Source organism: Plutella xylostella, chromosome 15, assembly GCF_932276165.1.
Source record: "Plutella xylostella chromosome 15, ilPluXylo3.1, whole genome shotgun sequence".
Taxonomy (NCBI): domain Eukaryota; kingdom Metazoa; phylum Arthropoda; class Insecta; order Lepidoptera; family Plutellidae; genus Plutella; species Plutella xylostella.
In genome coordinates, this window is record NC_063995.1 from 9,330,504 (window position 1) to 9,451,781 (window position 121,278).

At 38.0% G+C, this 121,278-nt stretch overlaps 1 protein-coding gene across 4 annotated transcripts; it reads left to right on the forward strand.

Moving 5' to 3' along the window:
- Positions 1-8,972: 8,972 nt before the first annotated feature.
- On the forward strand, positions 8,973-82,125 carry LOC105384286 (cyclic nucleotide-gated cation channel alpha-3). 4 transcript variants are annotated; one of them, XM_038108421.2, is made up of 13 exons: positions 8,973-9,093; positions 32,780-32,909; positions 37,826-37,975; positions 47,037-47,224; positions 50,212-50,709; positions 64,613-64,756; positions 71,212-71,404; positions 75,686-75,786; positions 76,031-76,180; positions 77,370-77,537; positions 77,758-77,929; positions 79,234-79,470; positions 79,696-82,125. In XM_038108421.2, the coding sequence occupies exons 2-13, from the start codon at positions 32,782-32,784 to the stop codon at positions 79,781-79,783; spliced, it is 2,217 nt and encodes a 738-aa protein (XP_037964349.2). In that variant the 5' UTR covers positions 8,973-9,093; positions 32,780-32,781; the 3' UTR covers positions 79,784-82,125. The 4 variants fall into 4 exon arrangements, with proteins under 4 accessions (XP_037964349.2, XP_037964352.2, XP_037964350.2 ...); XM_038108424.2 differs by having other exon boundaries at positions 77,385-77,537; XM_038108422.2 differs by having other exon boundaries at positions 76,031-76,168.
- Positions 82,126-121,278: the final 39,153 nt, after the last annotated feature.

Genomic DNA, 121,278 nt, shown 5'->3' on the forward strand with positions numbered 1-121,278 from the left:
GATAACATTTTTGCGATAAAGCTTACCACGTATGATGGCAGACGAATGATTTTCTTTATTCGATTTACCTATTCAACTTCGATATATACCTGCTCTAACTTTATGTAGAGATCGGCAACATTATTGAAGAAAAAACAAGTGACATGACAGATACACACACATATTATTATGTTTTATGGTTCGGTAGCAACGTTATCAAATTAGTATCTACGAAAGACAGGTACAAGATACCTTTTATTGATAACACAGTATTCTACTCGTTAAATCATTATGCTAAAGTTCTAGTAAATATCCTGTTAATAATTTATATTTCCTTTAAATTCCTGTTATCGAGCTGGCGTTTTAATTTTAAACGTGTTTACAAGTACCTGTCTGAATCAGATCAAAGCCTTGCCAACCGATATTTGAAACTGCTGAGTATTCAAAGGCGAAGTGGCGGTGTTTCAGCGAACCGACAGAACGAGTCGCTGGTAATATCTGATTCTGTCGTAAACACAACTGACAACTGGCAACTGGCTGACCTACTGGGAAAACATTTTCAACTAACGCCTTTGACTCGCTTAGATAAAGGGATACAATATTGAAATCTGGATATTGATTTTTCTATGGAGTGTAACAAAGTCATAAGGCTCAACATTTCCCTAAAATGATTGGACATTTGGATTGGTAGGTTAATCGGAAATTAAATGTTAAACTTAACACCATTTGGACATAACCCGAGGTCAGTAATTATTCCGGGGCTCCATCGACGTGGAAGTTACAGAGGATAAACAATTTGTCAATTAAGGTCGCGGGCATTGGTCCGCATTAGCAGCATTGCTATTAGCCTAATACGGGCAGTCCGATTGTCTAATTATGCTTTATTGTTGTCTAAGTCTAATTATTCATCATGCAGCCACAATAGCCTTAAGCTATGTATAAAGCCTAAGGAGATTTATAACTTTCTCGGTCTTCATCCAACCAGCATCGTATACATCTAACTCTAAGGTCGTCAGTGCAGCTTCTCACGCTACACTTAGGGTCAATTCAGACGTACCACAACCACACCACAGCCACAACCACACCACAACCACGCGGTGTGGTCGGGTATATATTTTGTATTGACAAGGAATAATCCAATTCACACGTGCCACATTTTGCCGCTGTCATCGACCACCTGTGTAATACGACCACATCGCAACCACATCGCAACCACATCGCAACCACATCGCGTTGGCAACGCCGCCACGTGGCGGCGGCCCCGCGGCCACCTCCTCTCCCTATTAAATGCATACGACCACGTGGTTACCACATCGCAACGACAGCGGAAACGCAACCACATCGACATTTTGTCGCTGTCACGACGCAACTGCAAAAAGCCGCTGTCACACAATTCACACGTAACCACAGCTTGACCACATTATGTCGCTGCGACGTGGTGTGGTTGTGGTACGTGTGAATTGACGCTTAGCCTCCTTTCGCCGCGAGCTTTTATATAAGATAGATCATATTATTATATACAATATTATAGATGGTATAATATTAATTTAAATTGTGCCATAGCGTGGGAGCTACGTAATCCTGACACTGGTTGACAGATGAGATGAAAATTGTGAATTAATTAACGAATGGCTTTGAAAATCAATTGCTAATTGTTGCTAACGAGCTGTACTGGCTAAATATTATGAGTAGGTACCTATATTTCTATGTTGGGATGTTGGTGACGATGATTAGTGGTGTCTTTTATATATATTTAGGTAAGTATATGATCAGTCTTATAATTTTTGTGCGATTATCTTATTCGTTTGTCGTATTATAATAATATCTTGTCACCAAAAACAAGTCAGCATTGAAGTAATTAGGGTCTGATTTGACATATGTACTATATGTGTATAGAAATGACATCGATAAAATGTATACAGGCAAGTTTTTATAATAGTCTAAATAAATAAATAGTCGCATAGTAGTAGATATATCAGCATGGAGATTCCAAACTCAATAAACTAAGTTCCTACTACTACGCTGAGGATTAAACGAACCTATTAAGTACACTAAACTTATCGTATTGCTTGAAGAATGCTTGATGAGTCCGACTACTTTTTTCTTAAGACTTGGCTCCTGCGGCAGGGTTATGTAAACTTGGCTGCCACACTTGGCGGGGTGTGCTGGCCCCCAGGGTTGCTACTTTTATATTCAGACGCTGCTGGATTTGGCAAAATTATTGTCTTATCTACTGTTTTAAGATCTAGAAAACTGTAGTTAAGTGTTCTTTGTGGAAAGGCATGTGCTTTTTACGAGGGTTATACATAGATATATTATATGTAATTTTGAACTAATTATTACATACTTTGTCCATATAGAAACAAATAAAGCAACGACTTTAACTCTTATCTAGTCGATTTGCCGTAAAACAATTTTAGTGAACATGACCACTTTACATTTCGTCCCCTTTGAAAAATAATCATTTAGCGACCGACGTCACGGTTTTCACAAGTGACGAAGGTAGGAGAACCCACGTTGTAACAAGTCAATCCATTTACCCACATCCTCCCCGCATCTCAGTCTCATAGGCAACAGAGTGGATGTTAAACGATAGGTAATGGAACTCGTATATTAATACTTGTACTTAATAATTTCAGTAAGACAATCAAGATTTATTAAAAAAAGAGCCTAATTCAGTTCATTAACAAATCTCTCAAAAGATAATAATTTTATATATTATGTTAAAGTGTCTTATTGATAGTCATAATCTGCAAATAAAAGCAAATGGCCTAAACAAGTACCTGCCCCGGCCCGATTCCGAACTAAGACCTACCACAGCAGCCAGAATCGCTAACCACTACACGGCGGTAAAAATAGACACAATTTGTAGCTACAGTAATAAAGCGGTGATGGCTCTAACAACGTCTGAGCTTGTGTACTCAATATCCGCAGTTTGTAGGTGCAAAGAAACTTAAATTTCCGGCCTCGGACATCTGGTGGCCTGTTTATGTAAAATTTCCAACTAAGCAAAATGTGGGTGCTTTAGGGAATGGATCCCGCACATTAAATCGTACACACTAGTTGTTTGTACACGAATCAGAAGTCAGTTAAGAACGTATATGTATGTAGCTATGTACTTCTTTGGTTTTTAATATAATTAAATATTTTTTTCGTATTTCACAGTCAAGTTCTAAAACATTTCCCTCTAACTTAAAATGCAGAGGTGCTAGCCGTAATCCCAAGGGCTTCCTCTTGACATGTCGGAATGAGTTTAGTAACAATGCGAGCTGCGGCTTAAGGCGAAGCTGCAAATTTCCATGCGTCAATAAAGTTTAGAGATCTAACTTCGGAAACTATTGGTACAGCTTGTTTGATGGCCCATTAATCGAACACTCGAGGGTCTGTGGGATGAACTCCTTCATTATTTCAGGTGTGTTTTCGGTTAACCGTTTACGAACGTGAACTTTGCCCATTAGGCCGGTGATGTGGCGTAATCGCGGGCACTAACTAACTTTACTGTGTATATTTACTTTATTATCCTATTTAAAAGTAGTTGTATTCACAAACATGACACGGTCAGATTAGAAGTTTGATATTAGTTTTCGGAATTGTTTAAATAGGGAATTCATGTTTTAATACCAATTAATTTGACCCTGAATGTGTTGATATGTGGGCAAATAAGGTGTCTTTGAGTCAGAGAAAAAAATCTCAATAAAATATATAGTACTCATGGCCACATCATATAGGTGTACAATAGTGTAGATCTAGATACGCAACGCCGTTTTAGATTTCAAGTTGAATAACCAAATTATGTAAAAAAATAAAATATACAGTAAGTATCAATCCGACCAATCGAATACCCGTCTGATTGAATATAAATCAGTTCGGATTGGAGTGAGTGCAGTACTCTCCTTGATTACGGATTTAGGGGACTTTTTTATGGACATTGAGCGGAAAATTACACAATTTAATAAATACTTTAAAAATACAGCGGCCTACTTAGGCTTCGGTCTCAACGGAGTTCCAAGAAAAAGATTTCCTCGTTTCTAGATTATTATATTTTCTTTTAAATAATATGATTAAATGTATCGCTAAGAAATGTGAAGTGAAAGCTTTTAATTTTACCTAAAAAGTTTTGAAGATCATATTGATGATGAGATTAGTGAATATTTACGCGTAGGCAGATTTTGGCGTAGGGGGCAGAATCTTGGAGTTTTATTTCGTCCTTGCCAGATTACTCAGAAGTTATAATTTAATAATCCAAGCTTTATAAGTAGCCAAATATACTTAGGTAGACACAGCTTACTTATATGAGTCTTTTTGCCTAGCTTGGCTACTTCTTCCCCCACAAAGGTAAAACAAGAACTGAGATAAAAAATTAAAATGATTAATAAAACGTCCAATAACAGATGCCAAATGGTGTAACACTTATGAACTGAGATAAAAACTTAAAATGATTGATAAAACGTCCAAAAGCAGATGCCATCAGGATGGCTTTATTAATGAAATCATACCAGCTGATGTTCAATGTTATAGCAACCCTAGTAAGGGGGGATCCGAAGTTTAAGGGGGGAGGATGCAGTTACTGCTCAATTTATATTTTAATTTAAAGCCGGGCCTCCGGATACTCGCCTCCGTCCGGTTCAATTAGGACCTATGTAATTTGCAATCGATTTGTTGTGTTTATGTTACACAAATTTAATCAACGATGTCAGGCACATAATTTTTACATTGAATTTGGAATAATGGGATTTAAGAGTTGATCATGTTTAAACGGCTGCACAGGTCACGATTACGTTACCAAATAGTTTCAACATCATTGAAGTAAGAGTGAGTCATAAAACGTTCAAAGTATGGAAGTTTCAGGCTACAGAACCCAACTAAACTGTAAAGTAGCTAGTTTTCAGCACCTGTAAATAACTCGATGGGAGTGCGCTCGATATTCACAAGTTGCTTCAGGGGGGTCACTGTTGCTTATGAAAAACTAACGATGAACGAGAGATGTCATGCAATCGGTACGTTTAATGCAACAAGATAGAGTCGTGGTTACCCCTACTATATACAGGGTGTTGCAAAAAGGGTATACTAAGCCGAAGCCTACATGTGCAGCATGGTATATCTAAGCCTGAAACTAAAATCATCATTTCAAAATACGCGAAAAAAAAAACATTCTCCATAATAAAAAGTCACGAGCCCAACATAGTTTCCATGAAAAAAAAAAAAATTTTCCCCATACCGATAACTCGACAGCTCTCGTTTAGTTTTTCGTAAGGTACAGTGACCCCCTGAAACGGGTTTCACTGAAAAGACGTTCGCAGGGTACACGCCCAATATACTAGTACTTGCCGCTTTATTTCACAAACTCCGCCTCTGCGCTGATGATGGAACGAAATTGCGTACCTAACTATGCACCATTTCACTAAGTTCAGCCAAATATTTGGCAGGTTGAATAATATGTTCAAATGGTATTTAAATATAGTTGGATTACTAAACAGCCTTGGCCATCCCATTTGTGAGAATTCCCATCAAATTACCTAACTACAAATTCAGCAACTCAAGAAACCACTAAACATAAATTCAGTCAATATTCAGTCGAAACGTGTTCGAAACCCAAAGCCCAAAAGTCAAAGTGTTAGCAAAAGTTGTCCCTTAATTAGTTGTTAATTCAATTACACAGTCCGATACCGCATTCGTTGGAGAGTATTAGTGTGGAATCGCTGATGAAATATCAAAGGATGCGTATTTACTTCATTACCTACAAATAAGGCATCGAAGAATCAATCATCTACCAAATATAATGAAATATAAGTCATTGTAGAGATCAAGTTGAACTAGTACTCTATACCGTTACTGTATCATGCATATGCTTTTCCTTAAAGTAATATCTTCTGTTCCCTATCCAGAAATAAAAGAAACCAATCTGTATCATATAATAAAACTTACCGAACATGGTGAAATATGCCGACCCATAAAACCTCGGTTAAAATACTAGCGCACCCGTAACCATAAAGGGAACCATTCCATACACGTGTTGCCGGTAGCTGCGGTAATCATGCTCCTATAATAATATTCCCAAATGTGTATAACTACCAAAACAATACGCGAACGGAATCGGGAGAAATGACACACATAAATTCCCATATCACGGTCTATAAACGCGGGCGCGCTTCACGCATGGCTTTCACTGCTGAACAAAAAAGTGGGTTGTTGTAAGTTTGACGTCATTGTGTCCAAGTATTGCCGAAACAGAGGGTATAATTATTACGGTTTATTTAGTTTGACGTTACATTGTGGGTGTCCACCGCTAGCCAGCCTTGTTTTATGAAAAATTGTTTTCGTAAATATTTTGCGTAAATAACTATTTACATTAAAATTACTGCAAAATAATAAATATTTCCTAGAGGAACGAATATCGTTGCACCTAGTCATTTATAAACTCATACATTATAATATATGTTTGTTACTAACTGTAGCAAAATTTAGTTAAAAACTACACACGCACTCACGCCTTGTACTAATGTACTCCCTTGCGGGGTAGGCAGAGGTGCATTGCTGCACCCACTTTTCGCCAGAGTGTATGTTAGTCCCAATGTAATAGGGGGCGGGCCTATTGCCATTTTACGGTTTACAGTTAAAAACTATCGTCCTAACTATTGTATTTTATTGTGCAAGCACCTCCATGTTCCCTCCTTGTGCACAATGCAGTAAAGTAAAGTAAGAGTAAGTACCCTTTATGAGACTCTGTGACATGTTCCAGAACATATTGGCTGCTTTGTAGAAGAATGAAACTAAAAACGTTTATATTAAACCAACGCACGTTTATGATGCAAAGTTTAATAATAGTTGCAGCTTTGCATGCGACGTTCTCTGTTCGCAAGGAAACGGAGATTGCACAAGTGGGGGCACGTTTTTATTATTATTTTGAGGGCTTCGTTTTGTATGAGGACGCAGCTTCCTCTTATTTCACATTTTACCATCAACCAAAAAAGATGTGTTACATGTTTCTTTTATTTTGTGTATTCTCATGTTTGTTTATTTTACTTGTGCTCCATTGTAGATCTGCTAATAAGTTCAAAGGAGTACCGGAAAAATGAGTTAGTAGGCACTCCAAATGAACGAATACAAATCGCTTCAACCCATCTCTTTTTTTACATCTATGAATGGAATTACATTAAAACCACAAAATGTACAATAGTTGCACAGTCAGCCAATGTGATGTCGTTTAACGTTCCAATCAACGGCACAAATACCTACTCATGCAATATTGACACAATAGTTTTCTATGCCCACAGTTAAAGCCTATTGAGCGTGTACTAATATGCGAAAAGCCTCTAATTATCAGTTTTATACGGTGTTTTAACGAAGCTCTATTGAACTGTTCAAACAATAAAGTTGAATATGAGAGTGCTAATGTCAACGTGTATATTGTATGTGTGTGTGTGTGTTAGTGTAGTGTTTACGCTGTTAAATTGAAATGTGGTTTTCATTGTGGTCTGCCACTTTCAATGGCGTTTTTGCTTCTATGATAAATATAATGTTTCATTTTCATTGTACATAAACATTGTTGGATGTTGTTCATTTCAAATAAATTTACAATGAAATGTATAATAACGTTAGATAATTCAATATCCAATACATAACGATCAATAACTTCAGTTCATCTCTATACCTCGTGGACTGAGTTATAAGTTATTAATTTCCATTGTCTGTAGTGTGTGCGTATTAACTGTGCGCAATAAAGACGGTATAAAGCCCGGGTTACATCCCGCCTCGCCCTTGAGCCCTTATCACCAAACGTTATTGCAAACCGAAGGGCCTATCAATTTCCCCTTCTATTTTCGACGCCATTGCCGTTACGATGCGGCCGGCTCTTATGTGTTATGGCCGCGTAAATATTGGAAGTCAATCGGACTGAACAATATCAACATGCAGTTTCATACCCTATGCAAGTTTATTTACAGTCGAATTCAGTAACTGGACTATGGAGTTAGGTTTCGTTTCCAAATAGGGCTGTAACTGTAAGTTTGAAATTGGATTGTGCGACATAACTGAAACATTAGATTGCTGAAACATTACTAAACCCGTATGGTTTATTTCATGAGTATCAGATCCGGAAGCATTTCCTTGCTGGGGAAAATTTCTTTGAACATTGCCGATAAGTACCTACATAGAATCACGCACATATAACTAAGTTATTGTGAAGTAGACATAATACTGAGATTATGTAGCTTTGATGTTTACTTAAATTGCTACTCAGCCGAATTAATTTTTATTTCATGTAGGTACTTGAAGCTTAGACAAGAAACATATCTCTGACTTGAAGTAATGGTATTAGAAAAGCTCTAATTCGTTATGACTCGTAATGAAACGTGCGTTCTTACTTTCTTAGCTAAAATAAAATGCAAATGTCTGCAGAAAGTTGGGGGATTCAACAAAACGAAATTAAAGGAATAAATTTAGCCTTGAGGAGGGGAAGTTATTGGAATGAATATAATTTATATTGTCCGTACTGATCTATAAATGATTGATGACTCTGAACGAAGTCTAATATTTATTGACGCTGTTAATTTGATGAAAAGGTTTGTGAGGATTTGCAAGAATCTTTACTCAAACAGACGATAAATAGATAAATTGATTCGACTTAGCTTTATTTTATTTACAAGCTGTTACCAGAGTGCTACGTTTCATTTCTTCCCAGTAGAATTTCCAAAAAAAATAATTGACTTTTGTGTTCGCGTTCGATTTAGATGAGGTCTAGTCTTCTTAAGTGCCAATTTCTTCATAGTCGGTTAGAGCATAACCAGGGAGTAGTGGTTGACTTTTGACACATCAGATCTGTTAGTGACGTTTAATTTATGAATCAATCCCTGTCGGTTAGATAAGCGACTATGGAGAAATTGGCACTAAATAAGGCCGTATAAAATTAAATTCAGTGGTAAATATTCCCATAAGTCAGTAACCGCCATATTTGTTTCCATTCCTCTTCAAACTGCACTCTTCTTACAGACGCACTGGAGGGCGGCGCGCTGGGCGGCGGCGACGCGCTGGGCGCAGCCGCGCGGGCGCCGCGCTCCCCGCCCGCCGCCTCGCCGCCCGCCGCCAGCCTCTCCACCAGCCGGCACAGTCTTATCGGTGAGTCTATGGTTTTTTTTATACTTACAGGGTGTTTCAAAAAGGGTAGACTATGCCGAAACCTATGTGCGCAGCATATAGAACCGCCACACCGCCACCATCAACTTAATGTTATGTGTGTGAACTCGTACATAAAACTTCATACGTCACTGGCAAATTAAACGTATAGGTAAAATGTAAAATTGAATCACAATGTCATAATTTGCGAAAACAATAACAAAGTAAAAAGTGACCAACAAAGTTTCTATGGAAAATGATATATTTTGTCTTTGTTTGTTCTATCTCTAACCACTCGTGATGAAACCTAAGTCATCGCATCACCTGTGCCTTGCTACCCGAGTTCCTGTTGTTCTATGGCCTAGGTGTTCCTCTGCGCTGACGTCTGACGGCGATATTAAGGGTCGGCAATAGGCAATCGAGGGTTGGCATTGTCATAGAATTATGTAGTAAATGATGCTCTACAGCCTTGAAAAAAATCACACAGGTAGCCGAAGAGTCTAGCTAGGTGCTGAATCATTCGAATTTAAGTAAATGCTTATGGATAACTGTAAATTAATTACGAAAAACCAGTAAATCACACTCCCGTATTGTAACAACTGTGTCGTAATTATCAAGAATTTTCATATGATTCTTATCAAATTATAAAGATAAATGCTTGGACTAGGCGCTAAATACCTTGTTTTTTAATAAACACACACCTATTTTGTGTAAATTAATCCCAAACTTGAGCAATTTTTTTCCCTCAAATCTTCATACAAATATCTATGGCGGCTTTCTGTGTTATAAAATCATAAACACAAGCGACGTTTGACTCAGTCGGTCGGTGGCCTCCAAAGAAGGGTCACGTCGGTTTAGGCGGCACTGACAGCTCGCGATCTAATTGTGTACAGACACAAAATTACTGCACATTGGTTGTCATTGCACTTTTTCAACTTTTATGACACCAACATAGGTAATTTGATTTGAAATTGAGGAAGCATAATTCTTATTCTATATTCAATAAATTAAATGATAATGTTTTTTATTAGTTAAGTCCATGGTACTTCTTGATTAAATTATAATTATTAATGCCTAACTAAAACTAACTAATATAAAATTAAAATTAAACTAAAAAGAAGATGCTGGCCAGATCGCTGCCACTGTCGGGTAGGGTACCCAAGACGCTGGCCGCGTTACCCCGCTATATAGCGATGCTTAGCCTTTGTGATAGGTAAGTGCCAGCCCTAGGGTCCCTTGAGACTTCTATTAGTCTGCTGCTGATGTCTTTAAAAAGCTGACGTGCCTCCGGTCCCCACGGCCCTGGGATGAGGAGCAGGAATATAGTGAATGGATCTAAGTGATGACAATACGTAGGAAGATTAGGTTAGGATTCAAAAACACAGTCTCATGGTGCTGGTTGAGGCATGGTCTCGTGAGGATCTGATGAGGGCAGTAACACGGAGGTGACTGAATTTTATTTCAAAGATTTAATAGCTAAAAGCATCGAGTTTGGGCTATTAAGTATGTTTTTCAGAGAGAGAGAAAGAGATTTTATTTTTCCTCTGGATGTGTTAGGTTTACTGGGTTTACTAAGTTCATTCTGTTAATGGCATCAAGTTGTTATGTGTTCATAAGTAATAATCCTAACTAATATTATAAATGCGAAAGTAACTGTGTCTGTCTGTCTGTCTGTCTGTCTGTCTGTTACTCTTTCACGCCAAAACTACTGAACGGATTTAAATGAAATTTGGTATACATATGGTCTAGACCCTGGGAAAGAACATAGGCTACTTTTTATCCCGGAATTCCCACGGGAAAACTTTTTAAAGCGAAGCGAAGCGCGCGGGAACAGCTAGTTATTTATATTTTTTATTATTATATTTATTTTAACAAAATGCTGTTGGTTCTCCACGAAAATGTAAAAATAAAAATAAATTCGTAACGTAAAATTGTCAATGACGGAATTTCTTCTATAGACAGTAGCCACAAAAAAACAAACGATAGATGGCGTGATTTGAAGATAAAGATACATTTATTCGACACATAGACAGCAACAACAAAAAAAATACAGATTTAAAGAAAAGAAACATATACTTATACTTACAATACAACAAAGAAAAAAAAGGATACACATCAAAATAACTGGAAAAAATATAAGCCCCAATTTACTTGTGTGGGACAGGGAGTACCATAATATTTTTTTTGGGGTACTCCCCATCTATGCGAAATATCAGCTTGATATCTTTACCCGTTTCTGAGAAAAAGGGCGGTGACAGACAGTCAGTCAGACAGACGGACAACAAAGAGATCCTATAACGGTTGCTTTTTTTCTTTTGACGTTCGAAACCCTAAAATTGAGTAAAAATATTATGCTGCTACCAAAAAATGTACTTACAGGTATTGCAAAAGCGGTATATAGTACTAAACAAATTATAAACAAACAAAAAACCCGACTGCACGCTAAAAAGATGAAAACAAGTCCCAATGTTAATGGAAAGTATCGTAGGTTCACCAGTTAGTACCAGCAGAGGGTTCACCATTTAGCTGAATGTTACTTAGAAAACGGCCTTGAGTGGCGGTCAAGTTGGTGCCCGCCTGCGATACTTTCCATTAATATTGGGACTTGTTTTCATGTTTTTAGCGTACAGTCGGGTTTTTCGTTTGTTTATAATTGTATTTTTTTATTTGTAACTTTTTATTTGATGAAATTTTACGTCAGTAGTTCATGATCATTTTTAATTTCAATAATTTTGGTGTTGTTATTTAAATACCTTCAAAATGCATATTTTTGTAATGTGAAAATCAAGCTCTTTCATTTGATACCTTACACGGCAAAGTTGAATTATTATTTTTTCGATCATCACGTTATGTCCTCTAGAGGGCGCTATGTACATTTTAATGGAACGTCACATAGCCTATAACCATCGCGCCATCAATACGCTTCTAACAATACCTCATACATCAAAATCTATCAAGCCGTTTAGGCTACAGGAGGGAACAAAGAAACAGACAAACATACATACATACAATCAAAAAACATTACCGTCCTCCTTCGGCAGTCGGGTAAAAAGGAGTAAAACTTCTGAATTCATTCATCGTCATTCTGAACTTTTGCTCTACGAGTTTTGGAAATTAACAAAAAAAAACCTTTTTCATAGAAACTGTTTAAAATGTACTTAGTATATGGAAGAGCGGGGTATCCTGGCACAGGTACTTTATACTTAAAAGGATACCCCATCAACTATTGTATAGTACTAGTATGTAAGTTTACGAAATAAAATATTTTGTATTTTGATTTTTTTTAGAAACTTTGTTGGACATGTGACTTTTTACCATGGAAAATGAATTTTTTTTTTCGCGAATTTGCAAATCTCTTAGAACAAAAGTTGTTCAGAATGACCCCTTGAGTCACCCCCTTTTGGCTTAGTATAGCCCTTTTGCGACACTATGTATTTACTTTGCTTTGTCGTCGGGGTTCAGTTGGCTGGAGGATGCCCGAAACTTATTATCTACACTTTAATACTTGTAGTTACCTTTCTACAAGTAAATACCACATTTGTTTGAGAAAGCTAATCGGGTTCCGAGTATAGAGTAAAGTGGCACCCCTATTAATTTCTACTCTTTCCTGGTGCCTACCAGTGTAAGTAAGAATTATACTTACCTACTTACCCTAAAATCACCCAAAATGTACTTGAACATAATTGTCAATAAAGTTGGCGATTAAAAGTTTATCGACCCACTGTGCAAACTTACATGTGTGCGTGTCACTGCGTGTGCTGTGTGAAGATCATTGAAAACCCAAAATTGGCGCGGCACGTCACCCTGTAAGGGCCCTTAAGAAAACCCAATATGAATATAAGCAATATTTTGTATAAGCAAGAAAAGTTTCTTATCAGTGTAACAAACCGCGGCCGCGCTCCTCCTTACGGTTTATTCACACAGCAGTCCGTTTAATCTTAACTACACGTTTATTTTGCCAGTGACGTATGGAGTTTTATGTACGAGTTCACACACATAACATAAAGTCGATGGTGGCGGTGGTTGCCAAAGTAAATATATACCTAACGTTTTTTCCGTTATCAATGGCGCTTCTAGCGGTTAGTATCTTGACATTTTGGACTGCAAATGTAACTTGGTTGAGGTACACTTCCAAGAATGCTTAGCGTGAGATGCAAACTTTATAGGTGCCATAAAGTCATATAACCGATTCACCCAGTGACTTTATAACCGGTTCTGCCAATCACAGCGCTCCGTTTAATGATAAAGTGTCAGTTTTAATCTATTTCGTTTCATGCCGAGCGCAGCTCGTAGGTACTTTATGTTAAAAAATAACCTTCTACAGCAGGTAATTTTTTAAATTAAAAAAGTTTCGTTTAACTATAAAAATATAACCGCTTCCTGTCGTATTTGTATGTTGATTTCAATGAAACACATATTTGCATAATATAAATCAAAATAAATGAAAGAAGTCCATTCTCCTTATAGAATGTGTAAAAAATTTAAAAACAGAATTAAAATATCTTGTTTCACATCATCTAAATCAATAAGATAATTAAAATGAGCCTTGAAACTAGTAGCTCCAAAACCAGCTCGCGCCACGCAGTGGAAACAACCCGGACATAAAAGTGTTCGCAACGCACCGCCTCATATGCCACATAAATCGCGAGGTCGCGGCGCGCCGGCTTAATTTGGCGGCATAGTTTAATTAACAGGATTCCAAGTCGTGTGACCTGAGGAAATTGATGAGTGCTGTTGCGTGGGAGGGGAAGCTGAGAAGACTCGTAAATCTACGTTGGGTCGGCCGTTGATTAATTTACTTTCTCTCGATTCAGTTACTCATCTGAGTGAGCTCGGCCTAGAGCGGGTTCAGCAACATGTTGTTCTAAACTTCTGCGAGACTTAATCAACGATGCTTCGCTCGGTGAATCAGTTGCTTTCAACCCCTGTTGGGCTCCTTTAGTAATATATTATGTTGTAGGGAATTCAGTTACGATGGTACCATAAAAGTAACATGGGGTCAAATGGCTCTGCCTGGAATGCTCGTATGCGAGGATTGCAATTTTGTTCCTTTATATACGTCACTTACTTTCATTGGAGCCAGTATTACATAGTTGTCTTCAGTCAGCCCCTTTTATAATTCATATTGGAAAGATTGGTACAAAATTATATGTATACATACCTCATTGTATCTTTAATAACATCTCTACTCTCTTGGTCAATACAGCAATTTTAGTTTGTAGTAGTGAACCGTTAGCGCTGCCTGCAGACTGTTTAGTCATCTATTTATTTTGAATAAATAAACGAAAACCAATTTTCGCGCCGTGGGACGCTCTTTGTCCCGCCCGGTTCGTTCGTTCGACGTATTTTTACTCGCTGCGCCTCGTTAAAACTTTTTCTATGTAACACTGCGGGTAGTTTTAAAGGAAAATTTCTATTTTGTTAAACGTCGGTCTAAAATAGGTTAGATGTATCTTGAATGTGTGATTACATTACGTTTTTTTGTTTTCCTCCCACACAGTGTTTTAAATAACAATAAAAAGTTATGTTTTTTAACCATATAATGACGCAGTTTAATAACGCTGATGCCAGTACCCATCACAGTATGTTTTGTTTTTAAAAATATGTAATGAATTTCTTGAAATATTCCTTACAATCTTGTCTAGTATTTTTTTTCACTACGCTTAGCTGTAGTGTGCGCTACGTCGTAGTACTTGCTACGTCGTAGCAAGTGCTACGTCTAGTCGTAGCGAGTGGCACGACGTAAAATTTAGAGAGATCAGTAATAACACCAGATTAAATACAAGGAGTACACCTTTCATGTTCTCCAGAGTTAAGATTACATGAAGAAAAACTATATTTAAAATATGTCCTATCCTCAAACAGCTCCATAATCATTCATAGACATTAATAAAGTATCCCCTGTATCGTTGTATTACTACACTTAATTAAATTAGACCCCATAACAACTAAACTAACAACTGGATATGTTGGGGAATAAACCCGAGACCATTTATCAGAAGCCACAAAACAGATCAGTGGTCACTAAGCCACTGCCAATTAGTACCCTTTTAACATTTTGCTTTGTATTTATCTTAATGGCAATCCACTAGCGTGTTTTCTGTTTCGAAAACCCCTTTAGGACAAGTTATTATTCGGTGTTTTAGGTTACATTTGAAATTAGTTAATTTATGAAGGTATTAAAATTTCTTCTTTTTAAACAAACTTATATATATTATTATGGCATAGGTAATTTTTTTGTCAGACTATAAAAAGCTAGTTCTATGAAGCAGTACACAAATAATTTACTCATAACAATACCTACGTATCATCCTGCATATTAAAATACACGCATACCCAAAGATAGAGAACGAGGGATACAGTCAATATATTTTAATATACATTAACCAACATATTATTATAGTTATTATTTCTCTATTCCGTTATCTCCACTCAGTACTGGGGGCAGTAAGACAGGCCCTTCGTAATGAATGACCAGAATTATTCATGAGCTCTATTCTAGTTACAACAATTATTCACCCGACAAAAAGAAGTGTTATAAGTTTGATATGAGGTCTGCCGGTTCGATTAAAGAAACACTTTTTTTGTAGTTCGTAACAGCTATATTTATAAAATTATATTACATGTTTAAACTTTAAGCTGATTTTATTATCGTTATTTGTATCGCTGGTACACTTGCATCAACCGCAAAAATTTTGTATTTATATAAGTACAAGGCAGGATTTCAGCAGGTATATTAATCAATCACCATTATTATTGTGCAGTTATAAATACAGAAAATAACAACTTATTATTTCTTATTCATTTCACCAAAGTACTAAATACTTTTAAAATAGCTCATTTTTCTTTTTAAAATTATCAAAGTATACAAAAATTCTGAGTGAAACAAGGTAATGGATACTTGGTACCGGCCATGTTCCAAGGGCACACAAGGTTCCGCGGCGCACAAACGTTTCGGCTGATATTTGTGAGGGTTCCGTAATTAACGACACTTCGTTATCCTCTCCGTGTCGTCCGCCACAAGTCATCCTGTATCTTTTATGAAACCCTCGACTTTATTGCATGACCCACAAGGGCCACGGGGACAGGTTACTCCGAGGCTCAAGCTACGGTGGACAGGAACAGGCCACTATCTCCCGTTTCTGCGTTAATTAGGCTTATTATAACTCTTTGTTTATATTTACGTACCTTCTATGCTTCAGCTACACGAATAAAACTTGAACGCAGTATGAATAGGACGTTTTTTTTAATCAATGCCACAGCATTTTTTATTTCTGTCCATTAGTTCAACTCATTATATTTATTCATGGTATTTTCATTTGAACTTACAAAAGCAGACCACCAAGCTTTAAATACGTCCAGTTTTGTTGTTTAAAGTAAACAAAGCATGAAAAAAATTCGCTCCATAAATAAAATTCTCTAAACACGTAATTTAAATGCTTTTGTTTGTCTTTGTAGACCCGTTTTGTGTGTGTTTGCGTTTTGTGTTTAAACACAGCGTTGTAGCCGGCAGCCGGGCGTGCGGCGGCCATAAGACCCCGTTGTCATGCCGGAGCGACGCAGAACAAATGTCCTTAGTATAATATGTTCCTGCAGTAGGTCCGCATTCAGGACGGACCACCGCCGGCTCGCAGGTACGCCGCCAGTCATGCTATAAATAAATTAGACGGAAGCCTACGCTCTAACTAATTGGAATATGTTGTTTCGTTCTTGGCGGGTATTTGCCGGTGCCGTTATTCACGCTGCACGAGATTACGTCTGTAACTTCCTGTCAATTTGACAGCGCAATAATGCAGTGCCGCCACGGGCTCCGCGATAAAAGCTTGTTAAAACCTATCATTAAACGCTGATAATTTTGCCCAACAACCGATAATTATTGTCTGCGCACATTCGTTAGTGACACGCGCAATTACTGCGCCCATCTGATAATGGCAATGCGAAGGTAATAACGATATTATAAATCACGAGCGGTACTATAATGCGTTGTGTGCAGAAATAATACGAGTATTGGAATTCTTATGAAGCCCGGCGTTTAGAGGAACGTGTCTCTCTTATTGGTTTTGAAATCAGCATAATGGCGCTGCGGATAGCTCGACGTGAGCAAACGTGCAGCGCTCGATGTCTCAATGTGGTCGCGATCGCGGATTCCTGCCACGCAGCCTCGTCGCATATCGATGGGCCTCCGACTCACGAATTCAAACACAGACAAAAGATTGCAGTATCGCTCAGACGGTTACCCATGTACTGTACTTGTATATTGCTTCTCGTTGTTTGATAAAAAAATGGCTGTGTCTTTTTAGGGATTTGAGAGGGATCATAGCAGCATTTGGTATACATACATATACATAAGTACATTGTTTGCTATCATATGATATAAGTTACGTTTTGCTACAGTTAGAGGAATTTATTGGTACTACCACTCGTAAAGTAAAGAAACAACAACAAACACTCAAATCTTGTACTAATGTACTCCCTTGCGGGGTAGGCAGAGGTGCATTGCTGCACCCACTAAGTAAAGAAAGTATTAGTAGTATTACCTATCATTTACTAAATCATATTTAAATGAAGAATTAGCATATATCTATCTTTCTATTTTTCAAAATTGGCACTGTAGTACTTTACGGTTATTTGCATATACAGTGTAAACGTTTTCCATCACCAGCAATAAATAATGTAATTTTGTTTTATCCACCACCGTTCAGTGGGTGTCAGCCAGGTGTCGGGGTGTCGGCGCGGTGTCCCGTGTGACAGAGTTCGACACGCGCCGACCGCACGACCCGTCCACGTCACGACCCGCCACGTCACAACCCGCCACGTCACGACACGTCCACGTCACGACCCGTCACGACCCGTCTCGTCATAGATGAATCGGATAAAAGAATCATTGACGCAAAAAATACTAGCTATCAAATGTATCTAGTACCTATCGATTATTGAGTTGGTAGAGTATGTTACTACGTTACGTTGTCGTTCTTGTTAAATTGTAGAGAGCCTAAGATTGAACAGCTCGGTTTTGCGTTGTTTTATGGATGGTTACACATACTTCCTAAATACAGAATTTGAAATCTATACCTACCTTTTATAAGTTTTATCGAGCTACTATTCTGAAAATCGTGCGATACGAGTTAAAAGAAAACTGGCCTCGTAATAAATTACGTGGTCACAATACAATGTGACACACTGCAAGAAGTGACGCGTGACGTCACAGGGATGCTTGGTGACGTCAAGCGACGTGTGACACTTAGCGGCTGTCACCGCGGCCGGCCCTCGTCAACTAACGCCACGCACAGCCGTGAAGTGAACCAACCACACTGTGTTAACATTTCTGACTGGATAAGTACGACATGTATAAGAGAGGAAGAAAAAATAATTTAGAAGGTTCTAGTTCGTACAGTTGAATTATATGTTTTTAGTATAAACATCTAACTTAAAAATAACCTATTCTATTTTTGTTCTCAGTGGGGGTGTAAGTACATGCACCTGGCTCTTACTAGTGGAACCTTTGTGCATATCCCCAAGGACTGAACTGCCTTCCTAAGCTTGGACCATTTCCACCACGCTGGTCCACTGCGAGTTGGTGGGTTCACATATTAGATGTGCTAGATGTAGATATGGAGGTTTCCTCACGATGTTTTCCTTCACGGTAAGAGCGATGGTATACATTGTACTTATGTTCAAAGAACTCATTGGTACACGTCAGCGCCGAGATTCGAACCCGCATCTCTGGCGTGAGAAGCCGGCGCTTACCCGACTGAGCTACTACCGCTAAAAATAACCTAAAATTTTCATCGTATTGCCATAAAACTGTCTCCAGTAAGTCAAAAGCAGCATCAAGTTGCACATAATTTAAACCCTCAGCCACACCGCGTGCCGCACCTCCCTCCACACAAAGGTATGAACTTTACGAGTCTATCGACATACCCGGCCGCTTTAATAAAAACCGCTGGAGCAGTATGGGGGCACGATTCTATAAAATATGACGTCCCCATAATGGGTGCACGGATAAGGAACGTAAAAGCTGCGGCGCCGCGTTATATCTGGCGTGAGGAGCCGTTTTAGTATTTATATACTGAAATGTCACTTACGGACAGTTTCTCTGAGGGTGTCGTGGCGTCCTCGACAAGAAGACCCTCTTCGATTACCTAAAACGTAACAGTGAAAAATATTAATCATGGACATAATTTATTGGAATTTAAATAAGTAGTAATTTATGTTTCTAATATTAAAATATAAAATAAAAAAGAGCGTTGTTTGAACTCACTTGTTTTATTTGTCAACAGAAGGAAGTAAGATTGTTTTCAAGTTTTTTAATGGTCATGTAAAAGTTATCTGAAGTAATTCAATTACAGTCTCGTTTACATGTTAGATAGAGACAGCAAGAAATCCCCCAGATAACAATTATAATTATCTCACTATCAGCCCTGAATAAATTTTACCGTTGAGTACCTACATGTAAAACAGTTGAAAAGCGTCACCTGTCTGCGACTCGCCTACGCCTGCCCACTTCCTCACACGAGGGCGCGCGAGCTTTATAAATAAACTCTTCGCGTAGCTTTTTACACGCCAGTAATTTCGGTTACGAGTTGAAAGCTCGTCAGTATTAACGATTGAGCTTTGTACTTTTTACCGTTATGAGCCGTTCGCTTCATTAACCCTTTGAGAGTTCAATTTACATTGTTCGAGTATTTTCACACACTGCGTGGGAAACCCTTCGAGGGTAACAAATGAACTTTCAGGGGTGAAAAAGCGAACACACTCCACATGTAATATTAAATTAGGTGCGGTGTCCTATAAAGTTTTCGGTTGAAAGGACAAAAAAGGAGCTGCGTGACTGCAGTGCACCACCGATGTTGAGTTAAAAAGTAAAAGGAGGCATTTGTAGCGACCAGTGACCGGCGACCGGCCGTCAGTTAGGGCTCCAGTTTCAGCGCCCCATTTATTATTCACGCCGCCGCTCGGAGTCTGTTACAACGCGGTGTCTGACAACCCTTGACACTTTTCTTTTTAAAATATCCATAAATAGCCTCATTTAAAAGCTATCTTTGTTTTCTGAGTTCGAATATATAAAACAATTTTACTCGTAACAGCCGTTGTTGCTCACGGGAAGATTCAATAGGGCTTGTCGAAAGGAATCGCAAAATAACATTTTATTTTTCAACGAAAAAACTGTAAAGAGGATGAAAGGCGAGTGTTGAATGTTCGCAAAAAGCGGCACTTACCGGCGTCGGACGAGCTCGGCCTTATCTAATCCGCGTCCGAATTAGCCCATTGTCCCGGCGTCCGATCATTATCAACACATCCGACCTATCTTTACACTTTTACTAACGTTTTATTTGTTCACTTTGATTAATGTTTGATTCGAAAATGATTAGTGTATACTTTTGGATAGACTTTTATTTATGGTATGTATTTTACATGTAAACCTTCTTCTTCCCAATAGGAGCAGTGACAAACGTTAGTACAGTGTACTACCTACCAGTATATTATAATATATAAAGCTTTATACCTTAAGTAACCGTTGAATATAAGCCTATATATTTGTAACCTGATAGGCTTATATAATCCTAGAAATTGACGGATTCCCAGTGACGGCAAATACTAAACTTACATTCTTTAGATTTTTTAAAAATTTCGTACATATACATTACTATTCATATACACCAACATAATGTGAATGTTCTGCGACTAAATTTGTCGCTTCGCTCCTCTTCAAAGGACCTAGGGTCGTCCTTCTGAAAAACCGCAGCAAAAGAAAAATACTTAATCGAATTTAGCGCAAGTTTGCAAGTTCCCAGATTCAATTAGAAGATACGCGCCGGCGCCGAGTCGCTCTCAGTTACCAACTGTTTCTCAACTGTATTTTCTCCTTATAATTTATATTAAGTATTCATTTCAATATTATATTCTTTCTTGGTTTTTAAATCGGAGCATAGAAAGCATAAACAACGCATACGCTTAGTTTATATGATCTTAGAAAATGACACACGCACACAGAGTTGTTTTCATCAAGTTAAGATAATGGGTACGCCCCATTAATGTTCTCCTAAGCTAAATAAGAATGGTCTAATATGTTCAATATTGATAAATAATGGATTCGGTATAAAACATTTCACCCAACTGCGCAGTAATCAGTGATGAATGGTGGAATAATAGCGGCTAATGATTCTCAAATAAATAGAAATTTACTCTAATTATGCGCCTGTCTCATATACAAATTCTGTAAATAAATATGTTCGCATGTACAAAAATCGTTAATTATGATGATCATTCACAACTTAGCTCAGCCCACTATTCAATCGAGCTTCCCTGGCTTGGTGTGGCGTCAAGCATACTGGATCATGTGATGCTTGATAAACCTTCGTCATTAGGAAACGGGCAAGCTTGACCGGAAAACCCATATACATACACACACATATCTGAGCATAATCATCCTAACTAATATTATAAATGCGAAAGTAACTGTGTCTGTCTGTTACTCTTTTACGCCAAAACTACTGAACGGATTTGAATGAAATTTGGTATACATAGGGTCTAGACCCTGAGAAAGGACACAGGCTACTTTTTATCCCGGAATTCCCACGGAAAAACTTTTTAAGGCGAAGCGAAGCTCGCGGGAACAGCTAGTTTTGATATACAGTACCGACATGCATCAACAGCAACATCAATGGTGGACATTAATCTATTCGATCTCGGCGCAGTGCGCGTGGCTGCAGCTAATTAATGACAGCTCCGACACAAGATATTGCGGTGTGTTGTGACTTGCGGCCGTGTTCGGAGTCGGGATAGATTGCCACGTCCGTGAATGCCGTCTCCGGGAAACAGCCCAAGTGTATCTGTTCCAATTTGAGGTATATCCATAGTTCTCTACTATAAATCTATGTACTATAATAATAAATAATAATAATATGTGGGGGCAACTCACACACGGCCATCCGACCCCAAGCTAGGCAGACCCTGTGTTATGGTACTACAAAATCTTACTAGGTAGACTTACAACACAGAAAAAATTCGTAAAAAAATTTAACCGTTCAACCTATATTTGTAGTGAAATAATAATACACCATGTTATGAAATAATAGAAAGAATTTCTCGCCGAAAATTTCTCTCTAAACGTAGCACCTGCAATTTTAAACTCGAGCTACTGATGAAAATACTGATGGCGAGCTCACCTCCTGGGAGACATCAGGCGGGGGGTATTCCGGGGACTACCCACAAGTAATCAGCTGAGAATAGGCACCCGGGGTGAACTGTGCCGTGTGTTCCACCTGCTTTTATTATTACAGCCATTGAGCTAATTTTTTATGATACTGCTCTCTTTGGTGTTGTATTTTGTTTATCTTTGTATCTTAATACTCTGATGATTTCAAATATTCTCTGGCTATAATTGCCTCTTTAGCTCATTTGTATTATTTACCCGAATCACCGTTGCCTAGCCTTGACACGTGTCTTTTTTATCGTTATTTATTATTTATATATTAGCGTCTAAAGTAGCGTTCATGTAGTGTTACGCCGAAGATACGCAACGATGATCTGATACAGGGAAATTATATAATTATGGAATCAGCTTATCATTTCCATGTCGTGTCGGTAAATCCGGAGTAGGGTCTATAGGTATAATTAACACACATCATAGAAATTATGACCATTGTTAATAGCATCTATCTAGTGATCCCTCTGACTATTGAGAATTGTGGGTAGGTATATTCAGTCTAGCCAGATAATAGTCTTCAGTGTTATATTTATAGTGTGAGGAAACTGACACTAAAAGCTTTTTCCGAAGATTGCAGCACCACAAAGGGTGTCTTTGATACAATAGAGATCACCCGTCAGCGGACGACTTGTTCGTTATTAATAATTATGCTTTCATCAGCGCGCTATGTATAGAGACGTTTGTATAACTTTGAGCAAAAGTTTAAAGAAATTCTTCAGTGTAGTAGTTTCTAAATACCTATGTACATATACTTACATGTATATGTACATTTAAAAAAAAACTGGATAGACTATGCACGAATTTTAGATGTTGTGATCTTTTTGGTGGCTTTAGGCACATGATTATAGAAAAGATAGTTAATATTTGGCTAGTGTGATAGGATATGGAGTGATGCATACAGTGTAGTCAGTATGCAAGTAGTTTCATATTTGGTTAGTTACTAATGTATCTATGCACGTATATAACCTCACCACACTACATAATATAATTTTTGCATATTAACTGGCAACCCTGTGTGAAATCTATATTTAGACAGCGTTTTTCCGTTACTTCCCATTAACAAATACCTACCACCCGGCCAGGGCAGGCTAATGAATGTTTATAGGGGTGCCAACGTGAAAACAATTCCCCGAGGCAATTTACTGTGCCTCGGGCTAATTCGTTACCATGAATACGAGTTCTAGGTACAAAAAGTAAGCACCTAAGTGCCAATTTCTCCATTATCGGTTATCTAACCGACAGGGATTGATTTATAAATTAAACGTCATATCCATATAAAATTCATGACAGATGTGTCAAAAGTTAACCACTACTCCCTGGTTATGCTCTAACCGAGAAAGGAGAAATTGGCACTAAAGGTGCAAATCGGCGGCGGAAGACTGGTATGGAACGTCACTACAGGGGGTCACTCTATATGACGAAAAACGAATTTCTCTTGTTCGTTCGTTTTTTGTCATTATAGAGTAAGTAAGTAACTTTTCTAGATATAGAAACTAGGAAGGTTACTTTCAAGGTACAGTCTGGGCCAACGAAACTGGACTGCCTAGTGTAGCTCTTTCTAAACCGATCGCAAATACATATTTGACATAATAATACACTCACGTGCAAAGAAACAGTTCCACTTACAAAATGCAGACACCAAATGGCCCCAATCTTTTAAAATATTTGATGGAAAATTTGAACAAAATATTTACGTTTTTAATTGGTAATTTTCTGATGCACCGTTCCATGTACTTAAATATTGCAGAAGGCGTCATAAAGTTACTTTTTTTCGTTTAGGGGTAATTTGGTGATTCACTTTTTCATCGTTCGTCAGTATATATCGATTTAAGTTAGGTACACGTTTAGAACATTAATTAGGAGTTCTAATCTCAGCCAGTCGTAATCTAATCACCGTCATATATCGTAAGCTAAAAGCCTATTGATCCTGCAGATCGGAGAATCAGGAGTATATTGCAGCTATTCAATGATAATTATTTGTAATTGTGATGTGATGATATGTACATATATTATGTATATATTTATATATGTATAAACAAAAATCTCTGCGAAATTGCTCAGATGACGGGTAATTTACCTGCGACCAAGGATGTTATATACTGATAATCTCCCACCCTGTACAATTTTTAACGGAATTTCTAAATTCCGAAACCCGGATTAAATATAAATTAAGAGCAGCCCAAAAAACGTTTTAATGATCCTTGCCTATTAATTGTGTGGGCTTAGCACTCTGAGTTTATTATAAAGCGAAAGAATTTAATTAATGAAATTTCAATTTACATGACGTGAAATTATTTTAAATTTAAAAATATATACCTATAGGTACATATTTTTTTTACTTGGCGTTTCAGTGATACACAAGAGGCAGTCGGCATACCGACAATCACTGACTGTTCAGGGTTCGCCGGAGGTAGTACGATTGATAGGTATTTTTTCTGTAAACAGCTCCCTACAAGTATGCATTACAATTTGTCAACCCGAAAAAAGTAAAGCAAGGTTTAAACTACTTTAAACGATTAAATATCAACAGTTTTACAAACCCAAAGATCGAATACAATATAGATCTATTATTTACACATTATTCTAAATACTACTACCACATACAGTAACAGTAACAATGAATAATCCCAGCGGGCTTCAAGTTTAAGGTACTTTTGAATACAAATAGAGCTCTTTGTTCTAAAGTCTAAAGCAAAATAGGAATTCGTTATCATGAACTCGCCTAATGTGAACAAACGCGCCGCTCTCTATTTATGTATCGGGGGTTCCCCTCTGCAGCACTTTACTAACGTATTTTAAGAATTAACTTTTAATAAAAACAAACCTGAATATTTCAACAGCGTAACCTAATTTTGTTGGAGTATTTTTTCCGCCACTACTGCCTTAAAATACGGATAAAGTGTAAAAAGCTTGTTTGGAGGCTGACTTCTTTATGAAGTCCATCCGCCCATATTTTATTCAAACGAAGTTGCGGAGTGGCAAATGAATCTAGGTGCGATGAAGCTTCCGGTAGGTATGAGTTACATCGCCGTTACAAGAGTGCTTGAACAACAAAGAATTCGCGTTCCTCCCGATTGCCTCTGTAAATTATACTTTATCATAGGGTGTATATCATAAACTATATTTTGTATACGACTGGCTAACCCTGGCCTGGGTAGTCAGCGATAGACGCTAATGTGAATGGCCAATTCTTTCAGTATTTTTTCGCAATACCGAAGATATATTATTTGTCACATTCCGTCTCGAAATAGTGTGTCTAAGTACTAACATCGAGTGGTGAATGGTACTGCAATGGAGCCACGTCTACAAGAGGGCTAGTGACGAAATATTGTTCTATTGGTATTTACTTCTAAATACATTCTGTGTAAAAAGTAGCGGGAAAAGATCAATGATACAAAAAATGCTCTGTATTCATCCAAATTTATTTTATCACCAGATTAATTAATTAAGATTTGGATAATTCGTTGGCATATATGTATCATTTTTGAATAATATCTGCATGTTTCACTTTAAGATCATGTTTTGCAGTCATTAACTGACTGATTGTTTGTAATTATATTTACACTTCAATGAATAATAAACAATAGATGACTTTTATCCAGACAACAATTTATCAGCTCATCTACTACTGATGTGCTATTTAAAATATTATAGGAAGATAAATCTGGGCTAAAAAATCTGCTGACTCGCCAGCCAGAGAGGCAAAAACTTACACGAAGTTCACAAAAAAATACTCTTACTCTTTTTCAAGAAGAACGCGGCATTTATTATGAAAGTGGCTAAATTACAGTTTTATTGAGTTCATTGAAACTGAAAAAGCTCACTCTGTTTATAAAAAAAGAAACTAACGATCCAACTCTTTTTCTACTTCAAAGTGTTTCAAGACGAGAAATTGAAAAGAATACTTTTTGTAAAACTTAGCATCGAGGAATATTGAAAAGGAACTAATTACAATAAAATAATAACAAGAACGGTGGCACGGAGCTTTCTTAGAAATAACATGAACTATATAGCGATGCCAGTTGATTTGATTTCTAAACACCTAATTGAAAATCAGGTGAAATAATGAAGTTAAATGTCAGAATCCAGAGGCCCATCGGTGCGTCGCTATGTACTGCTTTATTTTTCACATATTTTTCAGGGTCATGTCATAAAAAATAAGAAAAATAACGGAGTGCGGCGCTCATAGGCCTCGCCTTCATGTGGAAAACAATTAAGAGATAAACCAAAATATTATAATTGAAAAAGCATAGAAAGTTTATATTACCTTACTAATAAAAAACCTGCTAACGTCAAGTTAAGAAGAACTTGAGTATGGAATGCAGCGTATTCACGAGCATATTCACATGCACCAACTGTCAATAAGTAAACAATCATGCTGTCTTTGCATCATGATCGTGAGACTGCGACGAGCATATAATAAGACTGTGACTCAATTGTATTAATTTTTGTACATAAATGAGAATCACGTCTCTGTAAGTAGTGGTGCCGCGACGGAGTTCACTCGGTGTCGCGGCGAGCTGTGAGCCACGCCTGGTGGGGCACGGTCTCACGCCTCCACGCGTTTCTGCGACCCTGGTGCATTCCTTTATAGGTTAAATGATTCTGTTATTGTGATCATTTCAATATGTACTGTACTATACAGAGTGTTGCAAAAGTGGTGTAGTAAGTCGAAATACTCTCAATTTTGTTGTTCAAATAAAAAAACACCATAGTGTTTCTATGGAGAAGAAAAAGTTGGCTAGAATGATCACCCCTTTTCGGCTTACATTTTATAGTTTAAAGAAATACAGTTAATTTTCTTGAATATTTCATCTGTCCAACTTGCTTATCTGTAAACATTTTCATTAAGTCGTCATCGTTACTAATGTCGTTACGTCACTAATTCCCCCTTATGTACACGTGACACCAACATATTATTATTACACTTAAAGCTTTTAAAGCAAGATTTATTCCAACTCGCTCGAGATGCTAGTCACAGATCCCGAGCGCGTTCCGTCGAGGTAATTAGTGAAAATACGAGTAGCAAACATAAATCAACACCCACAGTGACAGAACCGTTCCGGGGCTTTAAGAAATTAAGAAAAAAAAAACAAAAAACCGCTAAAGGTAACAGCCACAAGATCATAATTTTGATTTACGCCGGGAAAAATCGCTTTGTTTGCAACATCATTTCCGCATCCGGCTAGCCATTTGTTGCGCGCCTCGTTCCGTGGATATTTGAGGAAATAGCGTTTGCTACAAGTTATATTAACAATTTAGTGAATATATTTTTGTATCTATACTCACGAATGTTTCCCACATTTTATTGGCAATTTCAACGTTACATGCATGTATGTATATATACATATTATGCTCACGACTGCAATCCCCGGAGGGGTAGTCAGAGGTGTCTCGCAGGCGAGTCACTCGCTTTTCGCTGTACATTTGTAACGTTATAGGTCGCAAGCCGTATCGCCGCCGTTTTGAATGAGTGCAATCATATTTATTCAATATCATATGCACGCTTACGCTTGCCAAAATGCTAATAAGGGTATTTTCGACTATTTAACCTTTTTAATCGAGATACTTTATCTTATGTAGGTACATTATCGCCAGCGTACTATTTTGCTGATTATCCCCGATAAATAAGCTGTCCAAATCTCATTCAAAATAACAAAAGCCGTACAAATACTACTTCCTGTACCTACATAGTATTTTATTATTATGGTGTCCATATCCGTGTATGCGTATTGTATATTGGAGCGAGTTCCCATACACTATATTTATCATTAGGTCCGCTCGAGGCGAACGGGAAACGAGCTCGTTGAGAACAACTCGCACGTACTATGGAGTAACTCCAGATAGCTATATGCTCCTAGTTATAATTGATTGCTTCCGATAGCCATTTTATACTTACGACGCTCGGCGACTGTCGCTTTGCATATTAATTGCGTGTAGATGTGTGGCTGTACAAATATTTAGATTTGATATCAGTAAAAGATAATATCTACGTAAGGTAGGAAAACAGTTGTTCTAAAGTAGTAATGAAGATAGCTAAACCGACTGTACCTACCTACCATAAAATTAACATATTGTTATAAAATTCTTCGGCCCTCATATATGAAACTTAACCAACCTCCATTGCCTTTGAAATATAACTTCTCTCCTGCGGATATAGCGAAGCTGTCAAAGGTAAATTTGGTTATAAAGAAGGCGCGCCTTCATCACGTGTCTATTTACATACAAGAGCTGGAATGAAACGTCGTCGCTTTGTGCAGAGGGCGCGAGGGCGCGGCAATCTCACTGCGCACGGATTTTCCACTATCTTGAGAAACAGAGAGGGAAGTCACCCGTGCCGCCCGCCCAACCCTACTTGCCAGAATTCTACATTTTCCTTTACAACCCTCATCTTTAACTTTTTCAGTCTTTTTCCCGCGAAACGCTTTCACACCTGACGGGACGGAAAGCGTGGGACGTGGACGTGATCTTGTTTGTCCGTTCACTTATAACTTTCTCCGGCCGTTTTGATTTAAGTTTGGTGATTTCTTTTTATATTGTACCCATCCAAAATCCGAAACACGAAGCAATAAATATAAAAGGATTACGTAGAATGACCTTATAAATTGCGGTCTGAATCCAGTAATACTCCAGGTAATAGCTATTCAAATTGTGGTGTTTTGAAACAGCATTAAACGCTGCGTGGAAAGTTTTCGCTGCGGTATGCCGGGCGCGCTTTGTCAAGCAACTTTTTGCCACCACTTTACACCTGGCCACGTCCCGTCGGTTAGCTCTTTAGAACTTCAGCGCGCCTGGTACTCGCTCAGGAACTTGCTGAAACACTTGAACGGTTCGACTTATGTAATTAATGAATTAATTAACAGTGGTTTGTGGACATGTACTTCATAGTTGTTCTACGAGAAGAAACTTTTGTATACAATAGAACTGAAAACTGTAGAGTTCTGGATAACTTTAGCTGTTTTCATGCGCAGTTCTAATCATAGCATACAACAAGAACAAGTCCAAAAGTTCATAATACAAAACTTTTACAATTGGCTTGAAAACTGCGGGTCCGGGCGGCGGCGGCGGCGGCGGCGGCGCGACGGTTTGCTAAATTTTAATGACATGTTGCGTCGCAGTGCGGAGCGCGACCGGCCTGTAACGAACCCGCCTCACCGCTCGTTACGACTTCGCACGTATACTTGGAACGAGGACAAACGAGATGTTTACGTTGACAAAAAAGCACAATAACCCCTACGAGGTCACTCCTTTTTAAATTTTGTGTTGCCGGCGATAACCGTGCTGATATTTGGCGAGCTCAGCTTTCTCCTTTGTTTTCTTTATTAAACATTAGCTTTGAGTTGAATTTTTAAAAGTATACATTCTCCTACATTTACACTTAGGTTATTTAATATCAGGATTATCTAAACAACCTAAAATTTATACCTGACTAACATATTCATTAAATTTTGCATTGTTATGCAGTTTTTCATGATATGAAAATGCAAACTGTTTACACATCTACCAATCACAAGCCAAAAGGCATTAATTAGTTTCCAAATAAAATTTTATTGCTTTTAATTCCAGTTTTTTTTGTCATATTTATTGTAGAATTTATTTGCACGGTATCGATACGCTAACAGCCAATTGACAAACATGCATCGACACCTTCACTCGGTGTGCTGTATATATGTGTTCTAGGACAGCAATAACTTTTAATGACACAGAGGGTTGGATGCGGCGGTGACGGCGGCGGTCGTAATAGCCGTGCAACATGAAACAGCAGACTGGCCAGCCGCAACATAATCAACTCCTCTCTCCGATGTATTCCTGGTACTCCCCCAATAGATTTTTGACCCAATATTGACTGCAAACGTCCGTTATTGACACTATTCTGTCGACAGGTACTAAATATTTAGTGATGTTAAAGTGTTTACTGTTAAAATAGCTCGAATGTTAAGTAATATATGAATTATATCATGTCGATCAGTTACAATTTCAGCCACATATGTGACTTTAGTCATAGAGGTTAGCCATTCACATTGATGTCCGCCACGTACGCTTCATTCGCGTAAAATGCACTTTAAATTTAGCCGTCACTGTTCAAGGAAATAATAGCGAAAATGTATCACAAACTCACCCCACCTCAGTATTGATACCGTGACACAATAGTCGAGACCTTTTCCGAAATAAACCAGCAAACCTTTCTGAACGGTTGGGATTTTAATCCCACTCGGGTGAAGAACAACTTCTGTTTTGATACTGTACAATGGTGGCACTGCCTTTTCAATGATTTTGTATTTGTTTGTAAGGATCACTTTTGTATTGAAATGTATCGATGGATTTATGAAACGTATATTCCGGTCAATAAACTTTATTTTAAATACTATTTAAAGGAAAGATCATCATCATCATCATCATCACGACCCATTACGTCCCCACTGCTGGGGCACGGGTCTCCTTCCAATGAAGGAAGGGTTTAGGCCTAGTCCACCACGCTGGCCAAGTGCGGGTTGGTGGACCCCAACACAAGCAAGCTTGTGCTGAGAGAGTTGTCGGGTAAGTGGGCAACCCGACTGTCAGATAAGGAAAGATACTATTTAAAAATGAAAAAACGTAATTTAACACGGTATTTCCACACTATTATCAAAATTATGTTTAGCGCTGGAATTTGATGCATTAGTCAAATACTACAAATTTAAACGAATAGGTACCTAGCGTATCTATTCTTAAAATAAATAAGTACCTACAATGATGTCCTCATAGTTGCCAAATTGGCTGTGCAATAGTTCTGGGCAGTAGTTTATAGTGAACTAATTTGGTGAAAAATTGTAAGATTAAATAAGGTGTGGATGGCTCGCTGCCGGCTGTCGAATTCTCATTTTATTTTTAGTTCGTTAGATAACTTTACCCAGGTATCCTATTCGGCCTGCCTCTGCATTTCTAAAGTGATATTGAATTCCTAACTACTCCTAGTGACGTATCCAGTGGATGATTATATTATTGACTTGTGCTGATAAAAAATGTAGTGAGACCAAGGTAAGACAGTCAATATTTGAGATCCTTGTAGAATCAGGGGCATATTAGCAATAGATTTTCTATAAATAACATTTACGTTAAATCTGTCTTCAGTTGCAAATAAATTAAATAGCTCCTACCAGATATACCTTGAGTACCTACATTGATAAAAAAACATTACCCTCCTCCTTCGCAGTCAATAATCGCAGGGTAATGATAAGATATATAGCTTTTCAATTAGTCACCAAAGAAGTTGTTTCTTGCGCAATAACTCACCAGAAAATTCAGAATCGCTTTAATAACAACGAGTAGCCCTGAATAGGGCGCCAGGCCGAAGAGTTTGTTCGAGCCGAAGTAATTCACATTGGAACCTGCGGCGCCCGATTCAATGAACAAAAATTGCGCCTCTTACAGTTTTGCGGAACCAACCCCATCGGAACAATAGCCTATTCGATTTTACACTGGAATTTCGTATCTGGTTTTAGTTTTGAACGCCAGTATTCTTTTGTTACTTTTGGGTGCAAAATATTCCTGTGGTACAAGCTGTCTGAAGAATTGGTTATCTATTCATAGTCGTTGTGATCAATATAAGTTCGAGACTATATTTTTTCACCACATAACAGTCTATCAATTCCGTGTGTGCTGGGAAATCAGCTACATTATTAAGAAAGTAGCGTCCTCGAGGCCAATACCTGTACTTTGTATACGTCAGGCACACCCAGGGCAGTCAGTGACTGACGATATTCTGACTGGCTAGTCCTTTCACCACGATGATAAACCCTAAACTAGCTATAGTATTTATCACAGACACGCTAAGTATAAGCTACAACTACTATAAAACAAATATTTTGCTGACGGTTTGATGGATAAAACGTACATTTTTAGTTAGTAGGATCAGAATTCAATTATGCCGCTGTAAATTTATCGCACATTTTTTTGTGTAAATTCATTTAAATCTTTCATAATACATTTGTTTCGTGCGATGCAGTGAAATTGTGCATCGTGTGAGTTACAATATTGCCGAATGGATACACATAACGACGGACGTATTGTTATTATACGGGCTGATTCAAATGCATGAGTTGCCCTACATCTCGACTCTGGAATAGGTACTTCGTAGATATCGTGTCAGCTAGATAATATCTCTCACGGTCAATACAAGTACAGCCAAATTACATTATGTGCTTCTAGAAACCGATCTACAATGAGCGCGTCTCTAAAACGCATTTAGTTAGCGTATATAGCTGAGTACAGACTACAGCCCCTCCACTTTCCAGCTATATGTATAATACACGGTGTTGCATAAGCGGTATATTAGGACAAACGGGTAACTCAACCCGTCTCATCTAAACAAAGTACTCGTATTACAAACTCTTTTTTTTTGTATTCTACTATGTCGCATTAACTCAAACTTCAAAAACAGGCTGGTAAGCCACTTATTACCTCTCATATGGTTCTATAACCTTTTGCTTTTGTCCACAGATATGATGACTTGTCGGCTGGGGTCGCGGCGGCTGGGCGGGTCCCGCGGCTCGCTCGCCGCCGCGCCCGCCTGCTCCGCGGCCAGCGAGCTGGACCTGTCCTCGCGCTCCCGACGCTCCCACCGCGCCAGGTGATGTACCTACATACTAGCTCACACAGACATGATGACGTGTCGGCTGGGGTCGCGGCGGCTGGGCCGTGATGTACCTACATACTAGCATACACTGGATTACATAGGATATGATGACGACGTGTCGGCTGCTTCCACCGTACCAACTCATACTAGCTTGCATACACATGCTGGGGTCGCGGCGGCTGCTTCACCTGTGCCAAGTCATGCTAGGTTACACTTTGTAGTAATAGACTAGGCTACACTTTGTAGTACTGGGCTAGGTTACGATTTGTAGTAGCAATCTAGGTTACACTGTAGTCCCACGATAGGTTTCTCTCTGTAGCTACACATTTGTTCTTGCTTCACTCTCTAGTAGCAAATTTGTCTTCACTCTGTGGCAACATTGTAGACACTACGTATAGGTAGAATAAAATAATTTTGTCTGAAAACACAAATAACGCGCCTAGCTATGTTGGAAGCATTATTTGAATACACTCTGTCTATATTACTGTTCCATATTTGACACTTTACTGAATGGGAATATCTATAGGGGTAAAAAAATGGCTCCAGGCGGTCGGTGTGGATAAATGTAAAATGTTACCCCAAAAAGATGAGAGAGGGTTCTGAAACAGCCAGTTTCGTACGAGCCATTCAACGATCTGTATTCTGAATAGTTTCAGCATAAAATATATATTTCATGCGTACCGCATGCAGTTGATTTCAACATATGCGTGTTGGCCATGTTTCAAAAATATTCACCGTTTTATTTGTGCTACGAGTGCTACGAATTCTCGTAGCAGCTCGTAGCATATACGTGTGTGCTACGCAGTGGCGGCGTAGCAAAAGTTTGTCATGTTTCAATTCTACACTTTTGGTGTGAAATCAACTAATTTACGAATGAAAATCGTCGTTTACGCTACTACTAATATACGGCCATACTCCTAACTAAATTACAATGTTTTTACAATGTTATAAATAGCTAAAACAAAAACAGCAAAACCAGCAAACAAACTCTCACAACTTGGAACTGACACGGCAATAGATAAACAACACTCTTTCATCTTTGCACGTCTATCGCTCCCGAGTTCACGTCTCAACTTTGCATTGATGTCAATACTTGTGACTGACACTCGCCAACACAACACGTTGCAAATGATGAAACTTGCTCACAGAGGGAGCCACTGTCGACGGAAACTTCACCCATCCGTTCATTTATTGTGAGCCACCTGCTGAAATAAATAGCACCGATGCATCACCCCGACTTCTCCTCAACTACTTGCAGTTGGGCTGAATAGTATGGATGCACTCGATAGTTTGGAGGCTTCATGCATTTTGGAGCATCTACTGGTGTTGCAACCACCTAGAAAGCACTTTATGTAAGAATGTATGTATTAAACTTGAATGAGGTTTTGTTTTAGCTTGCAGAAACATAGTTTTATCCTAGTCGTAAAACAAACACGGCATGCTTCTTTCGAATACCGCATCGAAAATGTTTTGTACTTTTTGTTAAAGGTTTTGTTCAAGTTATATAGATAGGTATTAGAGTTGTTTTTCGAAAGACATAAACATCTAGGAACCGATTCAATAATAAAAGTAAAAGATTGCTATTGGATTCTTATTTTATAAACTACTTATAAACATCGGAGTTCTCAAATGTGTATGGGCTCATTTAAAAAGAACACCACAATTGTTTTGGAGCTCCCGGTTCACTTCAATAACTTGGAGAGCTGCTGGTGCGAGATCCTCAGCAGCACTCAATGAAATCCCTAATTCACTAATGAAAGAAAGCGCCGGAATAAAATTCGGTTCAATAAGCAATAAGAGTGGGAGCGTTACGAATGGATCCCCGATGCGTAAACAGTGAAGCAATGGTAAAGCAATCGTGTGATGAAAAATATACGATAAAATAAAACATAGGTAGGTATATCGTGTTTTCTATAGTGACATGCAACTTTACAATTGTAAAGTATATTGCGTGATATTTCAATTACTTAAGTTATATAATTGTAATGTAAACATTAGAAACCACCGAAAAACTTTTTTCATTTATGAAGTCCCTTATGATAAGTGATTATTGATTTTCAGCGTACTTTTTACTTAGTAGTCGTTCTGACTTGTTCAATTGAAGACAGCACAGGGCAGGTGCTTTTCTCAAGGAATTTCTTTGTCTTGTTTTAAAAAAGTTTTGCGGAACGGAATAGTGTGGGCTGATATATCTTTTTTATGGCTTTCGGCAGTTGGGATGAAACAGTTCAATATCGGTTTTGAGACGGCATTGAACAACGTTTAACTGCGGCGCTGGAAGAAATACCCTAGTTGTTATCTAAAGTCATGTTCTATGTTAGTTTTATTTAAATTATTTAGCTGAATTTTTTTCGAAGTAAGTATATGTATGCCTACCTAACTTTTAGTCTTTTAAATAAACAAGTATAGTCGAAGCCACCAATACAAAAAGTACCCATGTTTTTATTTTGAAAGAACCTAATTTACATTGGTATTATTAACATCGTACCATGTAACACAACACGTTCCATGTAACGCACACAGTATTATCGTATCCATCGGGCCGATGAAAGCCGTCAAATATGAAAACATTAGGCACGGTTAACTTGACACTCAAGGTGATGTCCCAAAATATCAATTTACGTTGAAAGGGCGGGGTCCATTAAGGTGGCTGCGAGTGCTTAAAGGGCCTGTGTTGTTGACTGAAGGCTCTCAGGTCCTCACCGCGAGGGCGCCGTAATCACGAGAGCCACCTCGATGGCCCTCGCCGCGAGATGAGTGGCCGTATAACTTAGCCTGTCTTGGACACAGCTTTACCTTATTTTATTAATTAAACTTTGTACCGTGTGGAGTTTCAGTTGAGGGAGTTTTGTGCTTGTTTTTTTACGAAATGAGCCTTGATATTTGGGTCAAAATATAATTAATGAATGGCCATCGAACGGCAGAAGATTTTTTTGAAGCACGAATTGAATGGCTCTGACGAGATCCAGCTAAAATTGAAATCGGATAAATAGCTTATTGGCCACGGACACACAGATACAGGCGTCAGACTTATAAAATCCGTATTTTTCGCTCAGAGGAAAAAATGCGCTAGTTCAAAGTGATCCCAGCTCAAGGGGATTACTGTAAATATAGCACATACATTTCGTCACGAGTCTTTCCATCAGGGGCTTACCCGTACTTCGTCATTTGTATCGGGTGTTCGCTAAGCGCATTAGGCGCGCACTACACACCCGTCATCGCAAAGAACTAGAACTCAGGAGGGTTACTCTAGATTGGCAAAAATGAACGAACGAGAGCTGTCATGCAATCGATCTTTCATATAAATATGTATAACAATAGAGCAAGATAGAGTCGTGGTTAGTGAAGTAGCGCTCGGAAAGTGCGTTCTTCTTAAGGTAGAGTGACCCTTCAGGATCAGATCGTATTTTTGAGCGGTTTATATCTCATTTCACGGTGCGAATGCGCCCCGCTGTTTTAGCCTTATTCTTATAATACTGCTGTCACACAAAAGCTCATTTTCTGAAAATAGTTTTTTGCTGGTTTCTAGTATGAAGATGGTTTTATTTTGTTTGTTCTGCTGAAAATGCAGGTGTTAGAAATGTGGCATGTTTGTTTATATTAGTCTAAAACTTAGTGCTAAAAGACTTTGATTCATGTTGTGTCTGAGACTTCATATCTATCTAGCACATGTAGATGTGTGATCCCACCAGCTTGCAGTGGACCAGCATGATGGTCCAAGCCTAGGAAGGGAGTTTAGACCTTGGGGATATGTACAAGGGTTCCTTTCGAGATAGCAAGGTGCAGGTTCTGGCATCTCATAGAGAATAGAGGTGGATCCAGAATGAAATTCAGTTAAGACATTGAAAAGATTAGCGACTGTATGGTGCAGTGGTCTGATATTTTGCCGTCCCAAGTTCGACCCTTGGCTAAGACACATGTTTGTTTTAATACACTATAGTTATTTGTTCTCTGGTCTTGTATTTTTTTAATGTGTTGTGTGATATCTCCGACCTACCTGCTAAGACAGATTTTATAGTATTAATCCTACAGTCTTTGAGCAGGCCCGTGTCTTGCAATATAATATTTACGGGCTGTGTGTGTTCAAAAGTTATGCATACACAATTATTTCTTAAAAGCCTTTTAATACGTTTCCTCCATCAGTATCTCTGACGCACATAATTCCCCGTTCCATTTGTATACCCCGCGGCTGATGTATGGCGACACTGCCAACCTACGCCGGAGCCGTGTCTGTCGGAAAACCAATTTCTATCGGGCGTTGGTGCGCCACTAAGGCGATTGGGCTTAAAACGATATTTTTCCCTTTCCTCGTCGAGGGTAGAATCAGGAATCTTTTAGAACCCGCTTTGAAGATTGAATGTTGCGGAATTTTAAGTTCACCCCGAGTATTCTTTTGTGCAACTTATCTATTGCGATCTGTCGAATGAAAGTGGGTAAAATGACACGTTTGTAGAGATATGCGGTGAATTGAAAGGAAATAAGTGTATGTACATTTACAGCTATTCTGTATACGAAGTGTTGAAATATTTGTTAGGTTACGTGGGTACACATCACGCTACAAAGTTCAACCGAAATGTGAATATTTTATTTTCCATTCAGAGTTATATCTCATGGAGTTATTCCAATCCCTGATGATTTAGAAACTAAATTGTAGTTAAGTTATTTACAAACTGTAATCAAACTTATGAGGCGCAGCGAATGCGTTTTTTTTTTCTAAACTGTAATACTATTTCTATTGGAATTAATCTGGCATCTAGCATGTCCTCTGCTGCAACCTCAAGTCCACTGCCAATGCACCTTCACAATTACAACCACCATGCACCACTACCATCTATCGGCAGCTGTCGGTACTTCCTCGCTTCATCTCCAAACTCTCTGACTAAGCATCCAGTAACCCCTACAACTTGCAGGTCGCCGGGCGTCAGCGAGGCGCCGCTGCTCACGGGCTGGCGCAGCACGCCGCACACGCCGGCCACGCCGCACACGCCTCACACGGCGCACACGCCCGCGTCGCACCTCTCGCAGAACCACCTCGCGCCGCACTGCAATGGAACTGACACGTGAGTAGTTACTAAGTACTTTGAAAATTGGGACTAGAGCGTACAAGACCGAAGAAAATGGCGGACACGAAAGGAGGCCTATGCTCAAAAGTGGGCGATAGAGGGCTGATAATGATGATTAATTTTATTTCACAATTTACATTGTTTGATAATGGGACTAATGCTAAAAACAATATGAATATGAAGATGAAAAAAATATTTATTTAAACTAAAGAATTATGAAAGTTAAAAAAAATATAGGTTGCAGTGTTTGATATAAATTAAAAGGTAGTGATATAACAAGGGCTACCACACTAGGCTAGGCCTGTGTCGTGGACAGCCAGTAACAACTGCTATTCATTATGCCAGTCACCATTATTATACCTTGTCTGAAAACCAGCCGATTACAGCTTAGATACATATTCAAAAAAGAATGATATCTAAAAAAAACGTGACGTAACACAACGCTTTTATGTAAATCGTACTATACCACTAGGTATTCGTGAAATTAACTCAAGTTTCGTATAATCATGCCCGCGTTAAGGGGATAGAAGACGAAATAACTATGCTCAATGTCTACTGAATGCCACGCTTTAAGCTAAACATTATAATTTACCTTTGATCTTTGTAAAAGAGGAGAATAAAAAAAACCTTTGAAATATTTATCCCGTTTTCATCCAGATAAGTATACATACTTAAGCCTTATTTGTCATAAATATTATCGCAGCTTTTCCTCAATAAGTCTAAAAGAAAATTGTTTGCCGAACGTCTCTTCTTAGCCTAAAGCGACTCCTTACAGATACAATACCTCGGGGAATTTATAAAGTGGGCCGCCTACGAGTATTGGCTTAAGGACGCACATCACCATCAATTTCCAGTCCAAATTATATTGAAGAAGACAAAAATGTTCAAATGATGTAATGTCTTTGTTCATTCTTTAGTCTTTCTGTAAAGGAATGTTTTTGCCTTTTATATCTTTGGTAACATAACAGAGAAGAAAGCTAAGTAGATCACTGCAAGTCTCATTACAAAGTTATATTAAGTAAAATATCTTTATATTTTATTTCTTATGATTATTTTATGATCATCATTGCTGATGACTATGTTCAATTGGCAAATATACTATGTAAGTACCCTTAAGAGGGCGTTAACAAATTACAACCAGCATCCCTTAGTAGGTAATAGCTTTAGGGAGTTGTATAAAACGAACCGGAACCATGGCTGAACGAACCTGACAGGACACAGTACGAACAAGAATAAGATAAAAGAGGAAAAAAAGTATCAGTCCCGCTCATGCACGTGTTGTAGCGAGTACAAAGAACGCTAATGATTTCTTTGTCGTGGACATTTTGTTGTTGCAGCCGGCGGTAGACATGTTTTCAAGAATCCGCTCTCCTATGTTCTGCTCTGTGTGTGTGCGTCCTTCCGTTCCGTTCGCAATGTGGGACGCCGCCATTGTGCTTCAAGTTCATTTCAGAACATATTTATTTGTTGATCATGGTAGTTGAAGTGGAAAGTTAAAGTTAGAATTATTGGTAAGTACATAAGTACTTATAATGTGCAGTTAATGCCGGTAAGCGAACTGGTATTGTATTTTGAATAATACACAATGAAATTTATCTTCAAATTCAAATGAGAAAGATCAAATCTTCACATAAATGAAAAAGTACACCTTTAATTATTTTATTCAGAGATTAACTTGAAACTTATTTATTCAGAAAAACAAAAAGCTCGCAAGAAAACTAAACACTGTCAGCACTTACAAAGAAACAGTTAATTTCAAATTGAAATGAGTCTGTTCGCCGTACCACTGGCAAAAACTCAATCTGCAGTAGCGATCGCGCCGCCGCCGCCGCCGCCGCCGCCAACTCAACGCTTTTCAAAGTAGAACGTATCAGAACGTTTGTGGAAGAAATAGCTCTCCACTTTAAGAGCAGAAGTGAATCTTTGCTAAGCAGCAGAGTGATTGCATTTGCATCTTGAGTGGTACATTTTGAATACAATCGATAGATACGTTTTCAGATATAAAAGTGTCCGTTTATTTGAAAGCATTGCAAATAGCGTTGAATTTATTTGAAGTAGAAACGTAGTTTTTCGTAATTTGATGGTATCCATAACAGAAAAAACATAGTCATTGTTGGAACACAATTCTTCTTTTCCTGAAGGGTATTATTACTTTATGTACATAAAGCGTACTATGTATTGAATAGTGAAGCCAAACCTAAAGTTTATAGACGTCGCAAAATTTCCATTATTACGGTAAATGTCTAATAAATCTACGGCGGTTGGCAGTGGCTGCGCAATAAATAACTATACCTTACATGTGAGTTTTATACCAGGAGGCCAGCGGTCCCGGGAGGTCCCTCAATCGTAAATTTCGTAGACCTGTGAACAAGTTATGGAGACAGAACTGCTCAGGGAAAGGCCCCCACGTCGCTCGTTACCTGGACTCAACATATTGTTGGTGATGTAGGTTACTACTTCTCATGTAACACTGTCCCTTTTGCCGACGACCGACACGTGGATATTATTTTGGTTTATTTATCTTAGTGAATCGCATTATTTATGTATAATTATGTTTGTATTATTCAGGCTGATATCAAATTTACAACGAGACTTTAAAATCTATTTAATTTTGTTGATCCTACATAAATAAGCTCGTTGTATCTAAGATGCCCTTACAGGATAAATTAGCTAAAAGTCCATTGTGTTTTTCTGCAGACATTTTTAATATAATCTTAGTGTAGCTAGCAGCTTTAGCTAGATTACAATATCTTCGCAAAGGTTAATGATACGGATCAGCGTATTAGGTTTTTATAATGCTTTGATGCTTTGGTGTTCTTTCTTCTTATAAACAAATAACTATAATTTTGAAAAATACATACCTATTGTACGTGATTGAATAAAAGTACACTAACGAGTAGTTCCATGATATATCACTGGAACTTTTTTATTGCTCGTGAGTGTATTTTCTATTTGAAAATAAGCTAGAAAAATAAGTTTTGATGAAGTTATAATGATTTTAATAAGTTAGGTATTGTGAAGGCCCGTTACATTTTTGGCTCAAACGTCGGCGTACGTTGTACGACTGTTTTTGGAACACGTATCTCTAATTCGCAACACACAGGTGCCTCGCAGGAAACAATTATTTACCGTCAAGATATGTGTTTGAATAATAAACTTGGTTAAACACTGTCTTGTTCCCAATTTAGACGAAAACGCGGCAAGATTGCGGCTTTTCCAAGTAGTTACGAGATTATCTTAATTTATTACTGCGGTGTTCGTAGACTGTATTGTGAAGTGAGCTACAGTTGGCTTTAAAGACATCATTTAAGACAGACATGTATAGCTACGTAGTCGTTTGTATATTTGTCTGTTAATGTGTCTCAGAGATATTTAGTTAGTAAATTATTGGACCTAAAGGAATTAAAGGACAACCTTTGCACCTTTAAAAATATGATTTTGACATTCAAGCTCTTTACCCTTTACGTCATTTGACAAAAAAACTACCCTTTAACTTCCTCCACCAAACTTAGATACAAAGTACCTACATCCTGACCAGAGATACTGTTTTATCCACCCACGCGATACTTACTACATGATAAGCCATTCGCAAACACCAAGTTACGGTAAAGTCTGTAAATCATGCTCGTGACCCGCATTACCCGGCTTACCCGCCACAAGGTAGTGGCCAAGTATTTGGCTGTTTAATTGGGTAAACAGACTTACCCCTCCCCCGTACTTCGCGATATTCAATTATTCCTTGCCCGGCGTGGCCCGGCGAATCAATCCCGGGTATCTCCGAACAATCAGCTAATGCAAACAAGTGTACGTATGTGCATGTAGGTTCAGGGGTTCACTCTATATTATGACGAAAAACAGAGTTTCGGTACAGCTCTACCTTGTTGTATTAAACCTTCTGATTGTACAGCAGCTTTCATTCGTTTGTTATTCGTCAGTATAGAGTCACCCCCCAGTGTACGTATAGGTACCCCGTCCGTATAATCTACCTCCGTGATACAGATGTGTTACTCAATTTGATTATATGAATATATTTGCTCGTCCCAGTAAACTATAATTGGGGTGAAGTTGCGCTCTAGCTACGTATATCCTGTTACTTGTTATGGGAAGATTATGCCTTGTTTCAAAAGTATATTGATTAACCGAACTTGAGAGAAGGAACAATGAGCAATATTACAGAGGAACGGGCTGATCCCTGATCTATTAAATAGGTTTGTTTGATTATTTTATTATTTTATTTATTTATTTATAAAAACAGGCATATATAGATTACATTTTTGTTTGACAGCGCCATTAAACCGAAATGGTTTGTCTTGGCACATTAAAATGAATTTACACATATAGTAGGTACAATATTACGATACTGTTACATACGAGTAATACGCAAGGCGGTTTGATTCACACTGGTTTATTATCTATAAACCTAACGGGTAGGTGGTGACGCAGCACGCACCTATACAACGACACAACATCCCTCCACCAATAGCATGTACTTACAATTATTACAGTGTAAATACTAAAACACTATACTTAACATTTTACTGTATACTAGAAAAAGCCTTCATAATTAACTCGTGGTTTATTTCTAAGAGTCATTCCATGTGTGGACGGCGCCGGGTCCGCGCGGGCGGGCGGCGCGGGCGCGGGGGGAGGCTGCACCTCGGCCGGCATCGCCGCACCTTCCTCCCCTCCATTATCACCACTAACAGCTGTATCTAAGTCAAACTGATAATGTTCTGAATCACTCGTCAATCCTTTATACAATATTATTTGATTTCTATGACGAGTTATGATGCTACCAGTAGACAAGTCCTTAATTTTAAATAACATTAATCCCACTTTTTCAACGATAAGTCCCTTGCACCAGTTAAATTTATTTTTATTAACATAAAGTTTATATAGTACCACATCATTCGTATCAAAGTCTTTCCGAATCACTCCTTCATGGTAACTATTCTGTAAGAACTGATTGTTCCGAACTTTATCAGACAGAGGCGAGGGTGGTGACGGTGAGGGCACGGTCAGCAGGTCCAGCCGTGAGCGCGGCTGCCAGCCGAACACCAGGCTGGCCGGGGTCTGCCCGGTCGTCGAGTGTACCGAGTTGCGGTAGTCGAACAGATACTTCAACAGTCTATTATTCACATCTCTCGCAATGCCGCCGGCTAAAAGTGCGGTTTTAATACCTTTTTTTACTATTTTTACACAGCTTTCCGCCTGGCCGTTGCTAGCGGGATGGTACACGGCGGTGGTCACGTGACTAATACCATTCAATTTACAAAAGTCGCTAAACTGACCGGAAGTAAACGATGAACCGTTATCGCTTACGACGGAAATAGGAATTCCAAACCGAGACATATATTCGCATAATTTACTTATTACCATACTAGTTGTTATATTATCTTTCATATTATAACATTCAACCCACTTAGTATGAGCGTCTACTATAACTAAATACATCTCATTCTTAATAGGTCCCAAAAAATCCATATGTATTCTTTGGAATGGCTTGTCGGGGTAAGGCCACGAAACCACAGGAGCTCGCGGCGGGGAAGGTCGCATACTGAGACAAATGTGACAACTATTTATCATGTTTTCGATAGCTGCATCAACGCCAGGGAACCAAAATTTTGAGCGAGCCAATGCCTTCGTTTTAACAATACCGAGATGCGAATTGTGTAACTCTCTAAGAACTTTTTGTTGCATTTTTTCTGGTATGACCACCTTATGTCCACGCATTAAAACGCCCTTTTCGAAAGACAACTCGACCTTACATAGAAAATACGGTTTTAATCGCGGATCTTGTACTTTTCGTGGCCATCCGTCGCATACGTACTTAATAACTTGCCGTAGAATGACGTCATCACTTGTCTCCCGGCTCAGCTGTTCGCTAGTGACCGGTAATGCCCCCTCCACTACAAAGTTGATATATGCGGCCGCCGTGACGTCCCCCGCGTTCCCCGCGAGCCCCGCACTCGCCCTAGAACTCGTTTCAGGTAACGGCGCGCGAGATAAGAAATCTGCAGTATTTTCAGCACTGCGAACATATTCTATCACGTAATTATACGATGATAGAAAAAGCGAATACCTTTGCAGTCTATTTGCGGAAACTTCAGGTACTCCTTTATGTGAGCCAAAAATTGCTAGCAACGGTTTATGATCTGTGCGTAACACAAATGGCTCGGACCTAGCGTACAAGTACTGATGGTACCGCCTGACTCCAAATACTATCGCTGTTGCTTCTTTTTGAATCTGCGAGTAGTTCCGCTCTGCAGCGTTGAGTGTACGAGATGCGTACGAGATCGGCTGCTCGACGCCGTCCGGCCCTACTTGCGATAAAATAGCCCCAAGGCCTTTAGGCCCTGCATCTACCGTTAAAATTAGTTTAGCTTTTGGGTTGAAATGCGCTAATACACTATCGGAAGATAATATATTTTTTATTCTATCGAAGGCATGTTGGCACTCTGCCGTCCATGACCATTTAGTGCCTTTTTTTAGCAAATCATACAAAGGCGATAGAATCCCTGATGCATTTTTCACAAAGCTCCTATAATAATTAACTAGGCCTAAAAACGATTGCAGTTCCTTTAATGATGTGGGTGGCTGAGCCTCCTGAATAGCCTTCACTTTATCCAATGATTTTTTTATACCAAATTTATTTATGACGTAACCTAGATAGGTTATTTCGTCTTTGAAAAACTCGCATTTATCCTTTCTAAGCGTTAGCCCTGCGTCGCGGAATCTTTCGAGTACTAACTTTAACCTACGTAAGTGTTCGTCATATGTGTCTCCCGTTATACAGACGTCATCCAAGAAGACTAGTACACCCTCGAGATCCAGAATACTTTCCATGGCTCGTTGGAAAATGGCTGGGGCTGATGAAAGACCGAAAATTAACCTCTTATACTTATATAGGCCCCTATGCGTGTTAATACACGTAATATTTTCGTCATCAATGATAGGAAACTGTGCGTATGCCGAAGACATATCTAATTTAGTGAATTGTTTACCCCCGTGTAACTTAGTAAACAGTTCCTGTACCGTTGGCAACGGATATTTTTCAACGTATAGCTGTTTATTCAATGTCTGTGAATAATCTGCACAGAGGCGGACTGTACCATCCTCTTTTAGGACTGGAACTACTGGCGATGCGTATTCCGAATGATCTACACTTTCTATTACCCCCGCTTGTAACAATCTATTAATTTCTGTATCAATTTTCTCTTTTAAGGCGAAAGCAACCGGTCTAGATTTGAAAAACACCGGCTTCGCGTCTTCTTTTAGTTGTAATTTTATTTTGAACTTATTGAAACAACCTAATCGATCCTCAAATACTGTAGCAAACTCAGAAAGTGTTTTTTCTAACGGTACTTTTTTATCAGAATTTGTTTGTGCGCAAAATTTTATAGGAGATAGTTCGAGCTGAAATTTTGAAATAAAATCGCGACCTAATATCGGAGGCCCGCCTCCAACAATGACATAGACATCTAATATATTAGTTTTCTCTTCATAAGTTACCGTTAACGGCGCTACCCCCAGACAACAAATTTTATTCCCTGTGTAACTAATTAAATTCTTATTGCACTTCGACAACTTAACATTGGAGAAATGTGAATAATATATCTTGTCTGATATTGCTGTTACAGTAGAACCACTATCTAATTCAAAATTTAACTTGATGTTGTTAATGATGACAGCCTCGACCATCGGTGCCCCGCCTATGCAGCGAATATTAAACAACTCACCGTCGTCACCCTCTGCCAACTCTTCGGCTCCTACAAATTTAACGGTTTTGCACATCCTACGAAGATGACCTTTTTGGTTACATTTAGTACACTTGAATTTACTGAACCGACAGGTATTAGCACTATGACTTTTACGGCCACAAACACTACATCTTTCACTTTGGTTGCCACTGTTTCGGAGATCGGACCCCTTGTCGATCTTGAACAAGGGGTCTGAGGTGGTCGCCGCGGCCGGGGCGGCGCAGGCGGCGGCGGCGCGCGCCGTGCGCACGCTGCTCGCCAGCTCCACGGCCTTCGCCAGCGTCAGCTCCCCGATGTCCATGGAGAACAGCTTCTCCCGCTCCGCTCCCGCCGTCATGCCCATGACGAATTTGTCTAGAAGTGCTTCTTCCAAGTGCTTGAAACTGCAGTGCGCCGCGAGTCCACGCAGACGCGCTGCCCATTGCGCGTGTGACTCACTCGCCTGTTGTACCGCCGCGTAGAAATGTAGCCTCTCAGCAAATCCACAGCGCTTCTGTGTAAAATGCTGATCTAATACCTGCACGATATCTTTAAATGCCACATCCTCTAACTTCTTCGGTAGCACGAGGTTGCTAGCCAGCTGGAACGAGTCGTCGTTGAGTGTGCTAATCAAGATGGCGCGACGCTTCACGCCCGCCTTGTCCGTATCATCGTCTAGTCCATTTGCAATGAACCATTGCTGCAGTCTGGTTTTAAATGTCGTCCAATCTTGACTGTGATGGTCAAAATTGGAGATGGCCCTAAAAAATGGTGTAACTGCTGCACACATTGCCTTGGAGAATATTTATTTTAACACCGAGGGTAGTTTTGCCCGTCGCTCGTCGCCACTGTTACATACGAGTAATACGCAAGGCGGTTTGATTCACACTGGTTTATTATCTATAAACCTAACGGGTAGGTGGTGACGCAGCACGCACCTATACAACGACACAACAGATACATTCACGGATAAAAATATTAAACTCTAAATGGGACGCCCTGAATCAAAATGATACATTTATGTGCGAGTATAGTATAAAAAAGTCAGTCCAGTGGTTTAAAAAAAACTCATTTTTCATCCATTGATTTCAAAAAGAAGCGCAACCTTCCTTTTCAAAATATTTTTTCTAAAGAAAATGTCACCCGCGCGCTTGCACTAATTCAAAGAAATAATGGCAGATATATGAGATTTTAGGGCCAGCGCGAGGGTGCCATTTTCTTGAGCGGTTGGGCCTGTCTTTACGCTAGTATAATATATAAGTCATGATCATATTTATTTTTAAAATTCGAATAGCTAAATCATTCTACCCTTGTTGCAGCGGCAGCAGAGGCGCGCTGCGCAGGCGCTCCACATACACGAGCGGGCGACTGCGCACGAGCCCCAATTGGTCGTTCGTGTTCGACCCGGCGGGCCGGCTGTGCTACTATTGGTCGATGGTGGTCTCGCTAGCCTTCCTCTACAACCTGTGGGTCATCGTCTACAGGTTCGCCTTCCAAGAGATTAATGGTAAGCTGTGATAAGTTGGTACTTAAATAAGGTTTAGGATAAGAAGTAATGTTGCGTAAGGTGAAAGGGTATCATTCGACTAGTCGTAAATATGTTCAGACCTTTTTCTAACACCGTCATATAGTAAATTTCATCTACAAAGTCATGAAAATAAAGAGTGCGATTGTGCAAAGACTTTTTGTTATTGTCAGTTATTTACTTACTCTAGATATATTTAAAATAGTATTTAAATTATTTAAATTTAAAAAAAAAATGTATTTTGTACTAAGTCTAAGGGCGTCTTGCACAACAAAGTTAAATAAAATTAAATAGTTTGTCTCTTGCTCTGACAGTATAATGTCAGAGCAAGAGGTCATAGATTTAATTTTATTTAACTTTGTTGTGCAAGACGCCCTAAAGTGGCTTGCGTTTGACAGAGGACGTTTAATATGTTGTGCAAGCGGCCCATAAATTATTATTGAAGTTAAAAATAAAATACTGCTTCTAGAGTTAACATAAATCGATTGAACGCCTTTCTTAAATACCTAATTAGGTGTTTTGTTTCCATTCAGGTTTTCAAGACTTTAAAGATGGACTCAACTTAAGACTATAAACCGAGTCGTTCTGAAACGGTGTAGGTTAGTTTTATTATTGGAACAATCAAAAAGTGATTCTTAAAACTTTACTTTCAATAAATGATTTGCAACTTGAATCATGAAGAAACGATAAAAATGAACTCAGACGATAAAGATTAAATTAGTTTTGTGATTTCTGCCTGTTTATGTTCTTTTATGACACTCTATACAATAATATAATAAAGTTTTAACTGCAAGCAAGAATCGATTGTCATTATAAAATGTGAATAAGTAAGTACACTCACGGGCAATGAAAAGGTTCCACTGAGAAAAGCACCAAATTACTTCTAAACGGAAAAGGCTAGCTTAATGCCGTCTTCTGGAACATTGAAGTACATTTAATAGAGCATCAAGATATTACCACCTAAAATCGGTAATATTTTTTTTTATAAATTAAATCTTTAAAAAAGTTGGGGTTGTTTGTTGTCGACATTTTGTGAGTGGAACTTTTTCATTGCCCGGCAGTGTATTATTGTTCTGCACTTAGACACAAGAGAGAAATAAAATATTAACTTTGTATAAGTTAATCCATGCGTACTTGCGTAGGAGTCTGTGTCACACCTGCCACTTTACATTAGCTCAGCTATTAACGCCCGTAGTTGGAATTAAACAGCTTAAAAACTTGGAAAGGTAGCTTTGTCTGCTGTCCTCACAAAACGGAATAGAAAATTAAATCATATCTAATAGAAGAAAGCAACATTGTTTATGTCTTATTATATTAATTAGACAAATAGACCCATAAATAAACATTCTTAGTAATCCATACCTTTGTTTTGTCTAGCGTATAATTTTATCCGAGCGATTGTATTTCAATTAGTAGCTGCATTTCTAATTACGGTAGCTAAACATGTTTGTGAAATTCATTATAGCGAGTACATTGGTTTGTGGGATCCGTTGCCCCGCTATTACAGTGAAGCGTATTTGAGCAACCACCTCCAGTAGTGCAGTTTAAGATGCGCTCTGTCGGGTAATACACAGAACTCAGTAAATTGTTGCGATGGAGAAAGTTACCCCTCCGCGGTCGACGAACCCGCAACATCTGGGTGCATTGCAGTATTATCTTCTATCTTCATTGGACGTTCCCGCCGTTTAATTTAAATATCGCTTAAATTACTGAAGCTTAACCGTCAAAGATAAAAACTTAATAACTTTGAAAGCTTTGCAACAACTCCTTGGGGAATTCATAACTTTGAAGGTTCGTGAAATGCAGGGCTTATGCAAAAGACATCTTCATTTAAGATACCGGCGCGGGTAGCCGACGCTGGGCCGCTCCGCCGCCGCCGCCGCCGCCGCAACGCGCATAGCTCTGCAACTTGCCCCGCGGAAAATTAAATTACTTACTTAAATAGCTTTTCCGAGTTAAACTGGCTTTGAAGACATTGTAATACTTCGTAAGGTAACGTTTCGACGTTTCGCCGGGCAAGTTTTCTTTTATTTTATTACACCACTAGGAGTTCTAGCACGTAATCTCATTCACAACTGTTTAACTTCGAGTTGTATTTAATTGCGGTTTGAGAGCGCAGAGCGCTGCGAGTTGTGCGTGCCCCTTTGGAGGATGAGATTAATATATTTCGTGTCCTAAGCGTTCTGCGGCCAGGAGGTCTACTCTTGCTTAGCGAAATACTACATTTCGGACACCTGGATGGTTACTCTAGCTGTGAATCTGTAGATTTAATACAACGAGAAAGAGTCGTGGTTAATAGCGCAGCAACGCTCCGAAATTGCCAAAGCGACCTCCTCCCTGTCATGACATCAGTTATCGGTCAGATTGATGGAACAAGATAGAGTAATTGTTACCGCAGCTTCGCTCCAAAACCTCGTATCACTGGTATGTCGTCGATCAAGAGTATACCGACCCGGCTCGTGCGTGCGCCGCGTGGCACGCGCGTGATTTACGCGGCGAGCGGGCGCCGCGCGGGAACGCCAAATTGGTTAAAGATTGCGATCAAACGTGACGCACGACGCGCCCGCCCACGCGTCTCCAATAATAGATGTTAATAAAATACTGTACGTTTCAGCATACGGGCTGCCTACTCGTCAACTTAAGTAATATGGCGTGTGCAATGATCTACGGTATTTGAAGGGAATATTACATTAATGTGTGGGTGTTTTGTCTGATGTTTTCAGATGATTAAATACTCGTATACATTATAATAATTTAACTTTCAGTATTTATCTAAAAGAAGGATCACACTAGCTATACGAAAACGATATTTTAGAGCGCTGCTGCGCTAACCTATTCCTTGTACCTAACTCTATCTCCTTGCATCAGAGTTACCGATTCCATTTCAGCTCCTGTTTCCAGACATATCCAAAATGTCCGTAAATATAATGACGTGACCTTCCCTACTCATACCCTTCTCTCTGTTGCAGGCGAGACGCTGATCGTGTGGTTCACGCTGGACTACTTCTCCGACTTCCTGTACCTGGCCGACATCCTGTTCCACTTCCGCACGGGCTACCTGGAGGACGGCGTCCTGCAGACGGACTCGGGCAAGCTGCGGGCGCACTACATGAACTCCACCACCTTCTACATCGACTGCCTGTGCCTGCTGCCGCTGGACTTCCTCTATCTGTCCATCGGCTTCAACTCCATCCTACGCTCCTTCCGCCTCGTCAAGATCTACCGCTTCTGGGCCTTCATGGACCGCACGGAGCGGCACACCAACTACCCAAACCTCTTCCGATCGACCAGCCTCATACATTATTTACTAGTGATATTCCATTGGAACGGGTGCTTGTACCATATAATTTATAAAAACAATGGCTTCGGCAGTAAAAACTGGGTGTATCATGACACTGAAACGGCTGATGTGGTGAAACAGTATTTGCAAAGTTATTATTGGTGCACGTTGGCGCTTACGACTATAGGTGAGTTTTTGTACTTTTATATGCATGCTGTTTTGTAAGGTTTAAGTGACTTCCGTGTGGTGTGTGATTTTACAGGTATACACTCGTTCTCGTTACTCTCGTGGTTTTAAAAGCCATTATCACCTTTGTAACCGAATTTAATCATGGAATGTATTTTAACACGGGTTAAATCACAAAATCGGTGCTTATTATCGTCTTAGGTACAAAGCGGGACCGCACGGTGTAATAACTCGCTGGTTCATTACGGCGTGGTCCCTGCCGAAACGTGCGGGTCCCTAATTTACCTCGGTAATGGGTGTGTGGCTAGCTTCAGGGAAGGTTTTAATACCACGCGGCCAAAAATAAGGACTATAAATTTAGAGTTTTTAAAGCCATCTTGGATCTATTGTTTAAATAAATTGTTTCATGTACTTATTCTTGATCTTTTTTTCTTGCTGTTATTGATCTTTTTACAAATAATTATTTCTTTTAATGTTTGTAGGAATATTTTTATACTGCTCCTGATTTTAGATACTGTGATATAATAAATCTTTATAAAATGACAAATTCAAGGTTAGTCAAAATAGGAAGTGCCTTACTTCTAAGTAAGTCTTTAAAATTGGCCTTTCATAGGGTACACGTGGCGATAGATGGTAAATGTATTTGACATACACGGGCCTTTGAGATTGGGTTTTGTAAACAACTAAGTACATCAAAGTAACCTCTATGCTATATAAGTTTACCCTATACATTATTTTACAAATTAAACTCAGAAATACTACAGTACTATAGAAAGGCAATATCTCGGGAGTGTTCCTGAAAAAAAATATTTGCAACGCTAAAACTCTACACAGAGATCAAAGGCTACGGCTATGACATCTGATTGGGATGTTTTATCTACACTGATATCATTTTTTCCTCTTCCACAAGTTTGACACATTTTTAACCGGCTTCAAAAAAGGAGTAGGTTCTCAATTCGTCGAGATCTTTTTTAATGAAATAATTTTCATTACAATGCCTCAAATTTTACTTTAATATTAAGCAGACTGGATTATGAAGTATTGTATGTAAAAGAATCATCTTTCAAAAGATTATTTATTAATTTTAGAAATAAAAAGTATGAAGAATTATGAACGGAAAGTGTTATATCAGAAGTGATGAAATTAAGCCTGCTGGAGAGGGTAAACTTGTACATTGATATTATATAAATATTGAGTTATTCTAACACTAAACTCATTAATCTTACTTAGCAGATTACCGTCATAATTATTTACATTTTCCGTTGACGGATAAAAACAAAGTCGGTAAAATTGAGCACAGTTTTATAAAGTTTAGCACGACTAAAATGTTGGCCGTTACAATTTTGTCACAGCTCCAAAAGTAATTAGTACTAGTAGAGTAGTGATAGATAAGGATTAGTAATAATATTATTTACTACCTTTTTGGAGCAGGCTCGGCATCAATTCTGAGGTTTCTCGTAGGAATTCCGGGATAAAAATTTGCCTACACCATCTTAAGGATAATGTCGAATTATAATGATGAAATAGTTTTTAAATCGGTTGAGTAGGGCTTGAGATAAACCGAGTTACAAAAACATATATGTTATATAATATTTTCCATTTAGTATAATTTATGTATAGGAATGGCATGCGTTAACCAGGTAACCTCATTGGTTTCAATACCTTAGATTTTTTTAATTTAAATCGCTGCTATTTTCTTTTTTCTTTCAACTTATATGCCAGTTACATTCAACTCTCAAGTGAAGCGAAAATATTCCAAAATTCTGCATTTGAATTCTACGAGATAGCTCGGCATCGGCCGGTGTTGAATGCAGTCCTTATTCTGAGTGCCGCGGCACGGCGGAGGCAAGGACGCCTGAATGCAGGCGACAGAGCCAAGTGCCCTCTACTGAATGTCTGAGCTCAGGAATTCTTCTTTTACAAGTCAACAAGTATATTTGTGTCAATCCGGGTAAATGTTGTGGATGAAAATATCAGGGCATTTTGCCGCAGGTGTAAAATTATATCTATAGGCGGCTATGGACTCGACGTAACGTAAATGGAATGTTGATGTTATTTTGTTTTAATTATGTAACTACTGATATTATGTACTTACATCATTTAAACGAATCACGATAGCTCGTTTTTCTCCTATATTATAATCACAAGGCGATCATATAAAATTTTACATCAGCCGAACGGTTACTTCTATTTTACATGAGTTAGTATACATACCTCATTGCTAAACAGGGCTGCACTGTGAAATTTTCAAAGAGCCACGAGTTTTATGACTCGGCAATATATCGAGGGGCTTTATCAAGGTCCATTTTTTATAGCTGACATTATTCGGGCCGTAAAATATTTGTGGACCATTCGGGACATAGTTGACAGTGACACCAGCTGTCAACAAAGGAGACGGAATCATTGAATCATTTATAGCACTGTTACAGCTATGCAGGGTAGAATAAAAAAACACTGGTTGTTAGCCTCACTAAGTAATGATACCGCATTAAATGTAAGTGATTTCGGTATGACTGTGAATTTAATTTTATAGTAGTTTTGAGTTGATTGAATTTTAACTAAAATAATAAAAATATGATAAATGAGTAAAAAAAAATCTGAGCATGTTCAGGTGGAATTAAGCCTTAACCTTTTGACTGGTGACGTGCAACCATATTATTTAATAAATAATTAATTTCACCTTTTTGCTCATACCTTAAGGTCCAATAGCATTGAAATATTTTAACGTTTCTAGGTATAAGTTAAAGGGTTAGGCGTGATTCCCGACATGACCTAGAGCTCAGTCTCCTTGGTCAGCGGCCATGATGTTTCATACAGCATATTATAATATTATGCAGGCAAATAATGTGAGGAGTATAGTTTACGACTCAAGTCACAGCTGTTGCTGAGCATGTTGTCCAGAGCATGCTTTTATCTCCCATTTAATCTAAGATTGCTGTAAAAAACATCAAATATCAGTACATTTTAGATCTTTTATACGGTTGGTCGGTCCAATGTAATTTATCTATGACATTTTAGTAAAGTATACAAATATAGATGGTAGATTTACCTTTGCTTTATCATGTTATACTATATTTACTGTGCTGTATAAGGTAGATATGGGACCTTGGCTTTTACGACACTATATCTTAGAACAGGTTTTTGCATCATCTAAGTAATAATAATGTTACCCAACAGGTAGGTATTAAAGAAATGAAATAGTGAACGGAAATGAGGAAAAGAAATCTCTAGGGTAAACCGCTTCCTTTTCCTCAAACATAAATTCAATTGTACTCGATGAATAGTATACTCTATGTGCCGGTCTTCCTAAGCACCTTGATCGTATTTTATTGAGGAAAACACGGTTTTTTAAGAATCTTATCAAGGCTAATAAATATCTTATTAATATATTACTTTTTTATTTTATTTATTATACATATACCTGGCCATATCTGTGCCCCACTCCCACTGCTGGGCTATAATTTATATAGTCGTTTTTTACTAGAGCTTTGGTGGTTAGATGTGTACCCTAAGTGCATTGTACCTACTCATTAAAAAAAAACCGGCCAAGTGCGAGTCGGGCTCGCGCACAAAGGGTTCCGTAGTAAGCACAATAACTTAACCAAAATTACAGTTAAATCAACCTATCTCAAAAACTATAAGAGATACTTTGATCAAACCAAAAATCGTTGAAAGAGTTAATTAGCATGCATCACCTCTATTTTTTTTAGAATTTTATACCCCGTAGTTATAAAAATAGAGGGGGGGGACATACTTTTTACGACTTTGAGAGCTGATATCTCAAAAACCGTTCACTTTAAGAAAAATGTTTTTTAGAAAACTTTATATCATTTTAAAAGACCTTTCCATTGATACCCCACACGGGTATGTACATCGAAAAAAAATATTTCATCCCTCAGTTACATGTATGGGGGGCCCCACCCCCAATTCTTTTTTTTACTATTTAGTGTCATATTTTTGGAGCGGTTCATACAACACATATTCCCATCAAATTTCATCACTGTAGTACTTATAGTTTCCGAGTAAATCGGCTGTGACAGACGGACAGACGGACAGACGGACATGACGAAACTATAAGGGTTCCGTTTTTGCCATTTTGGCTACGGAACCCTAAAAAAGGCGATACTCACCTCTAAAATGAGTTCAAATGTAGGTACATTGAAAAGCGGATGGCTCGCTTGCGGTTGTAATTATTTTCTGATTTATGACTTTATAATCTCGCTTCGTAGCATATCCGTGGTAAACACTAACCTGGGGTATGTTCCAGTGGTGAAATGATAAGCTAGTAGTATTCCTTTAACCTCCTTACATAAGCATAACATTGAATAATCGGACCTCCTTACGCAAATTACCTCAGCTCTACAAACAACAGGCCATTAACACGAGTGCAGCTTGAAAAAAAAAACACAAACAATTTAAAAATAGAACGTGAAAGAGAAAGGAATATCGCGCCGAGGGGTCTCTCGAGTCGAGCGCTGTCGACATCGAGTGTCGCTCGTGACGACGAGAGGTCCCGAGCACGCGATTATCGACACGGGTTGTAAATAATCGATTACTTAATTAACCTTTTAATCGAGCTGGGTGTTGAGTTACGTGGAAACTCATAATGTGGACACATAATGCGTCCGCTCACAAAGGCAATTGGCTGAATAATTTTCGGCGGTGGCGCGGTGACAATAAGCCCACTGAAAGGTGCTGATGTTATTAATTAATGTTAATTTAATTAATCAATTGATTGGTCAGCTTTGCTCTAATGCACTAGATCTCATTACGACACACTAAATAAGGTTTACAAAGATACTTATATCATTATTATGTAAACTATATATGAAGACTATACTGAAGGGCTAGTACGGGGCGCATTTAAGACGTGACAAGAGTTTTGCATCGCGCTCACTCACATCGCGCAGCCTCAAGAGCGAGCGAGACGGAGAACTCTTGTCACGTCTTAACAACGCCCTGTGCTACAGGCACAGGCTGTCCCTCGGCGCGGGATAGTAACAAAGAAAACAATACTCATGTAAAATCACTATGTCATGTAATCTCTTACCTACTTCTTTTGTACTATTTGTACAATAAATAATTCAATAATACTACTAATTTACTTGCTTTACATGTGGCATCATCGTGGAACATCCTGTATACCAACTGTATAAACGAAACCTATTCTCAGTAGGTCCCAGTACATCATTAGGACAGTACAGAGACGTCGTTGTTAACTTAAACTTTGGTCCCCTCGTCTCGGTCTGTAGTCTGTAGTCGCCGGACGGACAACTTTTGTTAGTAAACATTCGTATGTTTATCTGTGAAGCGAATAAAGGAGTTTCACTTGGAACACTGGTGTGAGGTGGAAGAGCATACGGTGCTTTAGGTTGAGATTGTAGCGTATGGTTATCAGAAAGTTAGACTTGTCGTCCTAGCTTCCGCGTAACTTTTTAATTTAAATGAAGTACACTCACGGGCAATGAAAAAGTTCCATTGAGAAAATCACCAAATTACTCCTAAATGGAAAAAACTAACTTAATGACGCTTTCTTCAATATTTAAGTACATTTCAATGTGCATCAGAATATTATCAAATAAAATCAACATTTTGTTCAAATTGATTGTTAAATGTTAAAAAATTGGGTCCATTTGTTATCTGCATTTTGTAAGTGGAACTGTTTCTTTGCACGTGAGTGTACATGGCCAACTAGCGCGAATAATTGAAAACATAACTTCCGTTTGAAATCGTTTTCCAAAAACTGACACGTTTCACGCTATCTTAATGCTAATTCAAATATTTGATCTAGAATGTAGAAGTCAATGTAACTAAGATAATGTAAACGCTAAAAACGGACGTTTCTGGCGGAAACGTAATAACGTTAACGTTTTTCGGAATCGTTTGATTTTCGCTATAGCGAAACTTGCTCTTCTCCCGACCGTGTTGTTCGTAAGAGTTTCACAATAGTCAAGTAGTTACCAGAATAGTTGTTTCGGTTGAATTATTGAAGTGTGTTGGGGTGTTGGGGAGACGTCCGTCATAATTTATAGGAGCTGTTGCTGTTAATGCACTTTTAAGACCTTTTAGCAATACTTTCCTCAAATGGAGAAAAATACGTAATATTTCTACCAACCACAAGTTTTTTTTTGGACATGACTTTGATTTTCTTTTGTATCCTTCATTGTATGTATAAATTATTGTAAGTAGGTATATTTATCTTTATAAATGGGTTTTTTTATTGTAATCAGTGGAAAAAAGCTTGCGTCCAGTGGATACTCGTATTTACGAAGACGATGCAATAAAAAATATATTTCGCCCCCATACTGCAAACTATGCCTACAGTTGATTCAACAAGCAATAACTTCAATTATAGACAACTGTACATAATTCCAAATTATTTAAAAAACAAAAACTAGTCAGTTTAGCTATTTCAGAGCTACGTTGCCAGAGACAGATACACACACACATCAAAACACAGACACCTAAACCTTATATCACCCATCTTTGCGTCGGGCGGTAAAAATGGCCGCTGTCACTGGTGCAGGTTGGAGACACCTTAGGCCGTGTCCGCACCGCGCGGAATTAATTCGCAATTCTGTAACACATCGAATACTATAGGAGTATCTGCACTTGCGGAAAAAAAACGCAAAAAATCAACAGGCGAACTTTGATTGCGGAATATAATTAGCGCGAATTATTCCGCCCGGAAAAATATTTGCGGACACGGCCTTAAACAGCGCCAGTGCGCTGAATTGTATCTATGTATCGTGGTTGGACGTGGCCCATATTTCACTACCTTTCTTGTTCTTCTTTCACGTCACTGCCACATTATTGATGGTACACGAAAGCGAACAGTGCGAAAGCAACTTAGCTTGATGTTTTATTTTCTACTTTTTGGAAAAATGCTTTTGAAGAGAACTGGTGATGTTTTTAATTATGAAAACGCAAGACACTTTAGATGGCGATTCAGTAACCATATCCGCTATTCACTAAAAAAGAGCCAGGCTGATGTTTCAAAGCAATATTTGTATAATATTTTTATGAAGAGACGTCTTCAAATTTTCAACGAGACGCTTCATGTTGTAATTTTGTGATTATAATTATTATAGCAATATACATACATTACTAAACTACTAACACATTACAAGTAATTTACGCTATATGTGCAGAACGCAATCATGCTCAGCAGCTTTCCAATAAAAAGTTAAAAGATTTGGAATATGAAATGCCATAGAAGCGTACATATTGAAATATGATAAGCGAGCGTAATGCCGGCAGCACTTGTAGCGTATTGCTTACGTTATTGAACCTTGCGACGTTTCTGTTCAAAGGAATCAGTATCTCTGTGTTTGCTTTAAGAAGGGTTTATTACTGTGTGTTTGTTTATTGCATTCTAAATATTTTTACATATTCTGCTATGTCAATAGCATAATGATAATTATTATTTCGTAATTAAAGTTAGTTTTTGTGCTATCCAGGGTGTCAGAATAAAAAACAACGGTCCAGCTATTTTCTTATCAAGGAATGACAAACATCCACCATGGTACATCATAGGTACATACTTTACAGTTCCAGTATCATAGCAAAAAATACTAAAAGGTAGCTTAATGACGCCGTCTGTAATATTGAAGTACATTAAATAGCGCACCACAATATTACCTACCAATTAAAAACATAAATATTGTGTTCAAATAAATTAAAAAATGTTTTAGAAACTAGGGCCATTTGGTGTCTTTAGCATTTTTTCGGTGGAAGTTGTCCATTGCTCGCGAGTAGGATTTATACTTGGCAACAGCGACAACAAAGTTTGATATATAAAAAAAAACACTTCTTGGGAAAAGCGAAGCTCGCCGTAAGGCTACTACAGTCGTCAAAATATAATAGGCCCGTTTGGACAGCTACACAAATTTGCTATTTATTCTTGATTTACTTGATGAAATACATAAAATGACACATGTGTAGCTTATTATTTAACGGCCGAAAGAAAAAAGAACTTTTAAAGCCTTCGAATGATCGAAGTTTAAAGCACCAAAAGTTACTTATTGTTTAGATTTTTATGATTTAGGTTTGACACCAGCTGTCCCATACATTTTGGACTGATTTTGGAGCTGTCTAAACGGACCTATTATATTTCGACGACTGTAGGTACGTGTATATTTAATTCTTTATTGCACAAATATATAAATATAAAAGCCTACATTTAAAAAAGCAAATCACCGGTATCGCCGTTTATTTAATCACTGACAAAGCCAACAATAGAAATTTTTATTTATAACTCGGGGAAGGGTAATATTTATTCAGTGACAATACTGACAATGCAACTGAATGGAAAAACAAACACGCCTGCAATATTTGGTATCAACCATAGAAGTAATAAACTAACGTAACATCCAAAGTCATTGGTACTCGTATTTTTTTAATTAAGACTTTTACCATGTGTAATGTAATAATTCTGATTATGAAAATGTGGAAGCAAAGGCGACGGAGCTTAACCTGCCACCATTTTTTTCAATATATGATCCATACTGTAATCAATAGTCATCCCCAAAAAGAAGAGAAGGTTTTGATAATTAAATTAAATATATAATATATTATATTTACAAATCATCATCGTTCAATTCAAACGCCATCTCAACCACCGGTACAAATGAAAGCCAATGTGAAACTACGCGAACACAAAAGCACAATAAGTCATCTATGGGAATGAAAGGAAAAAAGGTATTGTATTATGAGAATCTGGCCTTATGAAAAATGCTTTTGCTAATAACGTAGACCAATCGAGAAAGGTATACGGCCGCGCCTCGCTGACTGTCGAAGCCTGTATTAGCTTTTGTATTGAGTTCGGCCCTTTGCTTTTATTTATATTTTCCTTATCCTTTTGGTTATTAACTGGGAAATTGCGTAATATTAGTAGTCATAACGAAGAAAAGGGATTCGTTAAATGTTTGTTTTTTTTCTTTTGTATTGTGCTGGCGGTTACAGTCAATTTTTTTTATGAAACTTAATTAATTTGTAATAATACAAAAACCTTATCTTTTACGTTTTTTATCATCCTGGAAGTAATAAAGGTTTTGGTGAACTTACAATTATCGCATTTATGATGGTTGAGTAGGTAGTAGTAGACAATATATTAGTATAATACGTATAGTGTAACAATAGGGATTGTAACACTACAAGTTATTATGAAGTTAAAGTAGGAAGGTATTCTGTTTGAGTAAACTTCTTCAAAGCAGTTTGGTGCGTAAGTGATAAAAAAAACTTTTATTGATGCTTAGAAGAATGTCAATAAAAGGTCGAAGTTACTCTTCCTTGTTCGATACTTGCGCAGTAAAATTTTACTGTATATCGACGGTATTTGAGATAATTCCAAGTTTTATAACTTAAGCATACGATTAAAAGTTACGTGCTCTTGTTACGGAAAATGGTTCCAGGGGGTCACTCCAGATTCCGTTTAACAAAATTTAATAGCGTTGCCTCGCTTAACTAATTTTCTCTCATTGTATTTAACGTACTGATTGCACAATGGCTCTTGTTCATTTGTTTTTATAAAAGCTAAAGTGATCTCTCCAGAATATCAAGATCTTGTAGGTTAATAGCCAAATTATCCTATCCCTAGGTATAAACCTATCGATTCGTTTTTCTTTGTTTAGACATAGTTAGTACCTATTGATGTATTACAAGTGGTACAAGTTACGAGCACTTTGAGGGAAAAACTTCAACTTATGTATAGTATGAGTACCTACCTATACGGTTTGGTCTTAAAGTGAATATCAAAATATCCCATAGTAAATATTGCTATTGTTATTATTCTGTGATATATTGCATTAGAATAGAACCAGTCACAAGGCTACCGCAATAATACGATAGCAAGCAGTTGACAACGTAGTAGGAATTAACAGTTGTCACCTCATGGTTGGCCAGCACTGCACATCTAAGCTTATGACGTTCTAATCCTGTAAGCTTCAATTTAAGCTTAATTGTATTGATCATAATACCTTTATACAGTATTTGATATGTTATACGATATAAACATGGCCGACCTACCTACCTCCGTCATAAAAAGGTAGCCAGTAAAATAGATAACGAAGTTCCAATTCAGGTAAACGATAATGATAAAGCCATAATGCCTACCAAAATTCAAAATGAAACTGCTCCAAAATGTTGTAAGAATTCAAATAATAGCCGCGTCAGATTTAATATGCGTCCATGAATACGGAACATTAGTGGGTTATTGGCCGCTTCAGCCGCGCGCTTGCAGCAAGCAATTGTAGCCAATAAAGGAACGTCTAGAGACGTTCACCTAGCCCACAATGCCTTGTCTCCCGCCAACACACATAGCCACGCAATTCTAACCTCTGTAGCTATAAACATAAAGCTTTTATCTATGGCAACTCAGGAGAAAGCGGTAAGGAAAGGAGTAGCGCCTTTTATTGAGCCCATAAAAGTGCATTAGCGAACGTTTTCATTATAAGCGTTGGGAGTGACTCTATAATGAGTTGGGGATCGAATTATATCACATTGTGTCGGTTGGTAACTGCGGTTTTAAGTGCTGTAGGCCTTATCCCGATGGCTGTCTGCTACAGAGGCTAACTAGAGCATGTTATGGGGGGTAAAATACCCAGTTAGCATAATTATATAATGTTATCAGTACGCTATTGTCTTCTGATATCTTATATTCTAAATTATATGTGATTCCAGTCACATATTTATTTATTGTTAACATATTCAGATAACTTATTATTAAAAGTACGTTTACTTCTAATCACCTTTTAACATCAATACTAAGTAGTCCAGCATAACTAATTCACTTTAAAACTATGTACTACATAGTTTCACAGTTGAGTAGTTGAATTACACTTCTGGAACTTACATGAGCACAAAATTTGTCACACTTAACTAACTTCCGGAACCTTTTACTCTCTGGTCCACAGACAACGTCCACATCCGGTCTGGACATAGACAATAATTTATAAGACTGCTTCAAAGCACTGGTATAAATCTGAGCTTACTGCAGCCGAAAGCTGGTGAATATGCAGTTCGGTGAAACTTTTTGCGGAGCTTAAAAAGCATGTCCCGGGATAATAGATTTGTCTTTTTACCCGCCCGCGGTACAGTGAATGAAGGATTATTTATAAATATCACCAAAACACATTAAATTTTATTATATTATTTTTACACTCACGGGCATTAAAAAGGTTCCACTTAGAAAAGCATCAAATTAGTTCTGAACGGAAAAAGCTAGCTAAATTACGCCTTCTGCAACATTGAAGTAGGTACATGTAACAGAGCATCAGGATATTATCAACTAAAACAGCAATATTTCGTCCCAATTTTAAATGAAATCTTTGAAAAAATTGGCCTCATTTGATGTCGGCATTTTGTGAGTGGAACTTTTTCATTGCCCGGCAGTGTAAATAAATTAAACATTTGTATGTATATTTCAGTTAAATTATCGTCGTTCTGAGTTTTTTTCCAGGTGGAAATGGTGGTTATGTGTTACAATGACATCATTTTAATATTCAAATCTTTCCATGAAAGACAATATCGAGTTGGATAAAATGGATATTCATCTTTCAAAATACTTAATTAATTTTCTCAGTTTAGGTACATTTTAATGCTGCCATATTTAGACTAAAGCTTCTATAAATTTGTGGTATATACATATACCTACACCTATTACTTCTATTTAAACGGTTAATATTGCAAATATCTTTCCTATACCACAATTATTCATTAAAACCAATATTTTTCACCACCACAGTACCAACAATTTCAATTATAATTCTTAATTAACCTAATTACCTGTCAATTAAATAACGAAGAGCAATCAAATGAATATTCAGGTTACGTTTACAATAAAACATGTATTCACAATGAGTGAATGACTGCCGACTCACCGGCGCGTGGTCGCTGCTGATTGGTCAGCGGCCGCAACCAGTGTGGGCCACTCCGGGAAACCAACCAGGGGGACGGATTCACTCACTTCACACAACTCAATATACCAGTGCAAAGCAGGTACAGTGCGACAAACTTATCTGTTCCGGTGACAGCGTACTAAATTGATCCATATCTCATTACTTACTAATGAATTTGTATATGGTAAAAGATTAGATGGGTTTATTAACACCGCAAGAGCGAATTAACAATACGAACAAACTTAAAATCTTATAGAATTAAGAAATATTAGACATTTATGTGAGCTGTCACCGGAACAGATAAGTTTGTGGCACTAAACTAATATTTTTGATAGTTTTCGCTGTGTCGAAAAATTGTACACACGAATTAATGATATGTTGTGTTTCTGGTTATGTCAATGAGTTTTATATTTTATGTTTCGATAATTCGCATAACCCTAGTAAGTACTTAACCGAAAATCATGAACTGGCGAAGCAGGTAGTGGCTGGGCGTTGAGTGGTGGACGTAGTGTAGTGTGGTTGTTTGGTATATGAGATATGAGTCATAATGACTATGCCCAGCAGTAGACAAGTACGGCCTTCTGATGATGCAACAAGTGATAGAAAATAAAGGGTGTGATTTTGCAAAGACTTCTTTTATCATTTTCAGTTATATACATCTACATATATTATGTTAAAAATTTAATCTGTTTTACTGTTATATCGAATAAACAATTATATAGTTTGGATCCATTTTATGACTTTCGAGATTAATAAAATCAAATAGCAGCCAGTGAAAGCTATAAAGTTATTTAATTCGCACATCCATCCAGTTACCGGTGAACGATGTACGTAGCAGGTTGTATGATTATAACTCGCGCGTTGCGTCTTCGTTAGAAGTAGTTTCAGCAAAGGGAATGTTTCTGAAGGAGCTATTCACAACTCCGCGCGGCTAGTTCATATTACTGCCAAAGTTTCGGTTGTAGTTTAAATGTACTCCAAAAGAACTTGATGAACTCTTGGAATAATATTATTCATATCTTTATTGAAAATAACGTTTCGCGGTGGAGTTTTCACCAAATTTACAACCCTTGAGATTAAAGCGGTTAGATGAGGAAGTTTCAGGAGAAATTTGTTGAATGAAGATATAAAGTTGTGGCTTCTAAATCCTGTAATCTATAGTCATAGTCATAACATTAAACAGTCTAAATCATCACCTGTAGTTCTAAATTGCTTTGATTTAATGTTGTTGAAAAACGATATAAAGTACAGGTATATTTTTTTTACTGAATAACATAAACCCACGTCCACACGTGCCTACGCGGTAGCTCTGTTTTTTCGTACATTTCTATAGAATTGATTAACGAATAGTCGGTGTCGCGTTTTTTCAAGTTGTGTAATAATCTTTGACCAAACTTGTGTTGGTATGTATACGGTGTATAAAACTGAACATAAAAGTAAAACTTTAAGTTCTTCCCTCACCAAAAATAGACTAAAAATAGAATGTTTTAAAGAATCAAAGTCTTGAATTTTCCAAGCTCAGTGTAATGTAAGTGTATAATTTTTCACATAAAGCTTCCTCGTAACCTGCACTGTTGTAAAGTTTACGGGCGGGGTTTACAGCCAGTTTCATCAGTCTGAACTTTAAGTGTTCTATGGCGGGGGCGCTATTTTTAGCATTCCGGAGATGCTCATTCGACTTTGATGCTGATGAAAACATCGCGGACCTCTTAGTGTCGTGTTCTAGAATGGAGGATGATAAATCACACCCTGTATACTAACTCCTTGAAACTGAGTCGCTCTGTATAGGATACCTATTTATTATCGCTTCTCTACTCTTATGGCTAATCCTTTCACCACGGTAACATACCCTATTCCAGCTCAAGTATTTATCAGTACGTAGCATTGCGTCATCCCAAAGAAACTATTTTAAAATAAATGGCACGATGACGATACGTACCTACCAATAGGCCCTCACCCTAAGAAGAACTTTCTCTTCTTTAACTAACCCACTCACCACATTCACAGGCGACCTGCCGCGGCCGCGCTCCAAGGGCGAGTACGTGTTCGTGATCGCGCAGCTGCTGTTCGGGCTCATGCTGTTCGCCGCCGTGCTCGGCCACGTCGCCAACATCGTCACCTCCGTCAGCACGGCGAGGAAGGAGTTCCAAGGTAGGCGATCTTCATCTTACTACACTCAATAGCAGTGAAATAAGTTGGCATAGGATGAGCTTAAAACGGTTTGACAGTAAACAAAATGCGGGCAGTTGTTAACTTTGTTTTTGTATGTGACACACCATCTTGTTCGTATATTGTTAATCTAAGGAGATACCATATATCTGACCCAGACGGAGATAACTTCATCAATTCTACATCAATTATAAAATAAAGAGGTTATTGAAATACCTGCAACAACCTACTGTAAAATGCAAATAACAATATTGTCATGAAACTAATTAAAGGCGCAGAGCCGGTGAATCCCCGAATTCGCGCAGCGCTGATGTAAGGCTTAAATGCGTGATTCCTGAATCGAGTAGTTAGCATAAAGCCAGTCCATTCAGTAGTTCGTTAGCTACGTTAGGCCATTGATAGCCGGCGGCTCGTTAGTCCGGCACAATGTGTCATCACTGTCGTCCTATTTGCCCAATAAAACCGGCTTTCGACCAAATGCTGGAGATAACTATGTCAATTGCACGGGATCAGCCACGTTGCCGACGCGCTTTCCGCGATCACAACATTACGTGTGCTCTCTGACTCTTGCCCTATTCGCCCTATTTATCATGCATTACTGAGCGGGAAACTGGCGTCGGATTGCAGCTCAATATGTATGTAGTCGTAGCTTCGACAAAGGTACCTCGAACTAATTGACGCTTATTTTTTTATTGAGGTGCAATCTGTCTATATGTTAGAAGAGTTATTTTTAAAAATAAAGAGGTACATACAATATTACAGTAAGCTCCTAAACTTTCTTTAAACATCTATAAACATCTTATAAATTTTGACTAAATGAGATTACTCTAAAGTAACGTCATATTTAAAAATATTTTTTCAATGTAGAGATCTTACGAGGAGTCACAATGTTGTTGGCAAGTCTTCAGCCGGCCCTGCCCGCGCGGGCGGTCTAAGCTCATTATACCAAGCTTTATCACCTTGGCCCCTTGCCGAGTGTATGACTAAATTGCTAAGACCATTTCCGTAACTTCACTTGTGTGGTTATGAAACAAAACCACTCTTATTTTAAAGCTTAACTTAACTGTGCGTCCGTAATGCACATCCGGAAAGTTCGGATATCTTCCAAACGCATAGTAAAATTGTATGGCGTTGGGCTACACGTTTTCGTAGCACTTTGCTACGAAATATCGTAGCTCATCTACGCAGAGTCGTAGTAGTTTGTAGCACGTTTTTAAATTTATTCATTGCATTTTGCCACTTGTTATGATATCGTAGACAGTTGAATTACATTTGCATGCAGACAGGAATTTTTAAAAGAAATACTCAACATAGACGACATAACTGACGACCTTATTACTAAGAGTAATTTCTTCCAGACTACCTGGTTCGAAATATATAAATTATAAAAAATAAAAGAGAAGAGTGCAAAAAAAAATACAAACCGATCCTAAACAAGGACAAAATATAATTAATTCATAGCAATAGCTATTATAAATAAACTACATACATCATAGTTAGCGAGGACCGTTTCCTTGATTTTTTTTAATTTACCATCATAATAATATTGGTTATTCGTATTATTAAATGAACTAACCAAATGAAAGCAAAACTTACATAACTCGAAGAACAAAGGTAAAAAATATCTAAAAGCACGGAAATTCAATACACCCGCTATACTTCCTTGAACAGAAATGAAGAATTGCAGCAGAGTGTAATACTTCCTCATTTAAAAGGTATTTTAAACTGAGACAATTTAACGCCAGACAACATCCGGCTTCCGGTATGAAAAATGTATTTCTATTTTAATCTTGAGGCAGAAATACGAGTGAAATTGTTGAGAGCTTGCGAGGTTCGTAATGAGGAGATGGTCCAGCAGTGAGCGGCCCTGGCTGATGTACTGATCAATGGTCTCTGATTCGGGGTCCTCCCTGGTTAAGGTAAAAAGCTGCCTTTACGATATTTAGAGAGACCGACGATGCAAGGTCCCTCGAGCCCGGTTGCTCGCAATGATAACGACACCAGGCGAGGGGTCACGGGCCGCTGGTCCCGCCCGTCACATTAGCGCGCTAAGCAGGTCGACGTGCCCCACGTGCACACACACAATACTACCCCTAATTGAAACTTAACCCCGCTCGCAACTCACACTGTAACAACCTTAAAACAGGCAATTGAAATCAGATCCACACGAACACAGTTGCACAGCGACGAAGTGTCAACAACTTTAATTAGCGCTGCAGCGCGGTTTGAGAGACAATGGCGCCGGCAAAGAGGACGCCGGATCCGTGACCTTCCTCGGCGCTGCAGCGAAATAGGTCAGCGGCTTTAGCGCTATAAATAGCTCGGAGAGAGTCGTCCCCCCCTCCCCCGCCCCCCGCGCCCGCCGCATCGATCCGGCGCCGCACACACTAACAACTCAACAATTGATCTCCGGACACCGCGGCCACCAGCCACTAACACCCCCCATTACCCTTCACCGGACGTGGACTTGGACATACACATGTACCTTCACGGTATGAACTTCTGGTATTCCATATCCGTAACCTCACCGTCAGGGGCGAGATTGTAGGTGAGCCGTCTTATTCAAACAATTTGAATCACTAGCGCCTCGAAGACTGATGGGACTGTCCAAACTTGTAGCTTAAATTTATGAATCCTATATTGGAATGATACATTTACTGTGTTCCGGATAAATAATGAATCCCCCCGTTTGATTTATACTGCGAATGCGTGAGTAATGTACACTGTACGCGCAGTTGAAAACTGCTGGCAAATACAATTCAAAGAAAATTTATTATTACTATACAATAGCTTTTGAACAATAGGTTACATATTATTTGTTTAATAGCTCTACATTTATTAAGTACTAGCTGTTCCCGCGCGCTTCGCTTCGCCTTAAAAAGTGTTCCCGTGGGAATTCCGGGATAAAAAGTAGCCTATGTTCTTTTTCATGGTCTGGACCATATTATGTATACCAAATTTCATTCAAATCCGTTCTGTAGTTTTGCCGTGAAAGAGTAACAGACAGACAGACACAGTTACTTTCGCATTTATAATATTAGTTAGGATTAGGATTAGTTAGGATAGTTAGGATTCTAACACAAAAATTAATCTTTATATGTCCGTCAGACAGCGACTGTACACAAATATGTGACTGATTGACGCACGGACATTAGCAAGCGCTAATGTTTTATTTGACAGCGGGTGTTAAAACACAAGTTTCATTCGGAGCAACTAAAAGCTTTCAATATTTCACACGTGCTCTGCGTTTGCACAAAGATTCCACTCCGTTTCGGCCGAGGAAAAACTTGGCTTCGTTTTGTTTTAACGTGGCGTGAATTTTTAACACCTCGCCGCAGGGACCGGCCTAAAGTTTTTCTATTATTATGTTTTCAGACAAAGGTTGCATGTTGAAAAGTTAAGTTTAATCAGGAAGTAGGTGCTGAATAATTAACCAGCCTTAATAAGGATTTAATAACATCAATATTCAAAAGTTTGAAACCGACGCCTCACCATACCAGCGCATTTTAATATTCATCGTGGGTATGATAATTATTTCCAATAAATGAGTTGAAAAATACCATAATAATTATGTCGAAATAAATGAAGTAACTTGAACGATCGAATCGAATATTAAATATGAAGGCCACATTTATACGTGACAAGAGCCAAGCGCCAAGACAGACCATTTTTTTTCGTTTGAACTTAATAGATTAATATTTTTTTTATGTACGGTGGCCTACAAGTATACAAGCGGAGTTTTTAAAATAGCGATCTCAAGCTCACATGCTGCTCAAGGACATCCACATAAACACCACTATGTGCTACACACATCACACACAACACGTCCCCGGATTTATAACAGATGTAGCTGGTCCCTTCATCATCAGGGATCGCTATTTTAAAAACTCCGCCTGTATACTTTTAGGCGCAGGCCACCGTACCTATACATAGACAGTAAATTTATGCTTACGTGTATGACTAAATTTAACGTAATTATTATTATTTTATTTACAAAATTCCTGATTCAATAACAAATTTCATACATCTACATTCCCTAAACCGTTTAGCTTAAAACGTCATTACGGGTGGTGAAACGGTTCGCCAAACTTTGAGTTTCAATTATTATTCACTAACATCAAGTTGTGAGTAGTTTGGAGTGACACGTGAGCACCAACTTCCATGTTGCGGTGGGATGTAGAACAATGGCAGTAAGTTCACACCTAATACCCCACACTCAAGCTAGATAAACCTGGATCTTATACATCTTAGAAAACGAAAAGACGATAGATTATCATTGAAAGATTAAGCCCCTATTCCACAATGTCTGGTTAGTGGCTACCTGTGAGATAAAATACATGCTGTCACTTTCTGTTATTATTTTTTTGACAGTGACAGCATGTATTTTATCTCACAGGTAGCCACTAACCAGACATTGTGGAACAAGGCCTAAGATTAAGAAACATTTATTTGGTAGGTACAATGACAACAAAAAAAATAAAAACAGTAATACAAAACATAGAATAACCGTAAGTCTGTTCAGCCGTTTTAAAGTTAAATGGTATAGTAATGTTGTTTCCGAAGTACCTACACAAATAAGAAATAGTGTTAGTTTTCTGGAAACTAACTACAAATTGAGCCCTAATAATTTAGCTATTTGCTTGTTTACCGGCCGGAATCCTCATTTGATTCAGTAATTATAATCAAATAATAGTTTAAATGCAACGTTTATGTAACACTCTAATTTGGCAAACATTTACATTTAATTTTAGATCCTTGTTAGATAAATAATTCATCGTTAAATTAGTTACGAATTGATCATGAAATCTTGGAAAATGCAACGAAAACCTAATCCTATGGAGTTTTATAAGATTATACAATAATTATGGTGAACGAATATATAAAGAGTACCTAGTGTCAAATTATTAAAATACACTCTGCCATTGGTATGTCATTGAAACTTTTTCATTGCTCGTGACTGTATGTTGAAGTTAAACTTAGTGGTTTTATCAAAATGGCCTACAGGGAAAAGTAATTGATTCAGGCTCGAAAATAGTGGCCAGAAAATATAATGTTTATGTTCCCTTTCCATTGCAATAATTGTGTTGAATTTGTCAAATTCCAGCTTAAGATGATTGGTAAACCGAGCCGAGACATCCTCGCTAGCTCGTATGTACTATATTATTAAGTCGGAGGTAAACAAACCAATATTTGCGTTTGGGATCAAAGTGAGTGCCTATAATGTTTCAAATTAAGTGGTTGTAAATCGGAGGTTTAGCTTTTTGCACCGTAAAAAGCTTGCTAAAAGAGTTTGCGGACGAGAGCTAGTGTAGTAAGGGGCAGAGACACCTGACCCCTCAGAAGCATTGTTACTATGAGCGGGGGGTCAGGTTTCTCTGCACTTGACCGTACATCTTACGTCCAGCATTGGACCATTGTATAGTTTTGATGGTGCTGCAGAATAAATTCTCACATGTGTACGTTTTGTCATAATATTGTGAACTCACATACTTTTTCATAATATTGTGTACCTCACATTTTACGAAACCGCAACGCCGTCAATAGTATTTATTTAATTTTATAGAGATGTAAACCGATATATTGATTTAGCAACATACATCCCACAAGGTTAGGCCCGAACATCAACATTAATTGAGCAAGTCAAACCATTTAGGACACTCCAACCTAACTTTGATCCTCTACTATCATCGGCGCTGGGACCGCAAATCTGTTAAGCCTACTGTTTGACACGTGCTGGCCCTCTGAGGTCATGTGCTATTAAACAATGCTACCCTCTGAATTAATAAACAAACTTGGAAGATGTATGTTAGGCTGTATCCTGTGTGTTATAAGAAAATGACGACCGAATGGCGTAGTGGTTAGAGACCCTGACTACTGAGCCGAAGGTCCCGGGTTCGCTTCCCGGCTGGGGCATATATTTGTTTAAACACAGATATTTGTTCTCGGGTCTTGGATGTGCCCGTAAAATGGCAATAGGCCCGCACCCTATTATATTGGGACTAACATAACACTCTGGCGAAAAGTGGGTGCAGCAATGCACCTCTGCCTACTCCGCAAGGGAGTACATTAGTACAAGGCGTGAGTGTGTGTGTGTGTGTATAAGAAAATAAAAATTAATAACCTAAAACTGTTTAAATAGAAAAAAGACACTTTAGGTCGGTGTTTGAGAATTGCCCCGCTGGTTCAGCCCACGGATCGTCAGCCACCGCCTTCGTTGGCTCTTCTTTCACTAATGCTCGGATACACTAACGGCAAATGCCATTAATAATCGCGATAATGCGTGTTAATCGTAGATGTCATTCGATCATTAAAACAAATAATTTGAGGTATTTTTCATTCTTTGAGACCATCAATTATCATTATAATGGCATTTGTCGTCAGTGTGTCCCGAGCGTAAATCACATAAGCTACTCACTAATGGCATCCTCATGTTGCAGCCAAGCTGGACGGCGTGAAGACGTACATGCGCATGCGGCGCGTGCCCACGCACCTGCAGGTCAAGGTCATCAAGTGGTTCGACTACCTGTGGCTCACGCAGAAATGCTCCGACGAGGAGAAGGCGGTGTCGTGTCTTCCAGACAAACTCAAGGCGGAGATCGCGATCAACGTCCATTTGGACACGCTCAAGAGGTCAGTCTAGTCACCTTTTGTTTTGTTGGATGCTTTTTTGTATTCCTACTTCCCATCTTCTTGACAAACTAGGTAGAGAATGATAATATTCATACTGTTTTCTGGTGAGGAAAATTAGGCCATTACATGTAACTGATGTAACCAACTTACTTACATACCCTCATATCACGTGATCATGCTTATTGCTTGCGAGGGATTACGGTACGTGCCATACGTTAAGTACATTGTACACAATCCAATACGATGATATACATAGCTTGTGTGAGTACCAATGTACGGAAAAAGCGGGTGAACTCTGACTACGCCTTCGGGGATTGCCGTCGTACAATGTAATGATATGTTATGTATATCTACAGCAAGATTATCCTAATCCTAATCCTAACTAATATTATAAATGCGAAAGTAACTGTGTCTGTCTGTCTGTTACTCTTTCATGCCAAAACTACTGAACGGATTTGAATGAAATTTTGTATACAGATGGTCTAGACCCTGGGGAAAAACATAGGTTATTTTTTATCGCGGTATTCCCACGGGAAATCTTTTTAAGGCAAAGCGAAGCTCGCGGGAACAGCTAGTAATAAATATTTTCCCAAAACGAATAACCTGATGAATGAACAAATAGGCCGCAGCGCATTCTAATGATATGATTGATATGCCATTAATTCCTACAACCTCACACACACACACGTAAAAAAATATTATCATTTATAAGGATAAAACTTTATTACTTCTATGGGATAAACTCAGTTTAAATAACTTTCCTTTATATAACCTTATGAATTTGTATGCCGGAACGTCTTTGTTGTGTGAGTTTCTATAGTACCCGCAAGTTACCCTCACGCTACCCTCGTCAGGCCAACGAACAGTGAGGTTTTATGTATTTTAATAAAATAAGTTTTAAATGTCACGCCGCCGCTGATTGTTGTACATAAATCTGTAATTTACTTAATAATTTATTTCTACAGCATTATTTATAATTCATGATATAAAACATAGGGATGTTACACTTATCAAATGTATACCTACGTGTATGTTTGGTTTAGACACCAAGACTCGGATGTCTTTAAATTTTGCATGTTTGACACCTTACCACATTCAACGTAAGTAAAATAAGCAAAACCAACAAAAGTCAGTAAATAAGAGTACTTATGTACCTACCTAATATACCAAACGACGTAGTCGCAAATCCCAAGCATCTATACATATTCAAGATCTCACTGTAGCCACTCCGAAACAAGAATTGATTGGACGTTCCGTTTGGAACAAAACTGCAGCAGTAGTATAAATATCAAAGAAACCACCGTCTGTGAAGTGGATTTAACTGTCACAGTACAATATTTAGGTACACAGCAGTTAACCGGTTTCGCCCGAGTTAACTAATACCGGTATGTAACTCACTTGGATTTATGTGGACTTAGCTTTATGTATGTAAAGTGCAGTTGCCACTGTTGCTAGGCATGAGATATGAATACTGCGCGGTTATTCCAACAACTTTAGTGGTACTCTATGTTTTAGCTGGAATACGAAATACTCACTTTTATTTTTGAGTGGTGCGTTTTTATGTTAATTTGGACACGCTGTTGCAAATGGTATCAAATAATCTGGTTAAGAAATGTATGTAGTTATTCTGAGTGAGTACCTAAGTATATTTCTTAGGTAGCTCATTATCTGGTAGATTGTAAACGGAAGCAGGGTTTATGTTGCGGTCAACTGACCTGACCTTGAGTTGAGAGTCTGATCTCCGGTTCTGTTAATGTGCACATGCCTTTACATTTGCCGTAGATCATTAGATTCGGGGACTGTTGTATGCTTCAAAGAATCACCTATTCACTGTTAACAAAGGTTTGTTTATGTGTTTGTGGCAACGAAGCGAAGTGAATTAGAAAACTGGATAAATACTTTCGACTACTTCGAGGCAATCTCTTTTCTCGGAATCCCCACGGGAAACCGTACTTTTAAGCTCAGTTTATAATTTAAGTATGGAAATGTATGAATATGAGAGAGAGTAGCAGAAGCGAGCGAGTGACTCAGTTATTGTTATATTCGAAGCAAACTTTTGCTTTTAAATACTTAATATTTTGCTTCCGTGAACTTTTGAGAAATCACTCAAATAAATTACGTAATCTGAAATGAAGTTAAGTTAATGGCTTACCGCATTGACGAGTCCGCTTTCAAATTTGTAATTTTTCCACTCCTGACTAAAATAGGGGTGTTTGAATGGTGTTGTGTAATGAATTGTAGCTAATTGCTCATCACATCGAGAGGATGGTCCTAGATCCTTCATCATCCAACCTTGTAGAGTAATTTACACTGTAAATTTACAGTCAAATCAAAGTTTGTTTTACCAGTAAATATTTCTTAGGTACTACCTCTTATTACTAAAATATTTAAAAAACAATCTACTGTATTTCAAAAACGCTATCACCACTATCAAACGATATCAATGAATGACAAGAAACTCCTATCCATAACATCCTATATCGTTTGTTAATTTTACAACAACAATACAAGAGGATTAATGTTAATCAGAAAGCTCGCTTCTAAATACGAAGCACGACATCCTATCTCACATTCACATCAAATTGTAGCTCAGGAATTGTAGTTACGATTTCACGTGAAATCTGTGATTCGAGAACACAATGCCAAGTTCGCAATATTGTATGAATTGTATCGTCAATATTCAGGTTGCTTTGTTGTTGCTCGTTCATTTTGTAAGTACTTACCTACTTGTAGGTGTAGGTATGGTGTATGATACTTCCCTTTTACATGTACACATATATCTCTATATCATCAATTATCATTGTTCACATAGTAAGTTTACTTTGTAGTGCGGCGGTGGAAGGGTGATGATGGTGACATCAATATCGTTTATATAGAGGTTTTTGTCACTTTAAAATAGGTATATAATTACGTTGTGGAAGGTTTACGAATTTTGACTTTTTGATTGTCAAAAAGAGTCAAAAGTCCTATATTTCGAAGTCATTTGTTACCGTCCTCTAAACTTAAAATACGGTCTATGAATTTGGGGGATAGTCCGTGTCGTCAAATTTGCAAATTAACGCAGAATCAAGTTTCATTCAGTGTGTTGCATTCATAAATAATTAATAAGATAAGTCTCAGGTTTTTACTTCCATGAATTATGCAGGGCAGTCGTTTACGAGCCGTTAAGTTCGTCGTCAAATTACTGTATAGATACAATTGGTACAGTCAGCAAAATAGATACATATCTACCCCAGCACTTACCCCTATCAAATGATTCGAAGCAGAGCACTCATTTAATATGCGTTATGTGTGTAACGGATAAATATTATTCATCTCATTCATCTTTCACCTGTTACTCAGGATCAAGCTGTTTGCACGGGGGTGGATATCGTTATCGTATCTGTCTTGTTGACTGTAATTACATACCCATACCTACCATATACATAAATAAATACCTACTCTTCTGTTTTTCTCTGTGTGTTTTGTACAGTTGCGATATCTGCCTTTGATGTGGAGGTGTCTGCAGGCGTTATTTGCATACAATTTGAATAAACAACGCAAAATAGCCCGAAACTCGGACACAAAAGTTCTCGCATTACCTTTGCAAAGTTATTGGGGATGATAATAATATTGAAGCGAGCATTGTTTCATTCTGACATTCACGAAGGATTAATAAGACGGTTTCTGGAACTGTTATTTTGTATTTAATGTATTAGTTTACCTTTAAATAATGTTGTGCTTAGTATTGTTTTTATTCTCTGACTATGCGTAGTGATGTTCGTTTACCAATAAAATCCCGATAAAAACAGGAATTTGCTGCTAGATACCTACTCATAAGATATAATTAAGGTTGCGGATACATAGTGAACAAGAGTGGCACAAGACCCAAAAACTGTCTTGTCTTTACCAAACGGAGACCAACCGTGCTCGATAGAAAGCTGAGCATGATTTTTCTACAATGATTTAGCCAAGAATACTCTCTTGCGAGTGGTATATTATGGTGCTAATCTTATAGACCCAAGATGCACGTGACTTACGTGTCATCTTGGAAACATCTATGGTCATTTTAACAGAGTGCGGATTTACACGCGCACGCGCGATTGCATGCCATTTTCCCGCGTCCCGCATGCATATTCCACGCGTTACAATGAAAGTACTTGTATGAAATGTCACGCCTGCGGGGCAATCCCGTGTGCGTGATGAAATCCGCACGCTGTTAAAACACTCTATATCATTATAGATAAACCTACAACATGAAGGAAATAATGATGAAACAAATAATGTCCTCATTGTCTGCAGAGTGGAGATCTTCCAGAACACGGAAGCGGGGTTCCTGTGCGAGCTGGTGCTGCGCCTGCGCCCCGTGCTGTTCTCCCCGGGGGACTACATCTGCAGGAAGGGTACGATGTCATTATACTTACTCTATAAGATTAGTCTATATTCTAAAGCGCTTAATTTGCTTCACGGTTAATCCACCATTAAACCATTTGCGGCGCCGAAGCTACCGATCTTCCAATGAATTTATCATGTCACCTATCAACCGTCAGTGGATCTTAAAATTGAATTATTTTCGTTAGACGTTAGAGCGTATACATATGTCTATGCTGACTATATTTATACATAACCCAATAATTCGTTGTTCAGGTGAAGTGGGCAAGGAGATGTACATAGTGAACCGCGGCAAGCTGCAGGTGGTGGGCGACAACGGCAAGGCCGTGCTCGCGACACTAAAGGCTGGTTCTTATTTTGGAGAAATTTCCATTCTGAACATGGGCACGGCAGGTAAACAACTTGGTAAATATCTGGGGCCCGAGACGCCACGCCATACTTTTTTATTCTACTATTACTTTGAAAGTTTCGGAAGCAATCGTGTGAGGAGACGCTGCACTCAGCCGAGGCGGCGGGAGGCCGCGGCCGCAACAGGTTAAGGGACATCACTCCGACGCCGGCCGTGGCCGCTGGCGCTTGCTGGATTAAATGCCGTGTGTGCGTTTAACAGCATTATAAAGGGATCTTTCAATTCGTGTACACACGAGTGTATTATGTATTTTATGGGTTATGTAGTTTATGCTGCCCTCGTTCACTAAGCAAGCACCAACGGCCACGGTGAGGTTTTTCTTTTGTTTTCTTATTACAAATTTTATTACGGAATGCTTTAACATTTCTCATCAGTTTCTTTTATTCCATCTTTTGCTTTTAGAATAAATGTTTGATTCATCGCTGGCACCTTTGAAAATCGAACCTCACGCTGCTGTTATTGTTTCGATAATTTCTCATTATAGTCCAGTGGAAGTAGAACGAGCCATTAGTGAGCAGTGTTCTCTTCAATAAAAACAGAAATAAAAGTCATCCATCCGTCGTTTTCAATGGCTTTGTTTGACGCCTTTTGAGAACAGTCGTAGTGTTGCTTCATGTTTATTATTTGCTCGTGTTTCTGTTCCGTTGGTTGTTTGAAGGCAGTGTCCCCGAGCGCTTTGCATCCTCCCCGGTTACCTCGTATCTTGGCGTGACCTCTTGGTGCATGTTACCCCATTCTTATTATTAAGTCGTCCGTAAGCATAACTCGAATTTTATTACATATACCTACCTCTTCTATTTACTAAAATCTCCAGTTTTCTTTGGTTTTTAAAACTGGTAATCTTCTTGGGCAACCTAAATCTTAGCGCCTAGTAGCTTAGACTTTACGACTAAAATTTCCAACTCTGTTTCGACTTTTGGATTCGCCCTAACGCTTTACCTTTTTGAGAAGCACTAACCGACCCCTAGATCTGGCTTCTTAGTAGTTCTGACGTCTGATATGGCTGCACATGTTGGTGAACGTTCCCCTGAAGTTGGTAGTTTTTCCTTCTATGAGCTTGTTAGTGTTGAGGTATTGGCTAGTCCTTGCTCGCGGTTGCGGCGTGCTGCCTCGCGAGGCGGCGCGGCGCAGGCGCGGGCCGCTGGGCTACAGTTGGCACGGAGTGTGTGGATGACACGTCGACAGGCAACCGGCGGACAGCGTCGGTGCGGTCGGTGGGCTACTCTGACCTCTTCGTGCTGAGCAAGAAGGACATGTGGGACGTGCTGAAGGAGTACCCCGCCGCGAGGGTGCGCCTCGAGTCCATCGCCGTCAAGAGACTTGAGAAATATAAGAAGGCGCCGCTCGAGAAAGGTATGTTTTTACACCTTTTTTAAAGTGCTGAAGTACGCTTTTTAGTGCAGCAAAGTTTTTCATAACCATCTAAGTAGATGTCTAGGGAGTACAACAGTTGATAAAATTGCATCAAGTTACTGCCAAGATTAATTTGCTACTTTTACTACCAGAAGTCTTACTTTTGCTACTAAACTTTACACTACATATTTTCGCCTACTCTAACAATTCCTACCCCCAGTGGCCATGGGTCGCTGCCAGTCCACGCCGGGGCTGGTGGAGACGCAAGGCCAGGTGCCGCTGGAAGAGATGCAGCTGCCGCAGGCCGCGCTCCCCGCGCCCCCCGCGCACCCCGCGCACGCCCCCGCGCCGCACGCCTCGCACCCGCCCTCATATCGGGACCAGGTTTATAGGTGAGTGCCATTGTACATACGTCAGTATTTAGAACAGTATATGTATAATGTTATCCCTATTTAAAGCCTACACAGACCAGGACGGCATGGCAAGGGATTTTGCCGTGAGTCACCGCACACTGGCCGCTTTGATTCGCGGCCTTCCTGCACTTTGCCACGGCATGCCACGGCCATGCCGTCCCAGTCTGCGTAGGCCTTTCACCATGGCAGATTTCGATAACTGTTTTGATGTTGTTAATTACTTACTATGGTTATCATTAAAGAAAAAAACTTGGAAGTTCCAAAGTAATACCGGAAAAATCGAAATTTATTAAACGAATCTCTCGGCCTAAAGCAGATTCTATTGATAACGGGATCCAGTGAACACTTTACATAATAGAGCTAGTTATAGTGCCACCATATAACAGATAACTATTCGTACCAATTTTCACAAAAGCGTTTTGATATTCATAAAGATTTTCCCTTAACTATGTGAAGAAAACATAATAAAATTTTATCCGCAAACTCGAGTTCAGCGATATCTCTAGAGACCGCATTTTCTTAATTAGCAAAACTATAAAGCAGAGCAGAACTCATTAAACAAATAGGTGCATGATAAAGTAAATAACCAACGTAAAGAAACAGTTTACACGTGAACCATTAACTGTTAATGTTCCATAAAACAGAGCTTTGGATACTACGTAATTTAAGTTTCTACGGCTATTGTGCTCCGAAGAATGATGTTGTTGCTCCCTCAATTTTACTACGGTGATTCGGGTGGCTGTTACTAAGTTTTAGATCCGTATATCTTAGGAGAGCTATTTTTTATCTACATAGATTAGATATCTAAACCAATAAGGACGTGCATAGTTAGTAGTTTTTCGGTTTTCATATTTGAGTAAGTATGTACGTACTACCATATTTTCAGCATTTAGTCCAGATATATAAATTGTATATAGCATGTATCCTTTACTTAGTATGAAATATTCTTCATTGTCAACCTTTCGCAACGAATTCGCAACAATTAAGATAACAAAGGTGTATTAGGTTTATGCAGCTTATGTCAACAGATCACGACCCCCACTTTTTAACTTTTTAACTGACTTCAATAAAAGGAGGAGGTGCCATATTTCTTCAGATTACCTACTTTGTCACCGCACCAACATCAAAAGAGAACAGTTCCTGCTTAGGTATATTTGTACTGTCACATACGAGTAGAATTTGTGTAAACCTTAAATTATTTCTTACATTTTAGTGGTTTTTTGAAGTCGGTTTTTTAATTTTGATTTGCCAAATCACTGACAAAACCTCCTCCCCACTCTCAGTTCGTCAGTAAGCCCACTGCGCGTGGCGTCCCCAGTCGTCTCCCTCGCGTCCAGCGCCCGCAGCAGCGGCGGCGCGGGCGGCAGCGCGGCGGCTGCGGCCCCGCGCATGCTCATAGACTCGCATGAGGTGCTGGAGTGCGAAATCAAGCGGCTGCGGGAGCGCCTGCACACGGTCGAGACGGAGAACGCCGCCATGTCCGCCAAGCTCAGCCAGCAGCAGTGGGAGGTGGACCAGAGGTGGGTGGGACAGATGTTTTTCAACATTTTGTGATATAGAATACTGTGTGCCGTGAGCAGCTTTGGTGTCTCGTGTCTTATCTAGAAGCTTTTTTGATACTGTTGTGCTAAGTTTTTGGGCACTTTTAGTGCTTAAAGTGATTCATATGATAGCAGACTCTGAACCGCTATCCACGGAAAATCTCTGTATGTAGTTATCAGGCTATAGCTGCATCCCGGTTGCAGGTTGCAAGAGATCGAGATGCAGATCTGCGGCGCGAGCTCGCTGAGCTCTCAGGAGGAGAACGAGCGCAACCGCGAGAGCATCATTTAACGATGCGCCTCGCCCGCGCCCCGCCCCCGCTGCCAGCCGCCCCCGCGCCTGTGCCGGCCCCCGCCAGCGCCCCCCGTCTTCTAACCACAGTGACCAGTGTCACAAAAACAGACTTTTTTACGAACACTATTTAATCTATGTACGAAACGACTATCAAATTTATATATACCTATTACGTAGTTTTTACAACTCGCTAATATATTTGTCGAGTGATCGTGGAGTGAGATTTTGCCAAGACAATATCTTTAAATCTTACGTTGTACGGTTTAAGTGCATAGGGTACCTAATTGTTAAGTGAGTAGAATAGCCGCGGAGTCAGCGCGGGCTCCGCGGTATTAGATAAATTATTTAATTGATTCCGGACAACGAGCCAGTGTCGACGAGTGTCTTCGAGTGTACCGAGTGTCGGCAAGTTTACAAAGTGTCAGCTAGTGTCAACATAATATCGCCTGTGTCGCAGTGTCTCAGCGAATGTCGCGAGATTGAAGCGCGAAAATGGAGTTCGTTTGCCGGTCTGATAATAATTGTTCACCTGAACCATGAGTGTTTACTATTTACCCATACTTGTTCATCAATGTTAATAATAGCCATCAGGTTTTAGTTTAAGCTGAGGTAATTTATTGACCGTATTCCTCATGTTTATAAGTTGAGTATCTTTATCATGTGTGTAGTAGTTCGTGACTGAGGGTTGTGATTGGTGGCCGGCAGTCGTGACGTCACCATCACGGCTGACGTCACGATGCATGTAGTACGCGCTGGACCGCCAGTTGCAACCTATTGCTATTTTCACATGAGTACAGGGTTAAGATATAAGCAGGTACTTAGGATGAAATAACTTTTATTCGTGATAGATGAATCTGATATTTTTGTTTTATATTATACCATGTCTTTTGGGTTCATGCTTAGACCTACCTAATTTATGTTCCTGTTTGATTTGCACACATCCACTTTTTAAGACAAAAATGATCAATATGACCCTGTTCTCGTGTGTTCTTAGATCTTTAAACTGTGTGCCAAAATCTGCCAAATGATTGTAACTTCCTACCTAAAACAAAATGATAAGATTTGTGTTTTATTATTAATCATACCCACATATTTAAATGTACCACGGATAAGCAATTATCCATTTTGAGCTTTAATTAATACCTAATAAAGTTTCGGACAAAATAATAATTAAAATCTTACCACTTTCATTTTAAATTGTATCACAATTTTGTGTAAGTATTTATTTACTGACATATAATTAAATGTTTTATAATTACGTATTTTGTCCAAATGTAAAAATAATAACAAGACCATAGTACATCGTAATTTGTTGTAATGAAGTTAATAAATATTAACAAACCTACATTATACCTATATACTAAGAGATTGGGCTACATGGCTCATTCAGTTTGATACATAAATCACTACTACTGCCAAATAAGAATTAGGTAGATAAAATGTTTTAATGTAAAGTTATTGTACCAATGATCTAGAAAATGTTTTGTACTTAACATTATTTCTATTAAATAAATTAAGTGAAGTACGAAATGGATAATATAATGATAACATATAATATTATGTATGTTATATGTAATATTTTAATTGTTGATACTTACGAAAGATTATTTATTTCCAACTTCGTTTCGCATTAACGTTAAATGATAAATGTACCAATTATTACATACAAAATAATGTAATACCAGATTGAGATGTAAATAAGTGTAATATATGACTACATAATATATATATCTAACGCATATGTATAGTTTATTTACGAGAAAAATATGTTGCCCAGCAAGTTTATGGCGAAACCCTGAGGTGTGTGCATTGTGCAATGGCCCTTTAATTTTATATCACAAAAAAATTGTCTATGACTTCCCACCTATATGTTGTTTTAAGTTTTGTTATAAATGTTATACTTACGAAATTTCGTTACGATTTCATTTGCACAAATTTATTACAATCCCACTTATGCTTTTAAAAAATGTACCTATCAGTAGAATTTGGTTACCAATTAAATTTTCACAAATACATTCCCACTTTTGTTGAAATAAGAAATGTATCAGTAAATACCTAAAGGTATCTTAAATTACCTTACAATTATATGAAAGATCATCTTTAATCATGTTTTTACTGAGTGGCTAATTATATTGTGATTACGATTATGATTTATCGAATTAATATTATAATTTTAACTGAGTTACCGAGGAAGGTAATGGATAAGAGAACGACTTGCCTACGATGTATTCCTGAAATCTTCAGCTATGGTTGTGCTCTATTGAATATCATTTTCAAATGAAAATTAATAGTGATGAAAAGTTACAAAAGGACCTTCGAGAGCCATGAAAAAGTAATTTCACAATAGTAGAACATAGTATTCCACTCGAAATGTGTCTAAGTAATTAAATATGGAATTAAGGTCGTGGTCACGCTGCCCCACATCACGCTTAGTTTTGTGTGAATTGTATGGACACATGAAAATGCATTTTCTGTGTGTTGGAATGTGCGGGTCTTCTATACAAGCGGAGATGCCTATAAGCAACGTTCGGACACACAACTAAGCAACATGATGCGAGGCAGTGGGAGGACTGCCTAAAGTCGTCGAAATATGATGGGATGACAGCTGGTGTCAAATATGATGGGATGACAGCTGGTGTCAAATATGATGGGATGACAGCTGGTGTCAAATATGATGGGATGACAGCATTGACAAAAGAATAAAGAGGACTTGGCATAAAAATCGGTACTTAAAAATATATCGTCGTCTCTTTTTAACTTATTGGTGTTATCGAACGTAAAAAAGGACAACAGTAGTTTTGTCTTTGCCTAAAATTACAACATTGCGATCGGTCGCCATGTTGATTGACCAAGATTGACATCCAAACACAAGGTACTTCAGCTGTCAAACAATTTGTTTGTTTACATTTTTCAAGAAAAAAGCCGCCATTTTAATTGACACCAAAGTTTAGGTAAGCGCATTTTTTTCGTTGATATGGCATGTCCTCTCTTTATTCTTTTGTCAATGGATGACAGCTGGTGTCAAATCTAATTCATAAAAAATTAAATCAATAAGTAACTTTTGGTGGTTGGAAAGTTCTTTTTTAACTCTGCCGTTGAATAATAAGCCAGATTCTGTGTCTTTTTATGTGACATGTATTTCATCAAGTAAATCAAGAGTAAATAGCAAATTTGTGAAACTGTCCAAACGGGCTTATTATATTTCGACGACTGTAATAGATTTGCTGCGTGAGAGAGCAACATCACCCACTTGCTTTGAAGTTATTGCACGTGAGAGCAACTCAGTTCCTTTAAATTGTTTGACAATCCTTGTGGTATCCACGATGATATAGGTACTTAGATATCCGTATCCGGTATGACCGCCATCTTTGTTTCCCCCCGAGCCAAAACGTGATGCTTCGTTCGTCTAACTAAACGCCCAAAATATAATAATAGATAGGCGATAAAACTTTTAACTGTAAATAAAATATTTATTTGTTGTTATATAGGTATTCTATAAATTTTTCTTCTTACATATTTCTCGATTGTAAAATGGTAAGAGAGAAGCATTATGCACTTGAATATGAACGAAAACGCAAGTATTTTTTATTCTTAATAATTATGTAGGATTATTGTAATATGGAGGTAATGTCGGAACAATGCTCCTGCACTGCTCTTTATCGTGGGGATATGACATCTTATATAGGGATATGACAGCTAAGCATAATTTTTTTTGAAAAAAATTGAATTATATCCAGCGATACTGAAATACCTGCAAATATTTCCTAAATTCTACCTAAAGATCGTTACATCCCTGCTTTAAAGCCATGCATCGCTCTCCTTATAGCATCGCACGGATCAATTTTAAAGTATACAGGGTGGAAAAGATAGCAAAGGTGCACCTTCGTAAAACCCTTCGAATTATGAAATATCTAGCATCATTGAGTTGGTTAGGTTTTTTTTCAAAAACTTTTTTTTGATTGCAAATGTATATTCTTGATTAAAATTCTGCTACAGGTAGACTGTACACCAATATTCAAGGTATATTAAATTTATCTTAATCATATTGGTTTACTGTATGCATAAATTACTTACATCAAAATAAAAGTTCCGTTATTTTCATTTAAAGTGAGATTAATACCGAGACGTAAAATAGTTGTAATTAATATTTTCCACCCTGTATTAATACAAGCATGGAACTACCCAATAACTTAACTATACGTACATCGTGTCATAGATTTGACTGAAATGAATACTAAAATCAGATATATGCGTGCGTTAAGGAGACTTACTATAAAAAAAAACGAAATATATATTCTTTGTTTAATTAAATAATTGTTATGAAGTGTAGTTTGGTTTAATATGTTAAAGCAGAATTGGGTATGGTCAGTGGTTATGAAATGTATTGGAAGGCCCCACTAGGTTTGACGGGTGTACTATCTTTATAACTGGCTTGAGTATCTTAAGGAATTTAAATTTATGTATCGCATACGATTAATTTTATTGTTAATAAAAAGATTATAATAATATGAGGATCTGCGTTTTACTTTTTTTATTTATTTTCAACAAAAAAAATATATCCACCTCAAACTCAATTGTGATCAACTTATTGACTATATATATGTAGTGATAAAAGTCTCGGAGAATAGTAATAAATGATCTCGTGTGTATTGTTTGTAATTAATTTATTGTTTGATAAGTATGTATTGTTTAAACATTCTTAAAATCATCTAGGTATGTTTCTGTGACTTTCACTACGCAATATATCATAGACAACCGACAGTTTTAATCTACGGGGTGTTGCAAAAAGGGTATACTAAGCCGAAACCTACATGTGCAGCATGGTATATCTGTCGCAGGCATCTGGTTTATTCTCCTGTTTGATTGAACCACTAGCCCGTTCATTGGATGGCGCTACTCAATTGTATGACTATGCCGAACGTTGATTGAACAAGCGTCACAAAACGTCCAACTAGTTAGCTGACTTAAAATAAGTCAGGTGGTGAATAAAACAAATATGGCGTCTAACAGCTAACAGCTGACACAAAAAGCACCAATATTGTTAGTTTTTTGCAAATAAATTAGCTTTAAAGTGCGTTATTTGTGTAATAGGTAAATTATTACGCCGCGGGCGGATAGTTTCAAAGAAAAAATTGTGGCGAAACTGGATAATTATGAACAACAATATGAAAGTACGTTTATTGTTATTGTTTAGTTAATTTGTGAGATAAGAGCTTTGTAGCATAGTCTTATTGTTGACTCTTGTATGGTCATGTTCACCCTAACCAGACATTACAAAGTTGCTATACTATATCCCATTCAACGACTTCGCTGAATGATGTTCAGTCAAGATGTCGAACGTTACAATCAACGACTTGACGAGTTGTCCTTTAGTCATACAACTGAATAGCGCCATCCAATGAACGGGCTCAATCAAACAGGAGATTAAACCAGATGCCTGCGACATACATATCTAAGCCCGAAACTGAAATCAGAATTTCAAAATTCGCGGCTTAGATGTACCATGCTGCACATGTAGGTTTCGGCTTAGTATACCCTTTTTGTAACACCCTGTATATTATTATTCATTATGTAATTAGGTATTTGCTATTTACGTGTTCTACAATACTAAACTAATGCCTAGTAACTAACGTAATGTCATGTGATTCGTTAATAACTAGCAAGAACTAAAGCTACTCCGCATTTCTAGCGCAAATGAAATGTACATATTTGGCTCCTAATTACATTGAGCTTTAAGCTTCGCCTTCCTTCAACGAAATCCCTATTTATTATTATAGGAAGCATGTTACAGGTAGCACACTAACACAACGAATAGTTACATAGTTATTATAGGTGTATGTATAGGTTGGTCTGGGGTATAGGTCGTACGCTATGGAAATTTACGACTGCGCTGGTAACTTTTTACACTTACGACCGGTAAAAAAGTTCCACCAGCCATTGCCGTTCCATAACGTCATTGGAACTTTTTCATTGGTGGCGAGTATATTTATCTAAAGGGGGTTGCAAAAGGGTAAGTATATTAAGCCATACTAGCCCATAAAAACTTTGTTTGTCATATTATTATGATGTTTATATAGTAATGTAGAGTGTTTTTTTTTTGCGAGTTTTGACATTCTGTTTTTATTTTCGGTCATGCATAGTTATAAACGACAAAACTTGACTGCGAAGGTCTGTCAGTTTTGATAACTATCTACCATAATACACTCACGAGCAATGAAAAGGTTCCAGTAAAAATTACTCATAAGTGGAAATTTTTCCATAATTAATAATAATAACGCCGACTAAAAACGAAAATATTTTGAATAATTTCAAAATTAAATGTTTAATAAAAATTGTAACAGTATTTATGAAGCTAAACCCGGTTTATTCCTGTTCTCCAAAAGGTTTCGGAGGCCCCTACCCTCCAGTACATTTCCGGGCAACTGGCTGCAGCCGCAAGAGATTTTATTTGCACTGCCTCCGCAGATACTTATTTTAATATTTAAAGCTACATAAAGCGGCTGGCTGAGGCTACGTGAGGGGATGAATTTTTCACACCCTGTATTTGATCACACGGGGATACAACGCGGGGTTCTAAAGCTGTGATTCTGATTTGTTCCGGAATATATTTGTGGAGGAGAATCGTTGGGGAAAAAGTAGATATATCGGTATTACTTTAATCGCTATTAAATATTTTCTCGTGCAATAGTAGTAAGTACCTACCTACTAAACTTCCTGAATTACGACTAAGTTTATTTCTTCGATCCTTTTGACATACTCCCTGCTATAGCGGGGGTCCCGGGTTATATCCCCATATGAGACACGCACTCGATTATACCCTCCTCGTAGCTGACCAGTAATACAGTCCATAAAAATGTAAATACCTACTTTTATTTTTTTAAACACTACTAGATGTTGAGAAGGTATAAATCAACACGTCATCATCATCAGCCAATAATCATCCACTGCTGGACATAGGCCTCTCCCAAGGAGCGCCACAACATTCGATCCTCGGCCGTCCTCATCCAACCACCCCGAAGACCAATCAACACAAGTGTGTTTAAATATTTAAGGGGCTGACTGTAAATATCACTGTATTAACGTGAACTGTACTCAGCTACCTCCAGGAGAGAGAAGCATATTTGATTAATTATACAGGATGCGACACTGAACTACCGTCCGGAGGTGACTGCTCACATCACAGGTAACACTATACTATTTAGCATTATTCGAAACTAACACATCCTCCTTTAGTCTCTATACAAACTTTATAGCAAAAACCTAGCTACTTATGAAAAATTTAATGGCTACTTTTGTATCTCTTGATCATGAGTAAATAATGTAAAGTGTCCCGATAGGTAAAAAAAGTATTTTTTGTTTAATGATGTAAAAGTGAAAATATTCATGAGTTTTTTTTTTCATATTATCTTTGTCGTAGGAAACTTCTATTAGGTAACAATTGAAACGTAACAGTCAGGACCTACGGGCGTTCCACGTGTAAACTTTTTCTCACTTATTCAAACACCGCTCCAAGTTATTCCACTTCGCTATAACTTCCAACTTGACAATTTGGCCGACAAAGTAATCCCAGCATTTTTATAACCAAACTCGAGGGTAGCCGTAATCTCTTACTTAATAGTTGTAGTTACGTTCGCGGAGGCTGTAAGATATTTCACTTAAGTCTTGCTTAATCCGGCAGTGGTTGGCGCCAGTGTGGGAATATCATCGGAGTGCATTCCTTCTGCTTGGTTGCAGCTTGCAGCAGCCTTAAGTATTAAAACTACGCTGCAAGTCTACTATATCCAAGTCACAAAATCTTCTTAGCGTGTCTGTGATGAACTGGGGCTACACTTGTGTTTGTCACCGCGGTGAGAGATAAAACTAAGAACAATATTGTGAGTAAGTAACTAAGTAGGTACATTCATTTAAAGTTTATCAGAAACGGAGTGAGTGTAAGTCAAGGACTACCCCAGCCTGTACGATGATTTCCAAGTAAATTTTTTGGAAGAAAAGTACCTAAGTAATACGTACTGATAATGTTATATATGCAATGTTATTTACTACAACATTAGAGAGCCTCCCCCCTGCTCTCTTGCCTCGCCCCTGACAGATGGAGCTAATTAAATGGTTTGCGTCGTACCTGTTCGTATTTGCTTCTTTAATGCTAAATTATGCATTCCTTCCTCTTTATTGCCGTTAATACTTATTTATTGTAGCTGGTCCTGAACGCTGTTTTATTTAATTTGATATTTGTCCAGTGGAACCCAGTTGTTCCGTGAAAGTCCCTGAGGAATTCAAGAACACTTGAATCAACCATTTGTAGCACAAATATGCCAAATACCTATAAGCTAGTGTTCCTCTTAAGAAGACGATCTAGACAAGATTCCGTAGGGGAAAACATTCGGGAACCGCTGCACCAACCATGTAAAGCTATGGAAACTTTAGACCTGTCAAGTCTGTTATCAAACAAAGTGGCATTTTCAAACAGAAGCTGAAACTGAATGAGTTTTTCTCGGAATTCTCTTTTAAATCTTTTATATCGGCGAAGCGAAAAGGATACATCGCAACATTTCCTAGAACAAAGATATTGCAGAAGTGAAACAGGGACTCTCATGTTTTATAGTAATATATCGGAAGACAGTCTTCATTTGTAGGACCACCAGATATGTAGATAGATAGAATATTCTTTATTTGTACACAAAAACAGATTTCATGTAAGGTGGCCTGCGCCTATAAGTATACAGGCGGAGTTTTTATAATAGCGATCCCTGATGATGAAGGGCCAGCTACATCTGTTATAAATCCGGGGACGTGTTGTGTGTGATGTGTGTAGCAGTGGTGTTTATGTGGATGTGCTTGAGCAGCATGTGAGCTTGAGATCGCTATTTTAAAAACTCCGCCTGTATGGAATAAATAAATTTTATACTGTCGTATTTTAATGAACAAAAAACTAATATTTCTGGCAAACTTTCCATAAAAACATAATATAAGAACATAAATGATGCCCACCACTTTTTGTCATTAATATGCCCTAATAATAATTATATCGCTTGTAGGTTGAAGTTGTACTGGAATTGTAGTTATAGCAAAGTTTTGAGTCTAATGCGATAGCCTCTCATGTGTCCACACTTCACCTAATGTCCGTTGTGCCGCTGACCCATGCTAGTTCCACTTGAATTTATTTTGAGTTTCTCTCAGTGGAAAATATTCTCTGACAGCATTGAGCATTACGTACCGACCATGGCAAGGGTGTATGCCAACACCCTGTATCTACAACTGTAGCTTGTTCATCTTGCTATGGTGAAACGCTTTGCAATTACACAAATTATACAAATAATAAAGTAAAGTACTATTTACATCTCATAACAATCCTAACTATTCTAACTATTATTATAAATGCGAAAGTAACTGTGTCTGTCGGTCTGTCTGTCTGTCTGTCTGTCTGTTACTCTTTCACGCCAAAAACACAGAACGGATTTGAATGAAATTTGGTCCACATAGGGTCTAGACCCTGAGAAACAACATAGGCTACTTTTTATCCCGGAATTCCCACGGGAAAACTTTTTAAGGCGAAGCGAAGCTCGCGGGAACCGCTAGTTATAAATAAGTACAATAATAAGATTCAAAGTATAAAATAGTCAAGAGAAACACCTACTTCAGAAGGGTGGATTTAAAATGGAGGTTGAAATTTTGATCACGTAACACAAGCGGCAAAGCCCTTTAATTTGAGGTTCAGAAAAACTCATAACTCAGTTCAGATAAGCAGAGCACAGTTGAGCTATAAAATATACTCGATACAACTATGTAAGTACTAATATAACTTGTTTAATGATAATTTGATACAGAGTACCTCCTGCAAGTTTACTGGCAGAAAATTATTTTAGCATTAAGATAAGATAAGATAAGATAAATCTTTATTTGCGAAAAAACATGGTATAAAGATGTTACACAAGCTAGCTTGGTTTCACATGTTTTGCAAAGTAACTTTTGCATGCAAATTTTACATTATTAAGTTCACCTGAATGTACAGAATTACTTTTATACATGTTGGATACATAAATACAATTTTAATAAGTACGAGTATTGAAAATATCTTACGAGTGTAATTAATAAATAAATATGTGGGGACATCTCACACACGGCCATCCGACCCCAAGCTATATAGGCAGAACCTGTGTTATGGGTGTCGGACAGCTGATATATCTACACATATACATAGATAGATACATACTAAATATAAATATCAACACCCAAGACCCGTAATTCTTAAGTAAACAAACATAAAATAAGTTCTGTTGTCGCTCCGAAACTTTGTGTTTCGTAAGAGTGACCCCCTGTGACGTCACTATATCGTATAGGCCTGCGTCATTAAAGTGCCTTGTTCTGTCGTAAACTTTTATCTCGACGTTCATATTTTATTTTTCCCCCTTTAGGTTTTTACGCAGATAATTATATTTTCAGATTGGTAGGTATATTTCCATGTCTGGGAAAGGCTAACGAGACAGGTTCTTTGGGTAACTAGGTCCTGACCTAGGTCCTGTCCTGGGCTAGGACCATTTAAGCATAATGAAAAATCAGACAATTCTATCGTTTTTCAGGAAAACAACGGTCAGAATAAAAAAAAATTAAGTACAATATTTTAAACAAAAAGGTCAACTCGATAAAATGTTTAAACTAGATCTTCCGTAGTCCGGTCAACCGGACTATGGAAAAAAAATATTCTTCCGTAGTCCGGCCAACTGTACTACAGAAAATATTACCGGATAACGGGCAAAAAAGCCCATCACATCAATCTGAAAGTACTTACCTACTTATTTGTATTTGTGTAAAAGCTACGCGTTACGTTGAATACTTAGTAACTACTTAATCTCTATTAAAACGAAAAAACTAAATATTTTTGGTGCTAAAACCGCACAAACAGGCGGCAGTTGGCACGCGGCTCGAGTTTTATCAAAACTTTATTTAAAATTCCAGATAAACAATTACCATAAGAAAACGGGAGCTAATGGTATGGGAGCTCGATGTGGTCAAGAGGGATTATGGAATAATTATAAGTGTATTTTTGTTGTGGCTAACCTAATATTGTAGAGGGTGATGAATTCATTTCTCTTTATTTACGTGGGTCCGTACAGTTTATTAGTAGCTAATATACACTATTGTTTCTTGTCAAACTCACAAACCGCCGCGCGCCTATTCATTCTAATATTGAGAGGGTTTGATAAGGTAAATTTAAAAAAGGTACAAAAGTGAGATTTTGTAAGTACCTTAGACAACGACAAGCATTGACTAAAGCAAGAATAGTCAACGTTGAATAAGGTTAGATTATCAACACACGTTCAAGAGTTCAACTATTTGAACTACATCCTCAAGGCGATGAAAAGTATGAAAGTAGGTAAGACTGCTGGGTTTAATAATTAAAATTAATATTATGAATATATAGAAAAAAGAAAATAGCCGCGGGAAACACAAAATTGAGGACAAAAAACATGAAAATTATATTATGAAGCTCTTTGAGTGTAAAATTTACTTTTAATTTGTCTATCGTATCAAAAAAGGTAGCTCTTCTTATTTCTTAAGAATATATAATTGGCCTATGTATGTATGCTGGCAGCAGGAGACGGTTCAACTATATTTAAAACTTTTTACTATTTCTTATGATGGCTATAGAGCTTTTACTATTTCTTATGATGGCAAAAGAGCTTAGAGCGGTGGTAGCTCAGTCGGGTAAGCGACCGCTTCTCACGCCAGAGATGCGGGTTCGAATAGCGGCGCTGACATGTCCAATGAGTTCTTTGAATTTAAGTAAAATGTATACGTCGTGAGAACCTGCATATCTAGATTTAGCATATCTAGATAATTATGTGCACCCACCAACCCGCAGTGGACCAGCGTGGTGGGAAATGGTCCAAGCTTGGGAAGCTAGTTTAGACCTTGCAGTGGAAATGCACAAAGGTTCCACTCGAGAGAGCCAGGTGCAGGCACTTACACCCCCACTGAGGATAGAATAGAATAGAATGGATTATGGCAATGCGTATTAACATTAAAGAAGAATCTCTTGCTGATAAAGGTGTAGCTAATAAAGAGAAAACTTATCTGAATTACCTAAAAATGATCAAGCGCTAAGTAGGAAGCAAGCCAGATTAATAGTCAGCGCTGCCCCATTGGCTAACTGTTGGTTAACTAAACAAATTACCAACACGCTTAGCGGTCAGCTCGACCATCCATTTACTTTTAAACCTAACTCGGGTACTAGGTAGAGCTAGAGCTTAGCGGCTGAACCACCGACAGTGTAGCTCCAACCATCGATCGGTACCACATGTTTTTTAACAAATACTTATTACAAAAATAGTAGAGTTACTTTTAAACAGCTTTTCTTTAGATTTTTCATATTTAATACAAGGTACCGAACATGCATATAACTAATGTACCCTGTGTAAAAAAAAGTGTTCTAGTAAGTATAGTAAGGCGATAGGCCTGATTCAAACAAATAATGTTGGTACCTAAATATTTATCCGACATTTGGGCATACGTAAAGATAAATTACCAAAAACTTCCCATGGTAAAAAGTTACGTTAATGAGCTCCTGAATGCTTGTTTCAGCTTACTATTTTCTACACCTTGAGATCAAAGAAACCTTAAAAGCCCAGGGCATATTCGCTTTTTCCATACCAAGCTGAGCAACTTTAAACCAGCGGTGAAATCAGGCTTAGTGTCTAACAAACGCAAATAGAATTTCAGTATTGTTTATTCCCATCTTATTAGGGGGAGAGGAAGGACTAAATATACATTTCTGCAACAGAGTATGCACTAATTGCCGCCCCACAGCCGACGAGGCGTCCATTTTTAATTGCGACCCACAAAGTTTTGTCACAGCCAGCCCGCCGACTGTTCCCGTGAGTGCGAGTGGAACAACAACACTTCTGTGGTTGCGTCCATTAGCTCAACCGTCATAATGATAAGCTTAAAAATTAAAATTAATTATGTTTTTATTGGTGCTGAAAATTACAACAGTGTCGAAAATCGTTACAATCGTAGATGATATTCTTTTGTTTAATTTCGCATTATTTTTCCGCAGACACAGACACAGATACGACACACCATGTTTTTGCGTCGGGGTATAAAAATAAATCGTTCCCGTTACACACCCGTTCTCTACTCGAATTATACATCTTCGATAAAAGCCCCGGGCGATAATTTGGGGTAGACCAATTCGATTAATCGCGAGAATTACCCCTCAGGTGAGGCTGTATGTAGAGACCGAAATATAGGTCAGGTGCCAGTGCATCTAAAAATAGCCAAGACCTATTTGCAACCATATTGATTTTTCCGTAAATAACCACAGTGACCGACCATGACTGCTCTGTGAGCCATGTTCTTTTGGTCTGTACTTTTCTAGAGTCAGGGTCTGATGGAGAAACTGAGTCTTAAGCTTAAAGCACTGTTAATGCCCGCTTGAAGAATGAAGGCGTTTTTACTTTCATGTGCGTAACTTTTCTTTGGGTCTTCCACGTAACGTCAATAATGTTACGTTATTGAGATTTTGATCTCAGCTTTGAGTTTAATAATGTAGGTACCTATGAATGGATCTCAAGTGGGCATACATTTTATGTAATAGTTTTACAGTCTTTTGCTGTTATTGAGGTGCATAACACAACACGTGCAAATTCCAATAATACATAAAGTTTACAGGATTAGAAGCCATTCTTCTAAAGAAAGAGGTTAAATACATACCTAAGAAGGGCTGGATCTTCCCCCTATTAAGCCAAAACATCTACAAGGGCCCTAAATATTTAACTGACAGACCCACTGGCCTCCTTAAGCTAGCTTTATTGTGGATTAACTTGGCATGTTCTTTCGAGCCTCGCCAGCGGAAAGGGAAGAAATGCGATTTTTCCTTTTGCGATCCACCAATTTATATTTTTGGCTCACGTTTTTCAGGTGATTTAGTTACGGAAGCGTCATTGGTGTTTACGGGAAGGGGCAAATGAGCGTTATTTGTATTCGCGACCGAATGCCGAGGTATTAGTCGCTTCGTGCCGCCAGTCACGGGATTGGGGAGATCTAGGTAGGTTATACAAAATGATAAGTCTACAAACGAGGCTTGCTGTTTATTGTGTGTTTGTTTTTTTTTTAATAAACTCATGGGTATTGTGGGTGCCGCAATATCCACTATCCAACAATCCTTCGTGCTTTGGCCGGCATATGCAGACATACTACTGCCCACTGCTTTACCGTTCATAAAAACCCCTTTACTGAAAAAGGGAGAATTGCTCAATGGTCACGCCACCAATTAATTACTCCAAAAGTTATTGCTTTACGTAATTCATTAAACTGTACCTACTTGTAAAGCTTCGAATTCGCATCGTTATGAAACAAAGCAAAATTTTAACAGAATTGATTTATGTAAAATTATGGATACTCAAAGCTCTCCGGTTATGGAAAATTTCCATTTACTAATTAAAAACTTGCAAACTTCCCATTTATTTTATTCGGCTTTTTCATAAGCAAGTATTAAATAACCTATACTCAGGAGACTAAAGTAGAACTATAGATATTTCTAGTAGCAATACCTATCTCTATGCAGCAATTACGTCTAGCTCTTACATCTTCATGAATTGACCTCAGACTAGTACGTACTACGAACCTACCTACTTTAATTGATTTACTTAGTGCCAATTGCTCCATTGTCGGTTATCTAACCGACAGGGATTGATTTATAAATTAAACGTCAGCATCTCCATATAAAATTCATGACAGATGTGTCAAAAGTTAACCGCTACTCCCTGGTTATGCTCTAACCGAGAATGGAGAAATTGGCACTTAACATGGCTGAGATTTAAACAATGGCACTCTGAATAAAAACGCTCAGTAATTTCTAATTAATTCTTATTTCTTCATGTTTCAGATAACTTTCATGCTTGGCCACACAGCCAGTCACAGACACCTCTTTCTCCATAACTGCTGTAGGTAAAGCTATATACAAATAGTAGATAAGTATTAAGTTATTCTGTCACTGGACTACTTACTCTGCCGTCCCCTATTAGGGTGAATTTCCCGCGGCCAAAAATTGCGTGGCATCAATGAAATCGGTACTAAAGAACCAAGTTATAATTTTCTAATATTTTTTTCCGGGTGAAATAGTTATCTATGTGTAGCACTAAATATTTTATTAATAGGATTAATGGATATTTAAAAAAAAAATATTAAACCCCCAAATCTTTCATTGCCGTGTCTGTCCCCACGTTACCACGTTTTGTATTATTCTTCATTGATGAAAAAATATTGAGTATTGATAGTTAAACTTAGTTTCATTTCATACATTAATAGTTAAAGTATAGTCACGGAATACATTTATTGAAATATATAAAGAATATAACGAACGGTAAGTGAAAATTCATGTGTCCCAAAACTTCTGTTCATTGCCGTGTCCTAAACGTGATCAAGGCTATTGTTTTACCTATGAACTTGGGTGCCCCCCTCAGTGCGCTAATCGTTTTTTACAAGTGTCGCCTAACTGCTCGACGTGGAAGGAGGTACATCGGTGCCCGCGTTTTTGCGCTATAGTGAAAATCAGTAAAAATTTTGGGGACTGGACATTTTTTCTTTCATTGCCGTGGATAGATATAACTTCTATAAAATTAAGTTTGTCTTCTAGAGTAAGCATTCAAAAGAAAGCTTTTTGAAAATATTTACCTTATAAAGTGTTTATTTCTTCGAATAGTTAATACTTTTTTAGTTATTTATATTTAATGCCTTGATTTTCATCGCCATTCTTTCATTTCCGTGGCTTCCGTGGCCAATATTTGCTATGGCAATGAAAAAAAAGCCACGGCAATGAAAAAAATTTCATTGCCATGTCTTGTAAAATAATTTGTATTCATTGCCGTGGTTATGTTATTCATTTCCGTGGCCAGGTTATTCATTTCCGTGACTTATGTTTTCATCGCCGTGGTATGTATGATTAGGGAAAGTAACATATCTTTTACCTGTAATACAGGTAATAGCGATCACTGACATTACCTACAGAACTAGTCAAATTACCTCTTTTTGCAGTGCGTTAAAACGGGTGCGTATCGCGATGTATAAAAACGAAATATATAATATTACATTAATAATAACAATAACAACATAATTATAATGAACGTTATGTATAAATAAGACCGAAGGTAGCTCAGTCGGGTAAGCGCCCGCTTCCCACTCCAATAATGCGGGTGTGAATTCTGGCGCTGACATGTACCAATGTGTTCCTTTGAATTTAAATACAATGTATACCATCGCTCTTACGGTGAAGGAAAACATCGTGAAGAACCCTGCATATCTACCTATAGATTTAGCACATCTAGGTAATATGTGAACCCACCAACTCGCTGTGGACCAGCGTGGTGGGAAATGGTCCAAGCTTAGAAAGGCAGCAGCTTAGACCTTGGGGATATGCACATTGCACAAAGGTCCCATTCGAGAGAGCCAGGTGCAGGTACTTACACCTCCCACAGATAGTAGAATAGAATATAATAGAACATACATCTCTGCAGGAACTCATCTGGATGCTAAGTGGCCTTAATGCTGCTTGAGTGTAGACCTCCGTATGAACTTGGGCAAGACTAAAGTCATGTAGAATGTTCACATACAACCGGAGCCGGTGATCGTTCGTGAGACAACTATCGAAGTTGTGCAATAATATGAAAAAATGAAAAAAATTAAAAATAGTTTATTGTTCAAAACAATTCAATACAATAAAATAGCCAGAGCCCCTGTGCTAGGTTTAAAACCTGTATTACTGGGTACTCCGCCCCACTACCAGCACGTGTTACAAAATGAACAAAAATATGACTACCTGAGGCAGACTATTCGGCTAGGCATAAGCAACTTCGACAAGGAGGCTGAAAGGCGCATCCAACAGTCTTCAACCATTGCACCCTGCCAGTTATGACATATGGTGCAGAGGGTTCTACCTTTTTTGGCCTAAGATTTACTGCCTAATCTCGTATTGCATAGTAACGTTTGGTCAAAGTCTCGTTTCGCCGAAAATTGTATGGCATAAATCTCGTTTAGTAAAAAGTTATTTCGCATAATCTTATTTAGCCTAATAACGGTATGGTCAAATCTCAAATAGGCTAACAATACTATGGCATAGCTTATAAAAACTACTAATATTCATTTGGCTTTAACTTTGACGACGCGTCTCCCTATATAGCGCAAACTGGGGCCTTGCATTAGGTATTTAATTTTCCGCTATGTGGGTAACGTTTCGCTGCGCTCCGCTTTGCTTTCGACGAACATGTGCACCTAACATGCTCCTCCTCGCTTTGCTCGTCGTCGCACCTACCTTTAGGTTTCGATCCCATCGGGTTTAATGGCGATTGTAATAATTATAATGGTCATTCACTTTCGATATTTTGATCATTCAATATCGTGATTTTCGGGATGTAGGAGAAAAATACCACAATTTGTACATTTAAAACATACTGAATATAGTAAGATAATATTAGGAGAAACAAGATTATACCAATACGAACCATTTGAGCAAACGAGACTTAGATGTTTCAAGTTTGTGCCAAAAGACTTTTAGACGAAACGAGTCTTATGCCAAGTGATGATTCTACCAAAAAAGTTTAAACCTTACGAGTTATGCGAAATGAGTTTAGGATAATAAGGATTAGGCGAGATGAGGGGAACCCGGTGCAGAGACCTGGACACACTGATGGTGGGACTGGTCCACCGATTTAAAGTCACTCAGCGTGCTATGGAGAGAGCTATGCTTGGGGTTTCTCTAATGGATGGTATCAGAAAAGAAGTTATACGTCAGATGACTAAGGTTACCAGCCGGTAGTGGCTGGATTCGGAAGACCGAGGACCGAGTGTTGTGGCGCTCCTTGAGAGAGGCCTATGTCTAGCATTGGATGATTATAGGCTGATGATGACAACATGTACATTTCATTTTATTATACCAATTAAAATATACTATGATTTAGCATAAAGTTCATAAAATATTCTATCATATCACATAATGTGTGTTAAATTACACAACACCATCAAAACCTCTAGCACCACAACCTAAAGATAGGTGCGATAACGAGAAAAGCGAGGAGGAGCGGTTAAGTGCACATGTTCAGCAAAAGCGAAGCGGGGCTACATGGGGAGACGCTCTATGTTTAGGTTTTGGTGCAAGGAGTTTTGACTGCGTTATTATTATTGGCGCTATGTAGGGAGACGCTTAGCTGACCAACATGTGCACCTAACCGCACACGCCTATGTTTATATTTTGGTGCTAGGTGTTTTGCCGGTGTTGTGTAATTCAGCACAGATAATATATGTCATATTATAGTATATTTTATGAATTTTACATAAAATGAACAGTATACATATTGGGTATTATACCTTATAAATAAAAATATAGATGTTATAGGTAAGGTTTATTATATGTTGTAAACGTTATTAGTGTGAAATGAAACATTTTGTTTTATACGTCGCAATACGGACCCCACAATGCTACTTAGAGAATTCCATACTATATTCTTATTTTTTTATACATACTGTCGTTCTTTCTTTCGTTCCAATATCTATCCAAATATTTCTGCCATACATGCCTGTCTAAGTTTGCGTTTCCCTCACAGTCTTTTTTAAAAATTGCAGTGGATTGATTCTTTCATTTCCATCGTATACAGTTCTTTCATTGCCGTGGAAGTTTGTTTCATTGCCGTGGGCCTTTGTTTCATTGCCGTGGACGCTTGTTTCATTGCCGTGAAGGCATGTTTCATCGCCGTGGCACGAAATTTTTAATCATCCGTATCTTGTTAAGTTTTTAACTTATCTGCTACCCATTTAGTAAGAACACTAACATTAACAAAAACTTTAATAAAAGCGTTTTTCTGATATAAAAAACCTTAAGATAAAAAAGTCCACGGAAATGAAGATTTTTTAGGACTTGTTGAAATCCACCCATTAACTATTAAGGCATGTGGCCCGGCCGCTCGCAAGTAGCAATAAAGCAACACAAATTACTTAGAGCCGTACAATTTTACGATATTTCCCTGAGCTGCCTTGTTTCACCTCACCCCGGCTACAGGGAAACTAAGTACTTATTTATTTTACTTGGCTATGGCTATGGAAAAAGGAGGGTTATATTATGCCACGTATGTATGCATGCCTATAATATGTTCTGATGATTTCTTATAAATTCAAACTACTTCGACTATGCGTTGCTATGGTTTGAAATCCACCAATCATATTCATTGATCTCATTTTTCTTCCACATCATCGCAGCATATAGCAGCATAGCACGTCTTTGATGAAAATTAGAACAGCGCCTTTTTGATTGTGTGGTTTGTAAGATAGGTAACTTTTAATGGTGAGGCAACTATCCTCTAAGAAAACGGATACCTAATCAAGAGAATATTTCTTCATGAAAACGATCATACTTACTGATATTTTTTTAAATAACTGCTTCAAATCCTACAAATAGTAGGTAACTAGATCCAAACTCCAGATTTTGTATTTCTAAGCATTGTACCCCATCGAGTTAAACACCACCGTAGCTAAATTAGTATAAATAAAATGTACAGTCAGCTATAGATTGTTGTGTTTGTGTGACTGGTGCCGCTGCCGAGTGCTCCATACTTACCGCATTGCGGTTACACATCTCTCTACAACCAATATACACTCATCGCTATAAATAATTATAAACACGGTTACTCCACACTTTAACAAAGTACTTACCTATAAATTAATAAACTTTCAGTTAATTACTAAATTTGTTGTAAGTAGGTATACATAGTTTTTTGTAATTGTGTAGGTAAATCCAGCCTCAATATTTAGATGGTGGGTTACTCTTTCTTGACCAAAAAAGAACGAACAAGACCATATATATTATATAGGTCTAAAGCTGCGAGATAGAGTCGTGCGAAGCGTTCGTTGCAGCGCTAAAACTTCGTTATTTCGTTATCTAGAGTGACCTCTTGTGCTCAGCTTTGGGAGTATACGTACGTACTCGCGAAAGTTATTGAATAAAAGCTCATTTTGCCCGCCACTGTTTATTTTGGGTCCAATCACTGTGTTTCCGCGAGTATTTAACCGAAATTTGCTGCTCATTTTGATCAGTAAACTTAATGTGAGTCAAATCACGCCCGCATTGAACGAAGCATTAACAAATTGCGTTAAGATTGGACTGGCACAAACATGATATAAAAACATAAACTTACTTTGTGTGAATAATTAATATATTACATTTAATTGTTTACCAATAATAATAAGAAAAACTATAAGAAATTATTTATTCCAGGTTAAATAAAACCCATAAATAAAACGAAAAGCTTTGGGTGTAAAGTAATTTCTAATCCTGTAAAACTTTTTACCCGCGCAGTTTAAAATAACCTGTTAAAGCTGTAAGCTACAAAAAAGTAACGAGATCTTGTATTCTCCAATTAAAAAACTGTACTGTATATAAAATTAATAGCTTTATTATACAAAATATATTTAAAACTTATTACGGGAACAGTACTTTACTAGTGATATCTGGCTATTTAGGAACATACCTACTTAATTTTAATCAGAAATGTCTGTATCCGTGCAGAGCTTCGAGATTAGGTCTACAATACGAGGTTGAGTCAATTTCCCTCGATTGTAACAATCAATCTTGCACCCTGCTCGAGCCTGGGGGTCACTCTATGACGAAAAACTAGGTTTTGGAGCGCTGCTGCGCGAGACACGACTCCATCTTGTTGTATTACTTAAACGTGCCGATTGCACGACAGCTCTCGTTCATTCATTTTTCGTCAGTATAGAGTGACCCCCCTGTCCTGTTGCAGCAAAAACTCACCTCCGGGCGCGGACGCTTGTCTGAATGTACTTGAATTACGTCTGTGGGGAGCTGGCTGGTTGGGCCACTATTCTCATAAATAATCACGGCCCAATCGTGTGTCGTCTCGACAGAGTCCATTTCATAGTATATTTTAGTTATCGTTTAAATAAATGTAAGTAGGTATAAGACATATTTTATGCTCACGACGAAGGGGTAGTCCTAAGTGACACGCAAGTATGCCATCCGCTTTTCGCTGTAAGTACATTCATACTTAGGTATTCATTGAGAGGCTTTAATCCTTATCAATGGGTTTTTTAAATACTCAAATACTGAATGAGTGATTCTCGAGCGGAATCGGTCTTGGTTTGGGCCGAGAGTCCCGGATGATTTATGTCCAGCGCCGGCTCTTGATTAATTACTCAGCTCGTGAGAAAACTATCTCCTGTCCCGGAGACCTAAGCGGTCCTCGCCCGCTTGTTAAGCTTTCACTTATTCAGACGTTCCGATAGAGGTCCTGTCTCATGAAATAGTAATATCGCCATGGCGGACTTAAGGAGCTCCTAATTCGTCCCAGTTATCGAAAGCTGGCACATTCAACACATGCCTATAATGTCCTCCTAGCCGAATTTCGACCACGGCGGCCAATCTCATTTTGAGATCAGCCATCTACGCAGGAGTATATTATAGTGCCCAAGTGTGTGCGCAGTACACAGAAGCACTCTCTGTTCCATCACTCTCATAGCCCAATGGGACGGATTGACCGACACGACTGGAGAGAGCTAGGCGCAGGACCGACTGATTTACATGCCCATCCGACAGCATGGATCGTTTCACTGTTTCGGACATCAGGTGATCAGCCTTCTATGTCCTAACCAAACTTAGAACCACAATTTAGAAACACAAATTGATGGTCCCACCCGGGAATCGAACCCTGGACCTCTGGGTCATGAAGCGAAGCTTCTACCACTAGACCACAGAGGCATGCCTATAATATACCTATATTGGCATGAGCATGGCGTCCTACTTTTGCTACTTTTTATATGTATATACAGCGTGATGTTTTTTGATTTACATTCAAAATAAGATCATACGATCTGTAATGGCTAAATATCATAAGTAATTCGATTTTAGAGCTATTAACAGACTATTCTTGTAAATTTCCACTATTACTTAACAAGATACTGGATATATTATGTAATTCAAACAACATGAACATCAATATTGTCGAGAAAATCAATACCTACTATAGACGTGAAGAGTATTAAGTATTAGCCTGTACATTACCGACAAAGGGGAATAGTCGATACCACCTGCTAGTTATTCTATTTTGTTAAATACATAATCCGATTAAGGAAATAACGTTCAAATTATTACAAAACCCTCCTCCAGAGGATTTTACCTGGAGAGACCTAATTGAGAAACAATAATAGGGTTTAGAACTTCGATCCATTTGGGACTAGTCATTAGTTTATTTTAGAGTTGTCAATCTACTTGACTAAATATTTATGTACCTACCTGCGGCCGCTACATGGGTAAGTTATAATACATATATGCGTTGCTTGTTTAATGCGCGTTCCTCCAATCACAGCGTCGAATTTAAGAATCGGATCGCGATATACTTAGTGACGTTTCTACGTCGATAGCGAATCCGTGAAGAGAAAGCTGTACCCGTATCACGAAAATTCGAGCTAACGAATAGAATCGAATGCGAGTGCGACTATTGTCAACTTGACAGCACTTTCGAACACTTTTTACCTTTCGAATGAGTTTCGAAAAGAATTACCACAGAGTACATAATATTATTCTGACAATGACCTATGGAATGATAGCTGTCAAACTTTCGCAAATCTATACACCGCCATTTTGTTGTTGACAGGTTGACAGCACTTTCGAATAGACTATCGAATAGAATGTGCTGCGTTTTTTCCGGATCGCTCTACTGATTACGGAGCTCTTGTATAAATAAAACACCATCCAAAAATTATACGTTTAGTTATCGGTCCTTCAAGATATCAAGACGATCCAGGAGGGTCACTTTAGCTTGCGGAAAACGTATGTTTTTCTCGTACTACCACACTACTGCTATTATCTTACTATTGTAGGTACCACATTACAAGGTCGAGTAATGTTAGATATACATAGGTACATCAGCCAAATAGATTCAGATTACTTATATAAATTGAGTACTTACTAATAATTTCATTTTTGAATGACCTAACTTAACATTGGGCCGAAATAACAAAAATAAAAACCTTAGCTAGTTGATAGTCCTGGTCGGATATCGATTATCTTATTTGATTGTAGCTAAATGTTCGTACCCTCCGTGTAAGCCCTCCAATGGGAAATAGGCTGGTCGTAACGACGTCCTTTTCTCCGATTGTCTTAAGCTCCGAATGGTTTTAGGATGCCGCTAACTGCTTCTCGGGTGGATGAAAAAAAGCTGCCTACTTACATCGAATTTGGCTTAATAATATCCTCATTCACTTGCGTAAATTATCATAATTTTAATTTCGATATAAATACAGTAGCTATGTGCTTTACAAGTACAAATATGGACGTAGAGGATCCAGTAATGCGACACCTATTTATTATTATTATTAAATTCTTTATTGCACAAAGTAAATTGGTACAAAGAACAAAGAGGAACTTAATGCTATCAGCATTTTCTATCAGTTAACCTTTGGTGATGTTGAAAAAGTGATTGGGAGTGCTTAAGGCTTTATTTATTAAATATATTCGCGAGTGATGAAAAAAAGTTCAGTGACATAATAGCACCAGGCAATGGCAGGTAAAACTTATTCATTGCTTGCTTTTTTCCGAGAGTTTACTTTTCTTCAGATTAGTCTTCACTTTTGGAACACCTTTAAGTACCCACTTATAATTTCTGTATATTTTATTATTCGTGGCCAAATATTGGTCTCAGGTAATTCCGCAAGCTTACAGGATTAACAGCGTCCCTCGTCAGCGTGTCCAGTCAAGTCAAGTCCAGCCGCAAATCTGAGACCTAATGTACCTAGTTTCCACTCGAGGGAAATACCACGGCACTGCAAGCTGGGCCATTAACGAAACTTTAATCTTGCCGTGCCTTCCCATGGGGCTACGGTGTATCGGGCACAATTTTTGTGGCTACTAAATTTCCTGTAGGTACCTAAGCCGCGTGGCAGCCGGCCAACAGCGGCCAACAGAGGCGCATATGCTCCCGAATTCACATTCTATTTCCGCACCGCTTACTTTTAAAAATTTACAAACATGTAAGTAAGTATATTTTTTAACGTTATAGCTTTTTCACCTACCTTATAGGCCTATTACTAGAGCTATTAGTAGTGAAATGCGATACGCTCTCGACCAGATACTTATTGTTAGAGGTAAAAAACTTATTAAATAAGGTTTATGAACATACTACAGATAACGTTTTTGACGACTCAATGGTATAATCATTACACTGTAATTACTCGTAATGACTAGTATTCCTGACTGCTATCCTGCTGATTGTCCCAGGCTCGATCCCCTGCTGGGGCAGATATTTGTATAACAGATATTTTTGTACTCGGATATTGAGCGTTTATATCAATAATACTCGTATATCAGCTATCCGATAACCATATTACAGCTCAACCTAGTTAGGGGTCGGATGGCCGTGTGTGAGAAGTCCCCACATAATACCATTATTACCATTCTCTTCTTACTTTACGTTTTTCACGAGGTGCATGTTGGTGATATAGTAAACCTCGTAAACGTATAATGGCGTCGATGACGCGACATGTTTCGTGCACCATCAATAACTACCGACAGAGCTGTGTGTTTGTTTTGTATCTCGAATATTTTCCCGCATCCCTCGTCTCCGTTTGCATTTGTTGCTATAAAAATAAGAATAAAAAACAAGCGCTGTGGCACGCTGCAGTGAGCGCTTGACGAATTGGGCGACTCGCTATCTGGCAACTGTGACGTTGTGTGGCTTCAAAGAGCACCCTGTATTTAGAATAGAACCTACATTCGGGTAGATATGGGTCATAAATAGATACATAGTCATATTATGGGCAGAAGAATTTTATACCTGTTATCCCCTTTATTCCCTAGATAATTATTAAATACTTACTTAGTTTAATTACCTACCTAAATATAAATAAGTAGCATGTATTAAATTAAAAACTGTTTGTAGGTGTGTAGGTGCTCCCGAGTCCGCGTTGTTCTATGGCTTGTAGTAGTTCGGGCAATCGGCTGGTTATTCAAAGTTATAAATTCTCGACAGCGTAAACCGGAAAGTATTTGACATTCAATTAATCACTGGGCAAGAAAGTACAAAGGGGGTTTAGCACCGCTCTGTGAAATAAAGTCTCAATTCTGAATACATAATTAAGCCAGCTTACTCTTTGATTCAACTTTAACTCTGGCCTTTGCAATAGAAGCCAAACAAATTAGAGTACGACATCGCTAACTTTGCAATGGGCAAAAGATGGGAGATTATTTTATAAGTTATTAATTATTTATCAATTAGCCTTAACCATAGCTGCATTTAAAAAATAAATTATATTACTAGGTCTTCAGCTGAGGGTCTATGTTGTACAAATTTGATAGTTTTTCGATAACTACAAAATTTTACGTTTTCTCTTATAAAAAGTGGCGCCTCTAGCGGAAACTATCATGAAGCATTGGCAGTTAACAGAAGAAAACCCGAGCTAGCGACTCTGGAGTTCTCTGAAAAGACTCGACGGTCAGCACACTTCCACAGGAGGACACTATGGGGCACTAGTGGACACCAATGTGTACCAGCTTCCACATACTAATTTAGGTGCAATGTGAATTTATTTTACAAGTTTGCTATTTATTTATACAGTTAATTTTTACTTATACACCCAACTAACATCGTAGCGTTAAAAAAACTCTCATATAACTTGTATAATGGTTCCATTCGAAAATTAAAGTGTTAAGACATAGCTGTATAAGAGTGTAGGAGAGTGCTCTAACTCACTTATAACCACGAAAGAGGCCCACGATTTTGAGAGTAAAGGCTTTAGAAAGTCTGTAAAACGGTGTCATTGAAGTGTTTAAGTTATAGAAAGCCTGTAGTACGGTGTCATTGAAGTGCTAAAGTTACTATAGAAGAGCGTTTAATCACTCTCAGCTAGAACTTTTACCGGTATAGTTGTAGTTGTAGAATGGTTATTTGACTCCCTGACTCTTATTTGTTTGGTAAAAAAGGGTTAAGTGAGTATGTTACCGTTTTCCGAATACACTTTTACCATACAAGTTGTATGTGTTTGAAAATAATAGTGTCAACAGCAATCATACGCGACAGTATTAAGGGCCCGTACAGGGTGACGTGCCGCGCCAATTTTGGGTTTTGAATGCTCTTCACACAGCACACGCAGTGACACGCACACATGTAAGTTTGCACAGTGGGTCGATAAACTTTTACTCGCCAACTTTATTGACAATTATGTTCAAGTACATTTTGGGTGATTTTAGGGTAAGTAAGTATAATTCTTACTTACACTGGTAGGCACCAGGAAAGAGTAGAAATTAATAGGGGTGCCACTTTACTCTATACTCGGAACCCGATTAGCTTTCTCAAACAAATGTGGTATTTACTTGTAGAAAGGTAACTACAAGTATTAAAGTGTAGATAATAAGTTTCGGGCATTCTCCAGCCAACTGAACCCCGACGACAAAGCAAAGTAAATACATAGTGTCGCAAAAGGGCTATACTAAGCCAAAAGGGGATGACTCAAGGGGTCATTCTGAACAACTTTTGTTCTACGAGATTTGCAAATTCGCGAAAAAAAATATTCGTTTTCCATGGTAAAAAGTCACATGTCCAACAAAGTTAATTTCCAAAACTCGTAGAGCAAAAGTTCAGAATGACCCCCTGTCTTACTCCTTTTTACCGGACTGCCGAAAGAGGAGGGTAATGTTTTTTGATTGTATGTATGTATGTTTGTCTGTTTCTTTGTTCCCTCCTGTAGCCTAAACGGCTTGATAGATTTTGATGTATGAGGTATTGTTAGAAGCGTATTGATGGCTGTAGGCTATGGTTATAGGCTATGTGACGTACCATTAAAATGAACATAGCGCCCTCTAGAGGACATAACGTGATGATCGAAAAAATAATAATTCAACTTTGCCGTGTAAGGTATCAAATGAAAGGGCTTGATTTTCACATTATAAAAATATGCATATTGAAGGTATTTAAATAACAACACCAAAATTATTGAAATAAAAAATGATCATGAACTACTACTGACGTAAAATTTCATAAAATAAAAACAACTAAAAAGTTACAAATAAAAAAATACAATTATAAACAAACGAAAAACCCGACTGTACGCTAAAAACATGAAAACAAGCCCCAATGTTAATAGAGCGGTGGTAGCTCAGTCGGGTAAGCGCCCGCTTCTCAATCAAGAGATGCGGGTTCGAATCCCGGCGCTGACATGTACCAATGAGTTCTTTTAACTTAAGTACAATGTATACCATCGCTCTTACGGTGAAGGAAAACATCGTGAGGAAACCTGCATATCTAGATTTAGCACGTCTAGATATGTGAACCCACCAACCCGCAGTGGACCAGCGTGGTGGGAAATGGTCCAAGCTTAGGAAGGCAGTTTAGACCTTGGGGATATGCACAAAGGTTCCACTCGAGAGAGCCAGGTGCAGGTACTTACACCCCCACAGAGAATAGAATAGAATAGAATAGTCCCAATGTTAATGGAAAGTATCACAGGCGGGGACCAACTTGACCGCCACTCAAGGCCGTTTTCTAAGTAACATTCAGCTAAATGGTGAACCCTCTGCTGGTCCCCGCCTACGATACTTTCCATTAACATTGGGACTTGTTTTCATATTTTTAGCGTGCAGTCGGGTTTTTTGTTTGTTTATAATTTGTTTAGTACTATATACCGCTTTTTCAATACCTGTAAGTACATTTTTTGGTAGCAGCATAATATTTTTACTTAATTTTAGGGTTTCGAACGTCAAAAGAAAAAAAGCAACCGTTATAGGATCTCTTTGTTGTCCGTCTGTCACCGCCCTTTTTCTCAGAAACGGGTAAAGATATCAAGCTGATATTTCGCATAGATGGGGAGTAACCCAAAAAAAAAAAATTATGGTACTCCCTGTCCCACACAAGTAAATTGGGGCTTATATTTTTTCCAGTTATTTTGATGTGTATCCTTTTTTTTCTTTGATGTTTTGTATAAGTATGTGTTGGTTTTCTTTAAATCTGTATTTTTTTTGTTGTTGCTGTCTATGTGTCGAATAAATGTATCTTTATCTTCAAATCACGCCATCTATCGTTTGTTTTTTTTGTGGCTACTGTCTATAGAAGAAATTCCGTCTTTGACAATTTTACGTTACGAATTTATTTTTATTTATTTTATTTTTATTTTTACATTTTCGTGGAGAACCAACAGCATTTTGTTAATAAATAATTATTACTTATGAACACATAACAACTTGATGCCATTAACAGAATGAACTTAGTAAACCCAGTAAACCTAACACATCCAGAGGAAAAATAAAATCTCTTTCTCTCTCTCTGAAAAACATACTTAATAGCCCAAACTCGATGCTTTTAGCTATTAACATCTTTGAAATAAAATTGAGCCACCACCGTGTTACTGCCCTCATCAGATCCTCACGAGACCATACCTCAACCAGCACCAAGAGACTGTATTTTTGATCCCTAACCTAATGTTCGTGCGTATTGTCATCACTTAGATCCATTCGCTATATTCCTGCTCCTCATCAGACCTTTACGAGACTGTAATGTCACGAGAATATTGCACACTATCTAATTTAATTTAATGTATTGAATATACTGGAAGAATTATGCTTCCTCAATTTCAAATCAAATTATGTTGGTGTCATAAAAGTTGAAAAAGTGCAATGACAACCAATGTGCAGTGATTTTGTATCTGTACACGATAAGATCGCGAGCTGTCAGTGCTGCCTAAACCGACGTGACCCTTCTTTGGAGGCCAGCGGCCAACTGAGTCAAACGTCACTTGTGTTTATGATTTTATAACACAGAAAACCGCCATAGATATTTGTATGAAGATTTGAGGGAAAAAAATTGCTCAAGTTTGGGATTAATTTACACAAAATAAGTGTGTGTTTATTAAAAAACAAGGTATTTAGCGCCTAGTCCAAGCCTTTAACTTTATAATATGATAAAAATCATATGAAAACTCTTGATGATTACGACACAGTTGTTACAATACGGGAGTGTCATATACTGGTTTTTCGTCATATTCTGAATTTAATTTACAGTTATCCATAAGCTTTTACTTAAATTCGAATGATTCAGCACCTAGCTAGACTCTTCGACTACCGGTGTGATTTTTTTCAAGGCTGTAGAGCATCATTTACTACATAATTCTATGACAATGCCAACCCTCGATTGCCTATTGCCGACCCTTAAAGTGACAGTATTGATTAATACTAAATAACAGTAAATATAATACATATATTAACTTGACTTTACATGTTTTGTGAATTGAAAATAATATGCCATTGTAATTTTACTGTAATGTATACCATATTTCCCACCTCAATTTTAATGCGCTCCAAATTTATTAAGGATTTCAAATGAAACATAAGTAAATATAAAATAGACGACTCAATTTTGTATTTTTTTGTATCGTTGCTGTATGTCCATTAGTTTCATAAATCGATTGGCATGACTGGAATGACAAAATTCACATAAATAGGTAAGTATTTTAAAGCAAAATATTGTTTATCCCAGTAATTTATAGGTTAGGTCGCCAATGCAAATGGCGAACTTACATTTAAGACATATAGACTCACCTAAGTCATCTATTACACTTTTTGAAATAGAACACCCTTAGCCAAGGGTATTATGCAGTCTTAGTCGATCCGCACAGTCTTGCTTAACACCGTTACTTTTACAGTCTACTTGCCTAACGCAATAAGCGTAAGTTAAGTTAACCTTAAAGATTAAAACTGCATTGTTGAGTTTTCCAACACTGTAAGAATCTTGTCTTACTGCACTCTTGACAAAATCTCTTATATAACCAATTCCTGCAGCCTAAATGCAATATGACACCTAAAGATTTATATGAGTATTAAAGGAAACCACTTAACAACCATAAGTGTTAACAGGTGTCAGTGAGCACTCTTGTATAGCTTTAGGTTCTAGAAACAGTTTAAACCTATAACATCTTAATTATAATTGCTTTGACTAATACCATTTTAACACTTAAACCTGCAGTTAACACTAATTTCATTTTTTAACTCATCTTTATCGCTTTATGTTAGAACTGAGATAATTATAACACAGTTATACAGGTTAAAGTTATAAAAGTATCTGTAACTGAGGGTAAAATGTTTGTTGGGCATTATCAAGTTTAATTTAGAAAGTACCTAGCTACGGTGTGTGTAGTAGGTCTACGCTACGGTTACACTGGTGAATCACGGTCTCGCGTCAAAGTTGAATTGAATTTGATTGTTATTTGAATTTTTATTTCGACAAAGTACAAAAGTGTATCATGTTAATACACATGACTGTACACATAGCTCTTTATCCTAACTAATATTATAAATGCGAAAGTAACTGTGTCTGTCTGTCTGTCTGTCTGTCTGTCTGTCTGTCTGTCTGTTACTCTTTCACGCCGAAACTACTGAACGGATTTGAATGAAATTTGGTATACGTAAGGTCTAGACCCTGGGAAAGAACATAGGCTACTTTTTATCCCGGAATTCCCACGGGAAAACTTTTTAATGCGAAGCGAAGCGCGCGGGAACAGCTAGTCCTATATATAATGACGTAGGTATATGGGAACGGGAAAAAAATAATATTAGACTCAAAATGAGTGAGTGTGACGGAGAGTCGAGCTCAACCCTAATTCGAGCGCGCTTCACGCTGAAACAATTTACACTCAAGATTCTTTTTATTACAAACTCTGAATGGCTGCATTTGGCTACAAAAACGTTTAACTGTAATTAGAAACTTTTCTCTCGTTACCGCTGTTGCTATACATACTTATCAATATTAATTATATCTTGTTTTTGTTTTTCATTTATATGAATCCTAAATTATGAATAACAATGGGAAACATTAATCTATTTGAGTAGGTACTTAAGTATCGAATAACCCGAAACGGCAGCAATCATTGCCATAACACGATAACCCCCGAATACGAAAAGGAGGGGTGCTATACGTTATTGTGGAAGCGATTTTCGTTTAGTTTTTTTGGGGTCATAGATAATGTTACCCAGACTTTTATTAAACATAATTATTTTATATAAATCGGCTTAGCCGTTCATAAGTAATTTTAGTATTGAATGTCGTGGGATTTTAAAGTTGGTTAGGTTAGGTTTATTACCTCCACAAACATAGGTAGAGGTAAACCTACTTATTAATTAACTGTGCAAATGAGAAAAAAAACTCATTAAAATTTAGCGAGGAAATGTTGTGCAAGTAATTTGCTGAATCGCTTTAGATGCAAATGTGTTTTGGGCGTCTGTAGTATGCAAGAAATATTTTCCGATGAATCTGCGGAATGCGAGCCGAGCGTCTTCGCCTAGTGCATGCGCGGGCATCGCCTTAATAACCCACTCTCGCCTAAAATCGTATCTCGCGTGAATCTCGCACGAATGTCGCCCAGTTTTCTATTACGAGCACACGCCGCCAACAATGCCCATTCGTAATTCCGTTCACCTCTCTACTGCGCGATTCGCATACGAAATCAGAGCTTTATCCATTCTGTTACAAAGCAATACGATGACAAGAAAACTGCTCGTCGAGTTAATTGCCATTGTCAGTTTACGTGACCGGCCTCCGCGGCAACCGCATCCGATTCGTGTTTGCGAATTAGCAAATTCAATAATAATAATAACAATAGATATAGAAAGAACTAGAGTAAAATAATAGAGTAAATATTAAAAATCTTTGTTTTGACCAAGAGCACAGTTTACATCATTGACTATTTTAAACGTTAATAACTAACTACATAATTATTAGAATAACACAATAAGGGACAAAATAAGGAACTTTTTATATGCTTACTAGCTGTCCCCGCGAGCTTCGCTTCGCCTTAAAAAGTTTTCCCGTGGGAATTCCGGGATAAAAAGTAGCCTATGTTCTTTCTCAGAGTCTAGATCATATGTATACCAAATTTCATTCAAATCCGTTCAGTAGTTTTGGCGTGAAAGAGTAACAGACAGACAGACACAGTTACTTTCACATTTATAATATTATATACTAGCTGTTCCCGCGAGCTTCGCTTCGCCTTAGAAAGTTTTCCCGTGGGAATTCCGGGATAAAAAGTAGCCTATGTTCTTTCCCAGGGTCTAGAACATATGTATACCAAATTTCATTCAAATCCGTTCAGTAGTTTTGGCGTGAAAGAGTAACAGACAGACAGACAGACAGACAGACAGACAGACAGACAGACACAGTTACTTTCGCATTTATAATATTAGTTAGGATAATATATAATATATATATATATATATATACATATGTCGCAGGCATTTTGTAAGATCTCGCCGTTTACATACGGCGTCGTCATTTTACAAACGCTCGCTGTTTTGTAATATGCCGAAGGCAAAATGTATATTGCCGTGTCATTTTATAGCATGCCATAACATGTCATTGACAATCCATACGCCGTTTACATAATGCCGCGGCAAATTGAAGAATTCAGTTCTGGTTCTTACCACGCGCGGCGCTGTTGATCATAACAACAAAAATGGCGTCAAGTAGTAGTTCTGTGACTCAAGAAATACCCAAAACAGTGCAAATATTACGAGTGTAGAAGCATTTTCACCAAATAATTGTTACTTTAAAATCATTTATTACAGTGCAGGAGCAGTAAAAAGGCCGAAGACAAACGACAAAGTTTTTGAGGTTATCCCGCATATAAAAACTACTACGTTATCCATAGATCACGGTGTACGGAGGACACATGCAGGATATTAATTTAGAGCTTCATAAATTGTTTAGTAAAGCGTTTAGCGTTAGTGCATTCGGGCACCAGTGTTTGTTTTTATCTGGAAATGCCTAGTTTTATTGTTCTGTATAAATGACTACGTTTTTTATTTAAATGTATCTTTATTAAATATTTAAACTTATGTATTACCTGCTTAGTTACTTACTTTAGAAAACAAAAGTAAAAAGTCTTATTGAAATCCTGAAATAAAGTCAGATTTTTCCATTTGTTCAAAGTTCAAACTGTGTTTTATCATGGTCACCCTAAAACTGCAATTAACGTCGAAATCAGAACGATTGAACGAGTTATCAATATGCCTTCGGCAAATTACAAAACAGCGAGCGTTTGTAAACTGACGACGCCGTATGTAAACGGCGAGATCTTACAAAATGCCTGCGACATATATATAATATTATATATAGTAATATAGTATATATATAGTATAGTATATAGTAAGGAGTAAGGATAAGGATTCATAATATTAGTAAGGATTATGTTAGACTAAACTAAACGGGGTCATAAATAGTAAAGGAGGTGCTATGCAGTTATGTAAATCTTTTCCGCCCTAGATGAAACCAAAAGATGGTGTAGGATGAGGCCCAAAGTTGAAAGTTATTGGTATTCAGTGAGTAACTATAGTTCCATCATCTGTCGCAGAGACTCAAGCAAAAAAATCGTTCGCTTTTGCTTTCGTCAAGGGCGGAATTATACTCAGTTACCCTGCAAGATGCCAAGTGCAACCACTCGCCAAGCGACATCTACAACAAGAAACGGACAGCCTTTGACTTTTGTCTAATTGAAAACTTCTTTGCGCCATGTTGTCCTAGTACAAAAAGTAAAACATTTAAATTAGTTTCAGTTATTTCGTCTGTTGAGAAGCAATTTCAGTGTGATGTATCAAGTAATTGAAATGTAAAGTGAAGTCAGCAAAAAAAATACATTGGCCACCCCAACGCTAACACTTTTTTTGATGCAGTAAAATTGTGTTTGTATCGATATAATGTTATTTGATTCATTGAATATATCTTTGCCCTAGGTATGAGTCTCAGGATAAAAGTGTTTGCGCTGGGGTGGCATACTTATCTCTTTTGCTGACTGTACCAGCAGCGGTGTCCCACCTGCGGCCGGGCGCTGGAGCATGAAAATTCAATCTCATCGGAGCTGCATCATATTCCAACTTATATTATTTTACACGTTACTTCCAATTCACGAGCTGAAAACTTGAAATGTATTGAAGTTTGTGTGTTCCATATGAGGCGGTCTGTGCATTGAGTTTGACAAGTTTATTATTGGAAAATGGTGCAATAATTACTTTTAAAAATAATGCAGTTAGTATAGGTATTTTACTTGACTTCTCGCGACATTTATTTTGCTTTAAGGTTTACCCGAGGGAATCCAAGATATTATATCAGTTTATTAGCTAAATGGGATGAAAATTCATTAATACGTAAGAAATTATTCGGTATTTTATCTTTTTCCGCTACTCGTTTGATCCATGCCAATGTAGTGAGGGTTAGTGCAGGCGGCCACGACAAAGTTGTGCGCGGCGGTGACGGCGGCGGCGGCGGCGGCGCGGGCCCACCGCAGAGCCCGACTGGGACATAACTCGTGAATAAATTTGAATATTCGAGCAGACACATTGCGACGTTTGCCCTGCCCGCGTGCGTCGTCGCCACACATCCTGAAAAACATACGAAGGACCAACATTACAGAAAAACGGGGTCAGCGCCAAATATGAATAAGGTTAACCAGTTATTGTTCCTCCTTTAATCCCGCAAGTAGCTGGAGCTGCTTATGTTGCTCGGGACGAGGAAGAGATTCCATAAAATCTGAATAAAAGAAAAACAAAACCGATTTCCGTCGTTTGCAAATCGCGGATCTGTGTTCTACAAATCCCTTGTTACTGTCAATCACTCCCCCTATTAAATAAGCTTTTTGTTGAGCTTTTTCCCGCGCAACTTCGCTACGTGACTATCATCACTTTACACAAACTTTCTGTTTATTTTTCACTTCGTATGGCTAAAAAACAATTTGTAGTTATGGAATTTTTGATGCGGCATTTGATAATAGAATTTCCACTTGAGGCATCCGGGCAATTCCAAATGTTCGGGTCTCGTCCAACCCGCATCAAATTAAACCTTCTGTAGCCCTTGAATCCAATTTAACTCCTGTTCAGATAGCAGTGTGCCCGAAAAGAGGCCCGTATTTAATAATTTATGCTCATATAAATTACGCAAACATTTCGCCTTTCCTTCAAAATAAACAGCATAAATATTGGGAGAGTAGGTGTATCATATTTATTCACGTAGGACAGATCTTGCACGTTGAACAAACAGATTCCGGTGCTAAAACGTAAATATTTTACTTCCTCCGTGCTATGAGAGCATTAAGCTGAATTCGAGGCACTTGCAATTACGTTTTCCGTTATTTCTTAATGTGTTAGTCATATGGATCTTGAGTCAGCGGCTGTAGATAGCGCCATATGGTCGCTATGGCCATCGACCATGTCCAAAGACTTAAATGGGCACGTTATCGTCACAGTTGGAATGTCAGCGTGCGGCACTCCGGCGCAGCCTTGCCTGGGGGGGGGGGGCAGGGGGCCGGCGCGGGGGGGAGGGCCGCACTCCGCCGGCTAGTGCCTCGCCTGCGCGCGCCGCGAGCGAATACCTACCACACCACCTCACGCTCCGTTACACCAACCGTATCTCGAAATACGAACTTATAAGAAAAAACCCGAGTGATTACCAACTTACTGTGCTGAAAAGTTCGAACTAGTGATGTGTAAAATGTGCTCCTAGCCGAGGTAACAACGCATATCGGTGCTAAGTGATATTCACAACATTAAACATAAGTGCATTTTCGAATTATCAATGCAGTTTATGAGTCAATGTGAACCTTGCTCCCACGGTGGTCGTGATCACTTGATCACACAAGAGTTTCAAGTAAAATTTATGTATTTACGTACATGATTGTCCGAGTCTCCTTGGACGTTACCTCGGAATGTTGTACGTTTGTTTCGACACAGGTGTTTGCGATCTATGAATGAGTTGCTTCAACCTCGACTGGTTCGCTTGCATAACAAACTACTGATAGTAAGTTACATAGTAGGAGCCCCCAGCTGAGCAATGAGCGTGGTTCTCCTCAGCTGTCTGGTCTCCTGGTAGGTGCAGGTGGAAGATGACAGCCGACATAGTTATGACGGAGGTGTAATGACATCACCGTGACACTGGCTGTGTCCTCCACCCACCAACACACGTGCTAAGAATTGTGCTAAGCAGTGATGTGATGATTTTATAGCTATTTAAGTTCTTGCTACTGACGTGTTACAGCATTTTATTGGCATTTCTGAAAGATCTCTCTGACTTTGCGTTCATCTGTATAAAATTTCGATGAAAACGAAGTGTTAAGTTTAACTATATGTAGTGCTTTGTTACTCAGGGTGTGAAATCGAGACTGTTAATCAAAATAGGTTAAGCCTTTCACATGTAATGAAAATTATCTTCTATTTCTCTTTTACATCCTTGAGTGTAACAACTTAACCACTATATATTTTTCTGCTGACAATAAATAAAAGCATCTAGATTTACTATGCTGATGAAATAACGTCTTATTTCCAACGAATTTTCATAAGAATCATGTAACGAGCGGGCATAAATTCTGTAGCTCAAAGTCGTGTTGGTGGATTATTTAGATAAAATACAGCACGAAAAGGAAAAGCAAATTTGACAATTTGAAAAAATATATAAATGGTGACTTGACTTTTAAGTACCTGTGGTTATTTTTATACCTAGATTGCTCTAAATGATGATAATAGTAACAATTAGTAGATATGATAATTGTAATATACAATTGTAATGTATGTATAATATAAATCAATTTACAATGTAGAGTAGGCGATGATCTAGTCCATGTTTTGATTCAAATTGATGTCCTTAGTACCTGCCTACCTAGGCCTACGCTCTTTACCAGGTGGCGGGAAATCTGGGGGTCACTTTAGCAATCGGTACGTTTAATACAGCGAGATAGAGTCATGATTAGAGCAGTGGTATCTCTCGTAGTATCAGTTTTTCGTAAGCTAGAGTGACCTCTCTGTACCCAGCTACATTGTACTGCACACACCTAAGCCAATGATTTCCGGTTAATTACGTATTGTCTTTACTGATCGAGGTAAAACGATGTCGAATACGAACCTACATACACTACACATTATGTAAGTACTACTAAGTACATACTATTTAGGTACTATACAGGACAACAGGGTGGAAGAAGTAGATGGAACAGCATAGGCTAGGTACGGTATCAAAATACCTATATTTTTTATTTTTATTACAAACCATAGTTTGATCGATGGAGAGGTCGATTGAAGGAATTGGATCGTTCGTTAGGACAACTTAGGACTCGTTTTAAGCCACATAAAGCCAATAGGTGACCGAGGTACGTATTGTATACTTACCTATCTTTTTGCTACCCTGTATATTTTTATATTTAAGTACCTATGTACCTACAGCTTTAATATGTGAGTGCCTAAGTTAACCTACGTACAAAGTTTTTTGTCCAATACAAGATGAAAATAGGAATGACATAGCTATATTAGCTATGGCTACGAAACCCACGGCATAACGACATCGTGCAAATAGAACTTGTATGAATATTGATTTCTATTTGTGCTGTTGCTGGGCTACATACAATATTAATCCGTTTTTGAAATGCCCACTTATTGCCTTCGTCGTAATAAAAAAATCCAATAATACGTATACTTATTCAACTTAGTAATAAATACCGTACTTATGAAAGTACCTGGAAAAATACAGAGTAAGTGTACATATTATTGGATTTTTCTGTTATAACATTTCAGGCAGTTTTTTCATCAAAAATTCTTAGATATTTTTTTGATATTGACGTCTTTAAGGAATGTCTGATAAATGAATATCTGCTGTTTTAACTAAGAAACGAAGATGAAATATAATATTACTCTTATACCTATGTAAATGTAGCTTAGGTACACCCATCATAAATTGCTCTACTTAAATGTAGTATAGAATCTATATACCCATTCAAATTAACACTTACTTACCTACTTAAACGATCTACAAACCTTTTTAACTGGAAAAGGTTTCACCCTTCATGATCCGTTCCCTAACAAGCTCTCGGAAAAACAATTAATTAATAAACACACCTACTAACAAACAACTCGATATAATTTAGTTCCGAACAGTGCTCGAGGGTGAACTTATGAACTAACACAAACGTCGAAGTTCAATCCAGTATATAAATACAAATATTTTATATCAACAGAGCTGTCCAAAACTGGAACAAACTACCCAACTAATAATTGAATCTGAGAACTTTAATCAATTTTAAAACTGGCCCGACGAATATAACCAACGGGTTTGCATTAAGTGTGAAGTTGCTATTTTAACTGTTCCGTTGGATATTTGTTGGCAAAACTTAGTGTGAAAGAAATGCCTATTTTGGCCAGACTGAATGGAACTGAACTGACTGATTTAGGCGCAAAACAGAGGACTACAGAGGGGTAGGTATTATTATATCTCCGTTGTACTTATACCTTTAAATTTGTCTTGCCTTCCTATCCTACTTAACAAATTACAATTTGAAGATCCAAAAATTTATAATCAGTTTCGAGTTTTGACCGCAGCATAATCACATAGTATCGAACCAATTTAAAGTCGGCCCACGCCGTGAATGGAAGACCCACACACTAACAACATAATATACCGACCTACCTAATTGGAACTTTGGAGACATTATTTATTTTATTTTATTATAGGTTCGCTGATAACTAGGTATGATAAGTTAGGTCATATTTACTAACTTATTTTTGTTAGTTTTTAATATTAGTAATATATAAGTAATTAATAGCTAGGTAAGTTTTACGCAAATAAAGTATTCTAACATTCTATTCTATAGTTTGTAAGTAGGTAATTGATTCAACAATATACATTATACCTACAACGCGCTAAAGCTATATCAATTAGGTTTTTTTCATAAAATTTATGTCATACACATACATGATCATACATAATGCCATGGCATATGAACCTGAATGTAAGCTACAAACTTACCTAGCATTCAAAAGTAATTTCTTAATTATGATGACAATTTTTATTGAAAGGTCAGCTGTACCTTGCATTTCTTTCTTATCCTCACTGCATACATATCTCTAAAGTGGGTGAAGGATAGTAAGTAAAGTAGCACCTCTACATTTTTACAACATTCCACCGTCGTAATAGGTCATGATTACCGACACAGTGTACTTTATACTCACATACTTTATCAAATGATATAATAGAATATAATACTTCACCGATTTATATACTGTAATGTTTAACCGTGAATGTATCGTAATATTGTACCTACTATATGTGTAAATTCATTTTAATGTGCCAAGACAAACCATTCCGGTTTAATGGCGCTGTCAAACAAAAATGTAATCTATATATGCCTGTTTTTATAAATAAGGGCCGATTTTTCAATGCCAGGATAAAAGGTCAAATAACTATCTAGCGAATAATTTTATTTGGCTGTTTATCGGCTTGGTAGTTGCTAAACCATTTTTCAATTGTGATTTATTCCATAGGTAACTATCTTACCGATTTTTCTACTTGAACTCTGGAAAGGTGAAACAAGTATATGTAGACACCTAGTGCTAAAGCAGGACAGACTACTATTTTGATTGTCAGAGTCAACTGTCACTGTCAAGCCACAAGCCTCACTGACTGTTTTGTTTGGTTGTTTCAATTTTGGTATTTATATTTGTTATTTTTGGATCGCAATGGAATCACAAAAAAGAGAGCGTTCGGCGAATTTTAATATTAATGAAGTTACTGTGTTAGTGAGTGGTAGATAAATTTTATTCAAACATGTCATAGAAAATAAAAAGACCGATGCAGCAACAAATAATAATTTTCTTCCATGCAGTCTGCATGGAAGAAAATTGAGTTTCTTTTAACTCCAGTGGTATAACCAGTCCGCTCATTGAAAATCCTTTAATTTAAGTACGAGGGCATCAAAAAAACAATGAAGAAGAAGTCGTAAGAAGAAGTCTTCACAAAACTGGAGCTGGGCCCTCAAATGCTCCTTCATTTAACGATGTAGAAGAAAAGGTGTTAGGCATTTGCTCCAACATTAGCATTCAACGTATCCTTAATTTAAATTTAATGAATAAAAACTGAAAGAAATAACACCTATGTTTTATTATGAAGTACTGGATGGTTTCTCTCTTTTCTCCTCAGCCTATAGCCGTCCACTACTGGACATAGAAGATTATCCCGCCAAGCAGGAGGGATCTCTTAGATACTTAGGTATATGTAGCATAGGTTACCTACTTATCATAAAATGAAAAACTATAATGTACCTTAATATTTTATTATGAAGGAAGTGCTACTACATTCCTCTTTTTTTTTAAATTAATGCTTGAAAATAAATCAACATAATGTTTGTAGTCTGGCGCCTTTCGGCGATGAAATTCTTTTGCATCCCACATGCTGTAATGATCAGTCCTCGTTTTGACGACTCTGACTTTCCTTTCAACAGGATTAATGCATTCGTTCATTACCTACTACCTCTTTTTGATCGCCAAATCATCAATATCATCGAAAATATCCATTGAAAAGACGATTATTCTCTGCGCTTGTATAGTTTAGAATTGGTATAAACACAAAAAAGAACTTACTTAATAACCTCAAATGTCAAATTATCAATCGAATAAGCACTATCTGGCGGCTCAAGCAGCAGATAGATTTATTCTCCAGTTAACTGAGTTATTGGACGAATAATTTCTATCTGACGGTTGAAAAATTCAATATTTCGCTATCTGTCGAATAAACGCTATCTGGTTGTCTATCTGAGCATTGAAAAATCGGCCCTAAATAAAATAAAATAAATATATGTTATGTTTTGTTAAGTTCTCTTCCAATTAGTCCCCATTTCTTTCCCCTAGTGTGCAAATTTTCTAAGTGCTTGTATGGTAAATTTCAGCAAAACCCGTTCGGTATGCTTCGGCTGTGCTGTCATAGATTAGTTAGTTGCCTTTTCTGAAGAAGAGGGTAATTCCTATATTTAAAAGAAAATGCTCACGTTTATACATTCTAAATTGAAATTTAACTGTTTTAATTACCAACATTATAAGACAAAGCACTTTTAGAAACATGTTCTTGGGCTCATCAGCGAAAACATGACACCTCACTCTTGCTCATATTCATTGCTTTTCGACTATAAACTCCAAAGAGAGAAAGAAAAAAATACTTATTTATATTTAATATAAGTCGCTAAAGAACACCTAGGCATTTGCTTGCATATCTATATTTTATAATACTTAGGTAGACATTACGTATTAGTATTACGCTCATAAGTACAATACTTAATATCTTACGGAACTTACAATTTTATGATTAAAACTTCCATCCAACAGTAACTATAACAATGGCAACGATTATGTTACCTGCTTATTACATACTAGACACATCACAAGAGAAAATATTACCTGTATGATCAAAGCTGAGGTAAGTAACTATATTAAAGTATACTTTGTTTCAGCTAAGTTCACATTTTTTGAAATTACGCCCAAATAAGTACTTATTGCGAAATCTGTGTCACAAAATGTTTTTATAAGCATATAATATTATTTTATTTTATAGCAAAACGATGCAACTAAATACCAGTATAATAAGATTGAATTTACCTTTCACTCCAAAATTTAAGTTTTGACAGACCCAGAAGGTGAAGGAAAATTTAAATGTCAAAAT

Excerpts from the sequence above, each read along its gene's own strand:
- LOC105384286 (XM_038108421.2), top strand. The coding sequence starts at position 32,782 with ATGATGACTTGTCGGCTGGGGTCGCGGCGGCTGGGCGGGTCCCGCGGC. Across the intron at positions 47,225-50,211 it reads CGCCTTCCAAGAGATTAATG|GCGAGACGCTGATCGTGTGG; the intron begins GTAAGCTGTGAT and ends TCTCTGTTGCAG. Across the intron at positions 50,710-64,612 it reads GTTGGCGCTTACGACTATAG|GCGACCTGCCGCGGCCGCGC; the intron begins GTGAGTTTTTGT and ends CCACATTCACAG.